The following is a 144,179-nucleotide window of genomic DNA, read 5'->3' on the forward strand; positions in this document are numbered from 1 at the left end:
AACAGAATAAAACAAAACAGATGCACGAGTTTCGATAGAATATGTTAACCAAGAGGTTATTCTGGTATAATTGACTGCAAATTTAATTATTTTCAAGGATATCCATGTCTTGGGTATTTTCTGTGCAGAAGGAAACGTCTTGTATAGGAAAAGGTGAGTCTTTTTCATCAGATGGATTGTTGCTCGTCGTGTTTATAAATTTGTATTTTCTTGCAACTGAAACATGTGTGATAATGTGTACCCACAAGGAAACAGAGAACTTACTGTCATCATAAATTGGACCTAGATCTAATTTATTGTAGATCAAAAGAAAATTCATTTTTTGTGGGTGAATGAAACTTTACAAACAGTTAAGATATATCGGGTAAGGTAAAATTAATCATGACCTGTTTGTTAAAGATGCAAGAAAACGATGTAGCAAGAAATAGGTAAGCTGTACTTACTTGTTGATGAAACACTTTCATGAAATCTTTAATAAATTATTTCTAGTTATCATTTGACGCTACTTAAACCGTTTTACCTTCCTTTCCATTTGCAATAACTATGTTGGATGATTGTGGTTTCTGAAGTTGTCAAGGTCAATGTGTGCATTGGGACTACCCTCCTAAATTATGCCTGGTAACAGATGGAAGTCATTTTGTGTCAATATAACCTATATTACCCAGTTGTCGACTTCGTGTTATTATCAAGAAGTATACAGGAGTCATGAGGTAAGTAGTCCAGATGCTCTGCAGATTACACAGTTTACATAATTCAAAGAATTTAAACTCTGTTTAATAACATGAATATTTTCTTGTTGTCTTTATAACTATTATGTTATTTTTCTCTTCTGGTCATCATCTTTATCATCTTTTTCGTCTTCTTTTCATCTTATGATTATAATTATATAAGAGTCATTATCATAGTTTAGATTAATTCTTCAAATTTTAATTCTAATTGATATATGCATAATATTTTCATGACGTAACTTTTATTACATGTGTGCAGACAATGTTGGTATTTTTAAAAAATGATTATATGTTATGTAAATCTATATTTTGTACCTGACCTTTGTCCGAGATCAAGTTACTGGTGTTCCTGACCAGTAGTAAAAGAAACCATGATGCATAGCTAAAATGACTCTATTATTGTGGACTAAATATTCAGATCATTATTATTTGCACACATGTTTGCACTGATTTGGATTAAAGATAGTCTGGATGCTGACCTTAGACTCTTTCCGAGTGGAAATTTCCTAATAAAAGACAGGTTCTAAAATATTTTATTAAAAATGACATTCGGAAGTATGTTATATATAACTAAGAACATGTGAAGAATTTCATTCTGTTTGTAAAAAAATTGTCCAACGAAATTTTGGTTTTGTTAAAGTGATTTTTCTGGAGAAGAGGATCAAGGTGTTCTACCACATTTCTAACATCTAACTTCAGTTTATATGCAACGAATGAACTAAGTTAAACCGTCATACAACTGCCAAACCACATTCCTAAAACATAATAGAACTTCTTTGATTTTGTGTTGCTAGTTTGTATAACTTTCAGAACATGTTATGTCTAGATTTATATACATCAAGCTTATTAAATAGAGCCTTTCTCGCATAACCCATTTCAGCGACAGTTGGTTGCAGCTACACGAAATTCCATACAGTGCCAAAGCTGATAGACCACGCAGATCGCTACGATGTCCTGAACTTGGGAGGCAACGCCCTGAATCAAATTCAAGCCAGAATGTTAGAACATATATCTGTCCATACCATACAACTGAAACGCTGTAGTCTCAGCCATGTCGATGAAAATGCCTTTGGATGAACAGAACAATATCTAACTTCGCTCGCTTTAAGAGGTAATCTTCATGGTTTAAGCCGTAAATCTCTTCTTTGGCAAGTTACCTTGATGTCTCTAGTAACGACTTTGATGGAAGAGATTACAACGACTTGTCATGCGATCTATTGGTGCCAACGTGACCACTTTGATCGTTGTTGATAGTGTTAACCTCACAGATTGGCCTGCCTGCATCTTCGTCATCTTGAACAGCTCGTGACTTTGGAGGTAGAGGGAGGTTTTCTGCCTATCATTCATGCAGCTTCCTTTCATGGCTTCGAGGTAACTCTCAGGAATCTGACCTTCAATAACGCAAACACATATACGGTACCGTTGATAATATCGCATGTTTACAAAACCTGTCTGAACTTTATCTTGACAATCTTAAATAATTCAGCGATTCTAGCCTAATTGAGCAACCGTTTCAAGGGGTAGGTAGGACACTTAGCATATGTTCCTTGAGGAACGATGGATTGACCGTTTTCCAAGTGATGATAGAAAATCTGCTCAATTTAATAGAACTGTTTCTTTGAGGAAATATATTGGAGACCATCGCAGTCTTACAACAGAGGAATGTCACCTGTCTGAATCTCAAAACATGTGATTTTAGTAAGGTTCCTGTCGCTGTTTCCAACATCGGGGCCCTTCAGACACTGGACGTGTCTAATAACATAATCCCAAGCATCGAGCAGAACGACCTACATAACATGGCCAACTTGACCAGCTTGTCGCTTGCCGGAAATCCTATGGAATATGTGTCAAAGAATTCATTCAGTGGCTTAGATAGACTAAAATCAACAGGCCGGTCCTAGACGAATCTCATCGTCATTTCCCAAGCTATTGAGCACCTCCATAGCCGTCATAGTCTTGATCTGACTAACAACACAATTGACTGCACGTGCAATTTGGTTTGGCTGAAGCGATTCCTTGTCTGATTCTTTGTCTGTAACAAACTGGACATAACCATTCTGTGTAACTGTTAAACGATCTAGATGGGAATCGAAGATTATGTGAATACATTTTTCACAAACTGTCTCGCCTATCGCGACTCCACATTTTATACACCGGGAGGCTAGAACTATGGTATAAATTACCTTATTCATAAAGTAACGAATTTGTATTGCTGTGGTGTTGTACCTTATCATATAATATATAATTGACTTCCTGTAAAATATATTTATTCTTCCTGCATTATGTATCAAGCTTTTAGTAGTTTAATTTAGTAGTTTAATGACATTGAAATAAACTTCAGACATTGTCATGCATTATATAACGTAACAAACTCGGTCATCAATTTCAGCTTGTTTAAAACAAAGGAACGAAGAGTGTTTTTTTTTCTTTCTTCTAAACTTCTTTACTGTGATCTTAATGATTTTAACTTTTGTCAGTTCTCTGTTATGGAGACGATGTACGACAATAATTATTCTGATGAGTACACTGGTCAACAGTGAAATCATTACTGACTTGAAAAGGCCCTAATCTGTAGTATTTTGGTGTGCCGAACACGAATATAACCGTGAAAAATTTGTATTGGCTCTCGTTTTGAAGATATTCATATACCTCATTTTCTATGTTTCACTGTGTAAATTTCTCCAGTAGGTCTGCAGCAACATCCGGAATAATGATGTAACATTGCATAATACCATCATGCTCACATCATCCACAGTTGATTGCATCATTTTCTGATGCAATGCAATACTAATGCCATGCGGCTGCTGAAGTAAGTTGACGTCAGCAGTGTACTATACATGTGTATGCCTATTATACTAATGCCAGGCGGCTGCTGAAGCTGACGTAAGCAGTGTACTATATAAAGCCCAATCAGATAGGTTCAGCATTTAAAATATTTTAGACGTTGTGCGAGACAGTTCAAGCTACTGTTACATAAAACTTATTATTTTATCCATTTACGTACAATAAAGAACAGTAATGCCTCGAAAGTGTGTTAATACCGCGGACAATTTTTGCTATATTTGTGGGGAAGTGACATTTGCCAACCAGAAGAAAAGTATCAATTCTCAAGTGAAGAAGGCATATCATCTTTACTTCGGATGCAAGGTTGGTGACCAAGACAAGCCTTGGGCTCCGCATATATGCTGTGCTACATGTACAACACAGCTTTCACAATGGTTGAATTGCAAAAGGTCATCAATGCCGTTTGCAGTCCCAATGGTGTGGAGAGAGCCAAGCATCCACCTAAATGACTGTTACTTCTGCTTGGTTCCTCCTCTTTCCGGCGGAATAACGAAGCGAAAGAAGTCGAGAATAGTCTACCCAAACATTCCGTCTGCATTGAGATCAGTTCCACATGGTGAGGGACTTCCTATTCCAGAACCTCCAGCAGAATATTCTCTTGATTCATCTGACGAAGACAAAGGTGAGTCGACCTGTTCTTCTCCTGGTCCATCAGCATGCAGTGATCCAGATTTTCACTGTGGTGCATCATCAACCCCACACAGAATAACACAGGAAGAACTAAATGACCTGATTCGTGATTTGGACTTATCAAAGAACAAGGCAGAATTGCTAGGATCAAGACTCCAACAATGGAATCTTCTAGAAGAAGATGTCACAATTACTGCATATCGAAAGCGCCACCAGCAATTGGAGCCTTTCTTCAGAAAGGAAAGTAATCTGATATTCTGTTCCGATATTGAGGGCCTCATGAATGCTTTAAAAATCACTCATGACCCACAAGAATGGAGACTATTTGTGGACTCTTCGAAACTGAGTCTCAAGGCTGTGCTTTTGCACAATGGAAACATTCTTCCATCTATTCCAGTAGCGTATGCTGTCCACATGAAAGAGACATACGATAACTTAAGGCAGCTACTGAATTCCATTGAGTATAACAAGTACAGCTGGCACCTCTGTGGTGATTTGAAGGTAGTTGCCCTTTTAATGGGACTGCAGCAAGGATATACAAAATACATGTGTTTCTTATGCGAGTGGGATAGCCGAGCAAGGGAAATGCACTACATGAGGAAGGAATGGACTCACAGGCAGAATGTAGCCATTGGAGAGAAGAATATCCAACACCCAGCTCTGGTTGAGGCTCAGAAAATCTTGCTACCACCCCTTCACATCAAACTAGGTTTGATGAAGAACTTCGTGAAAGCCATTGACCGGACTTTGCCAGCATTCCGATACCTGCATGAAAAATTCCCTCGACTCAGCGAAGCAAAGATTAAAGAGGGAGTTTTTGTGGGTCCTCAGATTCGAGAGCTTTTCAAAGATGACCGGTTCAACAACTTGCTGGAAGGTGACGCGAAACAAGCATGGAATGCTTTTCGCCTAGTTTCTACAAACTTCCTCGGAAATGTTAGGGCAGAAAACTATAAGGAACTAGTAGAAGACATGTTGATGAAGTATAAGAAACTTGGCTGCAATATGTCTCTAAAGATTCACTTCCTTCATTCCCATTTGGATTTCTTTCCTAGCAACTGTGGTATTGTTAGTGATGAACACGGCGAACGTTTTCATCAAGATATCGCAACAATGGAACAAAGATACCAGGGAAAATGGTCCACTACAATGCTGGCTGACTACTGCTGGACACTCCTCAGAGATGCTCCCGAACAGCTGTACAAGAGACAGGCGAAGAAATCTAAGATGTAGTCAATGACTTGATTTTTTATAGGTAGGCTATTACAGTTGACCTTTTACTATTGGAATGCATTTCGTTATGTAAACATTAATTTCTTGCAGATTACAAAAAAACTAGAGCCAATTTTGCAATTTGACTGTCATATTCGTGTTCAGCACATAAAAATTGATAAGAATTGACTAATTTTATTTCAGTAACATGACTTTTGTAAAAATTTGTTGTCCAGTGGTATTTATAAGCAGCCATCTGGAAAACTCAGAGCCACGCTGGTGTAAATTCCGTTTGCAGTTTTCCTTCTTGTGTAAAAGCAGACAATTATTTGAAAATAGAACAACTTAAATAAGATTTCTCCTGTTACAGAAAATTATGCATAACAACTCAAATGTCGTATGCTGAAAGCCTCTGATATTTCCCTTCCAATTGCGCAACTAAATAATCACTTTATAATTGACAATATAATATTAACCATACATTTTCATCTCGTAAAATTATAATTAAAAAATATTTTGCTGAATAGACAAAATAGTATATCTCATCGCTTAGAGATAACGAAGTAAAGGAATGGCAGCTATCATCGCTAGGAGATAACGAAGTACAAATGAATGAATAATGTACAAATCTTTCTCGATATCCATCAAGACACAGTAATATGCAAATGCACAATGTGCACTATTTGGTTCAAAGAATGCTATCTAGTGCTTATTTAGATTTAATGCTATCTAGCGCCTGTTTAGATTCAGTGTTAACTAGCGCCTATTTAGATTCCACGCAATCAAAACGTGCAATTTGACAGTGTAGCTGCGAAGTTTCTCTATTTAGTTTTCACTCTGTCTCAACATTCTTTAAATAATTAATAATGAACAAATGACATACATAGGAAGATTTTTTAGATGAACATGCTGTTTAATGGGGTTCGTTTATATAAAAAAGATCAGCATCACATGTTAAACCCTGTGCAAAAATGGTATTTTGTCTGATTTGTCTAACGTCACTCAAGTCTACAATCAAAATCGTGAGCTTTCAATATTTTAATCTAGGAACCTTGTCAATCTGGTTTTGTGTAAATCATATTTTAACACTAGAACTGAAAGAATTACTTTTAAACAGTCGTCCTATCTGATTTATTTCTCAGCTACTGCCTGCATGTATAATTTTAAGCAGTTCAGATAAATATTAGGATAAATATTCAACGAACTTTTTTTTTTGAAGATGTAAAACAACCGTGAGCAGGTCAAAATATTTCGTCATTGTGTAACGAGTCCTAGGACTGAAAATTAAAACGTATGACCTTAAGTTTATGCTTGAGATTTTTTCGGCCAGGTCAAAAACAACGTTACTTTTTAAAGGTCGTTTCTGATTGTCAAAGGGTGATAACTCAGTCTCAAACCTCAACCACCAAATTGTATGACCACAGCCTACATGGTCCAACAATTAGTATATATTCTTTAGCACGAACGCGGGTTAATCCATTCCAATTTATTTGACTGTTAGTACGACCCTATTTTCTTAAAACAAGTAATAGAAAAGAGCGGGAAGCAAAAAGCGTTGAAAAACGAAACATGATTTCCCTATAATACAAGCTGAAAATGTAAAAAAAAAAGATGAGGAACTTGCAGTATTGCGAGTTAAATCCCACATAATATTAAAATTACAGACACAAGTCTTCGTGATTAAAGTTCTGAATAGATGTAAGTGAAAACCCAAATTATCCAACATTGGAAGTGTTGTTGAGCCTGTGGTAGTTCGTGACGTTGTGATCTGCCAATTGTCTTTCATTGGATTACACAAGCAATACATCCTTATTCGAAATTTCATTATTAATTCAAATCTCTATTTCCAAGAATGTTGTTTTTAACGAGAACGTTGTATATCCAGTGAATAAATAAGTTGAATAAATAAAATTCCTTCAAAAATGAACTAACAAACAGAACAATAATACAATTGGTTCTGCTCAGATTTTAAAGTGCTAATAAATAATGTTTCCAGTAAAAAGTATATACTTTCCTCTATGTGACCTCAGGTCACAATTAACATTTTCAAAAGCGAAACCTAATACCTAACAGAAAATACACATTAAGAAAGTTGCTAATGTTTACAAAATAAAATCATCGTTATAATTAGGATATAAAATGTGGTAAACACAATATCCGAGAAAGTTCACTATACCTCTTTTACCTGCAAGTACGTATGTATCGCCTGCCAGATGTAATTTGAAATTTAAACAGTCATGAAATTTCATATATATATATATATATATATATATATATATGTTTGTGCCTGTGATCACCATGGCCTTCTTTTGCCAAATTTATATTGTCTGATAATGATATTACACCCACGGAAACCACAGAGTTACCAGTTGAATGTTATTTGTAACTTATTTAAAAGACACATTTTATAATAAAATATGAAAAATCAGAGAATATATTCGATTCTTGACAAAATACAAATCTAGAAAATACTACTTATCAGGTCCACCCTATTAGTGATTATACAAATTGACGTTACACAGTGGAAGTTACATAATATCCCATGAATTTGAATGTATCAAAGAGACAAATTTGTACATGGCAGAATCCAACGTGCAGCAAGGTAAATTCGGTATGTGTTTTATATCTTATCAAAGAAACTCGATTAATACTGGAGGAGACATGCGAATCTACGATGGGGTAAGCACTTGGAACAACTTGTACAAGAAAACATGTACACAACCTTTGTATAAACATTCTACACAAAAAAGTAACACCATTTTTAACGAGGGCAGAGCACGTGATTATATTTTGTCTTACTTAATTATAGGTCTTGTTAGTGATTTGTCGCCAGGCAATACATTGCCCACATAGACTTCAATCACCATCGTTGTGCTTCTCATTACGTTAGAGCTGTCCAGCTCGGCCAACACGGCCTTACATTCATCTGCGGTAATGGCCGAGTCATCAATGGCTTCCGAATATCGTTTAGTGTTCCTATACAAACTAATATCGGCGGCTATCATGAGTTTGACATGTCGATTTATTTTTGTATGAAGTCTCTTTGATAATATTTTCCCACCAGCTTTAGCTGCTCCGCCCAAGAGTGATACAGCACTGATGGCTGTTCCAACGGCGGGCTTCCCTGACCGTCATCGAGATGGCTATTCCAGTCTCACCAAGCCCCACTATACCACATACAACGTCAATGATTCCGCTTATACGTCTGTAGCGATGCCGTATACCCTGACGTTTACTGAAGGCCATTGTATTATCATACTGGCACTCTAGTTAGTGACATGTAATTGGAGCGTTAACACTATACTTCTTGGATTCTGTCAAAATTACGCCGTTATGTATTAAAGTTCACTACAATAAACGTAGAGTGCTTTGTGCTAGATTTCTGTCATCAGGGACTAATTTAAAAACATTATTAAACAAATTTATTTCTTAAATCCGATCATATCCTGAGGTCTGTTCCATTTGTATTAACCCTCCATTAAACTCAAGTGGGGTTATTCTTACCCGAGCGAAGGCGTGTTGGGCAATAACAATGAATGTTTTCTCACTGTATAATCGATCAATACCACTGCGTTCGGGTTAAAAACATCGCAAAATACTCGTCCAGCCTATTTTATTTCTATCCACATCCCCGTTCCAGATATAACAAAACGTGGGAGTCATTGCTCAAACTCATTAATTCCCTCAGTAACTGGTCATATGCAGTCACGAACATCATTCAACGTTCTTGTAGCCAAATAAAGACCGATGTTAAGCCGCTTGATTTTATCGTTGTGTGATGTAATACACTCATATAATTCATAAATTCAAGGATTTGCTCAGCTCTGCGATTTAATCCGTCTGTCGGGTATTGCCACTAAACCCAACAACAAATCTATTAAAATAGTTCTCAAATGTATTGACAAATCACCCCATTATACATGGATTTGTCTGGATTCTTGTCATGATAAAGTTCAAGAGCAGGGAATTCACCAAGTTTCGTTTTTGAAGTTTTCTGATTTCAGTGTTGGTTGGATCACGTCTAGGTCGTAATGTTTTAATGTTATCCTGCGTTTAAGTCAATGTCTTTGTTTCCAAAGCGCTTACATTCGTGGCAATGTAGGCAAGGTGATCACTAATTGGTATATCTGCTTAAAGGGCACCAAATTTGTCTAAACCCGTCTTGATACGCACCTTCTTGATATTTAAGCCACATTATAAAGATTTAATGATATCACGCGTTGATGTCAACGTCTTTGTTTTCAACGCAGTTATCGGCAAGTTTCATTTGGATTTCCTTTGGCTTTCCTATCACTTCATATATACTTTTAGAGAATCCCCGAAAGTTTTTTTCTAACCGGTTAAATGCCTTTATATGTTCATCACAATCTTCTTTAAAAGGGTTATTTTCTATGTTGCCGTCGTTAAATTATTTCTTTGTCTCCACTTTCTGTTCTCCGACTTGGTTACGGTCATAAGCTATATTGTTATTGTTCATATTGAGGTTTCCAATCATTGTATCTCCGGCTCCTGCACCTCGACTGTTTATTTTGTCGTTGATGATCGAGTGGGATACTCCAGACTCTTCAAAAGTACCAAACTCATTGATCTAAATTACTAACACTCTCTGCTACATAGGTGATAATATCATAAATTTTGAACCTGTGGTTTTCAGCTGCATAAAAACAAACTTATTCTTAAACACGACAAGTTCCTTTCGTTCGACCCCGGTGTGGTGTATTAACGACGTTAAATCGTCTTCGGCTGAAACTTTATGTGTCCACTGCAGTTACCATCGTACTATGTGGTCGTCTTAATCATCATCTACGTCCGTGGTCATTCTTATTGATTAGAAGTTGCGATTAATTGTGTCAGATAGATAACGTCGGTGTTTTGTGTCTGCGGCGAGAAACTTTTATTGCGGGGTTAGATTGACTCTCCAGCATGATATCATCGTACACCACCAGGTTATTAATGTTCTCATCGACGCCCCTGATGGACGGTGCGCCATCAACGTAACTGATAAATTCAACAGTGTATTTTCGGTGGTGGTGCCCTCTTCATCGATATTCATTTTGAGGGCCTTGTGGTAGTCTGACAGGACGTTATAACATTGATGATCACAAGCTGTTGGCATGACTAGATACAAATTGTCCCATTGGAGCATTCTTGGTTAAGTAACAACTGATTCTTATCAAAACCAGACTGACCTATGATCATTGAGCGAATAATATTGGACAAGGCTTCGTAATATTTTACCGGTTTGTGTTTTGCCCCTGTTGTTAATTTACATACGATTATCAGCCCGAGGTCCTCAGCGTCTGAAACGTTCATTCACTTCGTGTCTGGTAATGACTCATGAAGCCAAAAGTATTTTTGCCGTTTGTATGCTATGATCGCTTTTGATACGGTTTAACTTGTTAGAATGCGCTTGTCGATCATAAACCTTAAGAGAGCAATAATAGCCCATCCAATTGCATTCTGAAATTTTCATCTGATGGAGATTTATGTGTGATATGTGATTTAAAGTGTCTTCCAAAACATGCTGAAATAACAGGATAGCAGCAGAGAGACTGAGCCCACCAACTATTCCGTCCAACAGAACCTTCTATCGAGAACACTCTTGATAGAGGGTCTTATTTCACAAAATAAACCCTCTTTTCAGAAAACTATGATAAATAAGCCTTCTCTGCTGACTAGAAGAGTTATTTCATGAAAAATAACTAACTATAAAAATACTTCTTGACTCCGGGGTCTACTAGACAAAACACTTGGTGGCTCAGTCTCTCTGCTGCTAGAAATGTAAACATTTTTAATCCTTCAGGATTTCTAATTAAAAATTGTATCTAATCCTATTCGATACCGTGTCCGAGGATCATGTAAATTTATCGTTACAAATCCGTATGGTTTTGCCTGAGCATGACAAAAAAATTTCTGAATTTATTTATGTCCATGTCCCCGCTGCACCAAGTCCGATGAATATTTTGTAACGTGTGTGCGTCAACGCCGTTAAATACCGCGAGAACGTTACAGTTATCTCTGATCACTTTTGGTATTTGTGTATATCGTTGAGTTACATAAATCACATCAGTGTTTTTATGCCTGCCGCGTGAGAATATCCTGGCAGGGTTTGATTGTTTGTCCAGCATGATATCATCGTACACAACTAAATTATTAATACTCCCATCAATATCATCGATACTCGGTGCTTCATCAATATCAGTTATAAAATCAACAACATCTTCTTCACTTATCGATTTTGCACTTTCGTTAAAATCTTTTAACACACTGTAGATCGCTGATCGTCCACTGATGGCGCTATCAAATATAATTTATCCCACTTCATCCACTTCATTATTAAATTAAGCAACAACTGCGTCTTACCCGACCCTAATGGGCCTATAATAATCATTCGAACATAATTTGGTAGCACTGAGTTATGTTTGATTGGCTCTCGTCGCTTTGACGCAGAAAAGTCAGTAATCTCCATTAGATATATTATAAAAATAATATGAATTTATATTGTGTGAAATGCCGAGCACGTACACCAACTGCGGATATGACAACAATTACAACAAAACATAATCGACAAGCGCTTACAGGCAAGTGTGAACAATGTATCACAAAAAAGTTCAAATTTATTATATAAAAAAAGGGAGGTGATATCGCAGCCAAGTTAGCCAAGCTACCAGGAACACCGTGGGCTAAATACCGAGGAGAAAAACATCTTCCAGGATATAATTACTGTGGTCCTGGAACCCGACTTGATATCAGACTTGATGACCAAGATCAGCCCAATCCAGGTGAGTATCCAATAAATGCTATTGATAAGGCGTGTCATGCTCATGATGTAGCTTACAGAAGCAAGGATTTGCAACAGCGCCATCTCGCGGACGTGAAATTAATTCATGCGTTAAATGCCATCACTGATAAATCTTTCAAAGAAAAGTTAGCATCCTGGTTAATAAAATCCGCAATGAAAGGTAAATTAGCGCTAGGTACTGGTATATAATGGAGTCGATTTATTATTCCCCAAGCGGATATTGGAGAGGTAGCGCAGCAATTAGTAAACTCGCTGAAGCAGAAAAAGTTACAAAAGTTACTGCTAAAAATTGGTTATCCCGACAGGCAATATGGCAAATTTATCTGCCGCGTCCTAAACAAATTCACTTTGCACATTTCGATGTTAGTGTACCAAATGAGGTTCATCAGGCTGATATATTATTTCTACCACATGATACTATCCGAAGACGTACATACAAGTACGCGTTAACTGTAGTTGATGTTGCAAGTAGATACAAAGATGCGGAACCGTTAACAACTAAAACAGCATCCGAGGTTGCTTCTGCGTTTGAAAGAATTTATCGGCGGAGTGGTCTACATTGGCCAAATCTATTACAAGTTGATCCTGGTAAAGAATTTCAAGGTGCAGTATCATCGTTGATGAAGCAACATAACGTCACCATCAGACGAGGGCATACTGAAATTCACCGTGATCAGGCAATTGTTGAGCGATTCAATCGAACACTTGCTGAGCGGTTATTTGGATATCAATACGCGAAGGAATTTATTCAGGATACGAGATCGCGCGATAGGTTGCAAGATTACCAAGCGTGATAGCTGCACTAAATAGCGAGATCACACGAACAACCAACATGAAACCTGCCATCGCGATCACAAAAAAAAACATATACCCGTACGACGTGATTCTTCAGCACAGCCGATACTGGGTAATGTTACAGTTAGATATTTATATGAACCGGGTGAATTTGAAGGTGGTAAAAAAAGAGCAACTGATCCTATCTGGAGTGTTACCACACACAAGATAACCACCGTGACAAGATCCACTGGTAGACCAGCAATCTACAGGTTGGATTCAACTGCTCCTCAACGCGGATTCACACGTGAGTAATTACAGGTGATTCCTGAGGACACACAATTACCACCGCGATCACTTAACTAGCACCCCGACGTCGATTACACTCAAGACAGGTCAACATGATATTATCACGTGTATGACCGCGATTGTTATCTTTTCTGTCTACGGTAAATTGTCTTGAATTTTTATTCGAATACTGCCATAGCATTATACAATTACAACTCGCACAGTGATTATTCTGCTGTTGTTTTAGCTCAATAATAAATTCAACATCAAGGTCGAAATCGCGATTATTTTTTCTGTCACTCTGTTTGTAACCGGCGAGTTTTTTTCTTATTACATCATCATTGGTGATGCTGTTGTTTTCATTATTAATTTTATCAGCTATTGAATCTTCCAATACAATTCTTCGCAGTTGAGATATTCTTCTGACTCTGGACACAGCCAAGTAAACTAAGTTTGACCATTCGATTCGATCATCAACGATCCAGACAGTTGTATCACTGATAGTTAGTCCTTGAGATGAATGAATTGTCATTGCGTATCCTAACGTCCACGGGGATTTATTCATTTTTAGTGCATCTTTGACAGCATTAATATCAACTAACACAATATCATTCAATACCAAATTCTGTTTCTCTGTTTTTCCAGGGATATCAACATCTATATTTTGTAACCGCGTATCAGCTGGTCTATAACATAACGGCACTGGCAGCATTGGAAACTTTTCTTGTTGTAATTGAAATAACTGCTGTTGAAGTGTGTCTCTGACTATCTTTCTACTTGCTACTATCAAATCGTCTGGTTTCCACGAGCTCCAAAAGTCGCTCATTGAAGTTTCAGGAATCATCTCGCGCATAATTTCACATTGAATTATTTTATTCGGTTGTAATCTGATTAATGTTTTAAATTCTTTCAACGTTGCATCAAGTGCTCTATAATCATCAGACACTTCTTCGTAATAATCAACAAAATCTTTTAACCAATCATGTGGAGATGCGCCGACAAACGGAGGTGGTTGACCGTGATCGCCGCACATAATCACTGCAGTATTTTTTGTTAGCAGCCAATCAAGAAATGTTTTTAACGTTTCCAACGGTACCGTACATATCTCATCCCAAATTATTTTCTCGGGAATATATTTTGTTCCCATTCGATCTGACGTCCACACACCGCCGCTGTATTTGAAAAAGCTGTGATAAGTACAAGAATTGACTCCTCGCTGTTTCATCTCCCTGGCAAGCCTGTGTGCAGGTGTTAGCACAATCATATCCGATTTTCCAAATAATTCAATCGCTCGAGTTGTTTTACCAGACCCGCCCGGCCCGTTTAAATAAACATTTTTGTGTCTTGTGATTGGATCATACACAGATGGCAACATCGAAGTTGTCATCGACATTTCTGATAATTTACAATAATCATCCTTAATTGCAACATCAGCGGATTCACAATATTCGTGTAACATCTCCCCTTTTATTCTCCACGAACTCCATTCATCCGAAAATCCCACGGATTTCATTATAGCAGCCAGTGATTCTGAATATTTTTTATTGATATAAAATGAATCCGTTGCAACTCTAACTGCGGTGTCAGGAAATCGATTTATCATTGATAGCAAATTTATAGAAACATAACCCAGCATTGAAGATCTTAGATGTGTGTATTGAGACGATTCTCCGTCGATATAACTTACAATTGTGCCCAACTTTTTCCCGTCGGACAAGAACACATCCTCCCGATTACAAAATATATTTCTTGCAACACCGTCAGCAATTATAAAATCCAATTCAGCATCATCGATAATCAGTCGCGAGTGATGCATTTTATGATCAAATGCTGCACCCTGTGTAAATTTACCGATTATTCTTCGTCCGAGATCTTTTGCTATTTTTTCACTATTGCTATGTTTGATCTTGAGAACTTTAGGAGCCTCACTGACAATGACATCCATCGGGGTATTTGGACTCTCTCGTGCATACTCGCTAATAACTTCATCTACACTGACACGCTCCGGTGTTGGCAACCAAACTGAGGTCTGCGGTCGATATGATATGATTGCTTCACTGACAGTCAACGATACCAGTATTCGGCTGTCAAGCATGTATCGCAGTAACACTATTGGTACCCAGCGCTTTTCACTGAAGTGTCTGCCAAACCAAACATAACAAATCTGATGAAGCCCTTTAGCAAATTCAAACGAAGTCACACGAGCAAATCCTGTCAGGTCAAAGTCGGGTAAAGGACCGTTTATAGCAACTCGTGTCATCGAGTTCGTGGGATGTCCAAATCTCTTAAAGTATTCGCGACACTCGCCCATCCCGAGAAAGCTTCCTGGGTAGCAAGCAATCATATCCACGGAAATCATATCCCGGTAGTCATACCGGGTATTCCATAACCCGCCATGCCCATACTCGACACAACTTAATTGTATATCCGAAAGAAACTGACTTCGGGTTGGTCTCCACGAATTTCTTTCTCTGGCGGCGTGAGCGGCAACACTTGGAACTGTAAAACAATTAACCAATAACTGCTCAATGTTTTCTTTCACATATTTCTCTGCGAGTTTTTTCATTTGTTGTTGCAACGACTCCGTCCGGTATAATTCCCCGTTGGGTTTTACAAATTGATCATATTCGCCATCTTCGGAACTCTTAAATAACCACACTGACACAGGGTCGGTTTTACTCAGCGTGTAAATAACATCAAATATGTTTCCGGAATAAAGTTTGACAGCACGATCTCGTGGAAATATTGTAACTGCATCAGTCCAGGCATGAGAGTTATGATCAATAATTTCAATCGGTGATCCTGACTTTTTATAATGCTTCGAATTATATAATATTTCCCCGGTTAGTGTTTTTACTGTTATTGAAAATTTTATTTTACTTGATAGCACAGCAACATCATTTATTGATGTTCCAGTATCCTTTACTTGCTCAGCCCATGCTGTTATTTTTTCACGTCGCAGATCGGTTAAACCGTTTCCTCGTTTTGCGTTTTTAAAATGTTCCATTACTCGCTCGGCTACACAATTTAACGTAGTCATTGACTTTGTCAATGTTGACGAAATCATTTTCATCGGGGCGAGTTTATCAATGTTTTTTTTTTTTTTTTACCAGATAGATTCCATAAATGACTGCGGTTACAGGATACGCTCCAGCGTAATATGGTTTATCAATCCCGGTCAGCATTCCTGGTTTGGAATCTCTACTTAACAGAACGGTCTTTCCGTTAGCAAGAACAGGGTCGAGTTTGTCACGGATAATCCACGTATCGGAATCTGTTTGCACAATAAATTTTATTCTGAAAAAATATTTCTTACTGTGTTCATCGCTTTGATGAATGTCAAATAGATAATCAATACTTGTTTTTGCTCGGGCATCAGTCATTGTAGCATCGATGACTTCGTCAATATCGCGGATAATTTTAAATGACGACCATACATGAGAAGCGCCGTCGTCGCGGAATTCTTTTTTGGCATTCCTGATAATATTAAATAGATCAGTTAGATTCCGCCGTCGTGAGTCTCTGTTTAGCCTGTCAAGATCGAATCTCCCAGCGCCAAATAAACCCTTCATATTATATTTAAGACAAATATTTAAATAAGAAATATTATATATATATACAATGAATAACTGCAAGTGGTTAAAAGTTGGATCCGTAACAGTCTGTAATAAGCCCTGCAGGAAGGAATTCTGCGGTGAACACATACAATGCATCAAACGAGGAAGCACAGGACCTATCCCATGCTGCGATGTGGCATTGGTGTCAGGGGTAAAACACAATTATGTGCGGGATGTTACAATAAAAAAATAATGGAGATGTGCTGAAATCCGAGAGTGATTATATAACTAAGTTCTCAGACAAATTATAAATTAGACAAATACATGAAGTATAAATCAATCAAGAATTTGTCCGACATCCAACCATTAAGAATTATGAAGCATCTCGCGAGGGAATAGTGAGACATCGTAAATTGAAAAAACCAGTTGGTGTTGTTAGTAATGCTGGTTATCTAAGATTTACTGCTGGAAAAAAAATTATCATAATCACAGGACCGTGTACGAGTGTTTCTTTGGGATAATCAAAGATGGTCTTGTAATTGATCACATTGATGGACAGAAACTTAATAATAATTTATCCAATCTGAGAACTGTGACGCAGAGCGAAAATTGTAGGGTTGGTAATACTGGGGGGAAGAGAGAGTCTAGGGCAGTTGTTTCCATAAATTTAGGTACGAATGAACAAATAATATTTCAATCGATATATGCAGCTGGCAAGTATTTCGGTATTTGTGCACCCTCAGTACAAAAAGTCGCAGAAAAAAATATATAAATCCGCGTTGTCAAAAACATATAATAAGCAGAAAATTGTTTTTCATTATTGTTAGGTAATTTACTATAATCCGAGGATTTTCCAAACGGAGATAACTCTACAGCGACTGCGTAAAAGTCAATGATACAATTATTTCCCCTTGTCAGGAAGTGTTGCGCAACACTCCTTGACAGGTAAATTTATCCAGTGAGGTTTTTTTTACATTCAACTGTATACACACTGCGTCACAGTCTCGTGTTTGTCAGTATTTTCATAAATCAGAACTTAAATTCAGTGTTTAAAATTCAATTCAGAATTTGTTAACTGTCTGTTACCACTACAGAGATATATTATTTTACAGGTAACCGCAGACGGTTTTCTGCACAAGGAAGTAAATAACTTCCCTTCATTTTATCACCCTTGATTTTATCAAGGTGACAGCGTAAAGAATGAAAAGGTCCTTGATGAAATCAAGGGACAAACGCGTATTTATCTTTTTTTTTACAGACAATATCCCTATTTTATTACACTTGTTCGGGTTTATGGTACATCCGTATTTTCCACACGATCATATTTAAGAAAAAACGTTTTAAACAAATCACGCTGAGCTATTTTTAAACTTCCAGGTATAAGTCGGTTTATATACAATATCGTCCGAATGATATACGGGGTTTCGAAACCCAACAAAGTTGCACAACTTTCTCTGTTATCGCCCCGTCAGGGGTGGTCTTTTACCACCCAACGGGATTGATTTTGGGGGTGGGGGTACAACTTTGTTGGACGTAGTATATAACCCCGCATCTGTCTGTGTTGTCTATATGTTTGTACCGTCCCTAGGATAAGTTATATATGCAATTGTAAATATTGTAAATACAACTGCTGTAAATATGCTTCTACTGTAAATATTGTAAATACTATGTGTTTGTGCCGTCTTAAGATAAGTTAGAATTAAGTTATATATTTGTACCGTCCCTAGGATAAGTTAGAATTAAGTCTCTAGGATAAGTTACATGTTATGTGTTGTCCCTATATGAACCTTGTTTAGCATATCAAATGGTTCACAAACACAGATTGTTATTTGACAGTTTACGAGCTCATTGTTTCCGCTCCTGAGTTTTTGGTAGCCTATCATATGATAAGCTAGAAGCTCAAGGAGATGTGATGTTTTTTAATTTTAAATATATAAAAATATACATAAATATGAATCACGAAAATATCAATAATGTGATTGATGCTATTAAAAAATTAGAAAAACAATTAATTTATCACTAAATCCTGAAACAATTCTGTCTGATTTTGAATCATTATATGAATCTAAATGAGCAGGGCGTTATATTCTTCCTGCTCAATATCGATTCATAAAGATGATTCAAAATAATTTGTATAAATCACTAGCTGGCGTAGAAGATGCACAAATAAATGAATTTGTTCCATTGTCTCGTGCAATTGAAAAAATCAGGCTGGCATTAGCAGGCGAGTATGAGATGAAAAAGATAATAAATAATCGCGTCCAAAAATTGAAACATTGTATGTCCGCTGAAAATCCTTCGGATGAAAATCCTTCGGATTTTGAAGTAGATACCTCATCTTGAAATGCTTTGCAGTGAAAACGCTAGCGTTTTTGAAAATCTTCAATGAAAAATATTTTGCACTTTTAGCGTCAAGGAAGTAAAAAAAAGTAATAATTTTTTTACTGTCCAAATTATGCAATTGTCCGATCTCTCTGGTTTTACTAGCAAATACCCTATCAAGATTAGCAATTTGGACAATTTCTCTGGTTTTTACTAGCAAATACCCTATCAAGATTAGCAACTTGGACAATTTCTCTGATTTTTACTAGCAAATACCCTATGAAAACCAGTGAAATTGTCAGTGTTGTAAAAATATATATATAAAGTAAAATATTTTTACTACACAAAAAAAATAAAATTATTATAGTAAAATATTTTTACTGCACAAAAAAATAAAAATTATCGTGAAATCGTCCGATTTCTGCGATTTTTCCCCTCTTGACAAAGTCAAGGACGCTGTCAGTGAAAATCCTTTAGGATTTTAATGCTAGCATTTTTGCAACAAATATATATTTTCAAAAACGCTAGCGTTAAAAGTGCTTGCACTTTCACTGCAATATCTTATCAAGATGATTTCGCGAAATACACGAGTAAGCATAATTCATGATTTGGTCTGGAAAACATGTGATCGCTATGATATGATTTTCTTGTAGTTGTTTCAACTGCGATTCTGTTCAGTAAAAAATTATCATTGCCGTATTTATCAATAACTATTTTAACTTCACCTAATTTCATCATTGATGAAATCGACGACGCTCCGCTGAATATTTTCCTGATATATTCTTCAAGTGTTTGTTTGTCGTATATGAAACATTTCACGTGCTGATATATGCTATATTTTTTTATTATCATTTAATATAATTTATTGTGACAGTGCTGTCATTGATGGTGATGTTACCAACAGTGCCATCATCGTCGTCACTGTCACTAACAATAAAATCACTGTCAGAGACATCTTCATCACTAACAATAAAATCACTGTCAGAGACATCTTCATCACTAACAATAAAATCACTGTCAGAGAGATTTTTATCATCATCATCATACTTCTGGTAATTCTTCGAATTTCTAGGAAACGCTTTGCATTTCTTGTAAGTCGAAGATTTTTGGGACATTATTATGCTATGATATTATTAATTGAAAATCGTTTCACGATTTCACCAGCAAATTAATACTAATAGTTTTATTTCTCAGGTCCAAAAGTCTACCCTGTTGGTCAGTGACTTTAAAATTCATCCTTGTCAGCATTGGACTTAAACACTGCAGAAATACTGGATTAATTGGCTCTTGTACAATCAAAAACCCAAGTGGTTCTTTAGGAGTAAATCAATAGAATATAAACCCTTGCTGGGCTTGATTTGATATTGTTGTGTCTATGTTGTAACTGTCATCAATTGCGTCACACACAAGATTGACCGCGACGACATCAGTGATATTTACGATTCCCGGAGAAATGTGTCTGCCATCGCTCGCTGTGGAATTGTCATGTCTGAGGATAGTTGGCGGTGGTAGTATTTTTTTGTGCTGGTCAAGTATGTCATCGAAGTAATCATCGACGATATCAGTAACAAATTTTTTCAAGATGACCGGGGAAACGTATCCTGGAAATTTATAATTCGGTAGTTTAGCTTCTTTCAGCAAGAACCTTTTCGAAAGTAGTTCTTTAATGACGGGGTTACTGTCAATTACTACCTGAATCAATCGCTGGTTATAATATTCCATATCTGCGGCAATCTGATTTAATATCTTAATTTGTTTAATAATTTCGCTGCGTGAACTTATATCGGAAAGATGTTCTTGGAAGCGTTGCCGTAGATGCGCTAGTTGTGCTCTATGCAACACATTAACAATTTTAAAATATTCAGTAATTTCGCTTAGACGAACACTAATTACCTCATGCGACCTATCTGGATGTAATGTATGAGTAAAACGCCACTCAATATTGCTGCCATCTTTAAAGGGGGGAATCCAGCTAAACAACGTTGCACTTTTTAGAGCATCCAGTTGTTCTTTGTATGGCGGTGTAATTCCGTGATATGACTGCGCGTTAGTGACATAATCAGACTTTTTAGGTTCTGGTGGTATCGGTGGTGTCGATGGTGGATTTTCAGGCCATCCTAATACTGTTCTGATTGAACTGTTATAAATGTCTACGGCGTAACCCGGTGAAGCGACTTCGATGATCGTTGACAACGTTGGCTCGTGGGCGGTTATTGATATTTTTGCTTCTTTTCCCGTGATACGCTTTATTTGACGCTGTATTTCTTTGTTGATTTCTTCTATCTGATAAGACCCTGTTGGTAAATGAATGACGTTCCAATCTGGAGTACCGTCAGTGCCATCGGCACCAGGTTTATTCTGATACGAAAATACAAATGAATTATCTGGCAACTGTCCGTGAAATGATGTCGACCTGATGTTGGGCCAACTGTGATATACTCGTAATTGTGCCAGTGCGATTTCTTTTGCTGGAGTTGCAGTTGGAAAATTAATATTAAACTCTGGTTGCGTCGAAGATATTGTTATCATTGATGTTTTTACCGGAGCTGTGTTTGCGGCTATGTCGAGCAAAGCTCGATGCTGAAGTGGTTCTGTCATTATTTATCAGTGATGTTTTTAAATCCTCATATATCTTGGTGAGCTCGGTGAACTCGGCCGTGGATATATTGCTGTCAGCGACGGATTCCGATAACGCGTTAGAAAGTTTTGAATAACGCCGCTGAGTAAGTTCTAATTTAGTTGTGTATTCATGGAGTTTGTTACTTGCGCAAGATGATATTTTTTTCGCGATGATACTAGCAACTCCGGCAACTGTGGTTGTCGCTGAGACAGCAATGGTAGCAGCGACTGCTGCTGTAACCGGAGTCAACGCTGATAATACTACTCCGGTTGATGCAACAACCGCAGAAACAGAATACACTAACACATCTAACACGGTTACTCGACGTTTATATTTTTTTACTTTTACCGTACACTCGTTGATGATATTTTTTAACTCTGACTGGTATTCACGTACCTGATCGTATCTGTATTGTTGAGTGTTTAATGACTCTGTCATTTTATTATTTTACGCGGTAACCAATTGAGGCGTTTCAGCTACAAATTCCAAACACCACCAGTAAGATGTTGCGGTTAATTTCTTGTCTGCGGATTCCAGTATAAATGTTTCTTCGGTTTCCTTGTTTAATATGATAGTCACAACCCCGGAATACTTATCGGTGGAATGTCTCCAGGGATATGTTGTGAAGATTTCAAATTTAGCGGCACTGAATACAGACAGTCTATACACACCAGTGGCTCTTGCTGTATATTTGATAGTATTATTTTGTCGGGACCATGTTGCGAATCCCGATGATACCGTGTATACGATGTTGGTGATATGCCCGGGGGTAACTCCAGTGGGGACTTTAATCAGACTGGTTTTGTTAACAATCTCAGGAATACCCGATACGATATCTTGCTGTGTTTGTTTGATCGTGTCAATGCTATTTTGTATCAACGCGATTTGATCTGAAAAACTTCTATCTGTTCTGACTACACCTAACCGGGTATTAATCTTGTTGATATCGTTGGCGTTATTAGTAAGATTTGGTATGATTTCAGAAAGTTTCATATCGATGACTGGAGGAGTCCCAAAGAACTTATCCACCGCCTCATCAGTTTTTGCGAAGTTTCTTCGAAGTCTTGTAAACGCGCTCACGTGAACATCATACTCTGCCCGCAACGTGGTTAGTTTACCGTCAATGGTGTCTACATATTGTTTGTTTGCGGCATCTTCCGGGGATGTTGGAATCGTAACGCGGTTATTTTGTTGTTGCCGAGATTGAGTTCACCTGTCATTGTATCACCGGTCTTCGCTACACGTTCCCCTGCGGCTTTTCGTGCATCATCTCGAAACGCCGCGATTGATATCAGCGAATCTCTGATTCTGCCGCTGTCAGTGAATACAACGATGTTGTCCGTGGTAGCTCCAATAACCCTGCGAATTATGTCATTCCACTTAATGTTACTGGTTTTTAGCTTGCCATGTCGATCTTGAAAAATTACAACCTCATCTGGGTCTATCCCGGTTAGACTTAAAAGATTATCAATTTCATCTTTGGTCGCATACCTTGATAAATCGATATCTTTTTTTCTTCCTTTGTTCTGCTTGATCTTCCGTAAATATCAAACATTATTAGTTATGGGATTGTTTAAATTTGGAAATCACATCTGTGATTTCAACGTGTATTCATGCACGACTTTGTGAGGAGAATTCGCTGATTTCGAGATTGCATCAAGAACATTTAATACTTCACGGCCACATATCGGAGGATCGGTCAGTGTTTGTGTTGGTAACGTTGAATACCAAACTTTTGACCCTGACTTTGTCCCTGGCTTTGACAGGGGGATGTTTTTTATATATCGAAGAAACTCAATTGGCGGTGCTAGCCCGTACGAATCAAAATAGATAATTCCACGTGGATCGATCGCGTAAGCAACCCAGTGAGTTCCTGGACCATCACTGTTATCAAGATTAATAATTCCGGTTTCTGGATTATTCGGTCGTGCTGGTAATTGATCTCGCATAAAGACTCCTCTGAAGTTCTTTATATTTAATTGTTTAACAGCATCAAGCAAATCAAAATTAGAAGCTGGAAGCTTCAACATCGGTGTGAAAACACTTTGTGTTTTTAAAACCGTTTTGGGTACCATGAAGGTAGAGTTCCTGGAAGTCTTAGCCCTGATCCGCGAGCGGATCTCCCCTTTTTTGTATCCATTTCCTGTTGCTTTCTTTAGTGCCATTCCAGCAGCTGTTCCAGCAGCCCCTAACGCGGCTGCTTTTGCGACTGCAGGGGAAGCAGCAGCTATCAGTGCTGGTATCGCGGCGAGAAGAGGAAATATACCGCCGGTTTTAACCATATCTTTGACCGCGGCTGGAGAGAAATCAAGTTGAGTTCCAGTCGTTGCTTGCTTTGCTTTATTGAAATGTTTTAGTTGGGTTTTAGTTAATGAGAGTTTGTTTGGACCGCCCATTAGCTGATCGTGTTTTAGTGTTATTTTTGTCCCACATGTGCTCGCGTTCTTCGATTGTAATTTCTTCACCTGACCAGGAGTCAGAGTGACATTAACATGACTATATGACATTTTATTTAATACGAGATTGATCTAATTGTTTACACATTGCTGCTAGCAATGTTACATATTTTCTGAAAATATTACATATTTTCTACTGGGGCATCAACGACTCTCATTCGTCCACCAGCACCTTCAAGTAGCATTGTTTTATCAGAGAGTATGACCGCGATTGCTCTGTAAGGGTTACCTGAGTTTACGTTAGCTCTGAGGTGTAAATCAACAACAGATTGTTTAGCTAAATCAAGATGCTCCAGCGAAAAGTAATAAATCGGATACATACTCGTAAAATCCAACTGTGATATTTGCAAACCAGTATCAATATTTTGATCACGTCCCATAAATGTCATCAAACGGTGATATACACGTGCTACATTATTAGTGCCAAAATTCAATATTATATCCTCGGATGGTTCTTGATGTCCGTTTATTCGCAAGGATACTGCAGTGATACCAAGTTGATCAAATATCATATGAGAACGTTCTTGATTGTTTAATCGTAAATTAAGTTGAAACGCAACAAAGACATGTCTTGGTGCCCCAACACCTTGCTGTGATGATATATGCCACGTGAATAGCCCATCAACATAATTTTGATTAACGTCAGTGGTTTTTGTTAGTCACGACAGTATTGATTTACCACCTTGATCCATGAAAGAAATTAACCGCTGTTCTTCAGCGAGTGACGGAGTCATCACCGGCATCCACAGAGCAAGTCTTTTTATATTTACTTTACCGTCAGCAACGTCAGCTGCTCGCCAGATAGCATCATTGTCATCACCTTTTCTCACAAGTACAACTGTGTGTTTGGCTCCAAAAATGGCCTTTCTGACATTTCTACAAAATCCAAAGATGTGAGACAGTGGAATCGCACATGAAAATTCTCTATTATCACCTTTCAACATTAATTTTCGTGTTCCAAACCCTAAGTTGTATTCAGTGTTGGGAAGGGATAAATTTTCCACATCGGCATTAGCATTCCTGGCATTGTTTTGTGGTCGCCTTACGATGCTAGGTCTTCCATCAGGAAAATTAGAATTATCTTTGGCGAACATCATAGTTGGGCCAGCTGATCTAGTGTAATCATCTGAATATCTTGCCAGCCCAATAATTGTCGTAGCAACATCATAATTATCTTGAATTGTCTCAATTTCTTTGCCGTCTATGAGATATCTGACGCTGGAAAATAGTGCCATGATGCCATTATTTACAAAGCCAACTTGGACATCAGCTGTATATGGTGTATTTACCAACAACATTTGTTACGATTTCACCTGTAACTTCATTAAATGCTTCCGCGGGCAAGAAATATCTACTTGTATCCTGCACTTGTAATTCAGTTCTGCCCCGCTGATTTGGTTCTCGTGCTTCATAAGAATAGTACTGATAATCGCGCACAGACTCATCCTTGAGTACTGGTGCATCCATATCGAAAGCTGGATCAGACACGCGTTTAAACATTTTATAGTAAATCATAGTCATCTAAAACGAAAACCACTTCCTGATATCATACTTGTATTTATTGGTTGATCCAGTATCTCTGCTAGTTTTTTATTTGCAGCTTGATTTATTACTTTACTGACATCTGCAGGCATCTCTGCGGTGGCTGGTAATTTGACTGGTCTGCGTAATCGCGCTAATCTTTCCTTGATTGTAGTAAATGCCTTGCTGGCAATATTACCGATAGCACCAGGAGCTTTATCTTTAATAACATCAATAGCTTTCATTGATAGTTGTTTTGCAATCGGCGCTGTCTTGGGTGCTAATCTTCTGAATAAACCTTGAATAACATCACCTAGTCCATCTCCGTAAATTGCTCTATAAACAGGTAGTCGTGAATTTATTACCCTGACCACGACGGGTCCACGGTGAGCGTTATGTATGATCATTATTATTTATTTTTTTATCCAACTCGATGATTTCAGTCAATGATTTCATCGATAAGTTCTCGAACATCCATGATACCACCCTGAAATAATCGCTGACAAATACCAGCTGCTTCATTAATTATTTCCGGTGAGTTATTTCCAGCTCGTCTGCCTCCGATGAGAACTTCTAACCGCGATACATCATTGAGAACACTATCAGGACAAGTAATGTGACTTTCCAAACCACTACCTTTTATAACCGGATTAGGTGATGGCTGTCTTCGTGGTCGAGATCGCTGCTTCGTTGGTGTTGAAATACCCCCTTTTATTTCATTAACTCGCTCAACAAACTCATCATATTCGCGCTTATATTTTTTGCTGATCTGTGAAATATCTTTATACTCACGAAATACCCTCGCGTTCCACTCGTGTTCTGGAGTGTTACGAAATTCTGGCTTTAGAAGCTGATGACGCATTTGATATCCCGCTGCAGCGACCGCAACAGGATTGGCTATAACTTCTGCATAACCCTGCTGAGAAAAATACCTAGATTTTAATTCTGGTTTAGTAGATAGATCCTCGACAATATTTTTAACGTCTTCGATTTCAGCACGTGTTTTGTTAGCAGACTCCATTGCTTCGCTGATCTGTTTTGGTAATTCCGCGATAACTCGCTGTGATGCTGTTGTGGCTTCAGCGATATTTTTGGTTGGTTCAACGATTGGTTTAAAAAACTGTTCTGTACCCTCTCTAAATTCAACTTGTGCTTGCTGTCGTTGTTGAAGTTTTTCTCTAAAACTATCGCGGACAGGAAGAAATTTTTTAATTGCTTCTAATCGCTCTCGCGCTAATCTAACACTATATGCTTCTCCGATATTTGCCATTATTATTGATTTTATAATTTTTTAATTCACAGAAATCCTTTAGGATCAGAAATACTTTGCATTTTGAGCAGCAGAGAGACTGAGCCACCATGTGTTTTGTCTAGTAGACCCCGGAGTCAAGAAGTATTTTTATAGTTAGTTATTTTTCATGAAATAACTCTTCTAGTCAGCAGAGAAGGGTTATTTATCATAGTTTTCTGAATAGAGGGTTTATTTTGTGAAATAAGACCCTCTATCAAGAATGTTCTCGATAGAAGGTTCTGTTGGACGGAATAGTTGGTGGGCTCAGTCTCTCTTCTGCTAGGATAAATACAGTCAGTAAACTCATAACTGTTGAACTCTGCACATCTAGTCAACTCAGTGTCACTTAGGGACCCGTTGATTCATACGCGTTTAAGTTCATGTGTGGATTGATCAAATCACTTATAGTATGGTAGACATTCACCACGTCCAATAAAACTGGTAAAGTGTCGCATAGCCGTGCGGACGGTTACAACACGATCGGGGCAGTAATCGATATTCAAAAGTATCGCATAGCCGTGCGGACGGTTACAACACGATCGGGGCAGTAATCGATATTCAAAAGACCACCATGCCCATATTAAGCGCAGGGTCGTCGGACGTCCTCGAGAACACATTTTATAGCTGGTTTCAAATTAATTTATGTTCGTGCAAATATGAGGCCACAGACACTTCTGTAAATTAATTTTGGGCTAGATCATTGATCTCATCGACTTCGTCTGTATATTTCGTACCGATGGATACCATCCCGTTGTTAAAGTCTTTGCGTAACAATTTCATTTGCGAAGCACACATTGATCAAAAACACTTTCACGGCGATCACCACTGCTAAGCAACCTGACCTATACTGGATAGTAATGCCTCGTAAACCTCACTCAATTTAAATTTAATCGTGCGTCGGAGTGGACACTTTAGATCTGACGGCCAAGCGTGTGCGTTGTGTTCGATAAAGTTTTATAACGCTCCTAGTATTCCGATATTTGCCAACAGCATGAATAACTTCTCCGGTCATTGATTTAATGACAAATGGAGTTTTCAAAGAGCGCTACAACACGGTCACTTCGCAGAGTTTAGCGCCATCGGGCCTCACACGAGTTTCCCACTGAGATATATTTGCGCTGCACTGCTCTGCTCTGTTAAACCACTGGCATGTTCTGCACCAGCAACATGCGCAGTTTCAGTAACTCCGGCGGCCACACAATAAATTGTACCAGTTCTTATGTGACCTATTGCATGGCGATTAGGTTCATTCATCACGTAAATTCCATATGCAACCGGCTATGGAGTGTTGTAATAAACATCATTAATGTCCGTCACCAACCTAGGAATACACCGCGAGGTCAGCGTAATAACATCCTGAACATGTTTGCGTTCTTCACGTATTGGATAACAATTATCTTTGATAATCCACCAGGTGTCTCCGACACCTGCATTAATAAACTGAATTCTGAGAAACGATTGTTTGGAGTGGCAGCAAATCAATAATACCAAGAACCCAAGTATCGTTTTTGTGAGCATCATGGATTATACTTGTACTCTCCTGTTCAATTTACTAAGTAGGATACACGTACGAAGCGCCAGCAACTATAATCTCGTCTTTTGCATCACGAACGTATTGATGCAGCTCTGAAAATTCCTTTGGAATTTTTACCCCATATGGAACTTCCTTATGACAAACAATCACTGGTTCAACATCAGGTTCGGTTTGACATAGTCGTTTGAATTCTTTCTCAATGTAAAATGTGCTAATTTCCTTTTCAGGTGAGTAAGCTAAACATATATATTCTGTGTGATGTGATGTGTGATGTGAGTTGGATTTTTAACGTAGCTTTAACAATTTTTCAGTCATATCGCTAAGATGTCTGCAATGTGGCAGTTTATAGCGATGTCTACACTGGGGCATCAAACCGCAGACATGTAGCATGATGTCCCACCCAGTCATATTATCCTAACACCAGGCCGACCAGTCCTAACACTAACTTCTTAATACTGAGCGCCAAGCGAGGCAGCTGTTAGTACCAATTTTGTAAGTCTTTGGTATGACTCGGCCGGGGATTAAACCCAAGACCTCCCCCATCCGAGACGGACGCTCTAACCAATAGGACACCGGAGCGGTTCCTTAAAGTAACTAGTTTTTTGCTCCAACGGTAGAGCTTGAAACACGATAGAGCTTGACACGTTAATTTTCGAGGTTCCAGGCTACAGACGGTTTTCTTTAGGTTAGATAAAATCATCTGAGTGATTTTGAGTAGTCAACAAATTGTCGCGATGGTATTTACAACTGGAAGAAGCAAGGATATGGAATGGATTCGGTCTTAGGCAGACGGTTATAATGAGATACGCCCAACGACCAAGTTTTTGAAGTTTGCTATTGTCGAGATGTGTTATGTATGTATGTATGTATGTATGTATGTATGTATGTATGTATGTATACGTATGCATGTATGCATGCATCTATGTATGTATGTATGTATGTATGTATGTATGTATGTATGTATGTATGGGGATGGGGAGGTCGTGGGTTTACATGCACGTATATGTAGATATGTATGTATGTATGTATACGTATGCATGTATTCATGCATCTATGTATGTATGTATATATGTATGTATGCATGTATGGATGAATGGATGGATGGATGGATGGATGAACGCATGAGAAAACGCTAGCGATGAACCGTTAGGATGCAGTTTGAGGATGCATACTACAGTTTCCTTTGTATTTCGCGTCCCAACTGCTGAGCGCATAATGGAGTTGTTCCACGCACACCAAATCCCCATTAGTTACATAAGCAGCACAGCCACACCGTCGCACACGATAGGCATGTATCCAACAATATTCCTTGATAAAATGTAAGCCACAACTCGTGGTCTTCCCCATAAGAAGTCACCTGCATTGATTCTTTCCGATCTTATTATTTAATATTATTATTACGGCTATGTGGTCTTAACATAAGTAATAGAAAAGAGCGAAAACCAACAAGCTTTTTAACATTCAACAAATCATTTATTTTATATGGAATACGAAGCTGAAATGTAGAAATAACTTAGGGTATTGCGAATTAAATTACAAATAATCCTAGAGTTACTAACACCTAATGATCAAAGTTCTGAATAAATTGTAGTGGCATTCGAAATAATTTCCAACGCTGATGGTGTTTACGTACCCGTAAACGCTTGTAGTCTCTAATGACATAATATACAAATAATCTGAATTGCAATGATGTGTCAAGTCTTTCGTTGAATCACAGTAGTATAATCCAAGGTTTCCTTCTATGAATTTACTATAAATCCAAGTTTGTTTCTTTTTTTAATTTTTTTTTTTTATTAGAAGAATATTTGGAATTAAATAATTTCAGCCCAAATTACACACTGAAAACAAGAATGATTCTGCTTCAAGATCTTACAGCACGAATACAAATTCTTTAAATAAATAAGATTATAGAAAAGACACAAAAAGCAAGGCTGTTGGAGAAACAAAATTATAGAAAAATCAAAAGACACAAAAAGCCAAGCTGTTGGGAAAAAAATTATTTGTATAACAATCAAAGCAATAATTAGACAAAATCGGTTACTGAAATTCAAATAAAGAACATGGTAAACACGGTGGTTGCAATTAACCTAAAAAGGATACTTTATAAGTTTAACATTGAAATTATGACTATGTACCAGAGGGAACCCATTACAGGTGTATTTGAGTGAAAGGTATTTGTGCAAACACGGACCGATACTGAAAAAAATGCTTATTTATCAGTCCATTCTAATGATGTGCTCCCCTTGTATCGATCAAGTAGGAACAGTTTTCAAATTTGAACAACTTAATTTTGATTCGATGCGGTGGTTTGCCGCCGCATCCAATGAAATGCACAGACCCGAACCACAGAAATATCTCCTCGATATGCCAAGGTGTAGATAGGGTTATCGGAACCATGGCTAGTGAAGCTGTCTAAGTTGATCAAGAATGATAACTCCTCTATGTCTATGATTATGTGCAAGACAGTTATTTCCTTTAAACCCCAAAGTTTCCCTCCTGTATTTGGCTTTGATGACTTTTAGAACTTTACCTAACTATGGTTATTTAATAAAATCATCTTTTTCGCTCAGTCTAACGGTGGAATAACAAGAGTTTTCTAACGTTCTGAGCTATTAAAGTTTAGTTTTTTTCTTCAGTAAAGAAACAATTTACTTTAACAAAAATCATTAAAACTGAATTATTTATTACATGCCTGAATGACAGAAGGAAATATGCAAAAATAAAGTTAAATAACGAGGAAAAAAGTAAGAAACAATTAAAAACTGGTCTTATAATGAGAAAACTACATGTTTAGGTTGTGTTGTTGTCAGATTAGCAAACTTTAATAGCATTAAATAAAGATGTTGGGTTGTTTTTTGTATTTACGTGGTATTAGTAGTGTGAACATAGTTTATGTTTGCCAACTCACAGTCTGAACACACGCGGCTTATACACGCGCCATTTTACGACCCGACAATACAATATGTACTAAATATGTTATATCCCTGTAGAGGAGGAAATATCAAAGAAGGATGTTATGAAAATGTTGTAGCGGGACAGTGAACAAGAAATAATAATAATAATAATCATAATCATAATGATACTACTACTACTACTAATACTACTACTACTAATACTACTACTACTAATAATAATAATCATGATCATAATAATAATAATAATAATAATAATAATAACAATAATAATAACTACGACTACTACTACTACTACAATTGTGTTAAGGTCAGATATTTTAATTTAAGCCAAATTCATCATTAGTGTTCAGATATAGTATCCAGTAGCGTTCCTTTGGAGTGCGTTCTGGGTTAGACTCAATCGGTTGTATCTTGAGGGACTAAACTGAATGTCCCTTTGAGCTGAAGTGGTTGGCTGTTTTGTTTTTTTTTTTGCGAATGTGGTTCTTGTAGTTATTCATTCTTTTTCTGAAATCAGTGGTTTCGACGACACGTTGACATGGACTGATTTTGCATGTCAGAAGACATACTACATTTTCGGTTCAGCATCATAACTTCCGATTGATAATAAATATAACTTTTGTCTCGGAACTTTTGATTGATTTGGTCTCCGGTATATGTCAGCAGGTTAGGCTGTCATTGTCTGTGAAACCGTATGTGGCTCAATGTGTAGTCTTGTTTTTAATTACCTTGGACCGTGTCATTTGATTATTGAGCGTATTTAGTGTGTTATGATTCCATGGTCTTAAACTAAGTAACAGAAAAGAGTGAAAACCAACCAAGTTTTGTAATATTTAAGAAATGATTTATTACCATGAACACAAAGTGAAAATTTAAAAAGAAAGTTTAATATTGTAATTACGTCTCAAATAGTCCTAAACGTTCTATCACAAGTTAAAAAAGGTATAGAGTATTCAAAATTTATTCCGGTGGTGTTATGACTGATTTCCGATCTTGAAAGTGCTGATGTACCAATAGCTCGGAAAAGTGTTAATGTTTTCACATTCGTGACATATCACAATGCATTATTAATCTAATATGTCTCTAAACGAACTCCCAATAACCAACATATAGTGATTTAGTCCGATAGTAGTATTAAGCACTTTGTATTCCAATGAATAATTCAAATAAATAAACTCTTTCAAAATTGCAAACTGTAAACAATTAAAATATTGATTCGACTTTGGATTTTAAGATAGGAATAGTTAATTTATGTTTACATACCCTTATATAAAACCTACGTCACAATTTCAAGACCCGGATCAGAATCATCCTAATGGAAATTCTCGTAAAACTGTAAATACTAGTCGTTTCTTGAAATTGCTCAGGTCAGAAACAAGGATGTATCTATTAACTCAAAAACTAAGTAAAGATGTTACTACGACTATATGGTGTTAATAAATAATAAAACGAACAAGAAGCAAAAAGAGTTGTAAAATTTAACAAATAATTTATTTCCCTAGAATGCAAAGTAAAAATGTAATTAAAAAAATTTTACGGTATTATGAACTAAATCCCAAATAATCCTAAAAGTATAGACACAAGTCCTAATAATTAAAGTTCTGAATAGATATTATTGGAAATCCAAATCCAATTCAATGCTGGAATTGATGATGTATCTGGGGTGTCCTGCGCCAACAATGATGAGGTGCTAACAGTATTTTGTTGGATCACAATTATACCATCCAAGATAGTAGTTATTTAAAATTTCAGTATAAATTTAATTCACTATTTTGAGGATATCATTTTCTGGCACTTCATACGCCCCGAGAGGATTCAATTGAATTAAAAAATTGAATAAAAATGATTCAAGCACAAATGGATGTATAACACACTACGATGATACAACTGATTCTGCTAAGATATTACAGCACGAATCATTAATTTCTTGAAAAACAAGATTATATCGTCCTCAAACTAACCTAAAGTCACAATTAGCATTATCTGAAGAAAAAATATATTATCTCACGGAACGTTTCCTTCGGGAAGGTTCATAATATTTACAAAATAAAATATGTATTATACTTAAAAACATGGTACTAAACTTATAATAACATTTTTAGTAAACAACAGGTAGACCTGCTGTTCATAGGGAAATGTCCAACGTTCTAGGTTCATATGAAGATAAACATGTTATCTACGAAACAAAAATCAATTTAGGTCAGGTAGAAAATGACCTTGACTTTTTATACGGTCCAGTCCAAAATACAATGTTGCATTATAATAGCATATAATGAAAAAAAAAGAAAACGCTAGCAAACAATGCAATATATATATATCTACATCTATAACACGGTTTACCTAAAAATGCAAATAATGATTTTAATGCTATCATAGACAACAATTAGCCATGTTATTGATAAAAGTTATTAGTCATGTAGGTTCAAACTTCTACTCTCGGTTATAGACAATGGACGATCACAAAATACAAATCAAATATACATAACATTTAATGACGGCCAAAAGCCAACACACAATACAAATTAAATAAACATGACACATCAGCACTAATATACAATTAGTACAATACAGCTTTTCTTTACAATATATATATATATATATATATATATATATATATATATATATATATATATATATATATATATATATATATATATATATACAATTTCTTTTCTTTGTTATTTTTATTATATTCTATATCATTACATGCTATTGTAATGTAACATTGTACGTTGGACATGACCTTGTCCAAAATTGACTTCATATCTGCTTGACCAAAATTAACTTTTTTATTTTATTAATTGTAAGCATCTAACACATAGCTAAATTATTCCCTGTATCAATGGGTTTAAAAACAGTATTAATTTTACGTCTTCCACTCAGCAGTCGTGTGGTAATAATCTATTTCACCTAATACGATCCCATCCAAATTTCAATCTGACACAACTTTTAGAAATCAAGTTTCTGATATCATTTGTCAGTAGTCATTATCTCTTCCTACGGTTACCCATTGCAAGCAGAAAGAACACGTTATTCCTGAATGCTACAAATTGAAATATAAGCAACATAAGCAAGACAAACCTATTTCAGATGCTCACATTTCTAGGCGGTGAAGGTCAGGGTCATGTATTGAAAGCAGCACATTTGTTGGCTCTAACAAAACCATGTCTGATTTTATTATGGAGAATTGTGAACCATTCATGTCGAAGGGTTCTCTATCACTCATTCAGCCAATCATATTCCTAATAAAATTTTAAGGGACACAGGAGCTTCTCAAATTCTTTTATTATCAGGTACTTTGCCTTTTTCTGAGAAATCTTCTAATGAGTGTTCTTATTCAGGGATTAGAGTGTGGATTTTCTAATGTTCCTCTACATTGTGTAAATGTGTCATCAGACTTAGCCTCAGGACCCGTGACAGTCGTAACTGTGTCTTCTTTACCAATCGAGGGCATTCAGTTATTTCCAGGCAATTTCTTAGCTGGAGATAAGTTTGTGGTTAATCCACTTGTAACTGATAAGTCTTTGTTGGATCAGAAAATCCATTCTGTTGAAAAAGAAATCCATGTTTTATACCCAGCTTGTGCAGTTACTACTAGAGCTATGTCAAAGACAGCTCTTGCGAATGATGTTGATCAGAAACGTATTCCTTTATCTGATACATATATTGGTCAGACTTTTGATGAGGTCACTTTCAATCCTTGTTTGAATCAATCAAATGGTATTGATCACAGTGATCCTCTTTTAACAACGCGTTGTCTTTATTCTAATCAGGATGACAAACGACAATCACTTGTCGTCGAACATAACAATGATCATATGATCTCCTGTTTGTTTCAAGGGTCATTATGGAAACTGAAACCACAGACATACATGTTTATTAATTCGATACAAATGGAATTCTTATGAGAAAATGGAGACCACCTGTGGTACCTGCTGGTGACGAATGGTTAGTAAACTATCAAATTGTAGTTCCAACTCCATTGGCGGGTTGTGAAGGGATAAATAAGTCTTATCACTTCTATTGGCCAAACATTACAAGCTATGTTATTAAATACAACTGCAGATCTTGTCATACTTGTCAAAAGGTAGGAAAACTCAATCAATCAGAAGATTCCTAAGGCTCGTCTGCAACCAATTCCTGCATTTAACGAACCATTTTGCAGAATAATGGTATATTGTTGTCGGTCCTTTACCAAAGACCAAGTCAGGTAACCAATACTTGATGACCACAAAGGGTGAGTCTACAAGATTCCCAAAAGCAATTCCTTTGAAGAATATTAAAACTAAAACAATAGTGAAAGTTTTGGTTAAGTTTGTTTTACTCAATGTGGCCTTCCCCAATTTGTTCAATCTGAGCAAAGGTAATTTTTTATGTCCGGAATTATCCAGCCCATTATTCTTGAATTTGGCATCCAGCAATGCAAGTCAAAATTGAAATAAAGGTTTTGACAGATCTACATTGGAGATAATTTTTCAGTCCGGTGATGGAGTTCTGTCTCTCTTGCCTTCCGATTAGGTATTATGGCCATTCCAATGTTAAGAAGAAACTGAATGATTTAAATTACAATAATAATATTCCTAGGATGTAACTAAATTAAACGATTACCAGTATGTTGAGAGAGATAGCCAGGTTAATCATACAATTAATTTAGTTGTATCTGTTCTACTCAGCGAGGATTTAAGCGAAGGAATGCAATCGGACGATATTTACTTTGGAGTAACAAATCTTCAAAACACAGAAATTATGAATACTCTGGAACAGAAATATTCACATTTGCAGCAACAAGACAAGAAATAACTAAAACAGTTATTACTTGAATATGAGCACTTTATCCAGATGTTCCTTGAAAAACAAATAAAACGTACCATAACGTTGAAATTGTAAATGCCACACCTGTGAGATAATACCCGTACAGGATGAACATTCTTTATTAGGAATATTTGAAAATAAAATCAGTATTTGCTGGAGAATGATTTCATAGAGCCGAGTAAAAGTGACTGGAGTTCACCATGTATAATTTTTCCGAAACCAGATAATACTTTCCGCATGTGTAATGATTATAGAAAGGTGAACATTGTTACTACAACAGATTCATTTATATTATACATAATCGAGGACTGCATTAACAAAATTGGAAATGCAACATTCTTCACCAACTTTGACCTTCTAAAATGATATTGGCCAATTCCAATGACGGACAGGGCAAAGATAATTTCGACAGAACTCTCATCGAGGAAGCCATACTCTACGTGCGTCGTGTATATGTTTTGCCAAAAGTGGGAAATGACATTAGTTAAACGCGACCAGAACAAACAGTCATGTATTTCCCTACAACGAGTGGAGTTTAGCACGTTTAAGGAGTACGAACTTGTTTTAAAATATCAATTACCCAACCGTTTGCTTATAGGCATTGTCATCAATACTGCATTCAACGGAGCTATTGATCAAAAGCCTTTTACAATTCCAAGATCTCAACGTGTCATCTTAGATTTCCGGACGTTGTGCACCAGACCATTTAAACCTAACTATGGCCAGCAAAATAACAAAAATTTACTTGACTCTGTTTGAAGCCATATACCAGTTAGGATCTGCTTTGTGAGGATTTGATTAAGCGTCAGATAAAAGCGACGACGAAGGACATATCGATCCCACAAAATCAGGCCAATTTCAGTTTGGAGATGTTTTGTGTACAATTTGAAAATTGTCTTGAAAACAGTCGTTTGAGAGAAATAATCCTAGAGTATTATAAAATGGAGCACACAGTCATGCACATAATCGAAGATGATGTTCTTCGCCATCCTTAATAGAAGTCGCATACTCTCAGTAGAGACGAAGAGAAATACAGCGTGATGATATAACTTTGGCAAGAAAAAGAACAACGCTTAATTTCAGGTTTAATTTCACACTTGGCTGAATGAATTACACTTTAAGCCAGACATTTTATGATGGTTGTCAAAGTGATCGATCTATTCAAGTGCATCAAAACAAATGATTGACGTTGCGTCGAGATGAAAACTTGTAAGAGTATCTGGAAATAGCATGGACCATCATCGCAGAATATAATACTTGAAAAAGTGGAATGAAGACTAGAGTACCCAGCCTCCAATGCCATTCTAGGAGACGAAACTAATCGAAGCTCTCCTGCGACAGAGTACCGAGACTTCCAGCTCATAGTCTTACTTAATGAACTTTATGAATAGAAAGTCAAGTGTGAACTTAGTGATTGGCATTATTTATGAAGATTAAATACCTTTGATCAATGTAATGAAATATCATATGTGGACACTATATGTTTCTGGAGCTAGATTTGCAAAGTACTTTGACTTTAATCTCTGTTTTAACTGATGATACAAAGTACAAAAACAAAACTAATCAACAACCATCGGAAATAAACAAAGGGTAAGAATGCAGAAATACGGAGAACTGAACTAATATGTTTCTGATTCAGACATAGATAATTGATTCATATCACTTGCTACAGGATGAAACTGTGTTTTGTGAACATTTGGATAATTGACATAAATCATCTCGATGTAAAATATTATTGGGGATACTAGTATATACTGGTTGTATTATTTAATCGATTAATTGATTGATTGACTGAATCATTAAAGCATGTCGACAGCACTGTAAATATCGTGAACTGTTACAATGCTTTGAGATATATGTGTAGATTTCTAATAGGGAAAACTGCCACATGTCGACATACACTGTACATGACATGTTTCTGTTTTACCTTGCCATTAGCTGGTATTATGCGAGACAGTGCAAGAGGAGGTTGCCATGTCTGGTTTATATAGATCGTTTGTTAAAATGGACTGAATCAAAAAATGAAAGAGTAACATCAATTGTATCATGCATAACGTGCACAAGGGCTTTTGATATTGGCTGTAAGTATTATGATCAGCTAAACACAAGGGCTTTTGATATCGGGTGTATGCATTATGAACAGCAAAACACATGGTCTTTTCATGATGGCTGTATGCAAAAGTAAACAGTTAAACACAAGAGATTTTGATATTAGCTGTATGCATTATGAACAGCTTAACATAAGGGATATTGTTATTGGCTGTATGCAAAGTGAATAGCTAAACACAAGGGCTTTTGATATTGGCTATATTCATATGAACAGCTGAACATAAGATATTTTGATATTGGCTGTATGCATTATGAACATCTAAACACAAGGGCTTTTGGTATTGGTTGTATGCATTATGAACAGCTAAACACGAGGGCATTTGATATTTACTGTATGCATTATGAACAGCTGAATATAAGGGATTTTGATATAGGCTGTATGCATTATGAACAGACGATGACAAGGGATTTTGATATTGGCTGTATGCACTATGAACAGCTAAACACAAGGGCGTTTGATATTGGCTATATGCATTATTAACAACTAAACACAAGGGCGTTCGATGTGGCTGTAGGCATTATGAACAATTGAACATAAGGGTTATTGATCATGTCTGTATGCATTATGAACAGCTGAACACAAGGTCTTTTGATATTGGATGTATGCATTATGAACAACTGAACAAAAGGGCTTTTGATATCGGCTGTATGCACTATGAATAACACAACACAAGGACTTTTGATATTGGCTGCATTCATTATGAACAACTTAGCACAAGGGATTTTTGGTATTGGCTGTACGCATTATGAGCAGATAAATGCAAGGGCTTTTGATATTGGCTGTATGCATTATGAAAAGCTAAACACAAGGGCTTTTGATATTGGCTGTATACATTATGAAAAGCTAAACACAAGGGCTTTTGATATTGGCTGTATGCATTATGAACAGCTAAACTCAAGAACTTTTGATATTAGCTGTATTCATTATGAACAGCTAAACAGAAGCTCTTTTTATATTGGCCGTATGTATTATGAACAGCTAATTACAAGTGCCTTGGATATTTGCTGTATGAATAATGAACAGCCAAACACAAGGGGCGTTTGATATTGGTTGTAGGCATTATGAGTAACTGAACATAAGGCTATTGATATTGTCTGTATGCATGATGAACAGTTGAACACAAGGACTTTTGATACTGGATGTATGCAATATGAACAACTGAACAAAAAGGGTTTTGATATCGGCTGTATGCACTATGAATAGCGGAACACAAGGACTTTTGGTATTGGCTGTATGCATTATGAGCACCTAAACACAAAGGTTTTTTATATTGGCTGCATGCATTATGAACAGCTAAACTTAAGATATTTTGATATCGGCTGTATTCATTATGAACAGCTAAACAGAGGCTCTTTTTATATTGGCCGTATGTATTATGAACAGCTGAACACAAGGGCTTTTGATATGGGCTGTATGCATTATGAACAGCTGAACACAAGGGCTTTTGATATTGGCTGTATGCATTATGAACAGCTAAACATAAGCTCTTTTTATATTGGATGTATGCATTATGAACAGCTAAACTCTGTTGCTCATGATATGCAAAGTAATTAATTTAAATGAAATACATTTTGCAATGAATGGTAGAAGTTTTAAGTACAGATTTCTGCTACTTCTGTGTTCGACAACCAACCATTAATGCCAAAAAGGTCATGTAACTGGTTTCTATATTTCCTGTGGAACATTTCTTATATCTTTGCACTTTAAAACATAACGTGACAAAACACTGATATTTCGTGACGACAAAAAGCAAGTGATAAAATGTTTTACTAGTTGTCATCTATTTTCAATAATAACGGTGTATTTTCTGAATTAATTCTTTTATGGTAGAATAAATGATTTCAGCAAGTTTTCTACTTAATCTCATTTTGATAATAAGGATGCGAAATTTGTCATTTTCTTTGACACGAATTATATAACCTCTGCCACTCGCCACTGTAAATACGTCTGTTGTTATCAGTATTTGTTTGCCCTTGTGACCAGAGATTATGCGGTTATGTTATAGAGCAACTACCTGTCGCGTCTTGTTGATATGAACTGCGAGAATGCGGTCACAGTATGAGAAGCACTTGATTTCCAGTGCCTTATTTATGTTTGCTTTAACGACTCAGAAGTACAACTAGGTTACTTAATGTCGAGGTAGTTTTAATAAAGTGCCTTACCCAAGCAGAATACAACGATTGCTGACCCCGACTTATATGTTGGTAGGAGCCCGCATCATTTTTGTCACGTATCTAGTACGTTTTCCACCTAGTCACTGCCACCCCGATCCTAGTAAATTTAAAGCTGTGAGAAACAATATGAAAAGAAATGCTTTCCCGTCATAATATTGCTGTAAATTACCTTTTTCATAAATATGTTGTAAACGGAAGGAAAAACGTTAGGCTCTGTATTTGGATTGAATTTTAGGATCGTCAGGTCAGACAGCCATAATGCCAACAACAACAACAATACTGATAACAATAATGTAAAATCTGACAACGTTACTAATAATACTGTACAATCTAAGTGAAATATTGTATTACTATTTGTATCGTAATTATTATTATTAATTGGTTTTGGGGTGCATGTTGGTACTAAATTTCCTACAGTAACTATGAGCAATTTGTTGATACTACTACAACAAGTGAGTTCGAGTCTCTGGCTGGGGCAGTATAGTACAGTATAATAATCTGTGTATGGCCGCCATGTGTAGACAGCATATAGTTTGCTGATAATGGCATTAAGCCCGCAAACTACCACCACCCACACCACCCCACCCCCGTTATAAATATGTATTGTAAAGAAGAAACATAAGAAAGAAAATAAATAAATAAATGAAGCTAAAATAATAAACAAATATCATGTATATATGTATATATTCTAGAGTTTTGCTTTGAACGGCAACGTTAAAATTACTGTAGTTGTTTTTGTTTTTGTTTTTACTTTCTTTTCTATAAAATCATTAGGATTGATATACAAAGAATACATTGTTGGGCTCGTGTTAAACCGAACATTATTGTAGCAGATGAAAGATTGTTTGAGTAGGGAGGGCTTGACTAAAGCACTCTTTTCCGCCCCCTTCCACCCACGTTATTTATCATATTCAAGGGAGGTAAGCGACTCATTAAGAGATATGTAGATGCATAAGTAGGCCTACGTAGGCATGGTGTTAATGTAGGCAGAATTAAATCACCATTTTCTTAGTATCTTAGCACCTTCCGCTTAATTGGATATTATCTATAAAATTCTAGTATTCTATCCAATACTGATGCTCATCTATTACCAACAATTTTAGATGTATTTTAAAAAATGTCTTAAAAGAAAACAACAACGGTAGCAATATTTTCAAACAAAATATAATAATGCGATATTTGCACATTTAGTGCACCTAAATATATCAAGGTGTTAAAATTGTTCTGAACAGTTTGACATTTTTCATGTTCGGACTACCAACCAGTAAATAGGCGAAATATGCAAGACTGCACATCATGCTACATGGCATGAGAAGGTATGAATTATGGTATCCATGACAACGTAATAATTTAGGGTGTATTGGTGTGTACATGAAGCCCATAAACATACATCGTAAATATAATTAGAAAAGTAATCAAGTAATACCTACATAGAAAACGGACAATTTGAAATAAAGAAAATATAAACACATCCGAGGATAACGTGAAAAATCAACAATTATCATTTTTCATATTTAAAGGAGAAAAAAAAAAGAACAGCAACATTGAAGGTTTAAAAACAAAACCAGATCAAGAAAACTGTTTAATGAATAGTTTGTACATGGCCCATTTTATTCAAGGTTTAATATGAAGTGTTTACACTTACAGAGTCAATTTTCATTGCCATGACCCAGTTGTTATCTTCCAGGTGTTAGAAGTATCGCTAAATATAGAAGAAAATCCCGAAGTCAGGAGTGTCTTTCTTCGAATTTTCATATCAGCAACGTGACAACTGGCACTTAATGTCTTCAATTCTGCCGATGCCGTGTACACCCGTAGCGATCACAGTGGGGCTGCATGTCCTAAGTAATGCCGATACAGGATACATTTGTAAGAATGTAGACACTGGTGTTGCGTGTCCTAAAATCTGTACATACCGTTTACACACAGAGCAATGTACCTCATATCGTTACGTGTCCTCAATTCTGCCTACACCATATCCATCAGCTTTCGGAAGAGAGACATGTATATCTGCTTCACATTAAGTCATGGTTACATATAAGTTAAGTAATCGGCATGTTTTCCAATTATGATAATTTGATTTCCATTTGTATGAGGGAACTACCGAACAAAATGTTAAGTGGCGTTAAATGTACAACCACACTAATATTCTTTATAAGCTTTGCGTTCAAACGTCAATCGAGCAAAGAAAAATTACTTGCAAAAAAATACATTTTAAGAAATGTACATGAATTAAATTCTTTCAAAAATGTCTCAATACATTATAATGAATGTACAACAAAGTCTTACAAAGGTGTCCAAACCAAATACATAATACTATTGGGACGTGTCAAATGTAACCAGGCCGATCACATATATTGGTCTCTTGGAATATGTCAAATGTAATCACAAAAATCACACATTTCGATCCGCTGGAACATGCGAAATGTGACTATGAGGATAGCACATATCCTTGTCATTTGGAACATGTGAAATAAGTCCACAAAGATATCTCATACCTAGGTCACTTGGGACAAGTGAAATGTGACCGCAAGTATGGCTCATTATCTCGGTCACTTGGAACATGTGAAATGTGGCCATGAATATATCACATACCTCTGTCGCTTGGAACATGTGAAATACATGTGAATTGTTGCCATGAGAATATCATATACCTCGGTCACATTTTATATGTGTTTATTTTCAAATAATGTCGTGCTCGGAGTCCAGAGTTCTTACGGCAAACATCTATACTTTTTGTCAGCATTTTTGAATAAATCTCTTCATTTTGAAGACATCAATACAAATTGGTAGAAGTATCACTAAGCGTGAGTAGTATAGATATGGGTTAATGAGCATATCCATGGTTATGTTCTCAAGTTAATGTTACCGTCGTTGTTAAGGGTACAGGGATAATGCAGTGGAACAACAACATAACGCAAATAAAGCCACACTGAAAATCTTTCCAAACGTCGCAGAACCCTCTCATAACTTTGAGAAAAATTAATAGCATCGTCTTGTGTTGAAAACGGGGACTTTTAAAGAGAAAACCCTTAATTCGAAAAGGACAACGACAAAACAAGACGCACATCCGGTACTGCTTTACCCCAAAATTAATATCGCCATCTCGTGTTGAGGTAGAGGGAGTGTTCAAAGGATAAATAATGTTTCCAAAAACGTAGAACAACGTAACCAGAACTCTTCTAAATTTCTAAAACACGCCAACACGATTGAGTGACATTTTACATCGTTTACTATCTGAGTAAACTATATCCATCTTTTCATTGTCAAATCGTTGTGAACCATTCACCCCTTGTCTTTATATTTGCTAAATTAATTTATTTGTATTTTTCATCATTAAGCCTGTACGTTCTTATGTTAATCAAATCTAATATTTGGATTATATACGCACATTTTCATAATTAGTTGTTCATTCAAGTCATTCATTATTAAACATTGTATTTATATCATCGTCAGAAATGTTATTTTGTGAATCCGAAAATCCCACCCGGTTATCTTGTTACAGTAGTTTTGCTTTGTTATCCTTTCAAGCCTAATTCTTTCATAATTATTAAAGTTATTCATGTAGATGTCGGGGTTTTTGCTTATAGAATCAAAATTCAGGCGGTGGTCTTAGCTATTTGTATTTATTTTGGATGAAGGAATTTGAACAATATTATGAGTTTATATCATGCAGTGAAGAACATTTGTATCAATAAACGTTTTAAATGGCACTTAAAATTTCCTTTTTACTTACAAAATTACAAATACTGTTTTATTCTAGATCATATATCCACCATTCTTGTAGTCCATGCAGACTGCTTTCATTCGATTAGTTATGGGTATATAATTTGTGTCGTGCGCCTTTATTCGTGTGTAAATGTCAGAATGTAAACCATAGTTTTAATGGTAAATTAATACATTGCTGTGAATCATCTCTTTTTATGTCGTCCTTTCTCTTTCGCTCTCTCTGTATGGGTGTGTGTACGTATGTGTGTGCATGCATGTGTAAGCGTTTGTTCTTTGATATTCATGACGAGTTTAAAACAAAGATTACTTATATTCACTCGGATTAATTCAAAAATCATATAGCAATACCGGTTGAAAACTTGATCCATATCATTCAAAACTCTTCATTTGTTCAGAACATTTGCGTATTTTGTCAGTATCACCATCACACAACGATGACATTTATGACTTCTCAAGCAACATATGCGAGATTGTTCACTCATGGTATGTAATTTAGTGTAAAGATCGGTGATCGTAGCATATGGTTTTAACTTTTTACTCCAATCTTCGTTGTTTCAGCCACATCAGTTTTGCTTTTTACTTTTCTAATATTTTGGTTGTCTTTTTTAAATCAGTAGCATTCCTCAACTCTAATTCTTTCGAAATATTGCATTCCATTGCTGGATTGCTCTGTTTGATTTTATTATTCAAGCGTTTGTGCAAATGTTTAAGCTGAGATTTCAAAGTGTCATAAATTATAATATATTATTATATTTCCCAAATATCACTACCTACAACAACTATGTCTGTATTTATCTTTGTTTGGGTTGGATGTACCGTTTAACTGTTTGCAAGGATTGAATGCTAGTGGATAATGTATTAAATCTATCTCTCAGCTTTTCATATGCTTCGTAAATAGTGTTTCCATTAGCATTAATAATTTTGTGTTCCCCAGAGACATTTGTTAACTCTTTCATTAGAACAACTAGGCCACCAAAGCGGTCTTGTATATATATATATATATATATATATATATATATATATATATATATATATATATATATATATATATGTGTGTGTGTGTGTGTGTGTGTGTGTGTGTGTGTATATATATATATATATATATATATATATATATATATATATATATATATATATATATATATATCGCCATTCCACAAAGAGAACACTCAACAACAGTGTACTTCAATGAGAATGATGAAATCATGAAATCAAACTATTTGAGAAAAATAAAAACAGGTAAAATATAATGAGCCCACTACAACCTATATCTCCACTACCACTACACTTGCTGACAATTTTGGACCTCGGTCAAACTTTGGTTATGCATCATAACAATGAATCATGATATGTGGCTTTTTGTGTGTTGTAAACTTGCGTCTTTCTTATTTACAACATTTGATAGCACTAAATATCAGCACGGTACTCATAGTCAAACTTATCAAACTGATTGTATTGCTTACGTTCTTGTTTCTGTCTCTAACGAAAACGAGTTGGCTGAATAACGACGTGCATATGTCACGTGACTATCTAAGTGTCGTGTAATTCGCAACCTCCAGGGAAGTAACTCGACCTGTATATATAAGGATAAGGTCTGGGCGCCCGCAAACATATTGCATCGTTTGACAACTTTCATCCTCCAAGGTAGATCTTCTTGTCGCGATGTAGGAATGGATAGCGGGTGGTTTTGAAACAATGTAGAAATAAACATTTATTATGATAGTGGATATTATAACTATTAAGTGGCATTCTAATTTGAAAATAGTAATTCGCAGATCTTAATATTTACATTTTTTTTTACAAATAAATTAATGATCTAGCATCCAATTCCCAGTGGCTATTTTAGACATTCAGAATGATTCCATAGTTTTGCTGAACGTGGGAAATCCCAAACAAGATTCGATTTTACCAATGTTAAGCATGAAAATAAAGATTGTCGTTAACCTGCATAGCTGAACAACGTAAACAAGAGAAATGTAAAATTCAAAAGATTTCTAAAAGTCGTTTCACACGTATACAATACAGCGAGTTGTCTGACTGAAGTAACATAAAATTCGTCACCAGTTTAAAACAAATGTTCTTGTTGTGTCTAACCTAGAGATTTTAATTGAAAACTCTTTCGTTCACAATACATTATTTTCTTCACCATGAATTTAGGTACGATGTTGAGTCTTGATGGCGCATTTAAATACATAGAAACATAAACATTAGGTGACATCGTCAGCACAAAGACTGCACAAGGAGTCAAAAAGGATAGGCGAGATGAATGAATGTCATGATTGGAACCAGCTGTTTTCATGTGAACGGAAATCAAAAATGTCAATACTGATTTTCAAACTTGTTGTTTGGATTGTGATGTCATCATTGTAAACTTTCAGTAAAAAAAAAAGACCCTAACTATCTTTATTTCCAGTCTCAGAGAGATATGGAAATAACTCACTGACAAATATGAGAAAATAGATGTACCCACCACCTCGAAAACAACATTAACACTTGGAAGGATAATGGTGTTCATATATCACATGGTCGTTTATGCTACGATTATTTGCATATTTCAAGGATTCCTGGCAAGTAACTTGACCTTTTGAGGTAAACTTGTAGGGGCGGCAAAATAAAAACGCCTTCTGATAACTTTCAGCAGTTAGAGGATATTTTCTTATCGCGGGGACTGCAAAGACAAAACCGCTTTTCATAACTTTCTGATAGCAAGGTAATTCTTCTTCCGTGATGTGGATCAATATTTTATAGTTTGTTATATTTTCGTTAATATTTTATAGAATTAACTTTTCAGCATCTTTAGCGTCTGTTGGAAGGAGATCAAATTTCACTAAATTTAACGTTGAAATTAGTTTCAGTTTTGCATCAGTAAGAAAAGACAATTTTAATAAGAATTACATTTGTAAGAATGCACACTGTGTATAGGAATTAGATCTGCAAGAATAGACAATGTGACTACGAATTTCAGGCTTTAAGGATAGAGAACGTGGGTAGAAACTACATAGTTAAGAGTGGACAAAATATAACATTTTAATAAGAGTTCCAGCTGTAAGAATAGACTTGTTTAATAAGAAATGGAAATGACTGAATAGACGATTTTAATACCAAATGCAAGCGTAAGAATAAACAATTTTAGTAAGAATTACAGCTGTAATAATACAAAAGTTTAATAAGAAATACAAATTTAAGAATAGACAATTTTAGTAAGAATTACAGCTGTAATAATTCAAAAGTTTAATAAGAAATACAAATTTAAGAATAGACAATTTTAGCAAGAATTTCAATCGTAAGAATATACAATTTTATCAAGAATTGCAACCGTAAGAATATTAATGTAAATAAGAATTCCAACAATGACGTTAGTCAATTTTAATCAGAGTTGCATGATATGCAATGTAACTACGCATTTCAACAGTATTATAGGCAATATTAGTTAGAATTACAATTGTAAGGATAGGGAATGTGAATACTAATTAGAAATGTAGTGATAGACAATGTGAATAAGAACGAGCGAAGAAAAGAAAGATTAACATTCCTACTTATTTCCAAAACGTTGTCTGCTTGTATACATGAACGGGAAACTGACCAAAGTCCGGTTAAGCTGTCTGAATAAGATAACATGTGTCCAAAGCGTACTAAAATAATGTTCTTATTCTGTTTTACTTCGTTGTTTTATTGTAATTTGTCTGTGTGTGTGATTGGATTTTTAACGTATCTTTAACAATTTTGTTCAGCCATATTGCTACGATGTCTGCAGTGTGACAGTTTATAGTGATGTCTAGCACAGGGGCATCATGCCGCAGACATGCAGCATGATGTCCCACCCAATCACATTATCCTGACACCAGGCCGACCAGTCCTAACACTAACCTGTTAATGCTGAGCGCCAAGCGAGGCAGATGTTAGTACCATTTTTGTAAGTCTTTGGTATGACTCGACCTGGGATCGATCCTACGACCTCCCGCGTCCGAGGCGGACGCTCTAACCACTAGGCCACCGGAGCGGTGTTGTTTTATTGTAAAATATTGTTGCTAAATATGCTTTAGTTAGTGTTAGCCCTTGTCGGTCTGGTGTCAGGATAATATGACTGGGTGGGACAACATGCTACATCTCTGCGGCATGATGCCCTAGTGCTAGAAATCACTGTAAACTGCCACACTGCAGACATCTTAGCGATATGACTGAAACATTGTTAAAGCTATGTTAAAAAAAATATCACACACACACCAATACAAATACATACCTTAGTCCGCACGACGACATCAAGAAAATCTTTGAGTTTTACTTTACTTGATTTCGTATATTAGAAATAAATCAGCAGAAGAAAGTATTGTCATGGTTTTTAATTATATAACCCAACAAATACTAACATTGCATTACAAGCAGGAAGAAATGAAGACAGTACCACGTAACTATATATTTTCAAAATACTATACATTTATAAAATCGATGTAAATCAAATGGCAAATCATAAAAATTGGAGCTAGGTGGTAGATAACTCATGAATAAAACTCTATCAGCGTAATCAACATAACTTCTTCAATATCAGTATATAACAAACGTTAAATAAGTCCGAAAACACAGCTATTTTGAAAACTAAGGCGATAATGGATAAAACGTATATTCAACATTACGCCTCACATCGAAGAATTCACTGCTATGGGAAAAATAAGAACGTACCGTAATACGTTTCGTCACATTACATACGACTTCTAGTACGGTGTCAATAAGTAATTATTCTGAGAGCAAGATGTTCTTATTCATCATGTCTCACTTATTTCACGTTGGCTTTTATCATATCCATTAATGAGAAACATGTTCTGATTATATGTTTTTGATAATAACACTAAGTTTATGTTTTAAGACACTCTCTTATTTATCAACCTTAAAGCATGTTATTTAAGCCAAAGTACCGTACTGCAACCATGTGAACCGGAGAAGCAGCATGAAGATATTTATGTCACCTAGTATAAATTCAATCAACCGGAATCTCCCTTGGTGTCAAATCTCATTAAAGTATCATCTCGTGTGACTCACATCATTATATCCGAGCTTGAATCAGGCAATTGAATGTAATCAACAGAACGAGGGAAGCTGAGAAAAATAATCTGAGTGGCTGATAAGGTAGTCTTATTCTAAGCATAGCTGACCGCAAAGGGAACCATCCAATGCCATTTTGGCCTCTACATTATTTCATGATTTCGACAAACAACATAGGGTCTAAATTAGTCATATAGCTCGAAAGACTGTGACAATCACCCACAATGTCTTTCAGACTGAATAGTTTTAAAAGTGTTGCTTCCGTTTGTATCTGTATTCAAACACCAAACTAGAATCAAGTCATTTTTGTCTGTCTATTAACCAAATCAACGCGTTGTTTCGCGTATTCACAGAACTATGCTCAATGGATACTGGACCAAATGTTGATCCCGATTAATGGCTTGGCGAGAATGATATGACTTCTGTCTGTGTACATCCATATGCAACTCAGATGAATTCTTTATTCGGTTAACAAGTGGTACTGCGTCCAAAGAATGCGGTACCAAATCAGATTAACATTATATAATGTCCACAATTGTGTCCTTGATAGTACATTGCATGTAGTTAAGAAACGAATGGACATTGTGAAATCTACTTCTATACTTTTGTGTCATGCGGGCAAACAATTATTTGTTCAAGCATTAATTTCACAATTTCCTTGGATACGTTAATGGAAAATTACCGTACCTGAATTTATAAGGCGCTCAATGCATTTCCAAAATAATTGCATTTCATTGCAACACGTCATCGTGAAAACCATTGGTTGTCAGTTACTATTAACTAAGAACAGGAAAACGAAGAAAAATAATGACATCCTTTAAAACAATCGCATGTGATGTGCATGCTCTATTAATCGATCCGTAAATACATTGAGACAGCATTAATGTATATTAAAAACAGGTCTATATGCAACTCCTTTGCACACATAGCGTTGATGAAATTAACAATTCCGATGTTATGTCAGTACCAGCCTAATATACAAACCTCAGACAGACGCTTGCCAGACCTAGTGCTCTCGAACTTAAGTAATAGACTGCTAGAACGATATTAGCTTGGCTTTCTGTGAAACTAGCTTTAATTACATCTTGATTCGTAACTTTTCTTTTGAATTTTCAGACGAATGATTTTACTGGATTCATCATTTACCAATGTTTGATGTTCGCTTAAGATACTGGTTGTCCTAGTACAATTGAATGCACGTGTACGTTCGACCTAATAGATTGTTCTGGACGAGGTCGGACGTGCATCTCAAGGCGTACAGCCTCAGACACTGTCTTTCAAATACACATTCTTGACCTTAACATACTCTCCTATGTTCTCAGGAACTCCTTTTATGGCATTGAGGTATCAACTATTCTTCTGAACAGTAATAGCATCCTCTCTATTCATCATACTGGAGACATTATTGGAGCTTTTGAGCGAAGCGAATTTACCAACATGAGTCTGATCACGAATCTTACCGTATCCGAAAATCCATTGGATTTCATTTCTCCCGATGCCTTTAATGACTTGCGCAGTTTTATATACCTGAATATGATAAACACATCGATGACGGAAATGACGGTCGCAATCCCAAAAATGTCCTTGGTTTCGAGACGTCATCTTTCCAAGAGATCAAATCAGCTGCAACTGTGATCTCGTGTGGCTGAAAGAGTACAAGGACCTAAATGGATCTCACGTAAATAATAGAGGCCTAAACACGCCTATTTGCTTATCGTTGATACTGCTTGAGGTTTCAGTTCGATGCGGTAATTACGACACACACATTGCATAATATTAACAATAAGTATAAAACGTATTCGCGTATCTAGTTAATAACAAAACTAATACTGTGTATCACCTAAACATTCTTGTGAATGGTATTTTCTCCAAACCCACTGGAACGAGGTCCGTCTGAAAAAGGATCATCGAATGTGTGCGACTTTGCGTGACGTAGCTTAAGGGTACATGTTTTTTAATGTCAGCCAAGATTTGAATGCACCTCTTCATCGTCGACCCGTTAATTTACCTGAGCAGTCATCTAAATCGAACACAAGTCATGAAATTGGGCAAGAATGGCAAGGTCACTGAGCGAAACTGGGTTCCTGCCGGGCTATTTAGAAAGTCTTGTCATGACTTCAAGATCTGCTTTCTTGAGATTAAATATACGATCTCACGTAATGTGAACTGTTGTTTCTCCTACCATCTTACTGTGCTCAGCGCTGAAAGTTCTAGCTGCATTTGCAATTACATTTGCGATCAAATATCTTGCATTTTTTCCAAGTTGTTCATCATATGAGAAGTACTCAAAACGTTTCCGGTTACGGGAAGCCTGAATTTGATGAGAGTTTCAACAGGATCCTGTGCATAGAAAGAGCTTATATCTTATCACAGGACTCCATTGAATCAGAAAGAACCGCAAGAGTGGCATAATTTATTTTTTGATCATTAACTACTGTGTCAGTGACAGGTTATATTTCATGTATAAAGGATTGTTTTGAGATTAGAGGTTTAATGTCGCTTCTTTATTCCTGATCCCTGATTGTGCCAAAGTTTGTTTCGATATCGGTCTGTAATAACACTCAAAAACACAATTATTCTACTTTACAGCAGTTCACATAATCTAATTAGCTCCGCCTTTTCTTTGCTGTAGATGTCGGTATGTAGGACTTTTATTATCAATTAATAATTTTGTTAATTAACCTTATAAATGCAGTAGAAATATTGAACCTGAGTGCAAAAGCGAGGAAATGACTGTAAGCTTTTATAGAGACTGGTACAAGATCACTCAGTATGTAATTCGATTTCCTAATTACCAAGAAACAAAATTAAGTTCCCAATAAAACACTGTGAGAAATAGTGTTTACGAGAATTTGTCTTCATGCAGTAGTGAAGGAATAATTGCAAATATCAATCATTTCAAATGAACTTGGAGAGAAGAATGTTTGTATTACTTTTTCATATATTGTTCTGACACCAAATATATATATATATATATAGAGAGAGAGAGAGAGAGAGAGAGAGAGAGAGAGAGAGAGAGAGAGTTACCAACGTTTTGTGGGGAAATATTAAAATTAACAACAGCATGTACAAAACAAGCACTTAACACAAAATCTACGAAAAATTCTGGACTCATATTTACACCAAGATGTATAATATAAAGTTGTGCAGAAAAGAATGGACGAACGGGTTCTTGCGCCTATCACATAACGAACCAGGCAGTATGTGTTGACCCTGTAATAAGTTGTAAACAAAGGGCGGAGACAAAACGTGGCGAGAGATCGAAGCCAGAAATTAATCTCGGTTGAATTATGCAAAGAAAGATTTGAAGGAAAGATGTTAAGGTAATTGTGTGTCAGGATAATTGACTGGAACTATAATAATAATAATAATAGGACAATTACATCATAAAAATGTAAAGTGAAGAACTGAAGACTGGCTGAAAATTTGTCAAGGTTGCAACGTTAAGGTTAGATTTTGTTTACATTTAGGCCAATTTCCCCATGTGTTTTCAATTGTATTATCCAGTTTCGTTCCTTACGTGTACGTTCTATGTCTGTCCACCAGAGGTCAGATGTAATCAGCAACATCTAGAGCGAGTTGACTGAATGTCCATTCGAGTTGTTGTGGTTTTCGACCTTCGTGTTGATTTTTTTGAGAATGTGGGTTTTGTTTTGCAAGCATACTGAGTATCACAGACCATGCATATCAGCAAATAGATCGTATTATAGGCTGGATATCTTAACGTCTGATTCATATTGTAGAGAACCCTGTTGTAGAACGTCTGAAAAATTAGTTCTCGGGCATATGTTTGCAAATTGTGCAACGCGTGTCTTTGTAATGGTATTTGTCTGAATCTGTGGTTTTGTTTGTTGTTACTCTGACACGTACCAGATGGTTCTTAAGAGTTTTTGGTCTACGGTACGCACTCATAGGAACTTTTTGAGATATGTATTGAGGTGCCACTGCTTGCGTGCGATCTCTTGTAGGTTTTGGGCAGGTTGGGTGAAACATTAACACAAAAGGAACACGCGTGTTGATATTCTTATTTCTATATTTCATTCAGCCTTCTCAATGTTGTTCCTTTTGTATCTTCTCCTAAGGTGCCCCTTGATTTCTGGGAGTCTCTTTACAAAGGTAGCAGGATTAGAACATATGCGTTTGGTTCGAACGAACATAATGTAAGGGAGATATTTTATTACGAGCTGGGTGTGGCAGGTTCTCAGGTGTAATTGAAAACTAGAGTCATTACGTTTAGAGTAAAGGTTAGTGTCTATGCTCCCCTCCCGACCGGTAGGTTGTGTATCCAGAAAGACACTGGACCTGTTCGATAACTCCGACGTAAATGTATTCGTAGTGTGAAAGTAAGTGGCGAAATAAAAAATATTTTTGAAATTGTCGCCTGTGTCGATTCAGTTTGATTCTATGTCGTCAATACATCTACACCAGGGGTCAAGATGATGTTAGTAGAGAAATTGTGTTATAGTCTTCCATTGACAATATTGAGAGACTTGGGTGCCAATGCAGTGCCCAATGTAGTCCCATCAGTTTGTAGAAGTGTTCGATGCTGAATACAAAATTATGGAACTTAAGAACCAGTGTTACAAGTCTGACCAAAAAGCACGTTGGAAGGATTGGATTAGATAAACCATCCTATGCTGTGTGTACGTAAAACATGTACCATATTCTCAATCATTAAATCACCCAGTTTACAAGCAATAGGGGTATATAATACAACTTGTATGATGCTGTATACTTTCCATCGCATAATTAGGAAGGTTTTCTTTTACAAATATTACCATACATTTTGAAATTCTAACCATTCGCCAATTTTGAATTTATATTTCCAGAAGTACCGGTTATCAAACTTGCTCTCTTCAACTGAAGTAACGACCATACATGTCTGTAAGCGTTATCATATCCAACATCAAATCTTGCCACAGCATAGGCCAACGTTTTAGTTTCATTTCGAGTGGAATACTACAACAATCCTATTTTCAAAGTTCCGTTAAACGTTTCCGATATATATATATATATATATATATATATATATATATATATATATATATATATATATATATATATATATATATATTTGTCTGGGTAAATTGAAAATAGTCTTTAGCGTTTAGATGCTTGAAATCAACAAATAAATATTTTAATATATCTAATGTGTCTGTAACACACCTACCCTTGACTACACTTTTATGCCAGCTCAATCTGGAAGAAAGAAAACGTTATGTTTGGGTTTTTTATTTCGTTTTTTTTAACTGTGACTGCTGCCTTTATATCAAAGTTCATTAATTAGTTGTATCTTCTGTTCAACGCATCACAATATAGTTTCATTTCATTATTTATTTGGACAAATACATCTCATTCAATATGTACACTAAATTAAATAGTTCATCAAGAAAGTATGATATGTTCTAGAAACTCAGCTATGTTTTATTTAAGAGATTTATCAGTGTTCTCGTTGTACTTTCGATATTCGTTTGAGACAGGAGTAGTTTCTATATAACATCCTCGTACCGCTACATGAGACGGTATTGTTAAAGTTTTGAAAATTCTGAAATATATGCTGCTTCTTGCATAAATGAAAGCGTTGTTCTTTGGCAATATCTAGTGCTGTTACACAAGATGTTATCATAAAATTGGAAAAACAATTCTACCTGTTCTCATTTTCAAAATTTATATGCTGCTAATCAGAGGTACGTTTAATTTATAATATCTGAAACTCATCCCTTACCATTTCTATATTTCAAACACGATTCACATTTTTGAAGAAGAAAAAAGTACTGAATAATAAGTCTAACACTGTAATAATTGGGCATTCCCTATATACCTAGCTAAAGTACGCCGATTCACACATATTTGTATGTTTCTATTCCGGTTCACTTATGCAGCAATAATGATAAATCCGTGTAATCCGAAAAAGTCCATTTGGTTGTCACCCTGTAAGTCCAAACATGGGTCAATATGAAAGTCCATGCACGGGGTCAGTATAAGTCCATGCATGGGGTCATAAAGTCTAAGGTGGAAGGAATTTGTTTGGCTTCTAAGATGAACTAAAAAGACCATCATGATAAACCACGTAATGAAAAGGGTAAATAAGGTCATAATTGTTAGATAACATTCCGTGACCGTGCATAAATTTTGTTTTCCACGTACGTTTTCTCTATCGTAAGATTGTTTGGGGATCGATAGCAATGGGAAGTTGAATATAATTGAATTAAAACAGGTCTTTAGACACAGCTACCCGCAACTGATTTTGTCTCAACAGAGTAGATCCACTGTATCGACCCGTGTGAAATGCGCTTCTAATTCTAAAGGGCATGAACCATTTGCAGCAGATGTATTACACTGGTCAACAGTGAAATCATTACTGACTTGAAAAGGCCCTAATCTGTAGTATTTTGGTGTGCCGAACACGAATATAACCGTGAAAAATTTGTATTGGCTCTCGTTTTGAAGATATTCATATACCTCATTTTCTATGTTTCACTGTGTAAATTTCTCCAGTAGGACTGCGGCAACATCCGGAATAATGATGTAACATTGCATAATACCATCATGCTCACATCATCCACAGTTGATTGCATCATTTTCTGATGCAATGCAATACTAATGCCATGCGGCTGCTGAAGTAAGTTGACGTCAGCAGTGTACTATACATGTGTAGGCCTATTATACTAATGCCAGGCGGCTGCTGAAGCTGACGTAAGCAGTGTACTATATAAAGCCCAATCAGATAGGTTCAGCATTTAAAATATTTTAGACGTTGTGCGAGACAGTTCAAGCTACTGTTACATAAAACTTATTATTTTATCCATTTACGTACAATAAAGAACAGTAATGCCTCGAAAGTGTGTTAATACCGCGGACAATTTTTGCTATATTTGTGGGGAAGTGACATTTGCCAACCAGAAGAAAAGTATCAATTCTCAAGTGAAGAAGGCATATCATCTTTACTTCGGATGCAAGGTTGGTGACCAAGACAAGCCTTGGGCTCCGCATATATGCTGTGCTACATGTACAACACAGCTTTCACAGTGGTTGAATTGCAAAAGGTCATCAATGCCGTTTGCAGTCCCAATGGTGTGGAGAGAGCCAAGCAACCACCTAAATGACTGTTACTTCTGCTTGGTTCCTCCTCTTTCCGGCGGAATAACGAAGCGAAAGAAGTCGAGAATAGTCTACCCAAACATGCCGTCTGCATTGAGACCAGTTCCACATGGTGAGGGACTTCCTATTCCAGAACCTCCAGCAGAATATTCTCTTGATTCATCTGACGAAGACAAAGGTGAGTCGACCTGTTCTTCTCCTGGTCCATCAGCATGCAGTGATCCAGATTTTCACTGTGGTGCATCATCAACCCCACACAGAATAACACAGGAAGAACTAAATGACCTGATTCGTGATTTGGACTTATCAAAGAACAAGGCAGAATTGCTAGGATCAAGACTCCAACAATGGAATCTTCTAGAAGAAGATGTCACAATTACTGCATATCGAAAGCGCCACCAGCAATTGGAGCCTTTCTTCAGAAAGGAAAGTAATCTGATATTCTGTTCCGATATTGAGGGCCTCATGAATGCTTTAAAAATCACTCATGACCCACAAGAATGGAGACTATTTGTGGACTCTTCGAAACTGAGTCTCAAGGCTGTGCTTTTGCACAATGGAAACATTCTTCCATCTATTCCAGTAGCGTATGCTGTCCACATGAAAGAGACATACGATAACTTAAGGCAGCTACTGAATTCCATTGAGTATAACAAGTACAGCTGGCACCTCTGTGGTGATTTGAAGGTAGTTGCCCTTTTAATGGGACTGCAGCAAGGATATACAAAATACATGTGTTTCTTATGCGAGTGGGATAGCCGAGCAAGGGAAATGCACTACATGAGGAAGGAATGGACTCGCAGGCAGAATGTAGCCATTGGAGAGAAGAATATCCAACACCCAGCTCTGGTTGAGGCTCAGAAAATCTTGCTACCACCCCTTCACATCAAACTAGGATTGATGAAGAACTTCGTGAAAGCCATTGACCGGACTTTGCCAGCATTCCGATACCTGCATGAAAAATTCCCTCGACTCAGCGAAGCAAAGATTAAAGAGGGAGTTTTTGTGGGTCCTCAGATTCGAGAGCTTTTCAAAGATGACCAGTTCAACAACTTGCTGGAAGGTGACGCGAAACAAACATGGAATGCTTTTCGCCTAGTTTCTACAAACTTCCTCGGAAATGTTAGGGCAGAAAACTATAAGGAACTAGTAGAAGACATGTTGATGAAGTATAAGAAACTTGGCTGCAATATGTCTCTAAAGATTCACTTCCTTCATTCCCATTTGGATTTCTTTCCTAGCAACTGTGGTATTGTTAGTGATGAACACGGCGAACGTTTTCATCAAGATATCGCAACAATGGAACAAAGATACCAGGGAAAATGGTCCACTACAATGCTGGCTGACTAGTGCTGGACACTCCTCAGAGATGCTCCCGAACAGCTGTACAAGAGACAGGCGAAGAAATCTAAGATGTAGTCAATGACTTGATTTTTTATAGGTAGGCTATTACAGTTGACCTTTTACTATTGGAATGCATTTCGTTATGTAAACATTAATTTCTTGCAGATTACAAAAAAACTAGAGCCAATTTTGCAATTTGACTGTCATATTCGTGTTCAGCACATAAAAATTGATAAGAATTGACTAATTTTATTTCAGTAACATGACTTTTGTAAAAATTTGTTGTCCAGTGTTATGTACAGTCAGGTCATTGCCAACATGGCCGCAAACCATGAATCCTTTAACGGTGTATTTGCGATTATATGTCGATCTCGCTCTGACTGACTGATAAACTTGATCTTCAATAAAACCAGCAAAGTGGTGACCAAAGAACAGTAAATTCCAAACATTTAAGAAGGCAATGCAAATCCTAGATAAAAGAGAAGAAACAAATGTATCACTACCACTATTGCTGCACTCCCCTAAACATGTTCCTGTCATTCCAAATTTGTTTAAACAATATTATAATAAATCCTCTATATTCATTTCCGAGTGGCAACATTATGACTTTCTCCTCTTTCAAACAGTCAGTAAATAACTTACGTTTAACCCTCACAAAGATGGTTATATTGCTAATATTTTTATTTCCACTGAGTTGCAAAGGGATTGGCAAGAAATTGGCTGGATATGACATTGACCATCCCATGATTATATCTTGCGTGTATTGTAAGAATTCCAGGGAAGTAACTTGACCTTAGTATATAAAGATAAGGTCCAGGACGCACTCATTAGAATATAAGTCTTCTTGAAAGATTCAGCCACCAAGGTATCTCTCTCTCTCTCTCTCTCTCTCTCTCTCTCTCTCTCTCTCTCTCTTGTGATCCAGGTAAATTGCCCTATGATTCCTTAAAGAAGTTTGGTAGGATTTTAGTTTCAAGAAGATGTACATTAACTACATTTGTGTATACACAATTCTAGATCTTATAGAAATTGCATGGTAAATATTTACAATATTGAAAATGGTTATATATCACGTCGAACGAAGGTGATCGAAGGAGATTCGATTTCAGTTGATTCAATCCTGAAATTAAATTTATCATTCTAACTGTACGGATGACTAACATGGAAACGATCGAGCACATACGAGAAAGAGCATATTTCGGTCGAATTTTAGAAAACGTTTCACAAGTATGCATGAAAAAGAGCTTAATGTAAGCCCTGGTCAATGCCCTGAATGACGTAACTCGGATTATAGTTTACACAATTTTTATCTTCTTCTGTCCTTCTAAATTGCGTTGTTGAATGACATAACAAGCATGTGGTTGCATGCCAGAATCTGAAACAGTTGCGCGCTTATGATACGTATAATATCCATAAGTGGTCATTATTCCATATCGGCCTAGTCTATAAGCTGAAATTATTTTGCTGGTGGTGCTTTTCTTAAAGTCATATATTCTTACGTATTGCATGCACAAGGCTCATAAAATGTCAAACACACGTTTCCATACTTGCTACTTTTAACCATATCATGGTATACAAGCAAACTTTCACTCGAAAAAAGAGAGATTACATGTGTTCACCATTAAAATGTGTTTACATACAATCAACAGTGCCGTTATAAAGATAACTTAATATAAAGCGAAAAGAACACTAAGAGTGTTTGTAAAAACCAATAGACTTTGAATTTAAAACTTTATTGTAAACATGGAGAAAAAAACCGTTTGTAATATATTGATATAAACGAATGACAAATACTATTTTCAGTGGCATGGAGAAGCTAAATACATTTGAGGAAATATTTCTTTGTTTATAATTGGTTTGAAATGCATTTTTTCTTGTCAACGTTTTTCATACGCGCTGCGCATCTACTGAATAGCTACTCATCTGTTGTTTATTTATTGTTCCTTTTACTTGTAAAAAAGTAAAACTAAAAAAACAGAAATAAACAAAAGCGTCAGACAAGATAATACTAATTATTTGCAAACGTAATTCGTACTGGTACACCTTTCCCTCGAAAGACACTGCAGATCAAAGAGTACACCACTAAGGGAAATAATGAGCACGTGTATTTTATGACAATACACGTGAATCGTGTAACGTTGTCCTGGGGTATACAATTTTACAGCAAGCAGTTCTTTATTCACGGTTGTATTATCTTACATTTGAGATGAATAGTTTTATTAACGTATTGAAAAACACATGGACACGTGTTAATTAATATTAATGTATACCAGACTTTGGTATTAGTCTACAACGTATGTATGCTTGGAAGAACGGTATCTCTCCCTACATGTATTTGGCTTTTTCTACAACCAAGCCCAGAGTTAATCAAATTAAATCTCTTTTGATGTTCAGTCTCTGTTCGCCAGATTATCGCTAGAGTAAGAGACGTACGCTAAGCAAAACTTTGGAAAAGGTCTGTCTACATCTGCATACGCTAAGTGAGACTTTGGCAAAGATCTATCTACAACTGCATACGCTAGGTGAGAATGTGACAAAGGTATATTAAATACTGCATCCGCTAAGTCAGACTTTGGTAAAGGTTTGTCTATAACTGCAAACGCTAAGTGAGACTTTGGCAAAGGTCTGTCTACAACTGCATACGCTAAGTGAGACTTTGGCAAACGTCTGTCTGCAACTGCATACGCTAAGCGAGACTTTGGCAAACGTCTGTCTGCAACTGCATACGCTACGTGAGACTTTGGCAAAGGTATATCTACAACAACATATGATTTTGAAAATGTGTCGTAATAAACATGTTGAGTAAAGTCTGATTGATTAACGCCAGCGTCCTTCACTATAGATTATATTGCATAAGTGTATGGCCTATGGATATTCAAAAACGATGCTGACGCCCGTTAATGGCTGGGTGAGTGCGAATTGACTTAGATTAATGGGAATCCATGTGAAGTACAACCGAAACGTACTCGTTTATCCAATCAATAACTGGTGCTCAATCCAAATATAAGCGGTACAAAATCAATCTGACAAACGATATTTCCCCATTTGTTTATATGATGGAATCGATAATGCAGTTCAGTCACGAACGGACATTCATCATTTCTCGTTTCATACGGTACGTTCATACCGCAGAGAAATATCCTTTTCAGTGTGTCTTTAATGTTTTTATTTGATACCGTCAACACATATATCCTACCTCAGCATAATAACGCGCACCATGCATGTCTTAAAATTTATTATTAAATATTTGCTGGAAATAGCGCAAGATTTCCAACAAATCAAACAATAAATTCAATTTATTGCGAGATTGTCACTCACCTGATGTTAATATTAGATCCTCTTTACTTGTTTTCAGGCATCGTTTTGCCAGGGCATTTTGCAATAAAGCCACTGCATGAAAACATATATTAGTGCAAAGTATATAGGGATAATCCATAAATAAAATAATAAATGCCTTAAAATGTAATATATTATTATCAGTCAATATTTTGACTGCAGTGAGATTGCCAGTCACCGTCTATATTATGTAATGATACAATACATTGAAAGAAGGAAAAATAAAATGTAGACACTATTTCAAATCATGCTTGTGTGGGTGTCATGCACTGTATAAATACCTACCCAGCCAATACATCGGACGGTACACAATGTCACAATATGCATGTCTATATTTATCACCTGTGACAAACAGCGGAAATGGATTTAACAATCTTTATGGCCAGTCTTTTAGGCATAGGAAGACAGAAAGAATGAGAGAAGGAAAGAAAAACGGAAAGAATATGTCAACATGTGTACGTTATTTTAATCTTAATCAACATTCATAGACAACACTTAACTATATTATTTGTTATTTACAGATGGACCTTACAATCTACAATCATGGACAAAGTTAAACACAGTTAACACACACAATATCGATATTCATAACACCTGCAATCATTTACAAAAAGAATTATGTATACAATATAGATGAAATTTTACACATGAAACTAATGCACATATAATTAACATTACATAGGAAGATATATTATGAATTATACAAAGTATACATAACGTAATAGAGTACTTAATTGCACGTCAAAAGTGTATCTGCAATCGGACTACCTTTTCCTTTCCTGTCCTAATATGAATGTTGCATTCTTGCACAATGAAAGACCACTTCAACAATGTCTGTTTTTCGTTATTCATTTTGGTAATAAAAGTACGGGGTTAAGATCATTTAATACAATAATCGGAGAATGGTTGAAATAGTATTCACTTCAAAGTGATGGGAATCCGATATCAAAGAAAAAATCATTCTCGACTGTGGAATAATGTATCTAGTGCTTGTCTCATTCTTTAAATCAAATAGCACACTGGAGGATCTGCACCAATTTGGCCTTCTTAAATCAAGGCTCTACTAAACCGTAAATCACTTGCATCAACAGACATCTTAAATGATTGAAATCTGGAGCTGACAAAACTGGTGCACTTCAGTGTATGTCCTTTCGCTTTTCAACAGCCTCTTGAAATTTGCTAGACTAATGTAACTAGGTTTCCGTAGTGAACATACTTGTCAGGTGTTCAGCAAGTTTGGAAATTGTCAGGTGTTCAGCAAGTTTGGAAATTGTCAGGTATTCAGCAAGTTTGGAAATATTTGAGCAAACTTAGTCAAGACATACCTAAACATCGCATCTGTCGCTGTTTACAAATATTTGCTTGGCATTCAGAAACAACATTGCCCTTAACTTCTACAGCATTAACTCAACCACATTCTACAATATATCTTAAACTATAACGCAAGCACAGTCAAGCTGACTTTTACATAACTTTGTTGACAAATGCGCATCACTGAGTCGATCAAAGTATTTCTGAAAGGTTTAAGTGTCATCATTCCACGTGTTATTATAGATGATAATGCATGCATCAGAGTTACATAGATCAGGTGTCAGCATGTTCATTAAATGTTGGCATGATAAATAAGAACCTTTCATACCAAAGGCTTCACTTTTTCTTCATAAAGTCCATTCGGATTTGCAAATGCAGAAATGTCCTTGAATGCAATTTGCCAATATCCTTTCAAAAGGTCAAACCTATTGGCATATTTTTCATTTCCAATATTGTTATTTTTTCATCGATTCTTGGAATTGGAAGTGAATCTGTTTGGGTGGCACTCTTGACGTTTATTTCGTCAGTACATATACCAAAATTAGTTCCTAATTTCTGAATACGAATACATAGAGAACTTCATTTACCTTTACTTGTTCAATAAAATCCTTCTCCGGCAAATGTTGAATTTCTTTCTTCAAACGTTCCTGCTTGAGTGGATTCATCATGTACATATGCTACTTCAAGTGCTTAGAGTCTAGTATTGAACGTCGTGGATAATTTAATTTGTTTATGATAGAAACAGGGTTTCATATACAAATATTAGCTGTTTAAGTTTACATTTTTTGGTGGCTCTAGTTGAGAAGGTTTCTGGTCCAGATTGTTCAATATTTTGGAATTCCGATCATTGGTTAAACCAACGTTACTATAATAAGATTGCATTCCATGCTCGCCATGTGGAGCAGGTACAACTAACCTGACTGATTAACAAGACTGTCTCTATCAGCATAAAACTTTAACACACTTATATGTCAAAGTTGTTTCTGTTTCCTACTCTCAAGAGTGATAATAATATAATTTACGTCACTTACTTTCATTCCAATACACTTAGCATCAAGAGGATTTTAAGAAATGGACAAGAGAGACATGACTCTGGCAACAGGCTGAAAATTCCTTTGCATATTTCATTCACAAATTGACACAATGGAAATGAACAGTTATAAAGCTGCACTCTACTTCCTGAATAAAACACTTTTCCTTAAAGACGACTCCTCAGACCAAGGCAAAAAATATCTGATAACAAAATGACTTTGAGAAACTGCCGTGTCCCTTAATATTTTAATAGAAAGAGAATCACCGAAAAGTGACATTGAACTTTTCAACATGACTTGTTAATAATTATCCATTATAGAATCAGACTGTGATTTGCTTGACCCAATCAATGTGTTGCTTTAAATACCGAACCTTATAATGAACCTCTTTGAAATAAGAGCGTTTGGAATATCTCTGTCTTTATTCTGTTGCATCTTTTGAATCTGAATGAATCAGAAATATCATGCCCTTTCTTTATAAAGTAACGGATAGGAAGAAGAAATAAGAATTTTTGTTCAGTCGTTGCCAATTTTTGATTTATATACCTTGTGCAAGATTGATATTTGAAACGAATTGTTTGAGCCTCCGGTGAGTTTTTCCCAAATATGTGCTTAGAGGACGACTTCCTGACAAATAAAACATTGTGAGTCAATGAATAGTCATAAGTTGTTCGAGCACCATTTTCCAAAGTTTCTACCTTTTACTCATCAGGACAGTTCCTGACGTAACTTTGGCTGGAATTCATGAGCTCTTCAATTAATGTGAGCTCTCTGAGGTTATTGCAATTTTCATTTGAATAACTTTATATTCCTATATTCCTATGTCGCAAAAAGCCTTTTCTGAAAATAATGTCATCTGAATGCAAATTTATATCACTTACGTTTAGCTACAGTTTAGCATCCAGCATGTCAGAAATCCGGTAGAGCATATAATTGCAAAAGGGAACACTAATGTCCTGACCTGTAATTTAAGTAAACATATTTATAAATATTACACTGGTCAACAGTGAAATCATTACTGACTTGAAAAGGCCCTAATCTGTAGTATTTTGGTGTGCCGAACACGAATATAACCGTGAAAAATTTGTATTGGCTCTCGTTTTGAAGATATTCATATACCTCATTTTCTATGTTTCACTGTGTAAATTTCTCCAGTAGGACTGCGGCAACATCCGGAATAATGATGTAACATTGCATAATACCATCATGCTCACATCATCCACAGTTGATTGCATCATTTTCTGATGCAATGCAATACTAATGCCATGCGGCTGCTGAAGTAAGTTGACGTCAGCAGTGTACTATACATGTGTAGGCCTATTATACTAATGCCAGGCGGCTGCTGAAGCTGACGTAAGCAGTGTACTATATAAAGCCCAATCAGATAGGTTCAGCATTTAAAATATTTTAGACGTTGTGCGAGACAGTTCAAGCTACTGTTACATAAAACTTATTATTTTATCCATTTACGTACAATAAAGAACAGTAATGCCTCGAAAGTGTGTTAATACCGCGGACAATTTTTGCTATATTTGTGGGGAAGTGACATTTGCCAACCAGAAGAAAAGTATCAATTCTCAAGTGAAGAAGGCATATCATCTTTACTTCGGATGCAAGGTTGGTGACCAAGACAAGCCTTGGGCTCCGCATATATGCTGTGCTACATGTACAACACAGCTTTCACAGTGGTTGAATTGCAAAAGGTCATCAATGCCGTTTGCAGTCCCAATGGTGTGCAGAGAGCCAAGCAACCACCTAAATGACTGTTACTTCTGCTTGGTTCCTCCTCTTTCCGGCGGAATAACGAAGCGAAAGAAGTCGAGAATAGTCTACCCAAACATTCCGTCTGCATTGAGACCAGTTCCACATGGTGAGGGACTTCATATTCCAGAACCTCCAGCAGAATATTCTCTTGATTCATCTAACGAAGACAAAGGTGAGTCGACCTGTTCTTCTCCTGGTCCATCAGCATGCAGTGATCCAGATTTTCACTGTGGTGCATCATCAACCCCACACAGAATAACACAGGAAGAACTAAATGACCTGATTCGTGATTTGGACTTATCAAAGAACAAGGCAGAATTGCTATGATCAAGACTCCAACAATGGAATCTTCTAGAAGAAGATGTCACAATTACTGCATATCGAAAGCGCCACCAGCAATTGGAGCCTTTCTTCAGAAAGGAAAGTAATCTGATATTCTGTTCCGATATTGAGGGCCTCATGAATGCTTTAAAAATCACTCATGACCCACAAGAATGGAGACTATTTGTGGACTCTTCGAAACTGAGTCTCAAGGCTGTGCTTTTGCACAATGGAAACATTCTTCCATCTATTCCAGTAGCGTATGCTGTCCACATGAAAGAGACATACGATAACTTAAGGCAGCTACTGAATTCCATTGAGTATAACAAGTACAGCTGGCACCTCTGTGGTGATTTGAAGAAAGTTGCCCTTTTAATGGGACTGCAGCAAGGATATACAAAATACATGTGTTTCTTATGCGAGTGGGATAGCCGAGCAAGGGAAATGCACTACATGAGGAAGGAATGGACTCACAGGCAGAATGTAGCCATTGGAGAGAAGAATATCCAACACCCAGCTCTGGTTGAGGCTCAGAAAATCTTGCTACCACCCCTTCACATCAAACTAGGTTTGATGAAGAACTTCGTGAAAGCCATTGACCGGACTTTGCCAGCATTCCGATACCTGCATGAAAAATTCCCTCGACTCAGCGAAGCAAAGATTAAAGAGGGAGATTTTGTGGGTCCTCAGATTCGAGAGCTTTTCAAAGATGACCGGTTCAACAACTTGCTGGAAGGTGACGCGAAACAAGCATGGAATGCTTTTCGCCTAGTTTCTACAAACTTCCTCGGAAATGTTAGGGCAGAAAACTATAAGGAACTAGTAGAAGACATGTTGATGAAGTATAAGAAACTTGGCTGCAATATGTCTCTAAAGATTCACTTCCTTCATTCCCATTTGGATTTCTTTCCTAGCAACTGTGGTATTGTTAGTGATGAACACGGCGAACGTTTTCATCAAGATATCGCAAAAATGGAACAAAGATACCATGGAAAATGGTCCACTACAATGCTGGCTGACTACTGCTGGACACTCCTCAGAGATGCTCCCGAACAGCTGTACAAGAGACAGGCGAAGAAATCTAAGATGTAGTCAATGACTTGATTTTTTTATAGGTAGGCTATTACAGTTGACCTTTTACTATTGGAATGCATTTCGTTATGTAAACATTAATTTCTTGCAGATTACAAAAAAACTAGAGCCAATTTTGCAATTTGACTGTCATATTCGTGTTCAGCACATAAAAATTGATAAGAATTGACTAATTTTATTTCAGTAACATGACTTTTGTAAAAATTTGTTGTCCAGTGTTATCTTTAAAGTTTAGTCTACACTTAGTGTCAAATGTATCTATATACTATTTTGTTTACAAATGCCCTTACAATATACAGTCGTGGACAAAACATTAACGCACAATAAAGAGATACATTACAATGTAGTGGTTTACAAATTTCCTGCGTGGAATGGATGGTTTAAAGTTACTCGACAGTCTACTTGCATGATAATAGAATGAATTCTTTAGAATGAGATAAAGGCTATACATTTCACAGACAATTGCTCGTCATGTAGCTGAGCAATACTATTTTTAGAAATGAGTCTAATGAATATTGAATAGGTTGCACTGAATCGATAATTGCCTATGGATTCAAAGACTTTTCTTTCCTTCTTTCAGATGGATATTTTTACTGGACTCATCCTTTGTCATTGTTTGATGCTGGCTATAGCGGCCAATATCTGTCCCAATACAGGTGAATGCTCATGCACGTTCGATTTACTCGATTGCTCTGGACGATATCTGACAGACATACCACACTTTTATCATTCAGACCGTGTCTTTCAAATACTTCGTCTTGATTCGAATAATATTTCTATAATCAATAATAGCCTCTTTAATGGCATTAAGGTATCCGATATTCTACTGAGTATCAATAGCATCAGCAAAGTTGAAGATGGAGCCTTTATCGGAGTTGAAAGTAATATAACCGAGCTCGATCTGAGTCACAATAAACTGCTTACCATTCCTACAGCTATAGGGACACTGAGTAGGATACTCAGACTTAACATAGCTTTCAATCCCATCAACGATAACTCTTTTGACAGTGGAGAAGATGTTCTACGGAAAGTTGGTAAGACTCTGATTGAATTTAGTTTCGGAGATGACGCTCTAAATGAATGGCCGCATACGCTTCGCCATCTTGTAATATTGAAGACTCTAAACGTTTTGGCTGGATCTTTTAAGACTCTTCCCCCTGCAGCTTTCCATGGCTTTGAAGGAACCTTGTTGAACCTTCGCATCGAAAACACGAAGCTCATTGCTATCCCTGTCGCTTTGTCCAGACTCATCTACCTTGAGAGACTTAACTTTGATCACAACCATTACATAGGAGACGCTGGAATTCTGGTTCCCGCTTTTTCTTCGACAATCTTGAGACACTTAAAAGATCTCACACTAAAGGACAATTATCTTACCGTGTTTCCCAATATCCTGAAATATCTGGAAGGAGTGCGCAAACTCAGTCTGGAGGGTAACAGACTCGATGTCATCGACGACAATTCTATTGCAGTCATTGCGTCCAGCAAAGTGGAAGACCTCAGCTTGAAAAGCTGCAGCCTAAATCGAGTGCCAGGTGCCATTTCCCGTATGATGAATCTTACTATACTGGACCTCTCAAATAACACAATCCGTACATTTGAGAGGAACGATTTTACGAACATGAGCCGAATTACGAATCTGACTGTATCGGGAAATCCACTTATATATATTTCTCCCGATGCCTTCAGCGAGCTACACAGTTTGATTTATCTCAATCTGCAAGACACCTACCTGATGGAAATACCAACAGCAATACAAAACAGTAAAGCACTTATGGATATTATCCTTCCATCACATCTTCAAATCAGCTGCACATGTGATCTCGCGTGGCTGAGGAGCTACATGAACCATCACAATCCGAAACTGCATATCCAGGGCATGTGTGAGACCATCAATTCTAGCATTGAAGACTACCTGAAAAATTTCATCCCTCTTTGTCCAAATTATAGACCGTAAAATACTAAGACGTTTGATCTTGATTGTGCTATAGATGACATAAACCTTTATTGATTTTCGCTGCATTTCCGCATTAAATGGAAACACAGGATCTTTATTCCGTTGTCTTCGAGTATGAGATCTCTAAACCTCTTTCTAAGAACTCGCCAATCATTATATAACTAATGCTTAGTCGAAACCTTCAACAGTTCCATTTAATTATCTTTGATATTTAAATAGTTTTGGATGATGTACTTTTGTTATCTTCTTTGCTAGGCGAGTACGCGTAACATAATAATATTTATACATATATATCAGCATGTATTTTTAGCAAACTAACTGATATTACTGGTAATAGAATATTTGCCAGTTTGATGCAATTATGAATCATAGGCTTGGGGTTAGAGGAACACGGAAGTAAATCGCTAATGGCGTTATCAATCGTATTAGACCCGACGTTAGGATTGTGTGAAAGTCTCGGTCATGTAAAGGATAGATTCAATGCGCCAGGGATCTCTACCTCCGTATAGTGCGAGTCACTTAAAGTTTGTTAAAAGAATACAACTACAAATTTCTGCTATCATTAATGATTAAAGTGATTGAAACGTCTCACTGAACATCACTTTGTAAAAAGATACCGATGCTGGACACGTGTTTCAATCATCGAACGAAACTGTCAGGGTGTAATACTATATAAGATTTCACCTTGTCATAACAAAGATGTAGTACAAAACAGGGAAGGCCCATGAGAAACGAGCACATCAACTGCTGTGTGTTTATTGCCAGACATTTTGTATACATTGGCTACGTAATTCTCCATGCAATATATGAGTTTCCGAAACTAATAGCATTAGTAATGTGAAGCGTCATACATATATGTTACGTATAAGGCCTACGCGAACATTTTATTTGCGTAACGAAAATATAATTTTTCATGAATTTATATGATGAAACAAAAATAGTCTCGTCACTTTATGCTTAATTTGGTCTGAATTTGTATTTTCTATGGAGGTTCTCATGCGGGGGAAATCACGAAAAAAAAAAAAAGAAGCTATGGTAATTCAGCTCGATACCTATTCTAGTCATTATACGGACAACTCTGTAGAAGAAGTACACGGCTAAAAGATTACATGCATGGAGTTACACACTCCGTCACCAGCACACTTGGCTACCAGTCACACTGGTCAATCAGTAGGCCAGTTTGGTCATTCTAGCAATCAGCGCCCACGAATCTCGGTCAGGAACACCCGATCACCTGGTACTCGACCAGCAACACTGTTTACTCAGCTGTATGGCTGCTATGGTTCAGCTTCACAGCCGTTATGGTCACCTTCTTTGGCTAGCTCTGCAGCTGGATCACTCCGATAACTCTGTTCACACTAATCATTCTGATCACTCTGGTCACTGATCACTCTGGTCACTCTGATCACTTCAATCACCTTGATAGCTGCGACTCCGATCACTCTGGTCCCTCTGGTCAGCTAAACAGCTGCGACACCGATCAATCTTGGCAGCGGAAAATACATATAACACAGTGTACTATGCATGCCAAGGGCATATACGATAAAAAAAAATAATGACGTTATATACGGTAAGCTACTCAGATTACATTATAGGCAAAATAATTACAAAACAATTTACAAGTTGAGGAGTGAACCTAACCGTGCCCGACAAGAATCCTTCGGTACTAAACGTTTCTTAAAAATGCTAATATAAATCTCTTGCTAAGTCACAAACAAGAATAAAAAATATTTGTATGATACTACGTGAGCCGAATCTACATAGAAAATATACAAATATAAACATGGTGGTGTAATAGTTATAACTGATACACAAGAATTTAATAACTCACATACCTCTACAGCTTAAGATGTGCAAGTCCTTAAAGTATCTGTTGACATCTCTCATTTCTTGCCAGCACAAAGCTGGTTTCAAGTCAAGAGATGACACCCTGGTTTTCCAAATACGTGTGTTTTGCATGGTTTCCCTGCCCCCCATAATATGTGTTCAGTGTTGGTGTAAAAAAAATGTAATAGTTCTAAATAAGTAATTTTGTTAGGGTTCATCTTGGCTCTGTTCCATCAATATCTTTTAGTTATCCCTCCTTTTTGGTACTGGTCTGTACTTACACCCCATGGAGCTCATACATTCCTTAAACCAAGGTTCAAGAAGCTAGAATGTAATACTCTTGACTAATATACCGGTGGAGTTTCTGGTCGGGAGGACTCCTAGCTCTCAACCACTCCCTAAAACCAATCAGAATAGGATTATCCGTGGACATAGTCCTCGTGGACAATCCTCTTAGAGGTTCGGGGGGAGGGAGGGGCAGTTACCATTCCTAGACCCCGTTTCTTGCCGTTACGTGGTGTTGTAGTTTTGTTTCATCAGTTATACTTCATGAGAAATACTAAGTTTAGCATTCCTGTATATATTTAATCCATAGTCATGAATCAAAGTCCATATTCGTTCCTGTTTTGTTGCCATGGTATTGTACATTTGTTTCATGGGTTATACTTCCTTAGAAATACCAGCTGATTCACTCTCGCCTCGTGGTCGGGCTTATACACGCAATTTCCTCCCTTGCTTCTTTACGACATTACTCCTGTTCAAGTGAACAACAGAGTGAATCAGACCGCACACTGACAAGACGTTCCGTAATGTAAAGATTTTGACCTAAGGTAAGGTATTTATACACAGACGATGCCGCAATACATCGTCTGTGCGTTGGAAGTATTCGGTTCTTCGCATCGAAAGCACTTCGCACGTGCGGCATAGGATGAACCGAACTCACTATTTCGAAATCTTTGTAGAATGTACATAAATAACCCTCGGGTATCGTTGTACACACAAAAAAATGAAACCCAAGTGCATGTATTTAATAAATAAAAGGATTTATACAATTCCGTGACAAATATATAAAAAGTTTGATATCAAATTTTGTAAAATCAAATAAATTGGGTAGCATGAACATTAATGTCAGTATGTTAAATAGATTTTTGGTACTTAGCTGACACAGCAATATTTCGATTTTGCAGATATACTTTCAGAGAAATAACACTGCTGTCTGAATATTCAGTGCATAGCCAAAAAGATCAGGCATTTAATCCAACAAAAAACAATATGGACCGACACGCAGTTCACCATATATTGTATGAACTTGAATGTTCCTTCTGAATATTACTAGATATATATTAATAAAAAATATTGTATGATCATAGGACATGTAGAGCATAACACAATATATCTAGAATTTGAAGAACTGACATCATTACTTATTTGAAGTGACTAGAATGAGTTATAAATCCCTATCAACACGACAACGATTCCCCAGACTTATAGATACTGACCTTGCCTCAGCTAAGAGATACAATGACCCAATCATTGTTTCAATAATACTCTATGCAAACGGCAAGTAAATATACTTGCACATATAAAAATATAAAATACAAGGAACATATTGAGTCCTGGTACATTAACAATAATATTCATCTCATACTAATTTCGTGCACGTAAACAAAATATATGGCTACTTTAAATATATGTTGCGATCCAGCTAGGGTATTATAAATAATACTGCAGTAGATGTGCATTAACAAAATACGAGAGTCCAGGCAGCCAAGTGGACACCCTAAATGCATATCACAGCTAAACATTCATTAGAATTTTTTCTTAAAAAGTTTCACGAATCAAGTTAATAAATATATTCAGCATAAAGACTTTAATTTCTGTTAAATAAAATAGGCATAGACCTGGTAAGTTCAATTCCCATTTAACAAGTTGATTCATTATTCGGAATTTTACGATCGACATACGAGTCACTGTTCTTTGTGTTGTCCCTTCTACTCATCTGCTTCAATAATTTTCCGCCTTTCATCTTTCCTTCTTTCGTTTGTTTCCGCCTCTTCCTACTTTCTCCTTTATTCCTCCCTCCTTGGACTTCTTCTTAAATCCTCCTTTCCTTTCTCTTTACTTCCTCTCCCGACTTCTTCCTCCTTCGTCTACTATTGTGCCGCCTTATCCGTGCAGCCAAGAAAGAATACAACAAGGGATATACTTTCTTTCATTCCTACCCAATCTTTAAAGTTATAATACACACTATATATCAGAATGTTCATTCATTTGCTAAATAACTCAAAAATGTGCATTAAAAATGCATAATTTAACTTATGAAGAACATAATCAAGATAATTTGTGCATCTATCGATCTTTTACGGCAAACGCTCCGGAAATATTTTTTATGCTTCCGATCATGTAAGGATTTCGGAGGTGACATGCCTCAAGTTTAGCGTAAATGGTGACGATGACTGAATCGAGTGATGATTGCAGCGAATTTACGGCAAATTTGTCGTGCTCATTTTCGTGTGAGGAAAGTGAACTCCTAGTAGATGGCGAACGTAATGCATCTTAACAAGATTCTGCTCGATGAGGTTAGACAGTACGAATTTCAGCCCGAACGAGATGAGAACGTCGACAAGGACGAAGGGCCTAAAGAGAAAATAGGGTATAATGAGGCTAAACAGCGCTTGGGCTTTTCATTCTGGTAATTACTATTATTATTATGATAATTGTTATTATTATTTCATTAACGTTATTTCAATTTCATAATGAAAATAGAAGGACAAGAATTTGGGGAAACTTAGAGGTCTTCAGAGCAGAGTTTCATGCGGGCTTGGTTCGTCAGTAACTAATTGTGTTAAAAGTTACCCACTTAAAAATCAGACTGTGACAGGTGTAGAAATAAATACTTTATTAACTTTATACCTCAGATTTGTTCTTTTCAACCGTGATGAATGCATAAAACAAATTTCCTTTGGGTGTGATTGTTTACTATCCTCCACACATTGTAAAACTGAAGAATTTTTATAACGAAAATGTTATCAGAGACTTAGTGCATCCAGACGTTTCTCAAGCATGAATTTTCTACGTTCGTCTAGGTGTACAATGGCAGAAGAAGTATACAGATTTATGGGGAAACGAATCATTTTCTCCACAAAAAATTACATAAAAATATAAATTGCTGATTAAATGTTCATTGTTGTGGTACAAAAAGTAGAACAAAAGTCTAACCATACATCACATATACATATATTTCATACTTTAACATGCAAGTTCTTCTCATACATTTTACACACAAGTTTGCTCTCTAACACAATAATGAATGATGGAGTGTATGTACTATGTACATTGGTGTGATGGTGAAAATTGCAGCAGTAAAGAAATAGTCGATAAGTGTACATACTGTCAAGAGATCAAGACGATGTTGGATCTGTCTGATGAGCTCAAGGTGTATTGTCTCATTTATAATCATCATATATTTCAGGCAGTTTGTTTGGATGATTATGTCTTGGAAGCAGTGTACTGTGCCTACAGACACCAATTTGTGCATTGCCGTGAAATTCTGTCCGAGTACATGAACATTTGTAGGCAAAATATTCTTAAAATTATTATGGTGCCAATATCAGGGTCCGTTTTTGGAAAAATGATTGCTTTATACACGCAACATTATGTTTAAAATTTGTTTTCATAAAAACCCTCTTTTATTGACAAAATTTGCCACTTTACTTGAGCGTAGAATTTTCACCCAAACGTTTCATTTTCATAACAGATCCTGCTAAAATAATTTGTCCATTATCTTGGAAATTCTCATAAAAACAGCTTTACTCCTATATAATTTTATTTCTTGAACAGATTCTATACTATGACATTAAAAATATAGTGCTGCTGTTCATGTTAACTTTTGATTCATTTATCTCCCTATCACTGGTTGTAGTAAAATCTAATTTTATGCTAGTGGACATGACTCTGAAAACATGTAATAAGCAACAGAAAACCGGAATACAGGAAATAAGATCACTTTATTCAAGTTTTAACATTTGCTGTAAATTCTATTTTCAGTCAAAATGGATACATGGCTGTATAGAGGTGGCAAACACTATCTATCAACTGACTCGAGGTTCCTAACCATTTCCTCCAGCGTTGCTATCAATTGGTTGACAGAGTCTGAAAACAAAATTGTTACCTCAGTAATTCAAGAAACTGACCTATATCATCCACTGCCTATATTCACACTGACAATTTACCAAAGAGAATTAATATAATTGGAAACAAGACTTACACCAAACAATTTTGCTTACTTTTACAACTAAAGGTTGATCATAAAGTTTGACATATAAGCAACACATTGTAGTTTTCGCAAACAATTACCTAACTTAATTATTGACTCATATGATAATCAAATTTGTGAGGCCTTAGGAATCCATATCAACTATGAAGCTATACAAACCATGTAAATAAACATGGGGAATGAGCGAAAAGTTCACTGTGACATCCAAATGCACCACAGGATATGTCACACCATCTACTGTCTTCTGTTTTCTCTAATACATTATCTTCCGGGAGCTGGTTCTCAAGAATCTCATTCAGTACCTAACAAAAAGAAATATATTTAGAAGATAAAAGCTTTACACTGACAGCATTAAAGTATTTTAAAAAGTTCCTTTTAACTGTGGTTCTACACATATTTTAAATAATAATACTGTATTCTCTACACTGACGGACATTAGTATTTACACTCACAATCAGTGGGTTGGATTCTGGTCAGGACCGTCATACATTGACAAAGTGGTATATATTCTGGTAAAAAATGCCATTTACTCCCAGTGTCGCAACACGATGGATGAATTAGCTTTTACAATTAAACATAATCAATACATCAAGTATTCACAACATTTTGTTTTTTTTTTCCAGAAAAATTGTTTTGTTATTATTAGTATTGTTAAAGAAGCATGAAAAAAATCTGGGCATGCGCATGAAATTTTTTTCACTATTATTATTATCGAACGTGCATGAACTAAGCATGGGCATGCACATACATTTTTTTACTATGGTGGGGGGCAACTAATAATCGGGGAGTGGGCAAAACCACAATCCAAGGGACACACGCACACACACACCCACACACACGCTCATCATGGTAAATCAAGACTAAATTTTGGGGGTAGAGTTGGGGCTATTAGGATTTGTAAACACTCTCAAACTAAAATGGTCCTCTCCGATCGATCGTTGTTTGCTAGGTATATTTGTGGCGAGGAGTAGGGGCTAACAACCAATAATATAGCAAGATAAAGATGTACATATATTAACCCTCGCTAGCTCTCGCTTCTGTAAAAGCTACTCTCGGTTTATATGTTGTTAGCCCTGTATAAAGGGTTGTTTCGAGATTAGAGGTTTAATGTCATTGTTAACTTCGTTTGTTTACTCCTGATCCCTGATTGTCTTAAAGTTTGTTTCGATATCAGCCTGTAAAACACTCAAACGCACAATTATTGTAGATTACAGCAATTGATATAATCTAATTAGCTCTGCCTTTTCTTTGCTTTAGATGTCGGTATGTAGGACATTTATTATCAATTATTAATTTAATTAATCAACCTAATAAATGCAGTAGAAATTAAACCTGAGTGCAAAAGCAAGGAACTGAATATAAGCTTTTATAGAGACTGGTACAAGATCACTCAATAAGTAATCCGATTTCCTAATTACAAATAAGCAAAATTAAGTTCCCAAGAATATATCCATTATTGAACGCTACAACAAAATTTGATCCCCACGAAAATAAAGTCATTCACAGTAACGGTTAAAATCAAATAGACTTTCAGCTAATAGCTTGACTCGATTGTGTCAACCAGAGGTGAGCATAATGTTTTCGCCAAGGCGTTGGCAACAGTGGTAGTAGTCTCTTTGAACTTCAAGTGGTTGGAGGACGACTGGACTACACGATGGCCTTTTTATGTGCTCTATTTGTCTCTACTACCAAAAGAAGCCGCTTCTTTAGCAAGCTGTATAATAAAAACTACAAAAACACTCCTCGCTATCTTAAAGCTTTTATAGTAAAATCTAAATAATTCAAATTATCTGAGATTGAAATGTTACAAGGACACAAGTGCACACCGCATTGCCAACAGACGGTGATGAATGGCGGCTGTGTGAATCATTCAGTGCAACTGTCAATATTTAAGTAAAAGACTCCATCTTCTCATCACGAAAACATTGTGAGAAATAGATTCTACGAGAAAGCTGGCAAGCATCTGTTATATATGCAATGTCTTTTATAAAATTGTATTTGTCTTCATACAGTGAAGGAATAAATGCAAACATCAATCAGTTCAAATAAACATGAAGAGAATGTTTGTATTACTTTTTATATAATGTCTTGTCTTCTCCGCGTCTTCTACATTCTATACAATTATTATCTCTCAAAGCATCCACTTACTCAATAATACTGCTACCTGTGTATTCTGTTTCAGTCGTCACATTAGAAGAGGAGGTTACCTTTCGTCTGCTCAAAACTGTTCAACGATTACTTATATCCTATCTATTCAAGAAGTAAGTATCTCCTAATTTTTTTCAAGTTTGACTATGGCATATTATATATATACACATGAATTTCTCTCTCTCTCTTACTCTCTCTCCCTCCCTCTCCCCCTCTCTCTCTCTCTCTCTCTCTCTCTCTCTCTCTATATATATATATATATATATATATATATATATATACATGAATTTTCTCTCTCTCTCTCTCTCTCTCTCTCTCTCTCTCTATATATATATATATATATATATATGAATTTCTCTCTCTCTCTCTCTCTCTCTCTCTCTCTATATATATATATATATATATATATATATATATATACAGAGAGAGAGACAGACAGACAGACAGACAGAGTGAGAGAGAGAGACAGAGAGAGAGATGGATTGATAGAGAGAGAAAATTAATGGCTCAAACTGAAAACAGTTTACCAATGTTTTGTGGGAAATATTGTTAAAATTAATAACAGCATGTACAAAACAATCACTTAACACAAAATCTACGAAAAAGTCTGGACTCATATTTACAGAAAGATATATAATTTAGAGTTCTGCAGAGAAAATGACGAGCTGGATCTTGCGCCTATCACATAACGAACCAGGCAGTATGTTTTGACCTTATTCTAAATTGTGAACAAAGGGCGGAGACAAAGCGTGGCGAGAGATCGAAGCCAGAAATTAATCTCGATTGAATGATGCAAGTAAGTTTGGTAATTGTGTGTCAGGATAATTGATAAGAACTATAATAATAATAATAATAATAATAATGATAATAATATAACATTAATAATAATAATAATAATATAACATTAATAATAATAATAATAATAACATTAATAATAGTAAAAATAATAATAATAGAACAAATGAATCATAAAAATGTAATTATTTTGGTAGATATTTAGCGCAAACTTTGCGTCGGGTGAAGAACTGAAGACTGGCTGAAAATTTGTCAAGGTTGCAACGGGAAGGTTAGATTTTGTTTACATTTAGGCCAATTTCCCCATGTGTTTTCAATTGTATTATCCAGTTTAGTACCTTACGTGTACGTTCTATGTCTGTCCACCAGAGGTCAGACGTAATCAGCAACATCTCGAGTGAGTTGACTTAATATCCATTCGAGCTGTAGTGGTTTTCGACGTTCGTGTTGATTTTTTTGAGAATGTGGGTTTTGTTTTGCAAGCATACTGAGTATTACAGATCATGCATATCAGCAAATATATCGCATTATAGGCTGGACATCCTAACGTCTGATTCATCATGTAGTTAATCATGTTGTCCAACGTCTGACAAATTTGTTCTCGGGCATATATTTGCAAATTGAGCAACGTGTGTCTTTGTAATGGTATGTGCCTGAATCTGTTGTTTTATTTGTTGTTACCATAACACGTACAAGATGGTTCTTGAGAGTTTTGGTCTACGGTACGCAATCATAGGAACTTTTTGAGACATTTAATGAGGTGTCAATGCTTGCGTTCGATCTGTTGTAGGTTTTTGGAAATTTGGGTAAACATTAACACAAATGGAATACGCGTGTTGGTTTTCTTAGTTATATATTTCATTCAGCCTCCTCGATGTAGCTTCTTTTGCATCTTGTTCCAAGGTGCACATTGAGCTCTTCGAGTCTCTTTATAAAGGTGGCAGGATTAGAACATATGCGTTTGGTTCGAACGCACGTATTGTAAGTTAGATATTTTTATTACAACCTGGGGGTGGCGGGTTGTCCGGTGTAGTTACTAGCTAGAGTTATTACGTTGAGAGTAAAGGTTAATTTATATGCTTCCCTCCCGATCGGAAAGGTGTGTATCCAGAAAGACACTGGATCTGTTCGATAACGCCGACGTAAATGTATTAGTAAGTGGCGGAAAAAAAATACTTTGAAATTGTCGCCCGTTTCGATTCATTTTGATTCTATGTCGTCAATAAATCTACACCAGCTTAGGGGTCTAGATGATGTTAGCAGAGAAATTCTGTTCTAGTCTTCCAATGAAAATGTTGAGATACGTGGGTGCCATTTTAGTGCCCAATGCAGTCCAATCAATTTGTTAGAAGTGTTCGATGCTGAATACAATATTATGAAACTTGAGAACCCGTGTTAAAATGTTTGACCAAATAGGACGTTCGAAGGATTAGAAAAAAATAAACCATCCTAAGCTACCATGCCTTATATTCTCAATCATTAAATCACCCATTTTACAAGCAACACGAGTATCTAATATTACTTGTATGATGCTGTGTTTTCCTACATTTTGAAATTCTAACCCGTTCTCCAATTCCGAATTTAGAGGTTCCAAAAGTACAGGTTATCAAACATCAGAACAGATTCATCCACCCATTTTACGTTATTTCTTCTTTGCTCTCTTCAGCTGAAGTAACGCCCATTTATGTGTGATCATATCCAAACGTTCTCAGATCCAAACATCAACTCTTGCCACAACATTGGCCAAGGTTTTAGTTTCATTTCGAGTGGAATACTACATTTCTGTTTTCTAAGTTCGTTAAACATTTCCGACCTATATGATTTTTTTTATCTGGGTAAATTGAAAACAGTTTTCAGCGTTCAGATGATTGAAATCAACAAGGAAATATTTTGATATATCTAATGTGTCTGTAACACACCTACCCTTGACTACACTTTTGTGACAGCTAAATCTGGAATAAAGAATACGTTATGTGTTTAAAACTGTGACTCCTGCCTTAATATCAAAGTTCATTAAATAGTTGTATCTCCTGTCTTAACACAGTTCAACGTATCACAATATAGTCTGATTTCATTATTTATTTGGACAAATACATCTCATTCAATACGTACCTGAATTAAATGGTTTATCAAGAAATTATGATATGTTCTAGAAACTCAATTATGTTGTGTTCAAGAGATGTATCAGTGTTCTCGTTCTACTTTCGATATTAGTGTGAGACTGGAGTAGTTTCTATCTAAAATCCTCGTATTCTACACGAGACGATAATGTTAAAGTTTTGAAAATTCTGCAATATATGCTTCTTCTTACATAAATGCAAGCGTTATTATTTGGCAATTTCTCTTGCTGCTACGCAAGATGATAACATTATATTTGTAAAATAATTCTAGGTGTTTACATTTTCTAAAATTATATGCTGCTAACAAGAGGTACGTTCAATTTATACGGCATTTTTCTGAAGCTCATCCCTGACCATTTTTATATTTCAAACACGATTCACATTTTTGAAGAAGAAAAAAATACTGAATAAAAAGTCTAACATTGCAATAATTGGACATTCCCTCTTTATCTTGTTAAGGTAAGCCGCTTCACACATATTTGCATGTTTCTATTCCTGTTCACATATGCAACAATGATGATAAATCCGTGTAATCCGAAAAAGTCCATACAGGTTGTCACCCTGTAAGTGCAAATATGGGGTCAACATGTAAGTCCATGCATGGGGTCATAAAGTCTAAGTTGAAAGGACTTTGTCTGGCTTCTAAGATGAACTAAAATTACCATCATGATAAATCACGTAATGAAAAGTGTAAATAAGGTCATAATTATTATATAACATTCCGTGACCGTGCATACATTTTGTTTTCCTCGTACGTTTTCTCTATGGTAAAATTGTTTGGGGATCGATAGCTAAGGGAAGTTGAATATAACTGAATTAAAACAGGTCTTTAGACACAGCTACCCGCAACTGATTTTGTCTCAACAGAGTAGATCCACCGTATCGGTCCGCGTGAAATGCGCTTCTAATTCTAAAAGGGCATAAACCATTTGCAACAGATGTATTATGTACAGGCAGGTCATCGCCAACATGGCTCATGTAACAGTTTGTAATACATCCACCGTCATATACACGAATGCGATCAAGATGGTTAGATGATATTCAATCATCAACAAAGATAGTGGCTGATTTATATCTTACACTGAATTTAGCTCACTCGTGGCACAGTTTGATTCAGATAGGAGTAAACTGTGGAAAAAGGAGAAGTAACGAATAACACACACACACACACACACACACACACACACACACACACACATATATATATATATATATATATATATATATATATATATATATATATATATATATATATATATATATATATATATATATATATATATATATAAACACAAAGAGAAAGAAAACATCATTTATTCGAATAATTGGTATAACTCCAAAGCCTTGCTCGGTCGATATGTAGAAACAGTATCATGTCCATAACCTTTCAAACTCAAGATGTTCAAACACTTGATTGAATAGTTTGGTCCGCGTACATTGAAAATGGAAAAAAGGGAATATTTTCAACACTTTATCTGACAGACTACTAAATATAAGTGGACCAGGAATGCCAATGGCCGCAGACCACGAACCCTGTAACGGTGTATGTGCGATTATATGTCGATCTCGATCTTAATCAGACTGACTGAAAAATTTAATCTTCAATAAAACCAACAAAGTTGTGAAAAAAGAATAGTACATTCCAAACATTGAAGAAGGTAATGCAAATCTTAGATTACAGAGAAGAAACAAATGTATCACTACCACTATTACTGCACTCCCCTAAACATGTTCCTGTCATTCCAAATTTGTTTGAACAATATTATAATAAATCCTCTATATTCATTTCCGAGTGGCAAAAGTATGACTTTCTTCGCTTTCAAAAATTTGCAGTATTGTAAGTCAGAAAATAACTTTCTTTTAACCCTCACAAAGATGGTTATATTGCTAATCTAATTTCCATTGATTTGCAAATCGATTGGCAGGAAAATGGCTGGATATGACAGTGACCATCCCATGATTATATCTTGCGTGTATTGTAAGAATTCCAGGGAAGTAACTTGACCTTAGTATATAAAGATAAGGTCCAGGGAGCCGTCATCAGATTATGCGTCTTCTTTAAAGATTCAACCACCAAGGTATCTCTCTCTCTCTCTCTCTCTCTCTCCCTCTCTCTCTCTTGTGATCCAGGTAAATTGCACTATGATTCCTTAAAGTTTTGTGGAATTTTAGTTTCAAGAAGATGCACATTAACTACATTTGTGTATACACAATTCTAGATCTTATAGAAATTGCATAGTAAATATTTACAACATTGAAAATGGTTATATATCACGTCGAACGAAGGTGATCGAAGGAGATTCGATTTCAGTTGATTCAATCCTGAAATTAAATTTATCCTTCTAACGGTAAGGATGACTAACATGGAAACGATTGAGCACATACGAGAAAGAGCATATTCCGATCGAATTTTAGAAAACGTTTCACAAGTATACATGAACAAGAGCCTAATGCAAGACCAGGTCAATGCCCTGAATGATTAACTCGGATTATAGTTTACATAATTTTTATCTTTTTCTGTCCTTCTAAATTGCATTGTTGAATGACATAACAAGCATGTGGTTGCATGCCAGAATCTGAAACAGATGCTCGCTTATGATACGTATAATATCCATGAGTGGTTATTATTCCATATCGGCCTAGTCTATAAGCTGAAATTATTTTGCTGGTGGTGCTTTTCTTAAAGTCATATATTCTTACGTATTGCATGCACAAAGCTTATAAAATGTCAAACACTCGTTTCCATGCTTGCTACTTTTAACCATATCATGGTATACAAGCAAACTTTCACTCGAGAAAAGAGACATTACATGTGTGTTCACCATTAAAATGCGTTTCCATAAAATCAACAATTCCGTTATAAAGATAACTTAATATAAAGCGAAAAGAGCACAAGGAGTGTTTATAAAAACCAATAGACTTTGAATTTAAGACTTTATTGTAAACACGGAAAAAAAAACATTTGTAATGTATTGACATGAATGAGAAATACTATTTTCAGTGGTATGGAGAAGCTAAACACATTTGAGGAAATATTTTTTGTTTATACATAACGGGATTAAAAAGTTTACAAAAAGGCTTTCGGCCCAAAAAAGCAAACATAAAAGTAGATTTGAACCATATTGCATGGGTAGGAACAATTACCATGAAAAAATATTTTAAAAATGTTATTCATTTCTAAGACGTATTTAAAAAGAAAAGAACATAAATCTATTTTGGTTATTTTATGGAAAAATCAAACTATGTATAAAACTATGTCAACATGTCTGAATAGCTTGTTGTTATAGGGTTTAACGCTATTTTTCAACACGAGATAGATTGTACACGGCGGCCAGTATAAAAGATGGAGGAAGAAGCCGGCTAAATCCCAGAAAGAATCACCGACCCACGACAAATTACTGGCAAGGTTTCTCACATACCCACAATGCCCGAATCCAAGACTGGAAACCACGCAGAGAGAGGTGAGACGGCAGCAATCCGTAACGGTGAGCGCTTTAGACCTCTTGGCCTCTCGGCCCCAACTTGAATATCTACATATATGTATATGACTTTTTGAGAAAAAACCCACAACACACACACACACACACACACACATATATATATATATATATATATATATATATATATATATATATATATATATATAACAGTTGCACAAGTTAAGTATAACTAAAGAGTGCTTCTCAATTTGCATGCATCCCGTCGGTACCACCATTTATCTTCTAGCTTCTGATCAGGCTTGTATCTAGACCATTTCTCGTCACAGGCTACTATGGTATGACAATGTAATTCCCCTTATCGTTTAGCGAACAGCAATGTGGTTGCATATATTCATTGTAAACATTGGTCATGAAATCATGGAATGATTCTTTTATATCAAGGTTGATTACAATACAAACAAATCACTAAAATAATTGGTTTGAAATGCATTTTTTCTTGTCAACTTTTTCATACGCGCTGCGCATCTACTGAATAGCTACTGTTCTGCTGTTTATTTATTGTTCCTTTTACTTGTAGAAAAGTAAAACTAAAAAAACAGAAATAAACAAAAGCGTCATACAAGATAATGCTAATTATTTGCAAAACGTAATTCGTATTGGTACACCTTTCCCTTGAGAGACACTGTAGATCAAAAAGTACACCGCTAAGCGAAATAATGAGCACGTGTATTTTATGACAATACACGTGAATCGTGTAGCCGTGTCCTGGGACATACAATTTTACAGCAAGCAGTTCTTTATTCACGGTTGCATTATCTTACATTTGAAATGAACATTTTTATTCACGTTTTGAAAAACACATGGACACGGGTTAATTAATATTAATGTATACCAAACTTTGGTATTAGTCTACAACGTATGTATGCTTGGAGGAACAATATCTCTCCCTACATGTGTTAGCCTTTTTCTGCAACCAAGCCCAGAGTTAATGAAATTAAATCTCGTTTGATGTTCAGTCTCTGTTCGCCAGCTGATCGCTAGAGTAAGAGACGTACGCGAAGCAAAACTTTGTCAAAGGTCTGTCTACAACTGCATAAGCTAGGTAAGAGTGTGACAAAGGTATATCTAATACTGCATCCGCTAAGTCAGACTATGGCGAAGGTTTGTCTACAACTGCATACACTAAGGGAGACTTTGGCAAGGTCTGTCTACAACTGCATACGCTAAGAGAGACTTTGGCAAAGCTATATATACAATTACATGGCAAAGGTATATCTACAACAACATATGATTTCGAAAATGTGTCGTAATAAACATGTTGAGTAAAGTCTGATTGATTAACGTCAGCGTCCTTTACTATAGATTATATTGCATAAGTGTATGGCCTATGGATATTCAAAAACTATGCTGACGCCCGATAATGGCTGGGTGAGTGAGAGTTGATTTTGATTAAAGGGAATCCATGTGAACTGGTTTAACTGGTGCTCACTGCAAACATAAGCGGTACAAAATCAATCTGACAATCTATGTATCCACATTTGTTTCTTTGATGGAGTCGATAATGTAGTTCAGTCACGAACGGACATTCATCATTTCTCGTTTCATACGGTACGTTCATACTGCAGAAAAATCTCCTTTTCAGCGTGTCTTTAATGTTTTTATTTGATACCGTCGACACATATATTCTACCTCAGCATAATAACGCGCGCCATGTATGTCTTAAAATTTATTTTTGAATAGTAGCTTGAAACAGCGCAAGATTTCCAACAAATCAAACAATAAATTCAATTTATTGCGAGATTGTCACTCACCTGATGTTAATATTTGGTCCTCTTTATTTCTTCTCAGGCATCGCTTTTACCAGGGCTTTTGGCAATAAAGTCACTGCATGAAAACATATATTAGTGCAAACTATATAGGGATAATCCATAAATAAAATAATAAATGCCGTAAAATTACTATTATCAGTCAATATTCTGATTGCAGTGAGATTGCCAGTCCCCGTCTATATTATGTAATGGATATAATACATTGAAAGAAGGAAAAATAAAATGTAAACACTATTTCAATTCATGCTTGTGTGGGTGTCATGCATTGTATAAATACCTACCCAGCCAATACATCGGACGGTACACAATGTCACAATATGCATGTATTTATTTATCACCTGTGACAAAAAGCGCAAATGGATTTAGCAATCTAGATGGCCAGTCTTTTAGGAAGAGAAAGACAGAAGGAATGAGAGAAGGAAAAAACCGGAAAGAATATGTCAAAATGTGTACATTATTTTAATCCTCAATCTACATTCATGGACAACACTTAGCTATATAATTTGTCATTTACAGATGATCTTTACAATCTACAATCAGGGACAAAGTTAAACACAGTTAACACACAATATCGATATTCATAACACCTGCCCTCATTTACAAAAAGAATTATGTATACAATATAGATGATCTTTTACACATGAAACAAATGCACAAATAATTAACATTACATAGGAAGATATATTATGAATTATACAAAATATACATAACGTCAAAAGTGTATCTGCAATCGGGTTACCTTTTCTTTTCATGTCCTAATATGAATGTTGTATTCTTGCACAATGAAAGACCACTTCAACAATCTCTGTTTTTCGTTATTCATTTTGGTAATGAAAGTAAGGGGGTTGAACTCATTTAGTACAATAATCGGAGAAGGGTTGAAATAATATTCACTTCAAAGTGATGGGAATCCAATATCAAAGAAAAAATCATTCTCGACTGTGGAATAATTTCTGTACTGCATGTTTCATTCTTTAAAACAAATAGCAGACTGGAGGATCTGCACCAGTTTGGCCTTCTTAAATCAAGGCTCTACTAAACCGTAAATCACTTGCATCAACAGACATGTTAAATGATTGAAATCTGGAGCTGACAAAACTGGTGCACTTCAATGTATGTCCTTTCGCTTTTCAACAGCCTCTTGAAATTTGCTAGACTAATGTAACTAGGTTTCCGTAGTGAACATACTTGTCAGGTGTTCAGCAAGTTTGGAAATTGTCAGGTGTTCAGCAAGTTTGAAAACATCTGAGCAAACTTAGTCAAGATACACCTAAACATCGCATCTGTTGCTGTTTGCTAGGTGCTTGGCATTCAGGAACAACAATGCCCTAAACTTCTACAGGTTTAACTCAACCACATTCCACAATATGTCTTAAACTATAACACAAGCACAGTAAAGCTGACTTTTACGTAACTTTGTTTTCAGATTTGCATCAATGCGTCGATCAAAGTATTTCCGAAAGGTTTAAGAGTGATCTTTCCAGGTGTTGTTGTACATGATAATGCATGCATCACAGTTACATAGATCAGATGTCAGCATGTTCATTCAATGTTGGCATGATGCATAAGAACCTTTCATAACAAAGGCTTCACTTTTTTTTCATAAAGTCCATTCGGATTTGCAAATGCAGAAATGTCGTTGAATGCAATTTGCCAATATCCTTTCAAAAGGTCAAACCTATTGGCATATATTGGATTTCCAATATTCTCATTTTTTTCATCGATTATTGGCATATATTGGATTTCCAATATTCTCATTTTTTTCATCGATTCATGGAATTTGAAGTGAATCTGTTTGGGTGGCACTGTTGACGTTTCTATCGTCAGTACATATACTGAAATTAGTGTCTAATTTCCGAATACGAATACATGGAGAACTCCAGTTACCTTTACTTGTTCAATAAAATCATTCTCCGGCAAATATTGAATTTCTTTCTTCAATTGTTCCTGCTTGACTGGATTCATCATGTACAAATGCTACTTCAAGTGCTAAGAGTCTAGTATTGAACGTCGTGGATGATTTAATTTGTTTATGATGGATATAAGGTTTCATATTCAAATAATAGCTGTTTAAGTTTACATTTTTTGTTGCTGTAGATGCGAAGGTTTCTGGTCCAGATTGTTCAATATTTTGGAATTCCGATCATTGCTTAAACTAACGTTACTATAATAAGATTGCATTCCATGCTGGCTATGGGGAGCAGGTACAACTAACCTGACTGATTAACAAGGCTGCCTCTATCAGCATAAAACGTGAACATACTTATATGTCAAAGCTGTTTCTGTTTTCTACTCTCAAGATTGATAATGATATAATCTAAGTCACTTACTTTCATTCCAATACACTTAGCATCAAGAGGATTTTAAGAAATGGACAAGAGAGACATGACTCTGGCAACAGGCTGAAAATTCCTTTGTATATTTCATTCACAAATTGACACAATGGAAATGAACAGTTATAAAGCTGCACTCTACTTCCTAAATAAAACACTTTTCCTTAAAGACGACTCCTCAGACCAAGGCAAAAAATACCTGATAACAAAATGACTTTGAGAAACTGCCGTGTCCCTTAATATTTTCATAGAAAGAGAATCACCGAAAAGTGACATAGAACTTTTCAACATGACTGGTTAATAATTCTCCATTATAGAATCAGACTGTGATTTGCTTGACCCAACCAATGTATTGCTTTCAATACCAATCCTTATAATGAACCTCTTTGAAATAAGAGCGTTTGAAATATCTCTGTCTTTATTCTGTTGCATCTTTTGAATCTGAATGAATCAGAAATAACATGCCCTTTCTTTATAAAGTAACGGATAGTAAGTAAAAATAAGAATTTTTGTTCAGTTGCTGCCGATTTTTGATTTATATACCTTGTGCCAGAATGATATTTGAAACGCCTTGTTTAAGGCAGCGGTAAGTTTTTACCATATGTGCTTAGAGGACGACTTCCTGACTAATGAAACATTGTGAGTCAAGGAATAGTCATAAGCTGTTCGAGCATCATTTTCCAAAGTTTCTACCTTTCTCTCATCAAGACAGTTCCTGACGTAACTTTGGCTGGAATTCATGAGCTCTTCAATTAATGTGAGCTCTCTGAGGTTATTGCAATTTTCATTTGAATAACTTTATATTCCTATATTCCTATGTCGCAAAATCCATTTTCTGAAAACAATGTCATCTAAATGCAAATTTACATCACTTAAGCATGTCAGGAATCCGGTAGAGCATATAATTGCAAAAGGGAATACTAATGTCCTGACCTGTAATTCAAGTAAACATATTTATAAATATTATCTTTGATGTTTAGTCTACACTTAGTGTCAGATGTACCTATATACTATATTGTTTACAAATGCCCTTACAATATACAATCGTGGACAAAAGTTCATCGCACACTAAATAGATACATTACAATATAGATAACAGTCTGTTGTATATAATGGTTGAAAATTCCCTGCGTAGAGTGGATGGTTTAAAGTTACTCGACAGTCTACTTGCATTATAACAGAATGACTTCTTGGGAATGTGATAAAAACTGTACATTTCATAGACAATTGCTCGTCATGTAGCTGAGCAAGACTATTTTTAGAAATGAGTCTGATGAATATTGAATAGGTTGCACTGAATCGATAATTGCCTATGGATTCAAAGACTTTTCTTTCCTTCTTTCAGATGGATATTTTTACTGGACTCATCCTTTGTCATTGTTTGATGCTGGCTATAGCGGCCAATATCTGTCCCAATACAGATAAATGCTCATGCACGTTCGATTTATTAGATTGCTCTGGACGACATCTGACAGGCATACCACACTTTGATCCTTCAGACCGTATCATTCAACTACTTCGTCTTGATTCGAATGATATTTCTAAAATCAGTAATAGCGCCTTTAATGGCATTAATGTATCAGATATTCTACTGAGTATCAATAACATCAGCAATGTTGAAGATGGAGCCTTTATCGGAGTTGAAAAGATAATGGAGCTCGATCTGAGTCACAATAAACTGCTTACCATACCTACAGCTATAAGGACACTGATTTCAATACGCAGGCTTAACATATCTTTTAATCCCATCAACGAGTACTCTTTTAACAGTGGAGAGGATGTTCTAAGAAAAGTTGGTAAGACTCTGATTGAATTTAGTTTCGGAGATGACGCTCTAAATGAATGGCCGCATACGCTTCGCCATCTTGTAATATTGGAAACTCTTAACGTTTTGGCTGGATCTTTTAAGACTCTTCCCCCTGCAGCTTTCCATGGCTTTGAAGGAACCTTGTTGAACCTTCGCATCGAAAACACGAAGCTCATTGCTATCCCTGTCGCTTTGTCCAGACTCATCTACCTTGAGAGACTTAACTTTGATCACAACCATTACATAGGAGACGCTGGAATTCTGGTTCCCGCTTTTTCTTCGACAATCTTGAGACACTTAAAAGATCTCACACTAAAGGACAATTATCTTACCGTGTTTCCCAATATCCTGAAATATCTGGAAGGAGTGCGCAAACTCAGTCTGGAGGGTAACAGACTCGATGTCATCGACGACAATTCTATTGCAGTCATTGCGTCCAGCAAAGTGGAAGACCTCAGCTTGAAAAGCTGCAGCCTAAATCGAGTGCCAGGTGCCATTTCCCGTATGATGAATCTTACTATACTGGACCTCTCAAATAACACAATCCGTACATTTGAGAGGAACGATTTTACGAACATGAGCCGAATTACGAATCTGACTGTATCGGGAAATCCACTTATATATATTTCTCCCGATGCCTTCAGCGAGCTACACAGTTTGATTTATCTCAATCTGCAAGACACCTACCTGATGGAAATACCAACAGCAATACAAAACAGTAAAGCACTTCTGGATATTATCCTTCCATCATTTCAAATCAGCTGCACATGTGATCTCGCGTGGCTGAGGAACTACATGAACAATCACAATCCGAAACTACACATCCAGGGCACGTGTGAGACCATCGAATCTAGGATTGAAAACTACCTGGAAAATTTCATCCCTCTTTGCCCAAATTATAGACCGTAAAATACTAATATGTTTGATCTTGATAGTACAATAGATGACGAAAACCTTTATTGATTTTCGCTGCATTTCCGCATTAAATGGAAACACAAGATCATTACTACGTAGTCTTTGCGTATGAGATCTATAAACTTCTTTCTAGAACTCGTCAATAATAATATAACTAATGCTTAGTCGAAACCTTCAACAGTTCCATTTAATTATCTTTGATATTTAAATAGTTTTGGATGATGTACTTTTGTTATCTTCTTTGCTAGGCGAGTACGCGTAAGATAATAATAATATTTATACATATATCTCAGTACGTATTTTTACCAAACTAACTGATAATATTTATAATAGAACATTTGCCAGTATGATGCAATTATGAATCATAGACGTGGGGATAGAGGAACACGGAAGTTTATCGCCAATGACGTTATCAATCGTATTAAACCCGACGTTAGCATTGTGTGCAAGTCACGGTCATGTAAAGGATTGAATCAATGCTCCAGTGATCTCTGCTATCGTATAGTACGAGTCACTAAAAGTTTGTGAACAAAAATACAACTACAAATTTCTGCTATCATTAACGATAAAAGCTATTGAAACGTCTCACTGAACATCACTTTGTAAATAGATGCCGATGCTGGACACGTGTTTGAATCATCGAACGAAACTGTCAGGGTGTAATACTAAATAAGAATTCATCTTGTCATAACAAAGATGTAGTACAAAACAAGGAAAGCCCATGAGAAAGGAGCACTGCAACTGCTGTGTGTTTATTGCCAGACATTTTGTGTATATTGGCTACGTAATTCTACATGCAGTGTATGAGTTTACTAAACTAATAACATTAGTAATGTGTAGCGTCTTACACATATGTTACGTATAAGGCCTACGCGAACATTTTATTTGCGTAACGAAAATATAATTTTTCATGAATTTATATGATGAAACAAAAATAGTCTCTTCCTTTTGTGCTTAATTTGTTCTGAATTTGTATTTTCTATGGAGGTTCTCATGCGGAGGAAATCACGGAAGAAACTAAAAACTCAAAAACAGACGCTATGGTAATTCAGCTATATCCCTATTCTAGTCCTTATATAGACAACTCTGCGGAAGAAGTAAATCCGTTATGTGACTATGTAGCGTTTCCTCTGATTAAATGCATGTAAATTAGTTTCGATTTATAATGGCATAACGTTTCTCAGCATTACTGTATTAGATCTTCTCAACATCAAACGAATCAGTATTTTTCTAATATTTCTAAAACCCATTCTGGAGTTGAAAGGAATTTTTAAATTTACTACCATATTATCAAAAGTGCCGTTTTTACCGCAATGTTTTGGCATGCTAGATAATTTGATTCTCCCATATGCAACCCTTCGCAAAGATATCAACGATATTTATCACTTTGTCGCATTATTACATGGACCATCCGGTGGCCTAAATGGTTAAAGTGTCCGATTCGGAAACGGGAAATCGCGGGTTGGAACCCCGGCCGAGTCATATCAAAGACTTACAAAAATGTTACTAAGAGCTGCCTCGCGTTTCTTTCCACATGAAGAGGTTAGTGTTAGGACTGGTCGACCTGCTCTGTGTGTGTGTGTGAATAGGATTTTTAACGTAGCTTTAACAAGTTTTCAGGCATATTGCTACGAAGTCAGATTATCCTGACACCAGGCCGTTCTGTCCTAACACTAACCTCTTGATGCTGAGAGCCTAGCGAGACAGATGTTAGTAACATTTTTTAAATAAGCCTTTGGTATGACTTGGCCGGGGTTTGAAGCCAGGATCTCCCTCAACAGAGGCGGAAGCTCTAACCACTAGGCCACCGGAGCGGTCACCTGATGTCAGGATAATGTGACTGTGTGGGACACTTTTCTACATGTTCGCGTCATGATGTCCCAGTGCTAGACATCACTATAAACTGCCACACCGGATACATCGTAGCAATATGACTGGAATATTGCTAAAGCTACGCTAAAACTCGAAATCACACACACATACACACAAACACACGCGCGAGCGCGAGCACGTGCACATCATTACATTCTGCTACCGGTGAGAAATGTCAGCCACATTAGCAAATGCAAGCTAATATTTCATTCGTCCAAACCAGAAACACTGCTTTGTTGGGTTTAACGACATTTTCAGCAAACAAAAAAGACTATATATGATGGATAGTGTATTTTGGTGGAGGAAGAACCCTGGAAGTGCAACTGACCCACTGGAAGCTACTGGCATGCTTTCTTGCATACCCAGTTTGGTCATGTCCAGACTCGAACTCACGCAAATAGAGGTGAGATGATTCAGTGATACGTTAAGGCGAGCGCCATAGACGTTTCCAAAGAAACAAACAGTCCTGATTTTTGTATCACTTTCACCAAGTTTGCATTTATTTCACGCCATTGTGCGTTCTTTCTTTTCTTAGGCATTTAACATTTCAAGATGATTTGCAAAGGTAACCTGATGTCCACACGACGAAATGGAGATAATGTTTGAATAAAGTGATATTAAAACTTTTCCTTTTAGTCGCCAAATTCTGAATTATTCGTACCTGCCGAATGATTTATCAAATTATGAGATGGAAATTTATGACCTAGGTACAGACAGAAGGATGAATAGATAGCTAGAGATGAACGAGCAGGTGTTGGTTTGTGTTGAGTCGCCGAATCGAGTTGGCTTTACAGCATAAATTCAGGGAGACACTGATGAAGTAAATTGTCAGTAGATTACGCCTATAATTCTTGAGCAAGCGTATATATTTTAAAGGATATATTAGGGAACTAGAGTAGGAACGATGTCTTAACGCCACAAGTTAGAAAGTGATTAGTATGTTTTATTTTACTGGAGTCTTTTCAAGCATGATATTTCAAATATAGAGAAGCATCAAATCACTGGTGTCATATCTGTATGTGAAAGAGAACAAATTTAATTATTAAACTGGATTAGCGCTACGATCTTTTAGGTATTGCCGCTATTGTTGATTTTGTAGGTTTTAACGCCATTTTCAGCGCATGATAAGCATACATTGCCGCCATTATAGAGGAAGAACCCAGGAAAACCGCGTGAAGGACTACCGATCTAAGGGGAAGCTACTCGCAAGCTTTCTCACATACACACGTTGGTTTATCCTGAGATTCGAAACCACGCTGACAGAGGTGAAATTTGAATGATCTATAGAGATGAACACGTTAGACCTGTCTGCCACCTGGACCCCATTGTACTTCTAAAAGCATTTCCTGAAAATATGCCTATACAATACACTAATTATTAATTGCTGCACTGGAAAGAGTTTTTACTTTGGAGAAGTCAGTTGAAAAGATGAATACTTAGTTACGAGCCAGTAACCTGTTTTCGAAACTTACTTCTCAATGGGGCAGAGAGGTTGAAAGATTTTGGTTGCGGGGTATGGGATGCGGTGTGAAGGTGGGTGAGTGGTGGATCATTTACATACTGTTTTAAATCACGTTCGATTATGATGCAACTTTTACCCTAAATTATTAACATATTACACTTATCTTCGAGACAAGTATCGATTTTTAAACAAACATCGACTCAAACCACATTTGCAAGCAATTTTACTCAGTTGTGTAACATTTCGCGTTTATATTCGAATCATTTTGCGCAATGTTGAACATTATTGACGTAGTGTTTTATAGCAATTAATGAAAAGCTTAGGTGACTTAACGCCACAGTTTTATGAAAACAGTATGGTCACTGTCACACAAAGTTTATTCCAGTTTCCTCAAATTTTATGAAAACGCTTCAGCCACTAACCACAATATTTAATGAAAATCCCAATGCCATTTATCATCAAATATTGAATATCCCACCTGGTCAAAATACCCTAGTCCACTGGTCATCATAATTTTGCTAAGAAATATCTTCTACCTATAATATTCATAAAAGGTCCCACTGGTCAATAAACGTTTTCTTATATATTCTTCGCCAGTCGTCCCAATTTTACCCACCAATCTGGTTCATTCGTCGCCAAGATCTTACGCAATAACAATCTTCCACTGGTTATCAAAATATGTCCCAAGCCATCTGTTTCCACCATTCTTGAAATTTTAACGAATAGTATCCACCACCAGAAGTTCATACACACACACCCACACACACACACAGACACACTGGTTACCAAAATATCTCCCAAACCATCCGCTACCACCAGTCATGAAAATGTTAACGAATAGTATCCACCACAGGTCACCAGAAGTTCGTATACACCACCACACGCACTGCGTTTCAAAATGTGTCCCACACCATCACGAAAATTTGGCATAATGTTAACTAGCAAAGGTTATTATAATTTCCTATACAAAAACAAACACACACTGGTTACCAATATATGTTCCACGTCCATCCGCTACAAACAGTCACGAAACGTTTACTGAATATACTCCAATACAGGTCATCAGAATTTGATATACACGCACTTACACATTGGTTATCAAAATAAGTTCCAGGTTCATCCGCTAACACTAGTCAAGAATGATTAACTGAATATAATCAATCAATAGTTATCAGAATTTCCTATACATCCTCATACACAATACTGGTCACCTAAACTAAACACGAATATTCGTTTAATTTACTTAACTACCTGGGCCCAAAAACCTAGGTAAATAACTCCAAGTTCTTTACGCGGGTCTTTATAACATTTATTTAATTCTAATCAGATTCTGTAAATAAGGGTTTTTGTCAGTAAATTAAACATTTCATATAAGCACATTAAGGACTTCAAATCTAAAAAAAAGTAGCGCACCTTTTCAAGTCTTGAAACTCATCCAACTTAAAATGTGGGCATGCAAATTAACATAGAAAACAGAGCTGATGAGAAATAGATATTGCACAAAAAAGGACTTTTTGAGAAAATTCTTCCAAGCATATTAAATAAGTAAACTTTAGATTTGATCATTATCTTTTAATGAATATTGTAGCAAGATAACCGGGTGGGATTTCGGATTTACAACATAACACTTTTGATAGTGAAACAAATACAATGTTTAATGACAAATGACTTGAATGAGAAAAGAATTGTGATTAATACGTGCGCATAATATCCAAATATTGGATCAATTATCATAATCCTCACGAATTAAATAATGAAAATTGAAATAAATGACCTTACATAGTACAAGGACAAGGGGTGAATGATTCAAAGTGATTCCACGACGAAAGAATGATGTGATTTCCTCAAAAAGCAAAACTGTGGTATTTTGCTCGATAAGACACATAGGAAAAATGAATTCAGTCAAATAGTGAAAATGATGGAAAAAAGGGACAGATGAACAACATACACTGGTTATTACAAACTCCAATGTTTTAGCCAACGGCTAAAAGATCACATGCATGGAGTTACACACTCCGTCACCAGCACACTTTGCTACCAGTCACACTAGTCAATCAAGCAGTCAGCATTCCATGTTGGTCATTCTAGCAATCAGCGCCCACCAATCTCGGTCAGCAAAGCCAGATGATCTGCTACTTGACCAGAAACACTGTTTAATCAGCTCTACGACCGCTATAGTTCAGCTTCACAGCTGATATGGTCACCTTCTATGGTTAGCTCTGCAGCTGGTACCACGTCGACTCCGCTCACTCCGATCACTCTAATCATTCTGATCACTCTGTTTACTCTCATCATCTGGTCACTCTGGTCAGCGATACAGCTGCTACACCGATCATTCTGGTCAGCTGAAAATACATATAACACAGTGTACTGTGCATGACACGGGCATTTAGGATAAAACGTCATAACGTTATATATGGTAAACCACACAAATTACATTATCAGCACAATAATTACAAAACAATACACAAGTACAGAAGTGAACCAAACCGTACCCGACAAGAATCCTACGGTACTAAACGTTTCTTAAAACTGCATCTTATATATTGCTAATATAAATCTGTTGCTAAGTCACAAACAAGAATAGAAAATATTTGCATGATACTACGGAAGCCGAAGATACATATAAAATATACAAAAGGAAACGTGGTTGTACAATAGTTATAACTGATACACAAGAAATTAATAACTCACATACCTCTACATCTGAAGCTTTGCAAGTCATTGAGTATTTATTGACATCTCTAATTTATATCCAGTACAAAGCTGTTTTCAAGTAAAGTGATGACCAGCTGGTTTTCCAAATGTGTGTGTTTTGCATTGTTTCCCGGCACTCCCATAATACATGTTCAGAGTTGGTGTAAAAATATAATAGTTCTAAATAAGTTGTTTTGTCAGGGTTGATCATGGTTCTGTTCTATCAATGTATTTTAGTTATCCTTCTGCTTAGTACTGGTCTGAGTTTACACCACATGGAGCTCATAAATTCCTCAAAACAAATTTCCCTGGTGATTCATTCAATAAGCTAGAATGTAACACTCTTGACTAACATACCCGCAGGCTTGAACTTAGGTTCGTAATCCCCTACCCTTCTCACTCGTCAATGGATCAGGTTTCCACTCCCTTTGAAGGTTTGTTTATTTTTAGTGGCTTTTGCCAAAGACACATTTTGTTAATAAACGTATATATATATATATATATATATATATATATATATATATATATATATATATATATATATATATATATATATATATATATTGTTCATTATTTGTCTTATTCATTTTATTTTTTGTTGTTGTCTTTTACATCTCACCTCTGTCTGCATGGGTTCGAGTCTCGGGCTCGGCAAATGTGGATATGTGAGAAAGCTCGCCGGTAGCTTCTCGTGGGTTGGTGGTTCTTTCCGGGGTTTACCCGGGTTCTTCCTCCACCATTAATACTAGCCGCCATGTATAGCCTATCTTGTGCTGAAAAATGGCGTTAAACCCTATAACAACAACAACAACAACAACAACAACAACAACAAAGTCTATATTCTGTATGCTTACAATCTGTATCCGTTTTGTTGTTTGTCTATATAATCAGCTCTGTGATATTTACCTTCTCGGTTCGTTTTCTGTCATCCATGTTCGTTGCACGTGTTCATGTTTAGACTACGTTAAAGAGTTGTTCTTTGTGGGTATGCCTCTAAAGAGGTACCAATTTTAAAATTACATAATTATAGATCCAAATCTATATATATTTAGAGTTCCGTATCCGTGAATCGTAGTCCATATATATTCTTGTTCTGTTGTCATTCCAAAACAATATTGGTTTGATTATGAGGGTTTTCCTTCATACGAAGTATTAAGTTAAAACGTTCCCGTTTATCTTAATTCCAATTCCATGAATCAAAATCCTTATCCGTTTCCGTTCTGTTGGCGTTACGTGGTATTGTAGATTTGTTGTATGCGTTGTACTCCATGAGAAATACGACGTTTAGAATTCCTGCATATATTAAATCCATAGTCATGAATCAAAGTCCATATCAGTTTCTGTTTTGAGGCCATGGTATTGTATATTTGTTTTATGGGTTATACTTCCTAAGAAGTACCACTTGATTCACTCTCGCCTCGTGGTCGGGCTTATACACATTATTTCGTCTCTTGGTTCTTCCTGACATTACTCATGTTCAAGTGAACAACAGAGTGAATCAGACCGCTCACTGACGAGACGTTCCGTAATGTAAAGAGTTTGACCTAAGGTGAGTTATTTATACACAGACGACGTTGCAATACGTCATCTGTGCTCTGGAAGTTATCGGTTCTTCCCATCGAAAACACTTCGCACGTGCAGCATAGGATGAACCGAACTCACTATTTCAAAATCTTTGTAGAATATACATAAATAACCCTCGGGTGTCGTTGTACACAACAAAAACGAAACCCGAGTACATTTATATAATCAATAAAAAACGACTTATACAATTCCGTGGCAAATATATTAGAAGAAGTGTGATATGAAATTTTGTCGAATCAAATACATTGGGTAGCATGGAAATTAATATCAGTATATTGAATAGATTGTTGGTATTTAGCTGACACAGCTATAACAATATTTTGTAAAATCAATATTTCAATTTCGTTTACATTCTTTCAGAGAAATAATACTGCTGTCTAAATACTCAGTGAATGCCAATAGATCAGGCAGTTAATCCAACAGAAAACAATATGGACCACCACGCAGTTCACCATACACTGTATTAACTTGAATATTCCTAATGTTACGATCCAGCGAGGGTATTATAAATAATACTGCAGTAGATATGAATCAACAAATTTCGAGCAGCCAGACAGCCAAGTGGACACCCTAAATATATATTATAGCTAAAATTTCATTAGAAATTGTTTCTTAAAAGTTTCAAGAATCAAATTAATAAATATATTCAGCAGAAAGACTTCAACTTCTGCTAAATACAATATGCATAGTAATTGACCTGTTAAGTTCAATTCCCATTTAACAAGTTGATTCATTATTCGGAATTTTACCATCGACATTTGAGTCACTATTCTTTGTGTTGCTTCAATAATTTTCCGTTTTTTGTCCTTCTCTCGTTTGTTTCCACCTCTTCCTCCTTTCTCCTTAATTCCTCATTCTTTGGACTTCTTACTTCCTCGTTTCCTTTCTCCCGACTTCTTCCTCCTTGATCTACTGTTGTGCCGCATTATGCTTGCTCAGACGAAGGAATACAACAAGGGATATACTTTCTTTCATTCCCAATCTATCTTTAAAGGTATGCTATATTATAATACACACTATATATTGGAATGTTCATTCGTTTGCTAAATAACTCAAAAATGTGTATTGCAAATGCATAATTTAACTAGCATAGAAGACAATCAAGATAGTGTGTGCATTTATCGATGTTTTACGATAAACGCTCCGGAAATATTTTTTATGCTTCCGATGATTAGAAAATTTTCGGAAGTGATGTACTATCTTTAAAGGTATGCTATATTATAATACACACTATATATTGGAATGTTTATTCGTTTGCTAAATAACTCAAAAATGTGTATTGCAAATGCATAATTTAACTAGCATAGAAGACAATCAAGATAGTGTGTGCATTTATCGATGTTTTACGATAAACGCTCCGGAAATATTTTTTATGCTTCCGATGATTAGAAAATTTTCGGAAGTGATGTACTATCGGTAAGTCCCTCGAGTTTAGCGTATGTGGTGACGATGGTTGAATCCAGTGATGATTCCATCGAATTTACGGCCAATTTGTCCTGCTCGTTTTCCTCGTGTGAAGAAGATGAACTCTTAGAAAATAGCCAAAGTAATGAATCCTAAGAAGATTCTGCTAGATGAGGTTAGGCAGTGCAAATTTCGGTTCGAACGAGAGGAGAACGTCGACGAGGACCAATACCCTAGAGAGAAAATATGGCGTAATGAGGCTGAGCAGCGCTTGGGATATTCATTCTGGTAATTACTATTATCATTATGATAATTGTTATTATTAGTCCATTAACGTTATTTCAATTTCATAATGAAAATAGAAGGCACGAATTGGGGGAAACTTATAAGTCTTCGCGCAGATTTTCATGTGGGCTTGGTTCATCAGTAAATAATTGTGTTAAAAGTTAACCACTTAATACTCAGACTGTGAGAGGTGTAGAAATACATTTTTTTAAATTAACTTTATACCTCAAATTCGTTCTTTTCAACCGTGATGAAATACAGAACCCGAATTTACTTTCTGTGTGATCGTTTACTGTCCTCCTCAGCTAGTAGAATTTAAGAATTGTTATAAAGAAAACGTAATCAATGATTTGGTGTATCCAGACGTTTCACAAGCATGAATTTTCTATGTTGGTCTAGGTGTATAATACTAAGGCAGAGAAAATATACAGAGTTATGGGGAAACAAATCTTGAGAATAATGAATTGCTGATTAAATGTTTGTTATTGTGGTACAAAAGGTAGAACAAAGGTCTAATCGTGCATCAAAAAGACAAATATTTCATACTTTAACATGCAAGAACTTCTCATACATTTTACACACAAGTTTGCTCTCAAACACAATAATGAATGATGGAGTGTATTTACTATGTACATTGGTGTGATGGTGAAAATTGTAGCAGCAAGGAAACAGTAGATAAGTGTACATTCTGTCAAGAGATCCAGATGACGTTGGATAATACAGAGAAGTTCAAGGTGTATTGTCTCGTTGATCATCCTAGATTTCAGGCCGTTTGCCTGGATGAATATGTCCTGGAAGCAGAGTACTGTGCCTACAGATGGCAAGATGGAAATTGCTAAAAAAATTTGTACGAGTACATGAAGGCAAAATATTCTTAACACATTTATGGTGCCAATATCAGCGTCGGTTTTGGGATAAGGGATTGCATTATGTTTAAAATTCTTTTTCATATAATCCCTATTTTATTGACACAATTTACCACTTTACTTGAGTGCAGAATTTTAACCCAAACATTTTATTTTGATAATAGATCCTGTTAAAATCATTTGTCCATTATCTTAGAAATTCTCATGAAAACAGCTGTACTCCTATATAATTTCATTTTTTGAACAGATTCTATACTATGACATTAAAAATATATTGCTGTCTGTTCATGTTCAATTTTGATTTATCTAGCTTCCTAACACTGGTTGTAGTACAATCTAATTTTATGCCAGAGGCATTGACTCTGAAAACATGAAATAAGCAAAAGAAAACCGGGATACATGAAATAAGGTCACTTTAGCGCTGCCATCAATTGTTTGACATAGTCTGAAAACAAACATTTTACCCCAGTAATTCAAGAAACTGACCAATGTCATCCACTGCCTATATTCACAGTGACAGTTTACCAAAGAGAATTAATGGAATTTTAAACAAGATTTAAATAGTATTCATTTTAACATACATATACATCATATTTTAATTGAATAATAATAATAATAATAATAATAATAATAATAATAATTTTTGTTCCGATATATGATTTGAAATATGTGCCACAAAAAGACTGTGTTGGCATTGTTTTGATTAAATTGTGTCCATTTCGAGTTGCTTTGCTTTAGTTAGTTTCTCCCTTCTGTGTGTATACGAACGGGGAGGAGTTCACTGTATTCCTAGTGATATGTTCCAACGTTAATACAACTTTAAACATACAACTATTATATTGCTATATGTTTTGTATACGAGTTCACACATCAAAATAGTGCGTGGCTCTCATATTCTCTCTGATCATCAAGTTACGTATATGATCATACCCGTCTGTAATAATAGTGTCCACTTTCACATTGTGGTTCTGCAGTTTTTATGGCTCTAAAAAATACCTCTTTCTCCATGTCATGACTACTCTTCACTTCATTGCTCTGAAGAAAAGAGGGAAAACAATGCGTTCAGCAAAATTAACATTACTGCTATTTCTTGAAATGTGGCGTCACGTGTACACAGCTGAAATGTGTTTACCAATATTTTAAAAATGGACTTGTGCATAAGAAACATTGAAAACGTAAGCTCATTTTCTTGCATGAGTGTCATGTAAGAACATTGACATGTACCTGAATGTTTGCAATGACTTTGCCCTTTCCGTTTACTTGCTGGATATTTCCGTAACAAACTGTGTAGCAGGTGAAAGTTTAGACATCTGTATACTAATCATCGTGGTTTTCACACAGACGAGGATTTCTCGTGAATACGTGTATCAATTAAAGTGCATCATTGCTAAATAATAGCAAGATGACAAGTGTTTCTTCTATAGAGTCAGACGCTTACCCAATCATACTGAGCTAAGGTAATCAAATGTTATATGCTTAGTTTGCTTGTTTGTTTTTTCTTAAATGTCCTATCAGTCTTACACTAACAGCAATACAGCATGATGGTGTGTCTAGTCCCTGCAATAAGAGCATGAAAATTGTGTTTGGCAAATTATAAGCATGCCTTTTCAGTAAATATGGTAGTCAAATGTGACGTCTTTTGCATGTGTGAACAATAGTTGAAAAATGCACCAAACCATTTTGCTTACTTTTACAACTCAGGGTTGATCATAAAACTTGACATATAACCAACACATTGTAGTTTCTCGCAAAAAAATACAATACTTAATTATTGACTCATATGATGATATAATTTTTGAGGCCTTAGGAACCCATATGAACTATGAAGCTAAACAAACCCTGTAAATAAACGTGGGGAATGAGTAGAAAGTTCACTGTGACATCAAAATGCACCACAGGATATGTCACACCATCTACTATCTTCTGTTTTCTCTAATGCATTATCTTCCAGGAGCTGGTTCTCAAAAATCTAAAATATTTACACCGACAGCATTAAAGTATTTTAAAAAGTTCCTTTTAACTATGGTTCTACACATATCGTAAATAATATTACTATACTCTCTACACTGACGGACATTAGTATTCACACTCACAATCAGTCGGTTGGAGCCTGGTCAGGACCGTCATACATTGACACAGTGGTGTACATTCTGGCAAACAATGTAATTTACTCCCAGTGCCGCAGCACGATGGAGTAATTAGCCTAAGGATACAATTAAACACAATCAATACATCAATTATTCACAACATTGTGTTTTTTTTTCCAGAACACCTGTCTTGTTATTATTAGTATTGTTAAACAGGCATTAAAACATCTGGGCATGCGCATAAAATCTTTTTATTATCATTATTGTTGAACTGGCATTAACTAAGTATGGGCATGCACATACATTTGTTACTGTGGTGAGGGACAAATAATAATGGGGGAATAGGCAAAACCACAATCCAAGGGACACACGCACACACACACCCACACACACGCTCATCATGGTAAATCAGGATTAAAATTTTGGGGGTAGAGGTGGGGCTATTAGGATTCGTAAGCTCTCTCCCACTAAAATGGTCCTCTCCGATTGATTGTTCTTTTGATGGGTAGATTTGTGGCGAAGAGTAGGGGCTAACAACCAATAATATAGCAAGATAAAGATGTACATATATTAACCCTCGCTAGCTCTCGCTTCTGTAAAAGCTACTCTCGGTTTATATGTTGTTAGCCCTGTATAAAGGGTTGTTTCGAGATTAGAGGTTTAATGTCATTGTTAACTTCGTTTGTTTACTCCTGATCCCTGATTGTCTTAAAGTTTGTTTCGATATCAGCCTGTAAAACACTCAAACGCACAATTATTGTAGATTACAGCAATTGATATAATCTAATTAGCTCTGCCTTTTCTTTGCTTTAGATGTCGGTATGTAGGACATTTATTATCAATTATTAATTTAATTAATCAACCTAATAAATGCAGTAGAAATTAAACCTGAGTGCAAAAGCAAGGAACTGAATATAAGCTTTTATAGAGACTGGTACAAGATCACTCAATAAGTAATCCGATTTCCTAATTACAAATAAGCAAAATTAAGTTCCCAGGAATATATCCATTATTGAACGCTACAACGAAATTTGATCCCCACGAAAATAAAGTCATTCACAGTAACGGTTAAAATCAAATATACTTTCAGCAATATTTTGACTCGATTGTGTCAACCAGAGGTGAGAATAATGTTTTCGCCAAGGCGTTGGCAACAGTGGCAGTAGTCTCTTTGAACTTCAAGTGGTTGGAGGACGACTGGACTACACGATGGCCTTTTTATGTGCTCTACTTGTCTCTACTACCAATAAAAGCAGCTTCTTTAGCAAGCTGTATAATAAAAACTACAAAAACACTCCTCGCTATCTTAAAGCTTTTATAGTAAAATCTAAATAATTCAAATTATATGAGATTGAAATGTTACAAGGACACAAGTGCTCACCGCATTGTCAACAGACGGTGATGAATGGCGGCTGTGTGAATCATCCAGTGCAACTGTCAATATTTAAGCAAAAGACTCCATCTTCTCATCACGAAAACATTGTGAGAAATAGATTCTACGAGAAAGCTGGCAAGCATCTTTTATATATGTAATGTCTTTTATAAAACTGTATTTGTCTTCATACAGTGAAGGAATAAATGCAAACATCAATCAGTTCAAATGAACATGAAGAGAATGTTTGTATTACTTTTTATATACTGTCTTGTCTTCTCCACGTCTAATACATTCCATACAATTATCACCTCTCAAAACATCCACTTACTCAATAATACTGCTACCTGTGTATTCTGTTTCAGTCGTCACATTAGAAGAGGAGGTTACCTTTCGTCTGCTCAAAACTGTTCAACGATTACTTATATCCTATCTATTTAACAAGTGCGTATCTCCCAATTTTTTTCAACTTTGACTATGGCATTATATATATATATATATATATATATATATATATATATATATATATAACGAGAGAGAGAGAGATAGAAACTTAATAGCTCAAATTGAAATCGGTGTACTTATGTTCGGGCGGAAATATTATTAAAATTAAAAACACCATGTACAAACAAAACACTTAACACACAATCTACGAACAGGTTTGGAGTCATATTTACAGAAAGATATATAATATAAAGTTGTGCTGAGAAAATGACGAGCGGGTTCTTGCGCCTATCACATAACGAACCAGGCAGTATGTTTTGACCTTATTCTAAATTGTGAACAAAGGGTGGAGACAAAGCGTAGCGAGAGATCAACGCCAGAAATTATTCTAGACTGAATGATGCAAGTAAGTTTGGAAGGAAAGATGTTAAGGTAATTGTGTGTCAGGATAATTGACAAGAACTATAATAATAATAATAATAATAGGACAATTAAATCATAAAAGTGTTATTAACATTCCGTCAGGTGAAGAACTGAAAATAATCGCTGTAATTTTGACAAGGTTGCAATGGGAAGGTTAGATTTTGTTTTCATTTACGTTAATTTCCCCATGTGTTTTCAATTGTATTATCCAGTTTCCTTTCTTACGTGTACGTTATATGTATGTCAAGCAGAGGTTAGATTTAATCGGTAACATCTAGAGCGACTCGACTGAATTTCCATTTGAGTTGTAGTGGCTGGCGATCTTCGTGTTGATCTGGTTGCGAATGTGGCTTCTGTTATTCAAGCATACTGAGTGTCACAGACCATGCATGTCAGCAAATAGATTGTGTTATAGGCTCGACATCCTATCTTTTGATTCGTCGTATAGTTAATCCTGTTGTCACAAATATAGTCCATGCAGCGAAATCAGACCACTACACTACTAAGATCATGGAAAGTTTCAGCTGCAAAGAGCTCTTCCAGATTACTAACAAGCTAATGTAAAGGAACAAATCTACACCACTTCCAACTACCTTCTCTCCAGTGAACCTTCCGGATATGTTTGCCAATTTCTTCCGTGACAAAGTACAAACCATTAAATATAAGCTTGACAACACAATTTCAATTGACTCATCGTCACCATACAGTTGGGATACATAATTTGAGCAGCAACAATTAGCAGCATTTGAACCTGTCTCTACAATCCTGATGAAGAGTGCACCAAAGTCATGTGAACTTGATGCAATTCCAACATCACTGCTGTTTGAGTGCTTAGATCCAGTATTGTCTTCACTAACTGGTGTTATTAATACCTCTCTCTCATCCGGGGAATTCTCATCATTTTTCAAAACTGCCATTGTAAAGCCTCTACTGAAGAAACCAACACTTGAACATAACGATTTAAAAAGAAACTACCGCCCAGTTTATAATCTCCCATTCATATAAAAAATCTTAGAAAAGGTTGTTCTATCCCACCTTGTATCTCATCTGAATTCAAACAGTCTTTTTAGCAATGTATAATCTGCATATCGCCCTTGCCACAGTACTGAAACTACTCTTCTTAAAGTAGTTAGTGACATTCTCTCTGCGTTGGATAAGGGAAAGATTACAGTCCTCACCCTCCTTGATTTGTCTGCAGCATTTGACACAATAGACCATGATATATTATTTCATCGTCTCCAGCATGTATTTGGCTTTCATGATACAGCGTTACTGTGTTTCAAGTTTTACATGGTCAACAGGACACAAATTGTATCTGCAAATGGAATACAATCCAGCCCAGTTGACATATGTTGTGGTGTTCCACAGGGGACTGTTCTTGGACCTGATCTCTTCATTCTGTACACTCAGTCGCTCTCAAGTGTCATAGATCATCATCCAGTGTCTCACCAATTGTACGCTGATTACACCCAAACATACAAATCTAGCCACTCAACTGAAGTTGATGCCACCATCCAAGGTGTAGAGCGGTGCATTTCTGATGTGAAATCATGGATGACATATTACAAGCTGCAGAGGTTATTCTGATCACAATACAAAGACTTTCTCATTCACATCATTTACCTCAAACAATAAATATCAGCAACGCCAACATTAAATTCACACAATCAGTACGAAACCTAGAGTTACTCTGGACAGTACTCTCACGTTGCACCAACATGTCATGAACATATGCAAGGCTGCATATCTTGAGCTGAGACGCATCAGCTCAATTCGCAAATATCTTTTAGTTGATGCCACTAAAACACTTGTGTGTTCATTCATACTTTCAAGACTGGACTATAGTAACTCAATTCTGTCTGGTTCATCTCAATATCTGCTCCAAAAACTTCAAAACGTTCAAAACACAGCTGCTTGGATCATACTTAGTGTACCACGATCAGAGCACGCCTTCCAGCTGCTCTGTACCCTACACTGGCTATCCATTCGATCCAGAATAAAACACAAAATGTTTCATCAGTGCTACGTTTCGCTGTCGGACTCTAGTCCACCATACCTATCCGACCTCACCCATGTGTACACACCTGCAAGATACTGACGCTCCTCTTCTGACAATCGTATACTCATTATTCCCACGATGAAAACAAAGTCATATGGACAGCGTTGTTTTGCATACCAGGGCCCAGCAACGTGGAATGAATTTCCCACTGATCTTCGAAACAAAGACACAGTAATCTCATTCAAGTGTGCTCTCAAAACTCACTTATTTCGACTGCAAGAACAAACTTAAAGACCTAATAATGTTTCCTACCTTAAATATTCTCAGCATGTTTTTAATGTTTTCTAATTTCATGGTGTCTGTTTTTGTAATCATATCATTATATGCTTTTTTATCTTATAGGTGTTGTCTAATGTTGTAAAGCGCTTAGAGCTTCTAAAGATTAGGCGCTATACAAAGTTATTATTATTATTATTATTATTATTATTATTATTTTCGAACGTCTGACAAATTTGGTCTCCTGCACATATTTGCAAATTGAGCAACGTGTGTCTTTGCAATGGTATGTGCCTAAATCTGTTACTATAACACGTACCAGATGGTTCTTGACATTGTTTCGTCTACGGTACGCAACCACAGGAACTGAATGAGACATTAAATGAGGTGTCAATGCTTGCGTGCGGTCTGTTGTAGGTTTTGGGGAATTTGGGTGAAAAATTAACACAAATGGAGCACGCGTGTTGGTATTCTTAATTCTATGTTTCAATCATTCTCCTCAATGTATCTTCTTTTTCATCTTCATCTAAGGTGCACTTTGAGCTCTCCGAGTCGCTTTACAAAAGTGGCAGGATTAGAACATATGCGTTTGCTAAGAACGAACATAATGTAAAGGAGATGTTTTATTACGAGCTGGGGGTGGCAGGTTGTCAGGGGTAGTTGCTAGCTAGAGTTATTACGTTCAGAGTAAAGGTTAATTTCTACGCTTCCCTCCTGACCGGTAGGTTGTGTATCCAGAAAGTCACTGAACCTGTTCGATAACGCCGACGCAAATTTATTAGTACTGTGAAAGTAAGAGGCGAAAAAAATATAATTTGAAATTGACGCCTGTTTCAATTCATTTTGATTGTATGTCGTTAATAAAAATACACCAGCTTAGGGGTCTAGATGATGTTAGCAGAGAAATACTGTTCTAGTTTTCCACTGAAAATATTAAGATACGTGGGTGCCATTTTAGTGCCCAATGCAGTCCCATCAATTTGTTAGACGTGTTCGATGCTGAATACAAAGTATGAGACATGAGAACCCGTGTTAAGCCTTTGACAAAATAGGACGTTGAAAGGATTGGATAAAATAAACCATCCTATATGTAGATCATGCCCCATGTTCGCAATCATTAAATCATCCAGTTTACAAGCAATACGAGCATCTAACATTACTTGTATGATGCTGTATATTTCCTTCATATAATTAGGAAGGTTTCCTCTTAAAAATATTGCCATATATTTTGAAATTCTAACCCTTTTTCCAATGCCGAATTTAGGAGTTCCAAAAAGTACCGGTTATCAAACATCAGAACAGATTCATCCGCCCATTTTATGAGATTTCCTCCTTGCTCTCTTCAACTGAAGTAACGCCCATTTATGTGAGATCATATCCAAACGTTCTCATATCCAAACATCACATCTTTCAACAACTTAGGGCAATGTTTTAGTTTCATTTCGAGTTGAATACTACATTTCTGTTTTCTAAGTTCCGTTTAACATTTCCGACCTATATGATTTTTTTTTGTCTGGGTAAATTAAAAACTGTTTTCAGCGCTGAGATGCTTGCATTCAGCAAATAAATATTTTAGTATACATAATGTGTCTGTTAAACACTTGCCCGTGACTACACTTTTATGTCAGCTAAATCTAGAATAGTATACGTTATATTTTCTAAAACTGTGATTGCTGCCTTAATATCAAAGTTCATTAAATAGTTGTATCTCCTGTCTTAACACAGTTCAACGTATTACAATATAGTCTCATTCATTATTTATTTGGATAAATACATTTCATTCAATACATACGCTGAACTAAATAGTTCCTCATGAAGTTTGTTGTGTTTAAGAGGTTTTCCAGTGTTCTCGTTGTACATTATATATTCGTTTGAGATAGGAACAGTTTCTAGTTAACATCCTCGTACCCCTACGTAAGACGCTAATGTCAAAATTGTGAAAATTCAGCAATATATTCCCCTTCTTGCATAAATGCAAGCGTTATTCTTTTGGCAATTACTCGTGCTAATATACAAGATGTTAACATTAAATTTGTAAAATAATTCTATGTGTTCTCATTTTTTTAAAAATTATATGCTACTTATTAGATGTACTTTTAATTTATAGGGCATTTTTCTGAAACTCATACCTGACCATTTTTATATTTAAAACACGATTCACGATTTTGAAGAAGAAAATAATACTTAGTAATACGTCTAGCATTGTAATAACTGGGCATTCACTCTGTATCTTGTTAAAGTATGCGGATTCACACATATTTGCATATTTCTATTCCTGTTCGCATATGCAACAATGATGATAAATGCGTGTAAAGTCAATACAGGTTGTCACCCTGCATGTCCAAGCAAAGTGTCAATCTATAATTCCATGCATGAGGTCATGAAGTCTGAGTTGACAGGAGCCTATCTTCCTTCTAAGATGAACTAAAAAGACCATTATGATAAATCACGTAAAGAAAATTTTAAATAAGGATATAATTGTTAGAGAACATTCCGTGAGCGTGCATAAATTTTGTTTTCCTAGTACATTTTCTCTATCGTAAGATTGTTTGGGGATCGATAGCTAAGGGAAGTTGAATATATTTGAAGTAAAACAGGTCTTTATACACAGCTACACGCAGCTGACAACGTCTAAACAGAGTAGATCAATCGTATCGGCCGGTGTGAAATGCGCTTCTAATTACAAAGGGCATAAACCATTTGCAACATATGTATTATGTACAGGCAGGTCATCGCCAACATGGCTTCTGTACAGTTTGTAATAGAACCATCGTCATATACACGAATGCGATCAAGATGATTGGATAATATTCAATCATGAGCAAAGATGGTGGCTGATTTATATCTTACTTTGGCACAGATTGATTTAGATAGGAATAAACTGTGGAAAAGGGAGATGTAATCAATAGTCCACACGCATACACGCACACACACACACACAGACACAGATATATATATATATATATATATATATATATATATATATATATATATATATATATATATATATATATATATATATATATTCGAATAATTGGTATGACTCCAAAGCCTTGCTCGGTCAATATGTATCATCTATATAACCTTTGAAACTAAAATATTTCCAAACATTGAAAATGGATAAAAGGGAATATTTTCAACACTTTATCTGATAGACTACTAAATATAAGTGGACCAGGAATGCCAATGGCCGCAGACCACGAACCCTTTAACGGTGTATGTGCGATTATATGTCGATCTCGCTCAGACTGACTGATAAACTTGATCTTCAATAAAACCAACAAAGTTGTGAAAAAAGAATAGTACATTCCAAACATTGAAGAAGGTAATGCAAATCTTAGATTACAGAGAAGAAACAAATGTATCACTACCACTATTGCTGCACTCCCCTAAACATGTTCCTGTCATTCCAAATTTGTTTCAACAATATTATAATAAATCCTCTATATTAAGTTGAGAGTGGCAGAAGTATGACTTTCTTCGCTTTCGAAAATTTGCAGTAATATAAGTCAGTAAATAACTTACTTTTAATTCTCACAAAGATGGTTATATTGCGAATCTCCTTATTTCCATTGATTTGCAAAAGGATTGGCAGGAAAATGGCTGGATATGACAGTGACCATCCCATGATTATATTTGCGTGTATTGTAAGAATTCCATGGAAGTAGGTTGACCTTAGTATATAAAGATAAGACCAGGGAGCCGTCATCAGATTATGCGTCTTCTTCAAAGATTCAACCACCAAGGTATGTCTCTCTCTCTCTCTGTGGCTCTTTTTGATCTAGGTAAATTGCACTATGATTTCTTAAAATTATTTTTTTGCAAACAAATTTGTATTGTCGCTAAGGAAGGTTAAATAAGTTTGGTGGGATTTTAGTTTCAAGAAAATACATATTAACTATATTTTTGTACAACATTGAAAATGGTTGTATATAACGTCGAACGAAGGTGATATAATGAGATTCGATTTCCGTTGATTCAATCCTGAAACTAAATTCATCCTTCCAACTGTAAGGATGACTAACATGGAAAAGATCGAGCACATACGAGAAAGAGCATATTCCGGTCGAATTTTAGAAAACGTTTCCCAAGTATGCATGAACAAGAGCCCAAAGTAAGCCTAGGTCAATGCCCTGACTAACGTAACTCCGGTTATAGTTTACACAATTTGTATCTTCTTCTGTCCTTCTGTAATTTAATTGTTGAATGATATTATTAGCATGTGGTTGCATGCCAGAATCTGAAACAGGTGCTCGCTTATGATGCGTATAATATCCGTGTGTTGTTATTATTCAAATTCTGCCTAATCTATTGGCTGAAGTGTATATTGCTTATGGTGTTTTATTTAAAGTCACATATTCGTACGTCATGCATGGATAAAGATCATAAAATGTCAAACACCCATTTCCATGCTTGCTACGTTTAAGATAATCACGGTATACAAGCAAACTTTCACTCAAAAAAGAAGGATTACATGTGTGTTCAGCATTAAAATGTTTTAACATTAAATCAACAGTACCGTTAAAAATGTAACTTAATATAAACCAAAAAGAGAACTAAGAGTGTTTCTAAAAATCATTAGACTTTGAATTTAAAACTTTATTGTAAACATGGAAAAAAAACGTTTGTAATATATCGACATAAACGAATGATAAATACTATTTTCAGTGGTATGGATAAGCTAAATACACTTGAGGAAATATTTCTTTGTTTATACATAACGGGATTACAAAGTTTACAAAAAGGCTTTCGGCCCAAAACAGCAAACATACAAGGCGATTTGGACCATATTGTATAGAAGGAACAATTAAAGGACCATGAAAAAATATTTTGAAAAAATTATTCATCTCTAAAACCTCTCTAAAAATAATAGAACATAAATCTATTTTGGTTATTTTATGGAAAAATCAAACCATGCAAGTCTGAATAGCTTGTAGTTGTAGTTATTATATAGTTTAACGCAAGTTTTCAGCACAAGGTAGGCTGTACATGGCGGCCAGTATAAATGATGGAGGAAGAAGCCGGGTAAATCCCGGAAAGATCCGCCGACCCAAGACAAGCTACTGGCAAGCTTTCTCACATAGCCACACTAGCAGAATCCGAGACTGACCGACGCAGTCAGAAGTGAGCTGGCAGCTTTCCGTAACGGTGAGCTCTTTCGACCACTTGGCCACTCTGGGCCCCCGTCTTGAAAATATATATATATATATATATATATATATATATATATATATATATATATATATATATATATATATATATATATGACTTTTAAGAGAAACCCACAACCTATATCACTTGGCATATATATATATATATATATATATATATATATATATATATATATATATAACAGTTGCACAAGGTTAATATAACGAAAGAGTGCTTCTAAATTTGCATGCATCCCGTCGGTGCCACCATTTATCTTTTAGCTTCTGACCAGGCTTGTATCTAGACCATTTTTCGTCATAGCCTAGTAAGGTATGACAATGTCATTCCCTTCTTGGCGTAGCGAACAACAGAGTGGTTGAGTATATGCATTGCAATCACTGGGCATGAAATCATGGAATGATTTTTCTTATAGCAAGGTTGATTACAATTCTAGCAAATCGCTAAAATAATTGGTCTGAAATGCATTTTTTTCTTCTCAACATTTTTTTTACGGGCTGCGCATCTACTGAATATATACTCGTCTGCGGTTTATTTAGTGTTGCCTTTACTTGTAGAAAAGTAACACTTTAAAAGCAGAAATGGACAAAATCCTCAAACCAGGTATTATTATCTTTTGCAAACTTAATTCGTATTGGGTACATCTTTCCCTCGAGAGACACTGCACATCAAAGAGTACACCACTAAGGAAAATAATTTGCACGTGCATTTCATGACAATACATTTGAATCGTGTATCCGTGTCCTGGGATATACAATTTTACAGCAAGCAGTTCTTTATTTACGGTTGTATCTATCTTACATTTAAGATGCATATTTTGATTAACGTTTTGAAAAACACATGGACATGTGTTAATTCATATTAATGTATACCAAAGTTTGGTATTCGTCTACAGCCATGCGTGTCGTCTGTATGCTTGGAGGAACGGTATCTCTCCCTTCATGAATTTGGCTATTTCTGCAAACAAGCCTAGAGTTAATCAAGTTAACTCTCGTTTGATTTTCAGTCTCCGTTCGCCAGATTATCGCTAGAGTAAGAGACGGTCGCTAAGCCAAACTTTGGTAAAGGTTGTCGTTGTTGTTGTATGGTTTAAAGCCATTTTTCAGCACACGCTGAGTGAGAGTTTGACAAAGCTCTGTCGACAAATTAATATGCTAAATGAGACTTTGGCAAAGGTATGTCGACAACCTAATACGCTAAGTGAGACTTTGGCAAAGGTTTGTCTACAACTGCATACGCTAAGTGAGACTTTGGCAAAGGTATATCTACAACAACATATGATTTTGAAAATGTGTCGTAATAGAAATTCTGAGTACAGTCTAATTGATTAACGTCAGCGTCCTTTACTATAGATTATATTGCATAAGTGTATGGCCTATGGATATTCGAAAACTATGCTGACGCCCGTTAATGGCTGGGTGAGTGAGAGTTGACTTAGATTAATGGGAATCCATGTGAAGTACAACCGAAACGTACTCGTTTATCCAATCAATAACTGGTGCTCAATCCAAATATAAGCGGTACAAAATCAATCTGACAATCGATGGTGTCCACATTTGTTTATATGATGGAGTCTGTAATATAATTCAGTCACGAACGGACAATCATCATTTATCGTTTCATACGGTACGTTCATACCGCAGAGAAATATCCTTTTCAGTGTGTCTTTCATGTTTGTTTTTTTTCTGATACCGCCAACACATATATTCTACCTCAGAACAATAACTGGCGCCATGCATATAACACTTAAACAGCTCTAACTGCAAAGGGCTATAGTGTAAACGATGCGATGACAACCGAAAATAGAATTGGAATTCATAGGATGCCAGTGCTTCGTCCTAGTTGTCTTAAAATTTATTTTTAAGTAGTAGCAGGAAGTAGCGCAAGATTTCCAACAAATCAAACAATAAATTTAATTTGTTGCGAGATTGTCACTCACCTGATGTTAAAATTTGATCCTCTTTACTTGTTCCCAGGCAATATATCGTTTTTGCCAGGACATTTTGCAATAAAGCCACTGCTTGAAAACATATATTAGTGCAAAGTATATAGGGATAATCCAGAAATAAAATAATAAATGCGTTCAAATGTAATAAATTATTATCAGGGAATATTTTGATGGTAGTGAGATTACCAGTCACTGTCTAAATTATTAGAGGGTACAATACATAGAACGAAGGAAAACTAAACATTTAGAAGCTATTTCAAATCATGCTCGTGTGGGTGGCATACACTGTATAAATACATACCCAGCCAATACGTCAGATAGTACACAATGTCACAATTTGCATGTCTCTATGTATCACCTGTGACAAACAGTGTAAATGGATTTAACAATTTAGATAGCCATCGTTTAGGTAGAGAAAGACAGAAAAAAGAAGGAAAGAAAAACGGAAAGAATATGTCAACATGTGTACATTATTTTTATCTTCAACCTACACTGATAGACAAAACTTAGATATATAATTTGTTATTTACAGATGGACCTTACAATCTACAATCATGGACAAAGTTAAACACAGTTAAACACACAACATCGATATTCATAGCACATCCCATCATTTAGAAACTGAAATATGCATACAATATAGATTATCTTTTACACATGAATCAAATCACATATAATTAACATTGCAGAGGAAGATATATTATGAATTATACAAAATATACATAACGTATTAGAGTACTTCTTTGCAAGTCAAAGTGTATCTGCAATGGGATTACCTTTTCTTTTCATGTCCTAATATGAATGTTGTATTCTTGCATAATTAAAGTCCACTTCAACAATCTACTTCTCGTTTTTCATTTAGTTAATGAAAGTGAGGGGGTTGAATTCATTTAATACAATAACCGGACTCACGGAAATCCAATATGAAAGAAAACAATCATTTTCTACTGTGGAATACTTTCTATGGTGCTTGTTCCATTCTTTAAAACAAATATCTGCACTAATTGTGTCTACTACAATCAATGCTCCACCACCCCCAAAATTACTTGCATCAACAGACATGTTAAATAATTGATATCTGGAGCTGACAAAACTGGTGCACTTCAATGTAACTAGGTTTCCTTAGTGAACATACTTGTCAGGTGTTCAGCAAGTTTGGAAATTGTCAGGGGTTCAGCAGGTTTGGAAATTGTCATGTGTTCAGCGAGTTTGGAAACATCTGAGAAAACTTAGTCAAGATATTCCTACACATCGCATCTGCAAAATTGCCTTACACTTCTACATTGTGAGTCAAGGAATAGTCATCAGCTGTTCAAGTATCATTTTCCTATGTTTCTACCTTTCTCTCATCAAGAGATTTCCTGACTTAACTATGGCTGGAATTAAAAAGCTATTCAATTAATGTGAGCTCTCTGAGGTTATTGCAATCTTCATTTGAACAACATTATATTCATACCCGAAGACCTATGTCGAAAAAACATTTTATGAAAATAATGTCATCTGAATGCAAATTCCAATCACTTCTGTTTAGCTACAGTTTAGCATCCATTATTTCCGAAATCCGGTAGAGCATATACTTTCGAAAGGGAACATTAATGTCCTGACATGTAATTCAAGCAAACATATTTAGAAATAGTATCGTTACAGTTTACTCTGCACTTAATGTCAAAGGTAGCTATATACTATGTTGTTTACAAACGACCCCTACAATATACAATCGTGGACACAAGTGAAACGCACACTAAAGAGATACATTACGATATAGGTAACATTCTGTTGTATATAATGGTTTACAAGTTTCTTGCGTAGAGTGGATGGTTTAAACTTTAAAGTCACTCGACAGTCTACTTGCATGATAATAGAACGAGATAAATTCGGTATATTTCATGGACACTTGCTCGTCATGTAGTTGTGCAAGACTATTTTTAGAAATGTGTCTGATGAACATACACTGAATAGGTTACACTGAATTGATAATTGCCTATGGATTCAACGATTTTTTTTTACTTCTTTCAGATGGATATTTTTACTGGACTCATCCTTTGTCATTGTTTGATGCTGGCTATAGCGGCCAATATCTGTCCCAATACAGATAAATGCTCATGCACGTTCGATTTATTCGATTGCTCTGGACGAAATCTGACAGGCATCCCACACTTTGATCCTTCAGACCGTGTCATTCAAATACTTCGTCTTGATATGAATACTATTTCTAATGTAAACAATGGCTCCTTCAAGGACATTAAGGTATCAGATATTCTACTGAGAGACAATCATATCATCAAAGTTGAAGATGAAGCCTTTAAGGGAGTTGAAAGTCAAATAAACGAGCTCGATCTGAGTCACAATCGCTTGATTAACATTTCAACAGCTATAGGGACACTGAGTAGTATACGCACCCTTAACATAGCTTTCAATCCCATCAGCACGGAACATTTTGACAATCATGACGGAGAGGATGTTCTAAAAAGAGTTGGTAAGACTCTGTATGAATTTAGTTTCGGAGATGACGCTCTTCATGAATGGCCGCATACGCTTCGCCATCTTGTAATATTGAAGACTCTTAACGTTTTGGCTGGATCTTTTAAGACTCTTCCGCCTTCAGCTTTCCATGGCTTTGAAGGAACATTGTTGAACCTTCGCATCGAAAATACGAAGCTCATTGCTATCCCTGTCGCTTTGTCCAGACTCATCTACCTTGAGAGACTTAACTTTGATCACAATCATTTCGTAGGAGACGCTGGTATTCTGGTTCCCGCTTTTTCGTCGACAATCTTGAGACACTTAAAAGATCTCACACTAAAGGACAATCATCTTACCGTGTTTCCCAATATCCTGAAGTATCTGGAAGGAGTGCGCAAACTCAGTCTGGAGGGTAACAGACTCGATGTCATCGACGACAATTCTATTGCAGTCATTGCGTCCAGCAAAGTGGAAGACCTCAGCTTGAAAAACTGCAGCCTAAATCGAGTGCCAGGTGCCATTTCCCGTATGATGAATCTTACTATACTGGACCTCTCAAATAACACAATCCGTACATTTGAGAGGAACGATTTTACTAACATGAGCCGAATTACGAATCTTACTGTATCGGATAATCCACTGATATATATTTCTCCCGATGCCTTCAGCGAGCTACACAGTTTGATTTATTTGAATCTGCAAGACACCTACCTGACGGAAATACCAACAGCAATACAAAACAGTAAAGCACTTCTGGATATTATCCTTCCATCATTTCAAATCAGCTGCACATGTGATCTCGCGTGGCTGAGGACCTACATGAACCATCACAATCCGAAACTACACATCCAAGGCACGTGTGAGACCGTCATATCTAGCATTGAAAACTACCTGGAAAATTTCATCCCTCTTTGTCCAAATTATAGACCGTAAAATACTAATATGTTTGATCTTGATTGTACAATAGATGACAAAATTCTGTATTGATTTTCGCTGCATTTTCGCATTAAATGGAAACAAAAGATCATTACTACGTTGTCTTTGAGTATGAAATCTCTAAACTTCTTTCTAAGAACTCGTTAATAATTATATAAATAATGCTTTGTCGAGATCTTCAACACTTCCATTTAGTTATCTTTGATATATAAATAGTTTTGGATGATGTACTTTTGCTATCTTCTTTGTTAGGCAAGAACACGTAACATAATACTAATATTTATACATATATTGCAGTAGGTATTTTTAGCAAACTAACTGATAATACTGATAATAGAACATGTGCCAGTTTGATGCAATTGTGAATCATAGGTGTGGGGTTTGAGGAACATGGAAGTAAATCGCTGATGACGTTATCAATCGTATTAGACCCGACGTTAGCATTGTGTGCTAGTCTCGGTCATGTAAAGGATTGAATCAATGCCCCAGTGATCTCTGCTAGTCACTAAAAGTTTGTTAAAAAAATACAACAACAAATTTCTGCTATCATTGACGATAAAAGCGATTGAAACGTCTCACTGAACATCACTTTGTAAATAGATGCCGATGCTGGACACGTGTTTGAATAGTCCAACGAAACTGTCAGTGTGTAATACTAAGTAAGATTTCATGTTGTCATAACAAAGACGTAGTTTTTAAAAAAAAAAAAAACAAGGAAAGCCTATGAGAAATGAGCACTGCAACCGCTGTGTGTTTATTGCCTGATATTTTGTTTACATTGGCTACGTAATTCTCCATGCAGTATTTATAGGTTACTGCATTTGTATGGTAAAATATGAACGAGTTTTGGGATGGAATACGCACGAACTTGTGAGTGCAGTATATCCTTCCGACAAAACGGGTTCATATTTTCCCATACAAATGCAGTAACCTTTTTATTATATGTTCATTGTTTTAATTCTACCTAAGGTTTAATTATATAAACAAAATACACTACAAGAAACAACGTAAATGAATGAATGCCGTATTCCAAACTAAATACACAAGCGCAGATTTGTCATTACACAATGACATCATTATTAATGCGCACATAACTCCACCCAGATAAATTTGAACTTAGTCGCGCGCTCGACATAACGTTCGAAAGAAAATGGCGTGTCTAGTTAAAAATTGAAATTTGCCGTCATATTGTGAATGAATGCGCATTGCAACAACTTTTCCATTTGATCTGGATTGAATATATTTTGGTAATTTGTTTCGATTCGACAAAAGTTTGTGATTTTGGACTGGATTCATCTGTGCAAATTATACCTGAAATACATATGATTGAAGTGGCGCGGCAGAAGCGTGTTTACGTCTGCAAATGTATTTCTGTTTCTGTCATTGAATGTTTGAAATCATAACGTGAGAAACATATGAAGTCTTTCAATTGCAATTATCAAAAAGACCCTATGGAATTTAATGCTTATTTCATTTTGAGTGCAGTAAGGAGGATGCAGTTGCACTTATCATCAAAATTACAGCACAATTTCGACATGTGTAATCCAGATTGAAAACCTATGACATGGCTCATGTAATTCGGATTTGCAGAATTAAGAAAAAAACATTTTGAGGAAATTCAGGATGTAAAACTATAAGTATATTTTATTTTGCCATTCTTATCACCAGCTAAAGAAGACAGGATATGCCTTGTCACTTGTATGTTATTTGTAAAGACATAATCTTCCTTCTTTTATATAATGTAGCTAGCCTAAATCTGTAACATTGTATCAACGCGGAATGTGCTAAAACAGCTGGGTTTTTTTTTTACAGTCCACGAAACATGTTTTAGTTCATTCAGAAACAAATTTAAACAACCACAACGTAAAGAGCTTCTTACGCGAGTGTATATGACTTGTTTACAAATAAGAAGTGCTGGCGTCTGCGTCCATTGTTTGTTTACAATAGAAAGTAGTTCCTTTATTCACGTGAATGTTATATGCGTATCGTCGCGCACATTCAGTATCGGGGAATACTGAACGATTCTGACAATGTAAAGTTAACGGGGGAAAAAAATGAGCATATAATAAATGAGTTTACTAAACTAATAACATTAGTAACGTGAAGCGTCATACACATATGTTACGTATATGGCCTACGCGAACATTTTATTTGCGTAACGAAAATATAATTTTTCATGAATTTATACGATGAAACAAAAATAGTCTCTTCATTTTGTGCTTAATTTGTTCTGAATTTGTATTTTCTATGGAGGTTCTCAACAGGAGGTAATCACGGAAGAAAATTAAAAATAAAAAACTGACGTTATGGTAATTCAGCTGGACCCCTATTCTAGTCCTTATACAGACAACTCTGTGGAAGAAGTACGCCCGTTATGTGGCATTGTAGCGATTGCTCTGATTAAATGCATTCGAGCTATTTTCTATTTATAATGGCATAACGTGTATCAGTATCATTATATTATATCTTCTCAACATCCAGTGAAACAGTATTTTTCTAATATTTCTAAAACCCTTTCTGGGGTTGAAGGAAATTTTTTAAAAACTGTTACCATATTACCAATATTGCGGTTTCTACCGCAATGTTTTGGCTTTGTAGATAATTTGATCCTCTCATATACAGCCCCTCGCTAAGATATCAACGATATTTATCACTTTATCGCATTAGAACACGGACCCATCGGGTGGCCTAAGTTATTAAAGTGTCCAACTCGGATATGGGAACGAACCCCGGCCGAGTCATATCAAAGATTACAAAAATGATACTAAGTGCCGCCTCGTGTTTCTCTCCGCATGAAGAGGTTAGTGTAGTGTTAGGACCGGTCGACATGGTGTGTGTATGTGTGTGTGTGTGTGTGTGTGCGTGCGTGTGTGTGTGTACGTGTGTGTGTGTGTGTGTGTGTGTGTGACATTATCCTGACACCAGGCCATCCAGTCCTAAAATTAACTTCTTAATGCTGAGCGCCAAGCGAGGCAGATGTTAGTAACAGTTTTTTTGAAAAAAATAAGACTTTGGTATGACTTGGCCGGGGTTCGAACCCACGACCTCCCGCTTCCCAGGCGGACGCTCTAACTACTAGGCCACCGGAACGGTCACCTGATGTCAAGATAATGTGACTGTGTTGGAAATTTGCTACATGTTCGCGGCATGATGTTCCAGTGCTAGGCATCACTATAAACTGACACACTGGAGACATTGTACCAATATGACTGGAATACTGATAAAGCTACGCTAAAACTTCAAGACACACACAAACACACACACATGCACTCTCTCTCTCTCTCTCTCTCACACACACACACACACACACACACACACACACGCACATCATTACTCTCTATTACCGGTGAGAAAAGTCAGCCACATTAGCAAACGTAAGCTAACATTTCATTCGTCCAATCCAGAAACATGGCATTGTGTGGTTTAACGACATTATCAGCAAAAAAAGATTATATATGATGGCTAGCTTATTTGGTGGAGGAAAAACCCTGGAAGTACAACCGACCCACTGGAAGCTACTGGCATGCTTTCGTACATACCCAGGTTGGTTGCGTCGAGACTCAAACTCACGCAAATAGAGGTGAGATGTTTGAGTGATACGTTAACACGAGAGCCTTAGACGATCCCAAAGAAACAAAAGGTCGTGATTTTTGTATCACTTTCACCAAGACTGCATTTATTTCAAGCCATTGTGCGTTCTTTATTTTTGTTAGGTATTTAACATTTCAAGATGATTTGCAATATGATGTCCACACGAGCAAATAGAGATACTTTTTTAATTAAGTGATATTAAGTTTTTTAATTAAGTGATATTAAACTTTTTTCGTTTAAGTTGCAAAATTCTGAATTATTCGTACATGTCGAATGAGCCATTCATCAAAATGATAAAATTTATGAGATGGAAATTTATGACCTAAGTGCAGACGGAAAGTTGAATAGATAGCTAGAGATGAACGAGCAGGTGCTGGTTTGTGTTGAATCGCCGAATCGAGCTGGCTTTGCAGGATACATTTAAGGAGACACTGATGAAGTAAATCGTCAGTAGATTACACCTATATTTCTGGAGCAAGCGTATACATTTTAAAGGATGTACTAGAGAATCAGACTAAGAACCAATTAGATAATCTGAAAGTAATTAGCATGTTATATTTTAATGCAGTATTTTTATCTTCTAAAATCAACATATAAAGCATGATATTATAGATGTAGAGAAGCATCAAATCACAGGTGTCATATGTGTAGGCGAAACAGTAAATTTAATTATTAAACTGGATTAGCGCTACTATCTTTTAAGTGTTACTGCTGTTGCTGTTTTTGTAAGTTGTAACGAGGTTTTTACAGAACATAATAGGCTATACATTGCGGTCATTATCGTGGACGAACCCAGGAAAACCTCGGAAAGAATTCGCAAGCTTTCTCACATACACACGTTGGTTGATCCTGAGACTCGAAACCATACTGACAGAGGTGAAATGTGAATGATCTATAGAGATGAACACGTTAGACCTGTCTGCCACCTGGACTCCATTGTACATCTGATAGCATGTCCTGAAAATATGCCTATACAATACACTAATTATTAAAAGAATTATTTCTTTGGAGAAGTCAACTGAAAAGATAAAGACTTAGTTATGGGCAAGTAACCTGTTTTCGTAACATACTTCTCAATGGGGGAGAGAGGTTGAAAGACTTTGGTTGCGAGGAATGGCATGCAGTGTGAGGGTGGATGGGTGGTGGATCATTTAAATACTGGTTTAAATCACGTTCGATTACGATTCAACTTTTACCCTAAATTATTAACTTATTGCACTTATCTTCGAGACTATTATCGATTTTTTAAACAAACATCGACTTAAACCACATTTGCAAGCACTTTTACTCAAGTGTGTAACTTTCTGTGTTTATATTCGAATTATTTAACGCAATGTTGAGCATTAGTGACCTAGTGTTTTATAGCAATTTCTGAAAACCTTAGGTGACTTAACGCCACGATTTTATGAAAACAATATGGTCACTGTCACACAAAGTTAATTCCACTCTCCTCAAATTTATTGAAAACGCTTCAGCTACTAACCACAAAATTTAATGAAATTCCGAAAGCCATTTATCATCAAATATTGAATATCCCACCTGGTCAAAACACCCTAGTCCACTGGTCATAATAATTTTTATATGAAATGTACTCTACCTGTCATAGAATATTCATAAAAGGTCACACTGGTCAAGAAACGTTTCCTTGTATAACCTTCACCGGTTGTCCCAATTTTAACAGCAAATCTGGTCAATTTGTCACCATGATTCTACGCAATAACAATCTTATATTGGTTATCAAAATATGCTCCAAGCCATTTGCTACCACCAGTCACGAAACTTCACAGAATAGTATCCACCAAAGTCATCAGAATTTTCTATACACCAACAAACACACTTGTTATCAAAATATGTCCCAAGCCACACACACACACACACACACACACACACACACACACACAGATACACACACTGGTTATCAAAATATGTCCCAAGTCCATTCTTACCATCAGTCATGAAAATATTACGGAATATTATCAACCACAGGCCATCAGAATTTCCAATACACCAATCCACACACTGTGTTTCAAAATATGTTCCAAGCCATCCGTTACGACCAGTCACGAAAATTTGAATATTATCCACCAAAGGTCATTAGAATTTCCTATACAACAACACACACACACACTGGTTAACAGCAGTGAAGACTGTTTTACTGAAGATAATCCATCATTAGTTAGCATAATGTCCTATACACCCACATGCACAATACTGGTCACCTAGACTTTGCTTTGAAAATCACTTCCTGGTCATCGAATTATAAGAAAAACAAATATTTGTTTTATTAACTTAACTACCTGTACCCAAATATCTAGGTAACTAAATCCATGTTTTTTACGCGGGACTTTATAACCTTTATTTTAATCTAATTAAATTCTGTTAATAATAGTTTTTGTCAGTAAATATGGTAGTTATCAAACATTTCATATAAGCAAATTAAGAACTACAAATCTGTAATATAAAAAGTAGCGCACCTTTTCTAGTCTTGCAACTCGTCAAACTTAAAAAGTGGTCATGCAAATTAACATAGAAAACAGAGCTGATGAGAAAAAGATATTGTACAAATAAAGACTATTTGACAAAAAGCTTCCAATCATATTAAATAAGTAAACTTTAGATTTGATCATTATCTTTCAATGAATATTTTACCAAGATAACCGGGTGGGATTTCGTATTTACAACAGAACACTTATGATGGTGATACAAACACAATGTTTAATGATCAAGTCTATATATATTTAGAGTTCCGTATCCACTAATGTCCATATATATTCTTGTTATGTTGTCATTTTAAAATAATATTGGTCTGTTTTGTTGTTTTTTTCTTCATACGAAGTACTAAGTTAAAAAGTTCCAGTTCATCTTAAATCCCTATCCATGAATCAAAATCCTTATCCGTGTCCGTTCTGTTACCGATACGTGGTATTGTAGTTTTGTCTTATGAGTTGTACTTCATACGAAATACGACATTTAGAACTGTACATATTTAATCCATAGTCCATATCCGTTCCTGTTTTGTTGCCATGGTATTTTACATTTGTTTTGTGGGTTATACTTCCTAAGAAGTACCACTTGATTCACTCTCGCCTCGTGGTTTTGGCTTATAGACATAATTTCTCCCTTGCTTCTTCCTGACATTACTCATGTTCAAGTGAACAACAGAGTGAATCGGACTGCACACTGACAAGACGTTCCGTAGTGTAATGATTTTGACCTACAGTGAGGTGTTTATACACAGACGATGCCGCAATACATCGTCTGTGTTCTGGAAATATTCGGTTCTTCCCGTCGAAAGCACTTTGTACGTGCAGCATGGGATGCACCGAACTCACTATTTCGAAATCTTTGTAGAATATACATAAATAACCCTCGGGTATCGTTTTACACACACAAAAAACCAACAACAACAATAAACGAGTACATCTATTTAATAAAAAAAAGTATTTATACAATTCCGTGACAAATATATTACAAGAAGTGTTATATGAAATTTTGGCTAATCAAATAAATTTGGTAGCATTAATATTATTATCAGTATATTGAAAACACTATTGGTATTTAGTTGACAAAGATATACCACTATTTTGTAAAATCAATATTTCGATTTCATTTATATGCTTTCAGAGAAATGACACTGCTGTCTAAATACTAAGAGCACTGTCAATAGATCAGACAGTTAATCCAATAGAAAACAATATGGACCAACACGCAGTTCACCATATATTATATTAACGTGAATATTTATTCTGAATATTACCAGAGATCTATTAATCAAAAATATGGTATGATCATAGTACATGTTGAACATAACACGATATATCGAGAATTTAAAGAACCGGTGTCATTTGGCATTTTGAAGTGACTAGAATGAGTTATAAATCCATGCCAACACGAAAACAATTCCCCAGCCTTATAGATACTGACATTGCCTCTGCTAAGAGATGCAATGACCCAATGATTATTTTAATAATACTCTAGGTAAACGGTAAGTTAATATACTTGCACATATGCAAATATAACATACAAGGAACATATTGAGTCTCTGAATTGGCACTTTAAACATAATATTCATCTAATACTAAGTTCGTGCTCGTAAACAAAATATATGGCTACGTTAAATATCGGACACGACAGATATTTATGTTACAATCCAGCTAGGGTATTATAAATAATACTGCAGTAGATGTGCATTACTAAATTTCGAGCGCCCAGTCAGCCAAGTGAACACTCTAAATACATTAGAAATTTTTTCTTAAAAGGTTTCAAGATTCAAATTAATAAATATATTCAGCATAAAGACTTAAATTTCTACTAAATACAATATGCATAGTAATTCACCTGGTATATTCAATTCCAATTTAACAAGTTGATTCATTATTCGGAATTTTACGATCGACATATCAGTCGCTATTATTTGTGTTGTTCCTTCTACTCATCTGCTTCAGTAATTATCCGCCTTTCTTCCTTCCTTCTTTCGTTTGTTTCCACCTCTTCCTCATTTTTCCTTAATTCCTCATTCCTTGGTATTTTTCTTACTTCCTCCTTTCATCTCCCTTTACTTCTCTCCCGACATTGTCCTCCTTCTTCTACTATTGCGCTGCTTTTATTTTTGCCCACAATAAGGAATACAACAAGGGATGTACTTTCATTCATTCCTACCCTATCTTTAAAGGTCTGCTACATTATAATACACACTATATATCAGATTGTTCATTCGTTTCCTAAATAACCCAGAAATGTGCATTGCAAAGGCATACTTTAACTCACAGAGAAAACAATCAAGATAATTTGTGCATCTATCTATCTTTTACGGAAAACGCTCCCGAAATATGTTTTTTGCTTCCGATGATAATAGGATTTAGCGTATTATGGTGACAATGGCTAAATCTAGTGATGATTGCAGCGAATTTACTGTAAATTTGTCATGCTCGTTTTCGTCCTGTCAGGAAGATGAACTCCTAGAAGATGGCGAATGTATTGATTCTTAAGAAGATTCTGCTCGCTGAGGCTCGACAGAACCAATTTAAGCTCGAAGGAGACGAGAATGTGACGAGGATAAAGACCCTACAGAGAAAATAGGGCATAATGTAGATGAACAGCGCTTGGGCTATTCATGCTGGTAACTACTATTATAAGTATGATAATTATTATTATTATTTTAATAACTTTAATTTCAAAACGAAAATAGAAGGGCAGGAATTTGGGGAAACTTGGAGGTCTTCAGGGCAGATTTTAATGTGGGCTTGGTTCATCACTAACTAATTGCATTAAAGTTAACACCTTAAGACTCAGACTGTGAGAGGTGTAGAAATAAATATTGTATTAGCTTTATAACTCAGATTTGATCTTTTAAACCGTGATGAAATGCATACCCCGAATTTACTTTCGGTGTGATAGTTTAATATCCTCCACAGCAAAATTGAAGACTTTTTATCAAGAAAAGGTAATCATAGACATAGACATGGTGTGTCCAGATGTTTCGCAGGCATGCATTTTCTCTGTGGGTCTAGATGTATAATAATAGTGGAAGAGGAAATATACGGATTTATGGAGAAACAAATCTTGAGAATAATACATTGCTCAATTGAATGCTCGTTGTTGTGGTACAAAAGGTAAAACAAAGATCTAACCATGAATCAAATAAACATATAGTTCATACTTTAACATGCAAGAACTTATCATACATTTTGCCCACACGTTTGCAATAATGATGGAGTGTATTTACTATGTACATTTGTGTGATGGTGAAAATTGTATCAGCAAGGAAACAGTCGATAAGTATACATACTGTTAAGTATTGTTCCGTCGATCGTCCTAGATTTCAGGCCGTTTGCCTGGATGAATATGTCCTGGAAGCAGCGTACTGTGCCTACAGATAACAAGATGGAAATTGCTAAGAAATTTTCTTCGAGTACATGAAGGCAAAATATTTTTAAAACAGTTATGGTGCCCATATCAGGGTCGGTTTTGGGACAAGTGATTGCTTCATACACGGTGTGTCTAGTCCCTGTAATAAAAGCATGAAAAATGTGTTTCACAAATTATAGTTCATGTCTTTGCAGTAAATATGGTAGTCACATGTGACGTCTTTTTGCATGTCTGAACAATAATTGAAAAATGCACCAAACCATTTTGCTTACTTTTACAACAAATGGTTGGTCATAACGTTTGACATATAAGCAACACATTGACTCATACGATGATATAATTTTTGAGGCCTTAGGAATCCATATCAACTTAGAAGCTATACAAACCATGTAAATAAACGTGGGGAATGAATGGAAAGTTCACTGTGACATCAGGATATGTCACACCATCTACTGTTTTCTCTAATGCATTATCTTCCTGGAGCTGGTTCTTAAAAATCTCATTCAGTACCTAAAAAAGGAGATATATTTAAAAGATATAAGTAGTTAAGTGGGATACTTTACGTACAATGGGAATTAGCATTACAGAGACCCCTGGGTCAGATTACGTACAATGGAAATTCATCATGGCGAAAAATCGTGGGTCAGATTACGTACAATGGGAATTAATATGGGAATAAATCGTCGGTTACTTTATGTACAAGGGAAATTTAACATGGGAATAAATTGTGGGTCACTTTACCGACAAGGGGAATTTAACATGGGACTATAGTGTGGGTCTGTCTAGCGACAAGGGGAATTAACATGGGGGAATAGAGTTTGGGTCTGTCTAGGGAAAAGGGGAATTGAACATGGGGAATAGAGTTTGGGCTTGTCTAGGGACAAGGGGAATGGAACAGGGGACTATAGTGTGGATCTGTCTAGGGACAATGGGAATTTGACATGAGGAATAGATCGTGGGACTGTCTAGGGACAATGGGAAATTTAACATTACGGAAACCCCTGGGGGATATAGCCTCAAGGGAACTTAACATATGGAAATTGAACATGGTGGATCTGTATAGCGTCAAGGGGAATTGAACATGGTGGGACTGTCTAGGGACAATGATGGCAGAGGGTCAAACACAACAGACACAAAAACATACATACACTAGTACAAGCGTGGGATTTATATATAAAGCATTATCAAGACCTGAAATCTTGCTGGGGTGTTCAAAAATTTGCATAATTGTAATGATGCTATAAATAGCTATAATCAAGGAAATGTTCAACGACAAAATGGATGTGACTAAAAGTAACGTTAAAATGACGAAATTGTCCCAGAATTTAAAGGAAAATAAACATATCCCCGAAAATTAAGTTACAATGGTTTAGACTAAAATGGATAAAATTAGTAACTACTTACAATATCAACTTCTGTGACGATCGTGGATAAATACCTCTGTATCTATAATCAGCTGAAATTCCTATGAAATCCCACTATCTATTTATAGCTCCAACTTGTGGGTTTTTCCTTTGGAAAATCCCACTATCTTTTTATAGCCTCAGCTTGAGTGACGTTCCTGTTTATGAATTCTAGTATATATGTATAGCTACAAAATGTGGAAATCCCCAAGTCGATATTTATAGTCTCAAAATTTCCAGCGTCAGTGACGTCACTGTACTGAAAACTAGGGGATAAATGGCAACAGTGTTGCAAGTAGCTGACCTGAATACGTGCTACTGTAGGTAGGTAGGTAGAGTGTATCTGATAGGGAAAACTGAGTTTTATAGGGACAAACAGAGACCAATACACACAACATACGCGCGCAGACACACGCACACACACACACACACACACACAAAGAGGGAAGAGGAAAAAAGAAACCCCAAATATACTATCAACACAGAGGGGAGATAATACAAACCCCAAATAAACTATCCACACAAACGTACGCGAACGCATACAAACCCCAAATATACTATCCACACAAGGTCGCTAACGCATAGAAACCCCAAATATACTATCCACACTCGGGAGGAAGAAAATAAAACAACAAAACGCTAACACACACACACACACACACACCACACACACACACACACACACACACACACACACGCACACCACAGAGGGAAGAAGAAGAAAACCATTATACACTATCCACACGGAGTGAAGAAATAACCCTTTATATATACTATCAACAGAGAGTGAAGAAAATAACCCATTATATTCCATCAACACAGAGTGAAGAAGAAAAAGTTTTTTGAAAGCACCTAAGCCCTCACCTGCAATCACCAACTCTGCCAAACACCTACACCCACCCCACCCCCACTCCCAACACTACAAAACCCATTTAACCCGTTATTTTATGGCATCAGTGTGTGCTTTAGGAAACAACAAGACACAAAAATGATGGATGAATAGACTGACTATTGTTTACGGACTTGCATGCCTAAAGAGCGTGCGTGAAGGAAAACATCTTTCCATTTCAATTCTAACTAAAACATGATCCAGAGGGATAGAGAGAGGTGAAAGAGCACAATTTCATAAAGTGTGAGTAAAAACAAAACACGCCATCCTTATTATACAATGTCAAGACCAAGAGACACTTACGTTTTCTTTCTGGTCTATTCTCTTTAGAAGGTAGTATGAAATTTCACATCAGGGCCAACGCATCGGCTCACATTGTCAATTTTTCCATTTCCATGTCTTTACTGGCACAAGTTCTTCATCATCTTCAATTTCTTCTTCTTCTTCTTCTGAATCCCTCTTCTCTGTTTCGTTTTGTCTTTTGTTTCTTCTCTTTTCTCGTAGGGCACTCTGAATTCCAGTGTCCTTTCCCCTGACAACGATATTAGGTATCTTGACTTTTGTCTCTCTTTCTTAGACGAAGCAGGTATTTTGGAGACAAATACCCATTTACCTTTGCAGATATAGCAAACTTCATTAGCACACACTTTCGTATGACTCTCATCAAATCAACGACCAAAAGAGTAAGTTTTGTTGCCACTTTCGCATGTGAATTATGCTTTCGTATGACTTTTAGCAAATATTTGACCAGCAGGTCGATCTGTGCTGACTCTTCCATCTTCGTGATCGTTTGAGAGCGGAATGAATACTCTGACGCTAAGACACTCTCCTTATATACAGAGACCTGCTGCGTATGAAACCTAGTCAAATGTAATTTTGCAATAAGATGAAACGATTTCATTGAGGAAGTAAAAGGCAATGATGTACCGTATCGCCTCACACAAAACCTGAAGTGTTAGCTCAGATCCGTGTCAGCAATTTCGAAGACGACATAACTGAGCTTTCATCAATGCTCTCCAATTATGCCACAAAACCACGAGTCCTGATTCACGCCAAAAGAAATTTCGTTCGGTCCATAAAAAATAGTATCACATCTGAGAAACGCAAAAACGAACTTCCAGAAAACTGAGAACGACGGCTTACACCTACAACGTAAATGTATGAGTTCAAGTAGTGCGTAAAACTTAGTCAAATTAAATTTTTATAGTCAAGACGAAACGATCTCTTTTCGAACAAGAAAGCAGACACCAAGCGACAATGGCAATCCGTGTCACACAACACTTTTCAAAATGTATATTATCAGAGGTTTGTTCTAGCGATCTGCACGGTTAAATTAAATGTTGATGTATTTTGCAATAAGACGGACACAATTTCCATGGGATCGCCCATGGTACGATTGTTCGTGCATTAGTTTAATTTTTAAAAATATTTTTTATATAAATCGCGTATAGGATAGACCCAGTAAAACATGGCCATTCTCGTCACTGTCTGAATAGCTACTCAAGTCAATTCGAAGTGAACGCGGTAAGAAAATAAGTATAGCCAATGAAATGGCTTACAACGGGTCATGCATTGTTTTGTTCTAGGATTGTGTGGCATAATAATCCCTATGTTCTTGCGTTGTTACCATTACAGTGCAGACAGACTGAAATGTGAACTTACAAGCCCTCTTTTTGTGTGTATTGTACCATTTCTTCTTACCACATCAAAATACTGAGCGTCACAGTATTGGTTCGCGTTTTCAAGCTGACCATTTTTTTATATCTCACTTAAACATTTTAACATAAACACTCACACTCACATCGGTAGAGTCAGAACAGATGTGTTACAGTATTGAGGGGCATGTTATCTTTTTTTTTCAAACTAATAAATTTGGGGTTTGTATGAAGTAAAGAACCGAAAGTACAGTGAAACTCAAGGATGATGACCCAATCTGTCTGTCTATTGATGCGTGTATTTACTTCAGAAGAAATATGACCTCTAAAACACAAAGAGATACGGCAATCATGATTAGAATGAACATAACGATGTTTTCCTTCACGTCCGTGTAATTTAGAAGACAAACTTGGTCTCCTTTTGTAGGGCTTGAAATAATAAAAAACCTGAAAAAATCTTAAGCACTTTGCTATAGATAATTTCATCAACAGACTAAACAACATAAATACCGTTACAACACTAGAAAGCCTTAAATCTTCTATCAAAAAGAAATGCATCAAAAAATTAAAGATTAACGATAACTAACCAATGAAACCGAATTTAACAAAGGCAGTGACATGTGAAGAAATGGCTCTCACTTTGGAAAGGTAGGCGAATGTACTCTGTCATGCACCATCAACTTGAAAAAAAATTATAAACAGAGAGAAACCTGAATTCAAAATTCAGTTGTTTTTTCTTCAAAATTGTTTCGTTTCTTTTTTCTTTTTTGGAACAAATCTAAGCACTAATATAGAGTGGAAAAGGGAAAATGCACATACAAGCTTTGATATTTCTGAAAAAATGAGGGGATATTCCTAACGTTCATAACCACCAATATATGCTTGGACTTGTCTGTGACTTATCCACAAAACAAGATGTACATATTTCTGGTCAAGCTGCAAGTGTGTGCGTGTTTTTGAAAATGGTAAAAATTGGATATACAATTTTCTCGTGACACTTATAAAGTGAAGAGTCTGTGCAAGTGTCAAAAGCCAAAGTCATATAAGTTTTGTATTTTGTACGGCTTGTAAAGATTTCCACTTTAGAAAATGTGAAGTATCACAAGTTATTATCACAAACAGAAGTGGAACATAGGGGCTTGCAAGAAAGAAAATAACCCAGACAGTTGGTGTCATCAAGAGTGCTAGAGACGGTACCCGAACTTGCTTGCTTACTTGAATTAAAGTGATTTTCGCTCTAATGGAGCATATATCACTGGTTTAATAACGCACCGCGTGATTTTTAATTACTCCTGGGGAAGGAAAGAGAGCCTCATCCCCCAGGCTTTTATGTACTCACAGACTACTTTTAAATTTAGCCACTCAGGTGTAGGACTAACTAGTCCTTAACAACCTGACTGAAAGGCTTTAAACATGAGTGGGAATAGTCTCACCACACACTCATTTTTCTGTCCGAGCGTGGTAAAGGAGGGAAAAGGTGCTCAGCAAGACAGCCATGGGTGTTAAGTACTCAACAAAACGCTAGCCTGTACTTATTTCAAATCAAGTCGTGTCACCAAAAAAGACGACGTGTACGACATCAAAGGCATTGTCGAACGCAGAAACCGTAAAATGGGCAAACGACGTGTCAAAGAAGTCAAAGTACGTTGGAAAGGATATCCACCCAGTTTTGATTCTTGCATCGATGCTTCGCACTGTAAAAAGAAGTGACCCTCACGCCCTTTCACACAGATTCAGCTACTGCGATCACTCCTTCACCCAATTCTTCTCTGCAAGATTTACAAACACAACCCTTGTGGGTGTGGTATGGAAAACGTGTGCCTAAAATGCAATTCGTCTTTTTCTGCCAAACCTTCGTGGTTTATTGTGTCATCGGTGCATCCATTGCCAATTTGAGTTTGCAACAAGGAGACAAACACTTGTGGACCATTGTATTGAGCAGTTACATCGGTTACCTGCTTCCTAATCCCTCCCTGAAATTCTCCTCGAACGGGAACCACGGGAACCTAGTGTTCAGTGCCAGTGCCAGTCACCAGTCGAACAACAACAACCACAACAACAACAACAACCCCATTTTGGGCGGAGACACTCCTCTAACTTCCAGTATCGCCTCGGAGAGCCACAAACCTCTGGAATTATGAGCAATAACAACCAATTTTGCTTAACCTTACCCAGTGACAGTTCCATGGAGGTGTTTCCCAAGAATACGTTGTGCTGTTACACGGTCAAATTACCTCAGACCAGCCAGTTAGATCACGAAGCCCATTGGGAAGTGGCTTTAGTGGAAATCATTCACCCAACACAAATCAAAAACATCACCGAAAAGCAAAACACTTTCAAGGTGGAAATCCTGAATGCCCAATTGGAGGAAGAAATCAACAAAATCGGGTTTTTAGGGGACACAAGACCAGCCAGCAATCCAGCCTTCATTATCTACACCTTGAAAATTCCTTCAGGTTATTATTTTAGTGGTGAACATTTGGTGGACACTATTGCGGACAGGTTCAACTTAGCCTTTGGCAAAGCACTGAAAAGAGCGAAAAAAAGTGTGAAGATTGAGTACCATAAAGTGGCTCATCTTCTCGTGATCAAATTTCAAGATACGGACACATTGTCCCTCAGGTTCAATGGTAGTTTGTTTGAAATTTTGGGTGGACATGCAGAAATGGTCGCAAACAATATGAGCCCCAAGATCAAAAGTAATATGGATTTTTACAGAGCTTTTGGAAACCCGGTAGAACTGAACCAAGGACTTAATTTGATCTTTGTGTATTCCGATGTGGTGGAGTACAACGTGGTGGGACACACCTCTATTCCGTTACTGCGTGTCATTCCTTTCAAAGTGGATAGTACCACAAACAATGACCAGGAAGGTGCAAACACCTATCACGTACACCGTGAATTTGTACATCCTCACTATTTGCCCGTCAGTAAGTCGTATTTAGACACTGTCAACATTGATATAAAAGGAGATCTGGGACAAAATATTCCATTCTCCAAAGGGAAAGTTACAGTGAAACTCCATTTTCGAAAACGGTTATCTAACGAATTGTAAGTCAAGACAGCGAAGAGGGACATTTTCACCCTATAAAATCCGGCCAGATGCGTGTGGAATTTCAGTTTGCAGAAAATCTACGCGCAGATAATACGGTGAACGTCATCCTGTATGCTGAATTGGACAATACTATATAAACCAACAGTTTGAGAGAAGTCATTCCAGACTATTAGAAGTCATGGAAGACTTTTATCAATGTTTGTATAGTAGGGATTCTTTGGACATGGAATGTGAAGATCCTGAGGAAGGAGAACCCCAAAGACGAAGAAGTCATCATGATGAAGTCTAGATGGCCAGAACAAGAATCACATTTAGTTTCCTGTTATGCTATAGTCTTGACGGAAATAAATTAAGGAATTGATCAAGAAAGATTGCTATGGATGTCATAACGATCATCCCAGTGAAATTCAACACGATAAATGCCTGATGCTGAGTCAAGAAGAAAAATTGGACGAATATCTGGACGAAGCTTGGAGTCTCATCTCGGAAGAAGACGTGTTACAACAGTGGTATAAAGGCTTGCGTGAACATTATTGTCCTCCATTAACAACTCAAGAGATCCATCGCATCGAAGCTCTGTTGGATCAGAGTGAGGAGACAAGGTGAAGAAAAGGTTACTTGTCAGACATTTTCAAGCAAAAAGTCAGGATCGAATTGATGACTTATCATTACCTGTGAAGAAGAAAAAAAAAATGGATACCTGAGAACTTTATTACCTTTTGAACCACAGTTTGTACACTGCTTCTTGGAATCCTGTCGTCTGTGCTAAAGATGAACTCCCTCATTGCACACCTCAAAACCATCAAGCTTATGTGATCAACACGGACGACAGTCATCTCCCAGGAACCCACTGGGTAGCCGTCTACTTTCCTCAAGAAGGATGTGTGGAATATTTTGATTCCTATGGACTGCCCCCTTTGGAAGACGATATCATTGACTTTATGAGAAGAAATGCTCAGACCACACGATTGAATAATGTGAAATAACAAGGCACATATTCCTTGGTGTGTGGACAGTACTGTGTGTATTTTCTGCATCATTGCAGCCTGGGCTATTCTTTAGAACATTTAGTGACTCATTTTGATCCTCGTCATTCTTCTAGAAACGATGTGAAAGTAGATCGATGGTTTTGTGACCAGTATGCTTATCTTTTGTCTCTAACTAGGAAACGTAGTGTCCATCAATGGCCTAATGACTTCCAACAGTCGAAATCACAATTTCATTCACAACGTTGTCAGCCCTGTTTAAAGTAGAGTGTGAATTGAAAAAAAAAAATGTTTGGTATTTGAAAAAAATGTTTGATGTTATAGTGTTGGATTATTGTTAAAAAAATGTTAGAGTTGTTTGTTAGTATGAATAAAAAAAATTTGTGTTTTGAAGAAAAAAATGCCTTTGTGGTTTGTTTGGCTATAGGAATGTTGATTCATGCTCTTTGACTTCTCTCTATCCCTCCCATAACACTATTTGAATGTTCCGGCTAGAAAACCGTGTAGTAATGTTTTCCTTCACGTCCGCGCTTTGACTTTAAGAACCGGGGAAGTTTCCAGTCTGCCCATCCATTGTTAACTCATCCTCCTACGAAGATGTGCTCCAAACTAGCTAAGCTCAACGAAACCTACGTGAATTTGCATAGGGTCAGACACAGTCTGATACCGAAGCCAGAAGAGATAGAAAATGTGAGAATGCTAAAAGTCACTGAAGACCTGAAAGAAGAGCTCTTCAAGGAGGAATTCAAGAAGGAGAAAAAAGAATGGATGGAGAAGTACAGACTTCATAAACAGCAGAGAGAGCAGCAACAGCAGCAGCATGAACCTGACAGAGGCTTTGTCAACAGTTGTATCGACACCAAAGAGTTCTTCTTCTATTTTCCGAAGAAGCAGACCTTATCCTGTGAGAAAGCCTGTCGTCAGAGGAGGTCGCCATCTTATAACCTAAGCGACCGCCATAGCTTCAAGTTCCAAAACAAAATATTCAGGGCTACCCCATACTCTCGAAAAGAAATAACATTCCATTGCCTATGATATGTTAGTCAGTTAGAAGAAAAAATACAGAAGTGAGTCTATCAGCACATGATTTCTTTATCTTGGTTAGAAAGTGCGACTCTAAGTCCTTCGTTTCCGTCGCTTATCAAAATTTTAAAAATAGTAATGTTCTGTAAAAAAGTGAGTGAGTGTTTCTTTAGGTTTGTGCGTTTTTTTTTTCTTGGTGATAATATGGATAATGTAAGTTCGGGTACAACGAAATTAAAAGAATTAGGCCCAGAACTCGGTGTGGAGGGAAGAAATATACGCAACAGTAGCGGGAGCAAGAAATGCGGACCTAGCCAGTTAGCACTCCACCCACCTCGAGAACACAAATAACATCTAGTCAACATCCGACTATACCTAACAAACAACCTGCCCCGGAAAGAGTGGTGGCAAAACAAAGGGCCAATTATGTTATACAAACGGTATGGCAAACTCAAATGTAATTATCGGAGGCACTACGTTCTTTTCTGGGGCCCCGAGTGGCCGAGTGGTCTAAAGCGCTCTCCGTTACGGATCACTGTCATCTCACCTTTGTCTGCGTGGGTTCGAGTCTCGGATTAGGCTAATGTGGGTATGTGAGAAAGCTTGCCAGTAGCTTCTCGTGGGTCTAGTTCTTTCCGGGTTTTTCCCGGGTTCTTCCTCCACCATTAATACTGGCCGCCATGTATAGCCTATCGCGTGCTGAAAAATGGCGTTAAACCCTACAACAACAACAACGTTCTTTTCTCACTCCGATACTACAGGCAATCTCAGCTGAAAGAACAACCACAGCAACAATAACAGCGACAGACACCATAACAGCGGATTTGAAACTATCTACCTCAACTAAAGAATTAGTATCAGAACCAGAAGAGGAAATTGAGGCGGTTGAGGAGGAGGAGGAGGGGGACGCTGACACTCGTTGAGAAGTACACCGAAATGGGACTAGATCAAGCATTGTATGACGTCAACAAAGCAGGGTAGTTTATTAGAGCCATACAACACGTTGCCTACAAATCTCTAGACACCTTTAAACCAAGACCTTCTCAATGGGAATTAGGGTCAGAGTTCTTCCCCAATTCTACAGACAAACCTACACTGGATACCCCTTCAGTCAACTGGTAGAAGCCGCTGCTTACATTGCTGCCCATCATGGCTACGCATTTCGGGAAAGAACGTGAAAGCAAAAGAGAGACGTGTTACCTTCTAACAGTAAAAAACAGCCTTTTTTAGGGCTCCAAAAGATTGCTTTTTATTAACTAGGGAACCATATTTGACTTGGTATCCCTCCTTGACTAAACTATTCTCGAAACAAACTTGACCCATTGGAACACCGCAACAAACTTAACTTTTTAAACCTAACAGTGACCAAACTGGTATATGTCGCTTAGACATAATAATTTAAATAAGATCAGTATGGCTATTTTTATGTACACTAAGTACTAATATTAGATAGATATGTTAGGAAGTAGGAAATTTAACAGAATCGTTAGATTTGAACTAATTACACAAATGGTTAACACATTATTGGTACTTTTTACTGTCCATTAGCAAAAACGGGACTTGATTTGAAATAAGTACGGGCTAGCGTTTTGTTGAGTACTTAACACCCATGGCTGTCTTGCTGAGCACCTTTTCCCTCCTTTACCACGCTCGGACAGAAAAATGAGTGTGTGGTGAGACTATTCCCACTCATGTTTAAAGCCTTTCAGTCAGGTTGTTAAGGACTAGTTAGTGCTACACCTGAGTGGCTAAATTTAAAAGTAGTCTGTGAGTACATAAAAGCCTGGGGGATGAGGCTCTCTTTCCTTCCCCAGGAGTAATTAAAAATCACGCGGTGCGTTATTAAACCAGTGATATATGCTCCATTAGAGCGAAAATCACTTTAATTCAAGTAAGCAAGCAAGCAAGTTCGGGTACCGTCTCTAGCACTCTTGATGACACCAACTGTCTGGGTTATTTTCTTTCTTGCAAGCCCCTATGTTCCACTTCTGTTTGTGATAATAACTTGTGATACTTCACATTTTCTAAAGTGGAAATCTTTACAAGCCGTACAAAATACAAAACTTATATGACTTTGGCTTTTGACACTTGCACAGACTCTTCACTTTATAAGTGTCACGAGAAAATTGTATATCCAATTTTTACCATTTTCAAAAACACGCACACACTTGCAGCTTGACCAGAAATATGTACATCTTGTTTTGTGGATAAGTCACAGACAAGTCCAAGCATATATTGGTGGTTATGAACGTTAGGAATATCCCCTCATTTTTTCAGAAATATCAAAGCTTGTATGTGCATTTTCCCTTTTCCACTCTATATTAGTGCTTAGATTTGTTCCAAAAAAGAAAAAAGAAACGAAACAATTTTGAAGAAAAAACAACTGAATTTTGAATTCAGGTTTCTCTCTGTTTATAATTTTTTTTCAAGTTGATGGTGCATGACAGAGTACATTCGCCTACCTTTCCAAAGTGAGAGCCATTTCTTCACATGTCACTGCCTTTGTTAAATTCGGTTTCATTGGTTAGTTATCGTTAATCTTTAATTTTTTGATGCATTTCTTTTTGATAGAAGATTTAAGGCTTTCTAGTGTTGTAACGGTATTTATGTTGTTTAGTCTGTTGATGAAATTATCTATAGCAAAGTGCTTAAGATTTTTTCAGGTTTTTTATTATTTCAAGCCCTACAAAAGGAGACCAAGTTTGTCTTCTAAATTACACGGACGTGAAGGAAAACATCGTTATGTTCATTCTAATCATGATTGCCGTATCTCTTTGTGTTTTAGAGGTCATATTTCTTCTGAAGTAAATACACGCATCAATAGACAGACAGATTGGGTCATCATCCTTGAGTTTCACTGTACTTTCGGTTCTTTACTTCATACAAACCCCAAATTTATTAGTTTGAAAAAAAAAGATAACATGCCCCTCAATACTGTAACACATCTGTTCTGACTCTACCGATGTGAGTGTGAGTGTTTATGTTAAAATGTTTAAGTGAGATATAAAAAAAATGGTCAGCTTGAAAACGCGAACCAATACTGTGACGCTCAGTATTTTGATGTGGTAAGAAGAAATGGTACAATACACACAAAAAGAGGGCTTGTAAGTTCACATTTCAGTCTGTCTGCACTGTAATGGTAACAACGCAAGAACATAGGGATTATTATGCCACACAGTACTAGAACAAAACAATGCATGACCCGTTGTAAGCCATTTCATTGGCTATACTTATTTTCTTACCGCGTTCACTTCGAATTGACTTGAGTAGCTATTCAGACAGTGACGAGAATGGCCATGCTTTGCTGGGTCTATCCTATAGGCGATTTATATAAAAAATATTTTTAAAAATTAAACTAATGCACGAACAATCGTACCATGGGCGATCCCATGGAAATTGTGTCCGTCTTATTGCAAAATACATCAACATTTAATTTAACCGTGCAGATCGCTAGAACAAACCTCTGATAATATACATTTTGAAAAGTGTTGTGTGACACGGATTGCCATTGTCGCTTGGTGTCTGCTTTCTTGTTCGAAAAGAGATCGTTTCGTCTTGACTATAAAAATTTAATTTGACTAAGTTTTACGCACTACTTGAACTCATACATTTACGTTGTAGGTGTAAGCCGTCGTTCTCAGTTTTCTGGAAGTTCGTTTTTGCGTTTCTCAGATGTGATACTATTTTTTATGGACCGAACGAAATTTCTTTTGGCGTGAATCAGGACTCGTGGTTTTGTGGCATAATTGGAGAGCATTGATGAAAGCTCAGTTATGTCGTCTTCGAAATTGCTGACACGGATCTGAGCTAACACTTCAGGTTTTGTGTGAGGCGATACGGTACATCATTGCCTTTTACTTCCTCAATGAAATCGTTTCATCTTATTGCAAAATTACATTTGACTAGGTTTCATACGCAGCAGGTCCCTGTATATAAGGAGAGTGTCTTAGCGTCAGAGTATTCATTCCGCTCTCAAACGATCACGAAGATGGAAGAGTCAGCACAGATCGACCTGCTGGTCAAATATTTGCTAAAAGTCATACGAAAGCATAATTCACATGCGAAAGTGGCAACAAAACTTACTCTTTTGGTCGTTGATTTGATGAGAGTCATACGAAAGTGTGTGCTAATGAAGTTTGCTATATCTGCAAAGGTAAATGGGTATTTGTCTCCAAAATACCTGCTTCGTCTAAGAAAGAGAGACAAAAGTCAAGATACCTAATATCGTTGTCAGGGGAAAGGACACTGGAATTCAGAGTGCCCTACGAGAAAAGAGAAGAAACAAAAAACAAAACGAAACAGAGAAGAGGGATTCAGAAGAAGAAGAAGAAGAAATTGAAGATGATGAAGAACTTGTGCCAGTAAAGACATGGAAATGGAAAAATTGACAATGTGAGCCGATGCGTTGGCCCTGATGTGAAATTTCATACTACCTTCTAAAGAGAATAGACCAGAAAGAAAACGTAAGTGTCTCTTGGTCTTGACATTGTATAATAAGGATGGTGTGTTTTGTTTTTACTCACACTTTATGAAATTGTGCTCTTTCACCTCTCTCTATCCCTCTGGATCATGCTTTAGTTAGAATTGAAATGGAAAGATGTTTTCCTTCACGCACGCTCTTTAGGCATGCAAGTCCGTAAACAATAGTCAGTCTATTCATCCATCATTTTTGTGTCTTGATGTTTCCTAAAGCACACACTGATGCCATAAAATAACGGGTTAAATGGGTTTTGTAGTGTTGGAAGTGGGGGTGGGGTGGGGTGTAGGTGTTTGGCAGAGTTGGTCATTGCAGGTGAGGGCTTAGGTGCTTTCAAAAAACTTTTTCTTCTTCACTCTGTGTTGATGGAATATAATGGGTTATTTTCTTCACTCTCTGTTGATAGTATATATAAAGGGTTATTTCTTCACTCCGTGTGGATAGTGTATAATGGTTTTCTTCTTCTTCCCTCTGTGGTGTGCGTGTGTGTGTGTGTGTGTGTGTGTTAGCGTACGTTGTGCAGATCGTATATTTTGTTGTTTTTTTTTTCTTCCTCCCGAGTGTGGATAGTATATTTGGGGTTTCTATGCGTTAGCGACCTTGTGTGGATAGTATATTTGGGGTTTGTATGCGTTCGCGTACGTTTGTGTGGATAGTTTATTTGGGGTTTGTATTATCTCCCCTCTGTGTTGATAGTATATTTGGGGTTTCTTTTTTCCTCTTCCCTCTGTGTGTGTGTGTGTGTGTGCGTGTGTCTGCGCGCGTATGTTGTGTGTATTGGTCTCTGTTTGTCCCTATAAAACTCACTTTATCCCTATCAGATACACTCTACCTACCTACCTACAGTAGCACGTATTCAGGTCAGCCACTTGCAACACTGTTGCCATTTATCCCCTAGCGTTCAGTAGAGTGACGTCACTGACGCTGGAAATTTTGAGACTATAAATTTCGACTTGGGGATTTCCACATTTTGTAGCTATACACATACACTAGAATTCATAAACAGGAACGTCACTCAAGCTGAGGCTATAAAAAGATAGTGGGATTTTCCAAAGGAAAAACCCACAAGTTGGAGCTATAAATAGATAGTGGGATTTCATAGGAATTTCAGCTGTAGGTATTTATCCACGATCGTCACAGAAGTTGATATTGTAAGTAGTTACTAATTTTATCCATTTTAGTCTAAACCATTGTAACTTAATTTTCGGGGATATGTTTATTTTCCTTTAAATTCTGGGACAATTTCGTCATTTTAACGTTACTTTTAGTCACATCCATTTTGTCGTTGAACATTTCCTTGATTATAGCTATTTATAGCATCATTACAATTATGCAAATTTTTGAACACCCCAGCAAGATTTCAGGTCTTGGTAATGCTTTCTATATAAATCCCACGCTTGTACTAGTGTATGTAAGTTTCTGTCTCTGTTGTGTTTGACCCTCTGCCATCATTGTCCCTAGACAGTCCCACCATGTTCAATTCCCCTTGACGCTATACAGATCCACCATGTTCAATTTCCATATGTTAAGTTCCCTTGAGGCTATATCCCCCAGGGGTTTCCGTAATGTTAAATTTCCCATTGTCCCTAGACAGTCCCACGATCTATTCCTCATGTTAAATTCCCATTGTCCCTAGACAGACCCACACTATAGTCCCCTGTTCCATTCCCCTTGTCCCTAGACAAGCCCAAACTCTATTCCCCATGTTCAATTCCCCTTTTCCCTAGACAGACCCAAACTCTATTCCCCCATGTTAATTTCACTTGTCGCTAGACAGACCCACACTATAGTTCCATGTTAAATTCCCCTTGTCGGTAAAGTGACCCACAATTTATTCCCATGTTAAATTTCCCTTGTACGTAAAGTGACCCACGATTTATTCCCATGTTAATTCCCATTGTACGTAATCTGACCCACGATTTTTCGCCATGTTAAATTTCCATTGTACGTAATCTGACCCAGGGGTCTCTGTAATGCTAATTCCCATTGTACGTAAAGTATCCCACTTAACTACTGATATAATCTTTACACAGATAGCATTAAAGTATTTTAAAATGTTCCTTTGAACTATGGTTCTACACATATTGTAAATAAAACTACTATACTCTCTACACTGACGAACATTAGTATTCACACTCACAATCAGTGGGTTGAATTCTGGTCAGGACCGTCATACATTGACACAGTGGTGTATATTCTCGCAAACAATGTAATTTACTCCCAGTGCCGCAGCACGATGGAGTAATTAGCCTAAGTTTACAATTAAACACAATCAATACATCAAGTATTCACAACATTTTTTTTACAGAAAACCTGTTTTGTTATTATTAGCATTGTAATATGGCATGCGTAGGAAATATTTTCATTATTATTATTGTTGAAAGGGCATGAACAAAGCATGGGCATGCACATAATTTTTGTACTTGGAGTGAGGGGCAAATATTAATGGGGGAATGGGGAAAACCACAATCCAAGTGACACACGCAAACACACACACACACACACACACACACACGCACGCTCGTCATGGTAAATCAGGATTTATTTTTGGAGGTAAGTGTGGGGCTATTATGATTTGTAAACACTCTCCCACTACAATGGTCCTCTCCGATTGGTCTTTCTTTTGCTAGGTATATTTGTGACGAGGAGATGGGGCTAACAAACAATAATATATCAAGATAAAGATGTACAAATATTTTACACTCGCTACTCTCGCTTCTGTAAAAGCTACTTTCTGTCTACATGTTGTTAGCCCTGCCGTAACACTTGGATATTGTTGGACTCGGTTATCTGGCGTGAAAATACACTTGGAATTGCATCTGGCAGGAGTCGTCTGATGGTCGTAATATTTAGTGGCTATTTGATTTTATAGACTATCAGAATCGTCGTCTCTCAAATGGTCATTGCAGAATGGAAAATTCTTACAGCTAAGTTAAAAATCCAAATCACACACACTCATCCATTCTAATCAATGCAAATTCACATCCTAGTACAAGCATTTGAATAAATACAAATACACGTCATAACTCAATTAAACATAATTAAAATAACTGGAGGGAACACATTATATTTAACTTAAGTCAAGTATAATACATTGCCGCCAAGATATGGTCTTACCTTTCTAAGTCATTAATTCCAATTTCATTTCCCATTTACGAAATAGGACACCAAGAATCTCAGATTGGCCTTTCTTTAGAATTCGCGTAAACCACATTTACCCTTTCTTAAGACACAGTGATCTGAGTCAGACTCACGCGTCCGTTTTCATTTATAATTCTCAGCAGACTGAAGTGTTACTTACGGTTTCCAAAACAAATAATGCATGTTCCTGCTAAATGTCCGATCACGTCCTCATTCTGTTTGAGCCTTCTAGTCGATTACATTTAACTCAACAGTTACCAGTCTCACTTTTGGCAGCTTCCATATGGGGGTATAAAATGCCCGCGACATAATCGAAGCTGATCAAAGGAATATGTTCCTTTTGAAGTGATCGTGGTGGCTCCGGATTGCGTACCGTCTAGGTAGAAAACCCCGTTTACGGGTATATCTAAATTAAAAATTGTACCACGAACAGACTTCGTTACACTGGGAATGGATGAATACTGGAGAAAAATTCAAGTAGAAGAAACTCTTAAAACAGTAACAGCAGATGAAAGAATAAGATGGACATATTTATCTCTAGAACATAACATTCAGCTAACAGGTGAAATAATATCATGCCTAAATTAGAGTATTAGATCGCAAATGATATGAATTTTAGGTTTACCACATTTAACAACTAATGCGTTGCCTGTTGTTGCTGCTGCTGTTGAATACACGGTAAACAAAAATTCTTCCAAACC

General features: G+C 36.4%; 2 protein-coding genes and 1 long non-coding RNA gene across 5 annotated transcripts; 2 read left to right on the forward strand and 1 right to left on the reverse strand.

Annotated features, from left to right (window-relative positions):
- Positions 1-28,781: 28,781 nt before the first annotated feature.
- LOC149798709 (podocan-like protein 1) lies at positions 28,782-68,710 on the forward strand. Of its 3 annotated transcripts, none has more exons than XM_089957576.1 (2): positions 28,782-28,806; positions 67,237-68,710. In XM_089957576.1, exon 2 carries the CDS (start codon positions 67,237-67,239, stop codon positions 68,611-68,613), a length of 1,377 nt encoding a protein of 458 aa, XP_089813702.1. In that variant the 5' UTR covers positions 28,782-28,806; the 3' UTR covers positions 68,614-68,710. The 3 variants fall into 3 exon arrangements, with proteins under 3 accessions (XP_089813702.1, XP_089813701.1, XP_089813700.1); XM_089957575.1 differs by lacking the exon at positions 28,782-28,806 and adding an exon at positions 46,926-47,029; XM_089957574.1 differs by lacking the exon at positions 28,782-28,806 and adding an exon at positions 58,573-58,666.
- A 19,801-nt stretch (positions 68,711-88,511) lies between these two features.
- LOC149798710 (toll-like receptor 7) lies at positions 88,512-117,478 on the forward strand. The gene is made up of 2 exons (XM_089957282.1): positions 88,512-90,094; positions 116,008-117,478. Exons 1-2 carry the CDS (start codon positions 88,694-88,696, stop codon positions 117,385-117,387), a joined length of 2,781 nt encoding a protein of 926 aa, XP_089813408.1. The 5' UTR covers positions 88,512-88,693; the 3' UTR covers positions 117,388-117,478.
- Positions 117,479-125,218: 7,740 nt separating this feature from the next.
- Positions 125,219-127,361, reverse strand: LOC149798711 (uncharacterized). The gene is made up of 3 exons (XR_016420840.1): positions 127,236-127,361; positions 126,770-126,850; positions 125,219-126,045 (listed from the first exon to the last, which is right to left on the reverse strand). It is a non-coding gene; the product is annotated as an uncharacterized LOC149798711 (long non-coding RNA).
- Positions 127,362-144,179: the final 16,818 nt, after the last annotated feature.

Source organism: Sinohyriopsis cumingii, chromosome 5, assembly GCF_028554795.1.
Source record: "Sinohyriopsis cumingii isolate HCF-2022 chromosome 5, ASM2855479v2, whole genome shotgun sequence".
Classification (NCBI taxonomy): Eukaryota; Metazoa; Mollusca; class Bivalvia; order Unionida; family Unionidae; genus Sinohyriopsis; species Sinohyriopsis cumingii.

Coding starts and splice junctions, on each gene's coding strand:
- LOC149798709 (XM_089957576.1), top strand. CDS start 67,237: ATGGATATTTTTACTGGACTCATCCTTTGTCATTGTTTGATGCTGGCT.
- LOC149798710 (XM_089957282.1), top strand. CDS start 88,694: ATGGATTCAAAGACTTTTCTTTCCTTCTTTCAGATGGATATTTTTACT. Junction 90,095..116,007: donor TTTGCCCAAATTATAGACCG/TAAAATACTAAT, acceptor TACTTCTTTCAG/ATGGATATTTTTACTGGACT.